Below are 140,707 nucleotides of genomic sequence, written 5' to 3'. Positions count from 1 at the left end.
TTACTCTCCATCCAGGAGCTATTTCCCAATCAGGTCAGGTTGCCAAGAAAGGACATAAAACATACTGCTCTAGATGTGCATCAGTCTTTACAGCAAGCCCTTCCACAGCACATCCTCTCTAAGATGGAGAACCAAATGGAATATTTCCCATGCTCTGCAATCTGGCCCACTCCAAAGAAGGGGGGTCTCTGCAGTCCCTCCGTGGCAGCCTCCCCTTTCCTCCCAGTGGCAGCTGCTTCTGGCTCAGCAGGCACTCAATATGTCACAGTGAGTTCAAGTCAACAGCTGAAGGAATCTGTCTTGTTCCTGATGATTGCAAGGTCCTTACAGTCCCGATAGTCTGCTTCTTCCCGACATGCCCAAGTGTCCACAGGGAGTCATCATAGCTTCTGTACAGGGAACCATCATTAAATGTGTCTGTGTACTGTGAAAAAAGAAAAAAGGTAGGCAGCTAAGGGATTAAGGTCCTAGAGTACAGAAGGGAAGTCACAGTCAGTGGAAACTTCTTCATCACTACAATTCCCTATATACCTTATATTTCTGTTTAATGCAACAGAATACAAATCTGTTCTAATATTATGTCTGCAATTTTTTGAGATAAAGGTTGGTAGCTGAAAACTAATCAGATGCCTCTGGACGTTTTACTTTCCCTGAAGAATTAGAATTTTAAAAATTCTATTAAGGAGGCATTTATTTCTTCCTGCATATTTAAATGGCGATCACAGAATTGTAAAACTGGAAGTGACAGTGCAGATCATGTATCTGGTCAGCCGCCTCCATTTTACGGAGTGCTAACTGAAGCTAGACAGCTTAATTCACCTGCCGAGCAGCACCCAAGTAGTTAATTACACTGCAGAGCAGGGAGACAGGCCAGCAAGAGACTGTGCACTCTCTGGTGCCTGGCGCGTACTACGAGCTCAATAAATGTTTTATTTATTTATTTATTTATTTATTTATTTTTAAAAATTTTTTTTTTCAACATTTATTTATTTTTGGACAGAGAGAGACAGAGCATGAACGGGGGAGGGGCAGAGAGAGAGGGAGACACAGAATCGGAAACAGGCTCCAGGCGCTGAGCCATCAGCCCAGAGCCTGACGCGGGGCTCGAACTCACGGACCGCGAGATCGTGACCTGGTTGAAGTCGGACGCTTAACCGACTGCGCCACCCAGGCGCCCCTCAATAAATGTTTTATATGTGAGTGAGTGTGAGATCAGGGGAGAGATCTTAGATGTCATCACTTCAGAGCATTACTATAAGGATCTTGCAGTCAGGGAAACAAGTTACTGTAGTGCAGAAAGTGGCTCTCAGATGGTTTGCTGCTGAAAACGGAGAGAACAGCAGGAGAGCCCCGGTGTCTCTTTGACTGGCGTAGCACTCCTGTTTTAAACGGTCTGATTGCTGTTATCATTTTCTTTAGAAATTTTTGAAGAACCCAGAATTGTATGTGCCTCCGTTAGCACCTCATCCTCTACCACCTGCTGACATGATCCCCAAAAGGCTGACGCTGTCGGAGCTGAAGAGTCGATTCCCTAAGTGTGCGGAGCTCCAGGGCTACTGTCCAGTGACCTATCAGGATGGAAATCACAGGCAGGTCCTCACCCTCGTGGGAGTTTAGGGTGATATCTCTACTCAGAATAGGTAGTTCCTATAACAGTCTTAATATTTGGGTGAAAAGGTCACTATTATTTAACTATAAAATGTTCTGTTTCTTCTTCGAAGAAAATTAAACATTTTTGACATTTTATTTACACGATACTGCATAGTAATTTTACAACAGGGTTTTTTTGTTTTTCGGTTTTTTTTTTTTTTTTTTTTTTGTCTTTCAGATATGAGGCCCTAATACCTGGGAACATTAACTATGCTTTAGAATATCGTGATCGTATATATATTTGTGAGAGTCGAGAAAAACTCGAGAAATTTTTGAGGTGAGACCATTCACTAAGTTACAAATATTGAACATCTTCTATATTTGGTGCACCATGCTCGGGGAGGTGTGCGTGTGTGTGTGTGTGTGTGTGTGTGTGTGCAAAATATATATTTTGTGTACAGACACACATATGTATACATACATATATACATGTATAATAATGAATAAGAACTGGTCCCTGCTGTCCCAAAGCCTGAGGCTCCGGGGTAAGATAGACTTTATGTACCTATTGACAAAGAATGTGATGGCATTTAGGGTGGGGAAATGCCAGGAGTTCTGAAAAAGTGTGGCCCAAAATTCTGATTGAATTGTCTGTTGAAGTGAGGCCTGAATGAGGAGTGGGAATTGAGTGAGTGGCGGGAAAGAGAGACAGGTTCCAAGCAAACAAACCTGGCCCAGGGGAGTCACAGAACTGCCAAGAAATTCAGCATGACTAGACATGATGTGAAGAGGAAAAGGAGAGGTGAAGCTGGAGAAGGTGAGTGGTGCCAGAGGGTGGAAGGTCAAGTAAACTTACCATAAATCATTGATCCAAAAGGCAGAATGAATACATTGCCTGTTATAATCAAATCTGCTTTGGAGAGAGACCATCATTGGAGTGTTGATAATGGTTTGGAGGCAGGAATGCCAGTGCTGAGGCTATTGGGATGATCCTGTCCAAAATAATACAGCCTGTTTGAGGTCAACCATGAAGACTAGTGTGGGCAAAGCAGTGGGCTTCTGACCAACCAAGCCCCGAGAAACACCAACACACAAATATGAGAAGAACTTGCAAGGAGAATGAAGAAGAACCCACAGAGAGGTGAAGGAGAGCCAGGTTGGGGAGGCTCTGGGGAGGAGGGGAGAGCGGCGGGGGGGGGGGGGCGGTGGCCAGCAGGTTTAAATGCTGCTTAGAGGTCAAGCAAGACAAGAGCCGAAATGTGTGTCAGATTGAAGTTATAACAGGTCATTGGTGATCCTGGTAAGAATGGTTTCAGTGGAGTGAGATGAGTAGAAGCCAACTACAGCATACCACAGAGGGGATGCAAGGTGAAGAAATGAAGACCTTGCCTCGTCCCGAGGTGACAAACACAGCAGCTGAGAGGGTGATGCACCTGAGGGCAGCGGGATGGAAGTGAGACCACCGGACATGGTTGCACGCTGTAACTTGGACCGTGCATGCCCCAAGTGAAGGGAGTAGCAGCTGCTCATCTACCGCCAGACATTTCTTTGTTTCACAGGAAGTTGGGAACCAAAGTTCTTTTTAAATTTTGTTTACTTTTGGTGTTTTTTTGAAATTTTGATACAAATTTCTAAAACTAACATGTGGATCAGATCATATAGTATTCCGAAAATACTATGTGGAATTTGTGCAGTAGTTTGTGATCTCCACTAAAGCTCACTGTTTGAAGAAGTGTATAAAGAAAAGACACTAGTTGCTAGAAGTGATAGAGAACTGATGGAGTGAAGGTAGTTTTTCTTTTTCCTTGTATTTTTCAATGGGGACAGTGTGAGCATGTTTAGATGCAGATGGATGGGAAAGATCCAATAAAGAAGGAAATGCCAAAGGTGGGAGGCAGAGAGAAATTACTATACTAAAGAAACCTGGAGACAGGCCAGAGGGGGTCCAAAGTCCGGTGGAGAGGGTGGGGACAACTCTTACATGGCAGGTAAGCTCCCCCATGGAAAGAGGAAGTGTGTGCGCCTCTGCTTGTGGTGAGCACTTGAGGAAGTGCCACTCAGATGGCTTCTCTTTGTGACATGGCACCTACCTCTAGGAGCTCCAAGCTCTGACCTCCCTTGTCACGTTCTCCCCAGTGGAGAAAACCAGGTGCTGAACTGTACCTCTTAGTCGTCTCCTGTACATTCACATCCCTATGTACTCACGGTGAGTATATGTGTGAGCATCCATCTGATGAACTTTGTGTTCTTAGGTTGCCGCAGAAATACTGGAATCAGAAGCTTCCATACAAACTGCCCCCATTAAAGGAGCCCATACACCTCACGAGTCTTCCTTTGCCTGGATATCTGGAACAGGTTCAGTTACATGGTTGTCTATGTTCATATATTAGTAGAGTACAACGATCTGTTTTTTAACAATTTTTATTTTGGTAACAATGAAACTGAAGGCAGAGTTTTCTGATTTTTAAGCTGTAAATCCACTCTTAACCTATTTTGATTATGGGTGGTTGTGAAAAGAAGAAGTGAGAAAAACCCTTGGTTCTGTAGCTAATCCCCAAATACCTGCAGGAAAATGAAGAGAGAGTAGATTGTCATGAAATTATTTACGGTTGACTTGTGGTTAGATTCTTATTTAAATTTTCTTATTTTTAAATTTGTAATATGAAGATTCAGTCTCTGAGAGGTTTAGTCACTGCTCAAAAGTGTTGAGTTGCAAAAGCACCACAGCTAAACCACCAAAATCATATTTTGCCCCAAATCTAGGGGCAAATGCCCCCAAATGCTACTCAAGTCACACTTTATTTATCTAAATGTAACTCTTTTTACACAGAATAAAATTCACTAATAATCAACCACTATTTTAAAAGTTTTTTTTTTAATTCTATAAAATTAATGCCTGGGGCATAAATAATTTCATACTTTTCTCACAAATTCTTAGCCACATCATTTTTTTTTGACTTGCCTAGATGGTGAGCCTTCAATCTGGTTTAGTATCAAAAGGCAAGATGAGGCTCACCCATAGAGGAGTATTCTCATAAAAGGCCACATTTCACCAGGAGGGCCTCACATCTTCTCTGCCCGCTCAGGGCTTCAGAATCTACCGTAGTGACAACTGTGGTCTCTGGAATTCCTTGCCAGGTGGTCAGGAGTCCTGATAGCAAGGCAATCTGGTCAGCTCTGGCAATGGAAGTAGAAAATGGGCCGAGACAACTCAGAGCCCAGGAACCCCTTCTTTTGTCTTTAACATTCGGTTATGGAAAATGTCAAATATAAAAATAGAAAGAATTGTGTAATGAAGCCCATGTATCCATCACCTTCCTGACATTCAGCCAATTTGTAATTTTCATTCTTCCTAATCAAATGTACTTTGTGTTCCTTTCTTGTTGGTTAAGTGGGCATCTAACCACCTTTATAAGCCCCAGGAGGCTATTAGAGGCAAAGAATAGCCTCTTTATTTGCCACCAAGAGAAGAAACCAAATTCAAATATACATATGATTTACGTTGTTCCCTACCTGCAGGGTATTGCAACTTCACTAATTAAAGCAATGAATGCAGCAGGATGTTTAAAGCCCAAATTCCCCTTCTTAAGTGTAAAGAGATCTGCACTGCTATTTATAGCTTTTCACCTAAAAGGTATGTCTTCTTTAATGACATGATACTTGGCACTAATTTAACATTAATTGTAGTATACGTGATAAATGCATAGGATTGTTGAGCTGGATTGGTTGTTTGCATTGGTGTGTGTGTGTGTGTGTGTGTGCGTGTTGATAGCAAATATTTTGATGAAAATATCAAAATTGAGTTTCTAGTTTTTAAAGCAAGGATTACAAGTAATATAATCGGCTCTCCATAATCCATGCCACAGAGAAAGGTGAATAGAGGCAATTATGATCTAAAATGGATTAATCCCTAAATCTTACGTGTGATTTGAATATCTTCTCAGCTATAGCTGTGCAACTGTCTCACACATGTAGTTCTCTTTCTTTTTAATTTAATGACTCACTAACCTAACAGAAAACATTTACAGTTCTGTGAAATTTTCTGCAGCCTACAATCCCAATGGTTCTGAATATACAAAAAGGAAGTATAAGAAGAAGATGGACCAATTTTTGGAGAGATGTGAACTCATTACATATCTGGGTGCCAAGATGACCAGAAAATACAAGGAACCTCAGTTTAGAGCCATTGACTTCGATCATAAATTACAGACCTTTCTCTCTCTTAAAAATATAGACCCAGTTAATGGATAGTTTGCTTGGGTAACTGCAACCAGAATGTCAAGAGTTATCTGAAAGGGATGGAAGGAAATAGGTTGAAAATCTGGCCCTCTCTGCAGCACTTTTCCCTTCTGGTGGACTCAAAGCACTGCCAGCCAGGAGTGCGTGCACCTTCCTCTATAAGCATAAGTCTTAATATAATTTACAAATTATTGCCTGAACATTCTTCCTTTAACAAAATAGTTATTCCATTTAGAGTAACTCATTTTACTTAATAAATTTATTGTTCAATTTCCTTTTTAACATTTTCAGTCTCCATTAAAGAAAATTGCTCAGTAGGTGTTAGAAAGCTTCAAGAAATGAAATTAACATTGATATAAATAAAATAGAAACATTGGTTACACTTTCAACATAAAGAGCTGTTTGTAAACGTCATGAACTAGGACATGTTATCAATTTCCCAACAAAATAAATGCATTTGAAATAACTAAATGGCTTTTCTTTTTCCTAAGTATTCAAGAAGCAAGCTGTAAACATCATTTTGTAATTATAAATCACCTGCAATTTTGAGAATGATGAAATCTAGAGTCTTATCATGTGACATTAACCCAGAAGTATGTTAGAGGAGAGCTTACTAGATTGAATTTGAATGAGATTTTAAAAATAAGATTATCAATTTTTCAGCAGCAGTATAAGAAACCTAGGATATGAAATAGCAAGACTGGCTCTTCAAAAAATAAAAAATACAACCATTAACTGTGTGATCTTAGGTAGATCTTGGTTTCTCTGAGCCTTTGTTTCTTAATCTCTAAAATGAGTGATTTAGTTCTTTTTTTCCAGCTTTATTGGCATATAATTGACAAAATTATATACACTTAAAGTGCTCAACGTGGTGATTTTGATATAGGTATACATCATGAAATATTTCCCACCATTAAGTTAACTCGGCTTATCCAACTCCTCACATACTTTGTGTGTGTCTCTATGTGTATATAGCGAGAACCCTAAGGGCCACTCTGTTAGCAAATTTTAAGTACACGATACAGCATTATTAGCTGTAGTCCCACACTGTACATTAGATCCTCAGAATTTATTCATATTATAATTGAAAGTTGTACCTTTTGACCAATATCTCCCCATTTCTCCTCCCACCCCCCACCAGCCCTTGGCAGCCACCATTCTACTCTGCTTCTATGGGCTTGACCTTTTTTGTTTTTTTGGATTCCACAACATGTATGATACCATACAATATTTGTCTTTCTCTGGCATATTTTACTTAGTATAATGTCCTTCAGATTCATCCATGCTGTCTTTGATCCCTATCATTTCAACAATGTTAAAAGCTAGAAGGCTGTTCTGTATATTTTTTGTATATTTTCATAATAAAATGATGTTTAAATAAAAGCTAGAAGCCTATTGTAAAAGTTAAGAAAAAACCCCAAAGCCTTTGAACTATTGCTGATATACCCATAGATGAATCTATACCTTTTCAAGAGACTGGGAACTGTCAGCAGCTACCAAGTTTTGCTGGCAACGTAAGGCCCCACCCACCCTTCTTCCCTTCTTAGTTCTTAACACCTGTAATTTACCATCTTTCCATGATAAAGGGGAACTTTTGCATTCTTTTTTTTTTTTTTTTAATTTTTTTTTCAACCTTTTATTTATTTTTGGGCTAGAGAGAGACAGAGCATGAACGGGGGAGGGGCAGAGAGAAAGGGAGACACAGAATGGGAAACAGGCTCCAGGCTCTGAGCCATCAGCCCAGAGCCTGACGCGGGGCTCGAACTCACGGACCGCGAGATCATGACCTGGCTGAAGTCGGACGCTTAACCGACTGTGCCACCCAGGCGCCCCGAACTTTTGCATTCTTAACCAGATACTACTGTCCTCAGTCTTCCTCAGCCTATGGTGTAAGGAGTTTCCTTTAGCAATTAAAACCAACTTGATTGCTTCCGTATCCTCCCCTTTATGATGGGCAGCAGCCCCTGCAAAGTGCCCGCAAACATTTCTTGGGGCCTCCAGAGAGCATCTGGGGATTATGTTCTCTGATATGGCTTCACCCTAAGAATTCTATAAACCCAAAGGTGGTCTAATTCCTCATCTTTTTTTCTGGAGCTGCTGAGTTCTGCACAGAAGTAGGGTGAATGCGCCTTCTCTCCTGAGGAGGGAGAAGTTTAGTCCCTGAGCTGAGCCAGGGACCAAAGGCCATGTGATTCTCCCTTTTCATCCCTTTCTCCATAGGTCTCTTTTGAGTAAATCTATGTAATGCAGTGCAGCAGATAGGAGCATTGGGCAGGGCAGGGGGAATCAAATTTTCTCAAGTAGCTTACAGCTCTGGACATTCTAGGTCTCTACACTCACATGCAAATATAGTTAAACACAGGACCCTATTTAGAATAACTGCAGACCGGGCTATCATTTCCAGGCTGTTCCTTAGGTGCCAGATGGTGTGCTACTGGCTTTACGTACCTTATCTCATTTAATTCTTTACACACTGCACTTATACATAGAAGAAGAGGTTCTTACCCAAGATAGCATGAGTAGTAGAATCCAGATTTAGCCTAACCCCAGACCCTTGCTCTTTCCTTAACATCCCCTACACTGTGAGCACAACTTGAAAATCACTGCCATGGTGTCAGTTCAGTGTTCCTAGGGCCCTTCACTGGCCTGATTCCTCTGTAGACTCAAGCATGCGTGTGCGTGTGCGCGTGCACGTGTGTATACTTTAAGGTATAAAAATATTATAGAAAACTCAGGAAAATCTTCTCCCTGGAGCTCGAGAACCCCCTAGCTCCACCCTCTATGTGTACTTACACCCCACCTATAATGTTTGCAAGTTGTTTTTTTTTTAGCAAGTTAGAGCCAGGGGTCTGTGTCCCATGAAGGGAGAATAGCATTTCTGCGATGAAAATGGAGAACATGCATCATTTTAAGACATGTTATTGAAATCCTCCTTTTGTTCAGAAATTATGTTTGCGTATCATTATAAATCTATCAACAAGTGCCCCGAATATGATGAAAGAATATTCTGACTGGCTGTTCTGAGTCCCTGAATTTTTTTTCCCTGAGTGAAGCAGTAGGAGGGGGAGACCAGCCCACTGTGTTCACATTGGCTCAAAACTCCCATCCTGAAGGCTGCCACCCTCAACTGACAGCTTCAGGCCAAGGCTGAGGGAGTGCCCATACTAGGGCAAGAGACACCCTTCAGCCAGCCTGTGCTTTTCTGCGTTAATTGTCTAGATGTCATTTTCACTACAACTAAAAAAATGCACAATTTCGCCCAGGGAAGAGAGAGAGTATCCATTTGACAGACCTTAAGACAAAAATAACATAAGTACAGTAAATAAAGGGTGGAAAATAGGGAAAGGATTTTTGTATTTCCTTTCCTTTCTTTGTTTTAATGGTTCCAGTCAGATCCATCAAGTAAATATACTATATCTGACCATTCCTGGTGCTGGACTGTGTGCTGTCATACTATATTAAGAACCGCTGTGCTGAACCTTTTTCGCCCATATTTGGGATTCTTGGCCTGGTACAAATTTGGGGAAATAAAAGTACTAGGTGAAAGGGCATGAATTTAAAAAATGAAGAAGATAATGCCAAATGATAGTAAAGGAGTAATAAAATTGGAGCCTTTGGGTGCTCTTGGAAGCAGCATGAATGGCTGTGGTCATTTTGGAAGGCAGTTTAGTGATAGGAATTGTGGCCCATTAGAATAAATGGGTGAAAAGCAGCCCCTGTTGCTTTCATTTGAATTAACAGCAACACTGGACATTCTTACAGATGTTAATCACCAGTTGCATTTCCTCTTTCAAGAATTGTTTCTTCCTGCCCTTTGCCTCTTACTCATGGCGTACTTTTTTATTTTTTGCATGAGCTTTTTGCGTAATATATACATCAATCCTTCATATTTGCAGCAAATAAATCCTATTTTTTAAATCAAAGTAAAGCCTGTTCATCTTTCTTTTGTGATACTGAATATTTTTCTAAGCTCTAGAAGTTCTTCCATCTTCAGAAATTTAATAAATATTCTACTCTGTTTTCTTCTACTGGGTGCGTGCTTGCGTGTGTATGTGTTTATACTGAATTCTTTAAGGCTTCTAGAATTCAATTAGGGATATGATATGAGCTGCGGTTTTAAATTCATCAAAACTCAAAGCACTAAATACTGTCGTTTTAAAACATTTTATTTTGGGGCGCCTGGGTGGCTTAGTCAGTTGAGCCTCCAACTTTGGCTCAGGTCATGATCTTACGGTTCCTGGTTTCAGGCCCCATGTTGGGCTCTGTGCTGACAGCTCAGAGCCTGGAGCCTGCTTCAGATTCTGTGTCTCCCTGTCTCTGCCTCTCCCCCACTTGTGCTCGCTCTCTCTCTCTCTCTCAAAAAATGAATAAACATTAAAAATAATAAACTTTTATTTTATTATGTATATTTCACTTATTCTCAATTCATTTATTACGTTTTCATAAATTTGGTGGTGAAGGGGAAGGAGTTAAAGAACCGAGAGAGAATGAGAGATATATTTTATATATGCATGCCTCTGTCTAGTGTTCGGTGATTTTTTGTTTCATCTTTGTTTTTGCTTTTACAAATGAAGGCTTGACTAGAGATAGGTCTACAAAGCCCGAAAGCCTTTAATTGTGGGTGGTTCTGGGAAGAATTCTTAGAGGGGTAACATCTGAATTAAATTGACCTTTCAGAATCAAGGCAGGTAAAAACAGAGAAAAAATAAAAATTGAGATTCTAACCACCGGGTGAAAGACATTCCAAGAATAAATAAACATGTATATTTACCAAACCTGTGAACCAAGCATGTTGAAAGTTGCTCAGTCTATACAAGCATGTGTTTATTTACAAGAAACTTCCCCAGTCAAGGGTAGGAAATAAAAATGTAAATAGGTACACATCACCCCTATCAGATGCAGAAGAAATGGGGCCTTGAAACTGGAGCACTACTGAATTAGTGTTGTAAAATCTCTGTAAAGTGCTATATTGTCCCTATATTGTCCCTACTGGCACTGAACAATGTCACTTACTTTTCTGTTCCCCTCAAACCCATTTACGACATAAACTTTGGACTACAGTTTCTGCCTTGCTACAGTCTACTGTTATAGCCTGCAAGGATGTTTTGATGCCCTTCATAATGACAAAGGACTTCTACCAACCTCCAGTTGCTAGATGATCATGAACTTCTCCTTCCTTTAAACTCCTGCTGGGTTTTCCATTGACCCAATGCACCCAGAAGCCAGTAGATACCGGGTTTTGTTGTAGTCCTTGCAGCTTCCAGGGCCAAAAGATGGGGAAGAAGGGTGGAGATTGAATTTGGAGGGGAAAGAGAAAAAAAACCTGGATAGCCTCTTATCCATCGATATTCACTCTGTAAGTGATCTTATGATAATTTAGAATCTATACTCTGATAACTCCAACATTAATATTAATGTCTCAAGTTCTGCGTTCACCTCTGAACTCCAGACTCTTCTCTATATCTGCCTACTGTATATCTTTACTTGGTTATCTAGTTGACATCTGAAATTTAATATGTCCACCCCATACTTGCTATTCACCCAGCTTCTCTTTCTCCAGTTTTCTCTCAAATTAGTTAATGGTAATACTGTACACTCAGTTGATTTGGTCCCAAACCTAGGGATGAACCTGAATTGCATTCTTTCCTTGACTCCCCACATCTACTCTCTCAGCAAGTCCTATCAAAGACTACGTCCATGAGTCTGGGCTCTTCTCATGTTTTGTACTGCCCTCACCAACTTTCCATGCTTCTGTTCCTGTTCCTCTGAGATCTACTGTTCCATCTAGCACCTGGAGCAGTCTTTAAATAAATAAATCAGGTTTCATCATTCCCTTTTAAAAACCTTCCAATGGCTTCCCACTTTAATTGAAGTAAAATCCAAACACTTTTCTCTGGTCATATGTGCGGTTAATTGTATATGTCAACTTGGAGGGTATTTTGGGATGAGATTCAAATGTAAATCAGTGAACTAGACTAAGAAGATTACCCTCTATAATGTGAGTGGGCCTTATCTACTTAGTTTAAGGCCAGAATAGAACATGAAGTGCAGCCTCGGTAAGAAGGAATTCTCCAGCAGTCTGCCTTCAGACTTCATTTGCACTACCAAATCCTCAGGGTCTCAAACCTGTCAGGTGACACTGCAGATTTTAGACTCCCCAACCTCCATAATCTTGAGCCATTTCCTTTCAATAAATGTAAATGTCTCTATATATCCCCTTGGTTCTGTTTACCTGGAGAACTCTGGATCATATAGAATAAAACACCTTGCATGACCTAGCTCTGCCTAACTTTTTAACATCTTATCCATTCTTTTTTATCTGTTCCCTCTTTCTTTTGGACTGACTGGAACTTTTTAATTCCATGTCTCTGCTAAAGTTTTCAAAGGTATGCACTCTATTTCTATCCACTGAGTATCTGTCACTACTCTTAACATGCATGCTTAGTCTGAAGGTAATATCTCTGTCCTTAAAACATTTCCTACTATTCACCGACTTGCCATCTTAAGTGCTATTTTATTCAATATTTCGGATATAGTTTATTATCCAAACTAAACATTTTCCTTTCATAATCAGTGTTTGTTTAGATTTCCCTCATGTTTGCGGTTTTTCTCTCTGTGAGCTCTCCATCTTACATCTCAGACTTCCCTTGTAGGGTTATTTTCCTTCCTATAATAGGGGTTTGTTGGGGGTTAATGCTTTCAATTTTTGTTTCTCCTACATTGTTTTGATTTTGTCCTTGTTCCCTATGATAATTTTATGGTATATAAAAAGTAGAAATAGACAATCTCAATGGTTATATCTATTTTAAAACTTGAATCAGAATAGAAAGTACCAAGCCCAGATGGTTCGCTGGTAAATTCTATCAAACATTTAAGGAAGAAATTATATCACTTCTCTACAATCTCTTTCAGAAGACAGAGGCAGAAGGCTATTTCCTAATTCATTCCATGGGGGCACCACTACCCCAATACCCTAATACCAAAACCAGACAAAAACATTACAAGATAAGAAAACTATAGACCAATATCTTTCATGAACGTGGATGTAAAAACTCTCAACAAAATATTAGTAAATTGAATCCAACAAGTATAAAAAGAATTACATACCACAACACACCTCCCAGGTATGCAAGGCTGGTTCAACATTCAAAAATCAATAAATGTAATCCGTCACATTAACAGGTTGAAGAAAAAAAAACCCATATGGTCATATAAATAGATGAAGGAAAAGCATTTAACAAAACCCAACATTCATTCATAATAGAAACTCTCAGTGAACTAGGAATAGAAGACAACTTCAACTTGATAAAGATCATTTATAAAAACCTGCAGTTTATACCATACTTAATGGTGAGAAACTAGAAGCTTCCCCACTAAGATCAAAAATAAAGTAAGGATGTTCCCTCTTAGCACTCTTTTTCAACATCATACTGAAAGTCCTACCTATTGCAGTAATACAAGAAAAAGAAGTGAAAGATATATTGATTGAGAAGGAAGAAATAAAATTGTCTTTGTTCACAGATGACATGATCATCTACATAGGAAATACAAAAGAATCAACAACAACAGCAAAAAACCTGCAATTAATAAGTTATAGCAAGGTTGCAGTATACGATGTTAGTATATAAAAGTCAGTCACTTTCATATATGCAGCAATGAACAAATAGAATATGAGTTTGAAAACACAATACCATTTATATTAGCATCCAGATAAAATACTTACGTGTAAATCTAGCAAAATATGTACAGTATCTATATGAGGACAACTTCAAAACTCAATTGAATGAAATTGAATAACTAAATTAATGGAGAAATATTCCATGTTCATGGATAGTAAGACTCAATGTTGTCAAGATGTCAGTTCCTCCCAACTTGATCTGTATATTCAGTGCAATTCCAATCAAAATTTCAGGAAGTTATTTTGTGGACACTAACAAGTGGATTCTAAAGTTTATATGGAGAGGCAAAAGACCCAGAAGAGCCAGCATAATATTGGAGGAAAATAACAAAGTCAGAGGACTGACACCATGTAACTTCAAGACTTATAACAAGGCTACAGTAATCAAGACAGTGTGGTATTGTCAAAAGAATATACAAATAGATCAGTGGAACAGAAAAGAGAGCCCACATAATTATATACAGTCAACTGATCATTGACAAAGAAGCAAAGACCATACACTAGAGCAAAGATAGTCTTTTCAACAAACGGTGCTGGAACAACTGGACATTCCACATGGAAAAAAATGCATCCAGACACAGACTTTACACCTTTCACCAAACCACCTCAAAATGGATCACAGATCAAAATGTAAAATGCAAAACTATAAAATCCCTAGAAGATAACATGGGAGAAAACCTAGATGACCCTGAGTATGGCAATGACTTTTTAGATACAACACCAATGGCATGATCCATGGAAGAAATGATTGATAAGCTGGACTTATTAAAATGAAAAACTTCTGCTCTGCAAAGACCCTGTCAAGATAATGAGAAGATAGGGGTGCCTGCGTGGCTCAGTCGGTTAAGCATCCGATGCTTGATTTTGGCCCAGGTCATGATCTCACGGTAAAATTTTAAAAGGGGCTGGTTATCACATCTTCAGTTTCAAACTCTCGGAGGCTAATATGATGGCATGCTGGAGATCTGGAAGTGGGTGTTGCAGGGGATAAATTGCTAATGGTCCCTGACTTCTGACGGTTTGATTTACAATCTCTTGATTTTACAATGATGAGAAAGCAATACACATTTAGTAGAAACTGTACTTCAAATTTTGAATTTTGATCTTTTGCCTGGCTAGTGATAGGCAGTGGGGTCATTTCTTGTGATGCTGGTCAGCGGCAGCGAGCTGCAGCTCCCAGCCAGCCACACAGTAGTGAGGGTAAATAACTTACAACCACTCTGTACCCATACAGCCATTCTGTTTTTCACTTTCAGTACAGTACTCAATAAATTACATGAGATAATCAACATTTACTACAAAATAGGATTTGTGTTAGAGGATTTTGCTCAACTCTGGGCCAATGTGTTGTGAGCATGTTAAAAGGTCAGCTAGGCTAAGCTGTGATGTTCAATTAGATTAGGTGTATTAAATGACTTATGATATTTTTAATTTATCATATTTTCAAATTACAATGGATTTATCATGACAACACCCCATTGTAAGTGGAGGAAGATCTGTATAAGCAATTAGGTATTGGTGAAACCTAGACTGAGAGAGTGAAAATGCTGAAATAGTTGGAGAGAGAAGTAGGAGGGGACTGAATTTGGCTGGGGCTTGTAGATGGTGTCAAGAAGCTTGGCCTTTATCAGGAGGGTACATGGGAGCCACAGTGGATTCTAATCAGGGGAATGCCTCCAGTCTCTGGGTGTGATCTGTACTTGATGAGATCTCCCTACTTCAGTGTGTATTGGAGGGAACAGCACCTAAGCAACTAAGACTAGTTAGAAGCCCTTAAAGTCTATAGAAGAAAGATGATGAAAGTCTGAGTAGCGATAATGATCATTTTAATCATAATAGATATGAATTAAACCAGACACTAAATTCATTACCTCCCTAATCTTGTTTACCCCACAGCTACCCAACCTAGCTGACACCAGTGTTAACATCTCCATTTTACAGGTAAGGTAAACAAGATTGAGAGGATAAGCAATCTGCCCAAGATTACTCAGTATTCAGATCTGACTAGATAGGGCGCCTCTCTTCACTCCCTTGGACTAGGCATTCTAAGTGGGATGGAAAAGGAAAAGACAGATGTGAAAAATAATTAAGAGGCACATAATAATGATTATTCTACTAGCATTACATGATGACAATGATGGTAATGGTACTGAATGTAAAGGCGATTTCATCCACTCCTCACGTATTGGAGACCTTAACGCAAGCTTCGGCATCTGGGAAGAAACAAAACTGATTAAGCTGTCGGTGAGATATATCTAGTATGACATAAAACCTCCTCAATTGCCGAATGACAACGCCACGCCCCTTCCTCCGCTCCCAACTTACCGCAAACGCAGGACCCGCCTGGGATCTCTGGGCGGTGCAGCCCCGCCCCGGGCGCCTCCGCGGGCCACGTGGTCCGGCGTCCGCGCGCAGGCTCCCGGCGCCGGCGCTTCCGGGTTGGCGGCGGCGGCGCAGGGACAGAAGCCCGGACGACGCAGGTACCCCGGCGTCGGATTCTGCGGAGTAGGGGGCCTGGGTGGCCTTGGCACGGGAGCGCCATCCAGGCCGCCAGGTGGGACGGCCGCGATCCGGCCCCCGCCGGGCGCCCCGACAGGTAGGTCCTCCCGAGCCCGCGGTCCCGGGCCGTGGTGAGTGCTGCCCAGCCTATGCTCCCTGCCCCGCCTGAGGGGCCCGGGCCAGGAGTGGGGGGCCTCCCCCGCGTCCCGCTCAGCGCTCCGCGGGCCCGGGTCTCCGGGGAATCGTCCGCCCGCCCCTTCGTGCGCTGTCTGGGGACAGCCTGGGCGATCGTGCTATGCTTCCGAAGCGAGGCCCGATGTGCATTAGATTATTATTTCATTGCAGCTACCCCCAAATTCATTTCGTACATTTTCTTGGCCCCTTTTATATGTTTTCACAGACGAAGTGTTTAATAATGCGTGAAATCGAGACGCTGTGGTTCCCATTCTGATTGTGTGCGCAGCTATGGAAAGTTGGTGCTGGGGAAGGACTTTAGAGATGGTTGATTCCCGTTCCTTCATTTTACAGAGGAGAAAACAGGCCCTGAGAGGCAACAGGGATCTTGGAGACTCACCCAACTAGGTAACAGTACAAGAATGACAATCCCAACCTAAGTTTTTTGTTTTTTGTTTTTTAAATCACCTTCTGCAAGTGGCAAATGGTAAAATTCAGATAACCATGTGAAGTGAATACTAGGTTTGTTTGGGCTAGGATTAACTTTGTGAGATGATGCTTCCTCGTTTTTAATCATTATCTTCTTATTTCAGGCTTTATGCCTCTTGGCTTCTAAAGAAAATGGCAGAAACATCATCAGAGCCTTCTGGGCAGCTTGTTGTACACTCAGACACTCACAGTGACACTGTTCTGGCCAGTTTTGAGGATCAGCGGAAGAAAGGCTTTCTCTGTGACATCACTTTAATCGTGGAGAATGTGCATTTCCGGGCTCACAAAGCCTTACTTGCTGCCAGTAGTGAATACTTCTCCATGATGTTTGCTGAAGAGGGGGAGATTGGTCAGTCCATTTATATGCTGGAAGGCATGGTTGCTGACACGTTTGGTATGCTGCTGGAATTTATCTACACGGGTTGTCTCCAGGCCAGTGAGAAGAGTACGGAACAGGTCCTGGCTACCGCTCAGTTCTTAAAAGTCTATGACCTGGTAAAGGCTTACACGGATTTCCAAAATAATCATAGCTCCCCAAAGCCAACGACTTTGAGCACTGCTGGTGCCCCAGTGGTTGTTATTTCTAATAAGAAAAATGATCCTCCAAAGCGGAAACGGGGAAGGCCAAGAAAAGTCAACAGTTTGCAGGAGGGGAAATCACAGCTGCCTGCAGAGGAAGAAATACAGCTGAGAGTAAACAATTCGGTTCAAAATAGACATAACTTTGTGGTAAAAGAGGGAGACAGCGGTATACTGAATGAACAGATTCCAGCAAAAGACACAGAAGATTGTGAGCCAGGGAGAGGGGAGGAAGTGCCTGCTGAAAAAGATGAGAATTGTGATCCCAAGACCCAGGACGGGCAGGACAGCCAGAGTCGGTACAGCAAGCGGAGGATTCGGAGGTCCGTCAAACTTAAAGATTACAAACTTGTTGGGGACGAAGATGACCAGAGTTCAGCCAGAAGGGTCTGTGGAAGGAGAAAGCGCCCTGGTGGCCCTGAGGCCTGTTGTAAGGACTGTGGCAAAGTGTTTAAGTACAATCACTTTTTGGCAATCCACCAGAGGAGCCACACGGGTAATTATACTTTTCGCAGCTTGCTGGAATGTGTTTGGGAGTAATGATGATAATGACAGCTTTCATTTATTGTGCAACTTCTATGTGATGGGCATTATAATAAGGCATTTATACATGTTACTGCATTTAATTCTCACGACAGTCCTATGAGGTAGGGAATGTTATCCCCGTGGTACAGATGAAGAGACCGAGTCCTAGAAATAACTGGCCCAGGTCATCCATGTAGAGACAGAGCTGGGATTTGAACCCAGGTAGCCTGATTGTAGAACCCTGCTCTTACTTAGAGTTGTTGGTTCAAGGCTTTCATGCCCAGGTATCACACTCTAGCCAGATTTATCTTCTTTCTGAGTCTTGAACATTTTTCATCTTGACCACAGCTGTGCTTTTACCCAGGTCTGTCTGGACAGCTTTCTCACTCAGCCATCTAGCTGTGAATGTCTTCTCCTGTTTGGTCCCTCTAACCGAGCTCTGGCCAATAGACCCTTTTGTGAGGATGGAAAAAACGTTCTGTATTTGCATTGTCCAATATGGTGGCCACTAGCTACATGTGATTTTGACGTGTAGTGAGTGTGACTGAGGAACTGAATTTTTTAGTTAATTTAAATGGTACCATATTGGACAGTGCAGCCCTGACAGAAATCCCTTCCTCCTTTGAGTCCTCTCTTACACACTTAACTTTCTTTTGGGTCGGGCTGTAGTTACCAGTTAAATAACCCCTAAACCTAATTGTAAGCTTAAGTATAGGGACTAGTAGTTAAGTCTCCTCTCATCCCTCAGCGTGCTGTCATCTGACCCAGCAGCATCTAGCCCTATGGTTCTCACCCCGGCCACACATTAAACTTTTTTTTTTTTAATGTTTATTTTTGAGAGAGAGAGACAGACAGACAGACACACACACACACACACACACACACACACACACAAAATGTGAGTGGGGGAGGGGCAGAGAGAGATGGAGACAGAATCTGAAACAGGTTCCAGGCTCTGAGTTGGTCAGCACAGAGCCCTATGCGGGGCTCGAACTCCGGAACGGCAAGATCCTGACCTAGGCCAAAGTTGGACGCTTAACCAGCTGAGGCACCCAGGTGCTCCCTGGCCACACATTAGAATCACCTAGGGAGCTTCTAAAACTACCAGCAACTGGGCACCAGCCCCAGAGCTTCTGACTTAATTGGAGCCTTGGTTCGAAGGAGAGTTTGACAACTTTGAATTCTGGTTCTTTAAACAAAGTAGACATTTGGGAAATATTTGTTGAACTGTAACAGTATGGTTTAAATAGTTAAGTAGTTCTGTAAGATTTGTTAAGGAAAATAGCATGTAGTATGTCCCCTCTTGCACCCAGTGTTCTCAAATTTTGCAGTGAATCACTTTAGTGTGGGTCTGTTTTCATCCATTTTGGTGGCTAATAGCAGATCCACACGGGTTGGAAACTCAGTTCCAGAAAATTTTTGGAAAGTATCTCAGGGATGATTTCTTCTGTCGGTTTTCTATGCTCTCTCTTTTCTGGAACTCCCTGCTATCTGGATGTTGAACCTCCAGACCCATCCTCCCATGTCCTTATCTCCTATTTCCCATCACTATTGGCTCTACTTTCTACTTTCCCCTTTATCTTTCAACACTTAAAGATTTATTTCTGCTCTCACTGTTTTACCTCTAGAAGCCCTTTTTTATTCTCTAGATTCTTTAAAAAAAATTTTTTTTTTAACGTTTGTTTATTTTTGAGAGAGAGACAGTGCTAGCGAGGGAGGGGCAGAGAGAGAGGGAGACACAGAATCCAAAGCAGGCTCCAGGCTCCCAGCTGTCAGCACAGAGCCCAGTGCTGGGCTCGAACCCGTGAACTGCGAGATCATGACCTGAGCCGAGGTCGGATTCTTAACCGACTGAGCCACCCGGGCGCCCCTTTTTTTAAAATTATTGTGAATCCTCTCTTTGGTTCATGGTGAGCACGTTAATAACAGCAGTCTCTTCTTTGTTAGTTTTTAATGTTTTCTTCCCCTTGGGCAGCTTCTGTTTTTTGCAAATTGCTTTTTTTTTTTACTTGTTTTGGTATCTGTTTCAACTACTAAAAGCCTTCCTTGAATGGTGGTTTTTTAAAAATCATATTTGGGGTGCGTGGGTGGCTCAGTCGGTTAAGCATCCGACCCTTGGTTTCGGCTTAGGTCGCGATCTCATAGTTCATGAGTTTGAGGCCCCGAGTCAGGCTCTGCACTGACAGTGTGGAGCCTGCTTGGGATTCTCTCTCTCCCCGCCCCCCTCTCTCTGCCCCTCCTCTGCTGGCACTCTCTGTCTCTCTCTCTCAAAAATAAATAAATAAAATTAATTAATTAAAAATCATATTTAATCTTACGTTGGAACGGTTGACTGAAAGTTCCCATGGGTATGGAGAGGGCCTGTAGACAACGGCCTCACTGGGGGTGGTGTGGCTGCACCCGACCTCCTCACTGACACCTGGCATCTGCAGCCCCCCTACCCCGGCCTGCCACATTCCAGAAGAAAACAGTCCACCCTCCCCAGGCTGCCTGCCAGTGTCTAGAGCAGGAGCAGGCAAGAAGGCCGGTTATAGTCTCATCACTTCAAAAGTAAACTTGGACTTGCTGTCCCTGGGACAGTCCCCTTCCACTGTGCCTGGAGACCCACAGTGCAGAGACTGTTTTACCCTCTTCAGAGAACAGTCTCTGGCCTTGTTGGGGAGCTGGCCAGTCTTCTGGGGGGTCTAACTACCTTCGAAACAGACTGTCATTGATCTCCACCCCCGTCTTCAGAGGTAACAGGGGCTGCCAATTCCTGAGCATTGTGAAGGCTGTGTCTTAGGTTCCGTCTCAGCCCTTCTCACTGCTGGCATCAGATTCATCTGTTCCAGCTTGCCAGATTTTATTGCTGCTGTTTTCTCTCCAGTGCTGGGCCTTGTGGATGTATGCTATGAAGAGAAATCCCTTTATTGTCATTTTAATTTAGTAGGAAACAGAAAGATGTGCATATTCTTGCTTACACTGTGTTTCTGGGGCTCTTAACTCCAGGGGAGCGGCCTTTCAAATGTAATGAGTGTGGAAAAGGCTTTGCCCAGAAGCACTCCCTGCAGGTCCACACCCGGATGCACACTGGCGAACGACCCTACACCTGCACGGTGTGCAGCAAGGCTCTCACCACCAAGCACTCCCTGCTGGAGCACATGAGTCTGCATTCAGGTAGCTGGGGAAGCACCAGGGGCCACCTGCCACCGGGTTCTGGGGTGGGCGCTACCCGCGATCAAAAGGGGCTTTTCTCAGCCTGGTGTCACTTCCCACCTGGTGTCATTGAACGGCAGAATTGTGCCTTTGCCAGACTGTAGGTTAGAATTCTGCACAGCATTGAGTCTTAAAACTAGGGCTTATAAACTGGCTCTCGGGAGCTCAATGTGCAGACATTTGTTTAAGAATTTGGTGATTTGGGGGGAAACTTGAGCGGTCCACCTTTACCCCAGTCTCCACCACTCCCTACTGCCTTACATACCTTTGCACGTTTATGTTACTCTGGTGGACTCTGAAGGCATTTGGGTTTGTAGGCAAACCCAAATCATTCATAGAAAATGGGGACCTGGGCCCACTGTGTTACTTACTTTATCAGTGAACATTCTTGTTCTTTCCAGTTTTTGTGTGTTTTAGTGTCTTTATTTTTTTATTTGGCAGGACAGAAGTCTTTCACCTGTGATCAGTGTGGCAAATATTTTAGCCAGAAAAGACAACTAAAGAGCCATTATCGAGTTCACACAGGTACAGTAAAGTGAGAGAAAATTTGGATTTGGATTGATGGGGAGAAAAGCAAATACAAATTACTTCTGAAACACTAGGGTCATATTGGGGAAGATAAATTAGCATGTAAGGAAAGAATCTTAAAAAGATCTAAATTAGTTGTCTTTTCCTTGTGTTCTTCTCCACTACCTTGGGATTTATATTTAAAAATTTTGTACTATACTTTTGGTACCACACACAGAAACCCAGCAGAATTGGCATCTTTCAGAAGTGCCACTTGCCTAAGAGGGTGCCAGTTGACTGTTTTTAATGGTGCCTAGACAGAAGTATCCTTACCCCGTAGCTGTCCGTCCAGGCCTTCTCCCACCTAGCTCTGTCCATTGTCTTTTTTCCTCTCCTGCCAAGTGATAAGAAATAAATGAGGGGTTGGGAGTGACATTTGAGACCAGTTGGCCACAGTCACACCAGTGCTTCAAGGGAAGAAGGAGATTATGTTTAGGGAGGTTGGAAGAGTCGCAGCTCTCCCAAGTAGTGTGTTGAGGTGCATAGGAAAATATTAACTGTTACCAAATTAATAAAATTACTGTTGTGTTATTAAAGTACCATATTTAAAGTGATTATTTTTCAGGGAAGTGCTTTAACACAAATCACTGAAGAAATGCAGGGAGAGAGCGCATACATGCACTGACACTTTTTTTATTGTTGCGACAAGGCCACTCATTACCGGAATGCAACCACTGCCATCGCAAATTCATGGATGTGTCTCAGCTAAAGAAACATCTACGGACACACACAGGTAAAACTACCATCTCGTCCCTCCTTTCTGGTACACTTCATGGTTTTAGAAGAGTGAGGTCGAGTCCTCCTCAGGCTCCATTTATTATAAATTGGATGGTGATTTTACGAGATCAAGGTGGAAGGCTGTCCACACCATTCTGTGGGGAGATCCCTTCTCTAATAGCTCAGCAACTTAGAGATGGCTTACAAGTCTGAGTTTGGTTGTGTTTCAGTCTTAGTGTAGTTCATCATGGGAGATGGCGATCGTTGTTTTTAGAAAAGGAAACAAAATGAAACAAACACAAAGGTAGCATAGGCATGGGGGTCTCCCATTTCCTGCCCCAGTACCAGTGGTTATAACACAAGCATCACCACCTCCAGGAAAATCTGTTCCAGGGATAAAGAGGAGGCAGGATTGATCAGGGCAGGTATATCAGATTGGTTTATGCTGCTTTGGACATTTTCTTCTTCAAACACAAAGTTTTTCTCCTTAACTTGTTTTCTTAAAATAAATGTCTCATAGGGTAGGCATTCTGTGAAAATGGAGCTCTATACATTTTTTTTTTTTTAACGTTCATTTATTTTTGAAGGAGAGAGAGACAAAACGTGAGTGGGAGAGGGGCAGAGCGATAGGGAGGCACAGATTCTGAAGCAGGCTCCAGGCTCTGAGCTCTCAGCACAGAGCCTGATTCGGGGATTAAACTCACAAGCTGCGAGATCATGACCTGAGCTGAAGTTGGACACTTAACCAACTGAGCCACCCAGGCATCCCTCTATACATTCTTTCAATAGATATTATCGTGAACAGGTTCTGTGAAGTTTAATTCGCTCGTTTAACACATATTTACAGAACAATTACTGGGTACCAGGCACCGCTCTACCTAGGTCGTGAAGATACAACAGTGAATGAGGTGGCCAGAGCCCCTGCTGTTGAGGGGCTACCATTTGACCAAGGAAGACAAAGAACAAATGACTATATAACATGTTAGGTGGGGGTCAGTGCTGTGAAGAACTAAATACTGGGTAAGGGGGCAGGACGTGGGAAGGTGAGCTGCCCTTTTACATGGGGACTTGTGTGGGAAGGCCTCACTGATGAGGGGACACCTTGGATAGATACCTGAATGCTCTGGGGAGCAGGGCCACCTGGCCAGCTCAGTCAGTAGAGCATGCGGCTCTTGATCTCGGGGTCATGAGTTCAAGACCCCCGTTAGGTGTAGAGACTGTTTAAATAAATAAGCTTAAAAGAAAAAAAAAAAATTTGTTTTGAATGCTATGGGGAGTGAGCCAGTCATTGTCGCTGTCCAGGAGAAGAGCATCCCAGGCAGGGGGAACAGCAGGTGCAAAGCCCTGAAACACAAGAGTTTCCGACTTGCCAGAGAAATGCCGGGAGGCCGTTGTGACTGAGGCTAAGCCAGGGCAGTAGAGGTAGGAGGGCTCGGGTAGGTGGAAAGCAGAGGTGACTGGAGTTTGTATAACACAGGGTTCCTCGGCATAGCTGCATACTTCAGTCACCTGAGAAGCTTTAAAAGAGAAAAAGCCTGGTCCCAACCCCGGAGATTCTGACTGAACTGACCTGGGGTAGAGCCTTGAAAGTATTTGTGAAAGTTTCCTTGGTGATTCTGGTGTGTGCACTCAGGCTTCAGAATGTTGGACGCCACGGTGAAGACTGGGTTTTATTCTGAGCCAGAGGACTAACAAGAGCAGTGACAGGAGGTGCCTTAGAATTTTAATAGGATCATTCTGGCTTCTCTGTGAGGTGAGGTGAGACAAGGGTGGAGAGACCTATTAGGAGGCTGTTGTACTAATCAGGGGCTTGCAACGTGTGGTAGCAGTGGATGTGGTCCAGGTGGTCCAGTCCGGATATATTCTGAAGGACTATGTTCCTGGAAAGAATTTCCATTGTTTAAAACACATGTCAACAGAAAGACTTTCTGAGATGTCATAAACCCAGATAGCATCAAATGGTAATGTGAACATTGTTAACGTTTCCCACACAGAACTTGACAAGCAGGTAGTCAGTCTTGGAATCTGAAAACAAACTGGGACCAGGGTGGGCCCTGGCTCTCATTTGAGAAGCTATGGAAAGATAATGGCAGTGGCCTGGCTTTCACCTTTGGAGTGGTGGGAGTGGATCATGCAAAGATGCAGATTCACCCAAGCTGGCACCCGTGTCCTCTGCCCAGATGGAGCTCGAAGAGATGTGTAGCATGCGTCTTCCAGTAAATGCTGTAGACGGGAAGCTGCCTGGCTGCACTCCAGGTTGCCCCCCTCCCTTGCTGCTACCTACTTCAGTGGGATTTTGTTCTTTCTTTTCTTTAAGCTCAGTTCCCTTGCCTGCGTGAGGATCACTTAATTTTGTTTCTGGAGGATGGGACAGTCCGTCGGTAGTATGTGCAGCACACAGGCTAACACTGCATGAATGCTTCTGAAGCGTTGTGAATTCCTCTTGGAGTCTGCCGCAGTCATGTGTGGGCCTTCGTTTGCATCCTGTGAAATTCATTCATTCATCCATCAGGGATTTCTGGAACAGCGTGCCAGGCCCAATTCTAGGCATTGGGGTACTAGGAGTAGACAAGCCCACAAATTCTTCTCCTAAGAACGGGGGAGACAGGTGATAAATAACACGTACAGTGTGTGAGGTGGGGATGGCATCATGAGAAAATGGATTCGGAGAAGGGGACTAAGGAGTATTAGGGGTGGGGGACAGGGCTTTCAGTGGTGAGGAGGCCTCCTCGCTGGTAAAGTGACATTTGAGCAGGGACTGGAAGGCAGTGCAGAGGGCGAGGGAGTCCCCGAGGGGAGCTGTGCTGGGGGAGACTGGTGGGAGCAGGAGTCCCCTATGGAGCCCACTCACTCAGGGTGTGGTGTCCAGTGACTCTCCAGCGTGTCCGGGATGCTGAGCAGCGAGCAAAGGGGGAGTGCCCGGTGAGGTCAGAAAAGTTTAGAGCGAGGACTGGTATGGGCGGACAGATCTGTGATGCCGATGCCTCGTGGGCTTGGGTCTTTGGCTTTTATCTCTGGATGGGAGCAGGGAGCCTTTGGAGTGTTTGCAGCAGAAGTGTGAAATGATCTGACTGCCTGCAAGGTCACCGTGGTTGCAGCACTTACTGTGGGCAGCAGGGAAGCTAGAGCAGAAGTGGGGAGACCTGTGAGGCTGCCGCAGAGACAGTGGTGGGCCTGGACCAGGGGTGGCAGTGGAGGTGTTACAGGTGGTCAGATTCTGAATACACTGGAAGGTAGATAGAAATGTCAATAATACATGAGTCACCCTAGTGACTCCTCCTTGGGGAGGTGTCAGGAGGGCTCCCTCACCGAGCAGGAAAGTGTGACAGTTGTGCGTTATCTCAGGGTGGACCTACAGGAGTAAATGGTGTGTGTCCTTTTGTTTCCTGCATATAATCACGTATCTCCTTGTTTCCCTTTGTAAGGGAAGGAACCGTATCTTACACTTTCTCTGCAGCCTCTTGGTACTTAGCACTCAGTGCTTGGGTACACAGCAGGTGCTTGGAAAGGGCTTAATTCATTTGTACTCACTGAGGAGTCAAGTGCTGTCCCCTTTTGTTTTTTATACTGTGAACTGTGGGGTGATTATTCCTTTTTCCTTTATGTTGGATGTGTATTTCTAAATGTTTTCCCTTTCTTAGGTGAGAAGCCATTTACTTGTGAAATCTGTGGCAAATCTTTCACAGCAAAGAGTTCTCTTCAGACCCATATCAGAATCCACAGGTAAAGATTTGCAGGTATTTTTCTCATATGGGAGTCCTCATTCGACCCTGGCATTCAGTTGGGTGACATGTTACCTATACAGTCCTTTTCCCTAATTATTACACGGGTAGAAGTTTTTGTGTAGTTTACAGTTATCTTTTCAATAAAACAGTTCCCCACTTAAGCAAAATCTGGAAAACTGGCTCTGGCCAGCAAAAGTTTACATGATTGATTTCATTTCTTGAATTTTTATTTTTGGGCTGGGGACTGATCCAAAGTTTAAGTTCTTCAGTCAAAAATAAATATTAAATTTAATGTTTCCGAATAAATGTTTTTGTTCACATAGCTTCTAGATTTGATTTAATACTTTTTTTTAAATATGTTTATTTTCGAGAGAGAGAGAGCACGAGTGGGTGAGGGGCACAGGGAGAAGGAGACACAGGATCCGAAGTGGGCACCAGGCTCTCAGCTGTCATCACAGAGCCTGGGAACCTCGAGATCATGACCTGAGCCGAAGTAGGACGCTTAACCGACTGAGCCACCCAGGCGCCCCAATTTAATAATCCTTCTAAGGCAAATAATTAAGGGTTACTCAAGTTTTTAGTATTGAAGTCCATCATATATACTTAATTGGCTACAAGAGTCCGAAAGTTGGCAATGAGGGGGTGCCTGGTTTGCTCAGTCGGTGTAGCACGCGACTCTTGATCTTGGGGTCGTGAGTTCAAGCCCCACATAGGGTGTGAAAATTACTTAAAATTAAAATCTTTAAAAAAGAAATAAAGTTTGCAATGAGAACTAAAACCAAAAAGGAACTTTCTGTGTGATATATAAATATTTGCTTTCTTATCTGAAATATAGACTATGGAATCATAAAATTTTATCACATCTAGCCCAGCCCCATCCACCACCCTTACTCAGATACCATCCCCGCCTTTTCTTTTTCTTTTAGGATTAGAAACTAAAACCCATGAAAGTTGGGACTTGCTGTGACTCCTTAAGTTAGTAGAAGAACCCATGACTTATGACTCCCAGTCAAGTTAATTTTTCCTCTATTCTTGACTTCTTCTCCCTAAATAATCAGGAAGTAGCAAATCTGTTTTTAAGATAAAACGTGTATTTTCTTATAGAGGAGAAAAGCCATACTCCTGTGGCATATGTGGCAAATCCTTCTCTGACTCCAGTGCCAAGAGGAGACACTGCATTCTGCACACAGGCAAAAAGCCCTTCTCCTGCCCCGAGTGTAACTTACAGTTTGCTCGCTTAGACAACTTGAAGGCTCACTTGAAAATCCATAGCAAAGAGAAACCTGCATCAGATGCCAGCAGCGTTTCTGGCAATAATAACACTGAAGAGGTCAGGAATATTCTTCAGCTGCAGCCCTATCAACTGTCTGCATCTGGAGAGCAAGAAATTCAGCTTCTTGTAACCAATTCTGTACATAACATCAATTTCATGCCTGGTCCTAGCCAAGGAATCAGCATTGTCACAGCAGAGAGCTCTCAGAACATGACCTCGGACCAGGCCGCTAATCTCACCCTGCTCACGCAGCAGCCAGAACAACTGCAGAATTTAATTCTTTCAGCCCAACAGGAGCAAACAGAACACATTCAGAGCCTCAATATGATTGAAAGCCAGATGGAACCCGCACAGACCGAGCCAGTGCATGTAATCACACTCTCCAAGGAAACCCTGGAACATCTTCACGCCCATCAAGAGCAAACAGGGGAGCTCCATTTAGCAAGTGCTTCGGATCCGGCTCAACACCTGCAGCTGACGGAGCCTGCTCCCCCGACACCCACCCACCATGTGCCCCCACCCCCACCACTTAGCCAGGAGCAGAGCTGACCTGTAAACGCGTGTGATCGATTGGTCTCCTCCCGGTGAGCCAGCTGTAACTGTGCCGGAAGGCAGGCTTTCTGAAACACACACAAGTCTTTCCAGAGGTGTGATGGCTAGCTGCTAGTTCTGATGCTTTCCATCCAGGCAACAAGACGTGTGTATCGTATCTTGTATGTAGTCCAGATTTGGATTTAGCATTCATTATTGATGAATGGTTTTCATTTTCATCCAAATCTCTTAAGGTCTTGGATGATTTTTATTTGGGGGCATTGATTTAGGCTTCTCTAAGTCTTGAATGTCCATGGCCACAGCTTATGGCCTTGTGACCTTTCCATTTATATTTTTTAGAAAAAAGGAAGTCATATGTTGGTTGAATTGGGTAGAGTGGTTTCTTCTTTATTTCTCTTAGGCAACCGGTTGCTTCTGTAAGACAAGTCAGGGCTGAATACAGATAACAACTTTGGAGAATCTGTCCTTTTAATACTTTCTAATCCCCTAAAACAGAGTAACTCAACATTTAATCTCTGTGGTACGGTGGGCTCTTCGTGTCAGGTTTGAGGTAGATTCAGAGACATATAAACTAAAAGTCTATTTTAAATCAAAATGAATATAACAAGAAAACCAAAAAGTACAGGATTATTTTAAAAATTGTGAACTCAATTTTTCTGAGAAACATGGACTTACATATTTTTGAGGGGATTTACATATTTTTTTAAAAGAAGGTTATTGAAAAATTTAATTTAAAAGTCTAATTAAAGAGTGAAACGGATCAAGACATTCAACCCATAAATTACAAATTTTTGTCAGCAGTGATAATTGTTCTTTCTGATGAATTTAAAGCTGTCAGTTATCCTGGAATATAAAATTTTATTCAGTGTATTTTAAGTATCAAATATACTCTCCTGAATTCTAACTGATCCTGAAAATGATCTGTGTATTATGTCTGATAACTTTCTGAAGATGGGACCTTATAATCTATTTTTATTGCAAAGTAGGTTAAATCTCATAAAATGGACACATCATTTTAAAAAGTAAATATCTTCTACTTTTAAAAATAACTTGAGCCTCCAAACCATAGTAGCCAGTCTGTAATTGCACACTTTTAAATAATTGTCAAAAGTTGAAGTTATGTTTGGGTTAGGTTTTCAAGCCCAGTGTACTTTATTGGAGACTTTGATTGCTTTCTCTTAAGTAAACTGATAGCAGATTTTGGAGAGAAGAAAATGGGTACAAGTCTAAGTTAACATAATGCTGGTGGAGCGTAGGGGTAATCTACGTTAAAATGAACAGCATCATTACATCATTTACTTATTTTCTCTCTGTAGACATCTTTGTTTGATTTCCACCTGAGTCAAGAACGTTTTTTTTGGAGGTTAAAATAATGGAATTTTTCAGGTTTGAGAGAAGATAAAAGCTTTTTTTTTAATTTATTTATTTATTTTTTTCAACGTTTTTATTTATTTTTGGGACAGAGAGAGACAGAGCATGAACGGGGGAGGGGCAGAGAGAGAGGGAGACACAGAATCGGAAACAGGCTCCAGGCTCCGAGCCATCAGCCCAGAGCCTGACGCGGGGCTCGAACTCACGGACCGCGAGATCGTGACCTGGCTGAAGTCGGACGCTTAACCGACTGCGCCACCCAGGCGCCCCAGCTTTTTTTTTTTTTAAACATATCTGCCAAACTATATTTTAGTATATATAATTCACAAAATTTCAAAAATGATATATATCTTATGTATATCAATCGAGTAATGTTCAAGTCAGGCCTGACTAGAGCCAAGATAGTAATTTTTACAAATACAGTTATGACCTAAATATTATTTCAAATTCTTAAGTCATTTAAACTACTTCAATCTTACTCTTAAAATGCAAAGTTTTTGCCAGTTTTTCAAAGCTTACTGGCCCACAGTTTCTTGAGATACAGAGTATTAATATAAATGAATTTTTAGCTACTCACTCTGGAGAGCTAGAGAATTTATTCAGGAAATACGGTCACATAAGTCAAGTTTAACTAGCTTTACGACAGTCTACCTCTGCACTAGGAGAAATACAGTGTGGGCCTCATGTAATTTAAAATTTTCTAGTAGCCACGTTAAAAACAAAAAGGTGAAAATTTATTTGAGTAAAATTATTTAATACCACATTTTCCAAATATTTCAACCTGTAATCAGTATAAAAACGTATTAATATTTTTTTATTCTTTTTTGCATACTAAGTCTTCAAAATCTAGTATACACTCAATTTGAATGCTAATATTCTTTGGACATACTTGACCTGTATTTAGAATTCATGCAGTTTACAGTTGAAAACCTAGATTGACATACAAGTAGTTGCACACTGAATTTTTTTTCAATAACTGAAATGATTATCAGTTAAATTTATATTAAAATCTGGGGTGCCTGGCTGGCTCAGTCAGAAGAGCATACGACTCTTGATCTCAGGGGTCATGAATTCAGGCCCCACACTAGGAATTAGAGATTACTAAAAAAAGAACAAAAATCCCACCACCAGTTCCTTAGTCACACTAGCCATATTACAAGTTTTTTTTTTTTTAATCTTTATTTTTGAGAGACAGAGACAGTGTGAGCAGGTAAGGGGCAGAGAGAGAGAGAGGGGGACACAGAATCTGAAGCAGGCTCCGGGCTCTGAGCTGTCAGCACAGAGCCCGACGTGGGGCCCAAACTCCCAAACTGTAAGATCATGACCTGAACCAAGTCAGACGCTTAACCAACTGAGCCACCCAGGCGCCCCGCCATAATACAAGTTCTTGACAGCCACGTGTGGCTGGTGGCTCCTGTTCTGCATGGCACAGGCCTACCTGCTTCTACCTTGAGAGCCAGTTTCAGCCATAAAAATATCTTCCGGAAGAGTTCTGGTTTATTTGCCTGTCTGTCAAAGGGAAAGGAGAAAATGATAGCTTTATAAATCTAGCTTCTCTTTTGTGTCCCAAAAACACCTTCTGCCCTCTGAAATCCCAAATTCTAAAGTTCAGTGACTCTGTATCCAAAGGAAATGTCATGCACGTAAAAATGTCTCTTACGTGTTTGAGAAATTTTGGGCTCAGTGTTTCACAACTTATTTTGTATTAAACCTGTACAGTTTTTAAAATTGTTTTAATAAGTGCGGAAATACAAAGTGTACTTCTTAGGAAGTAGAACATTATGCTTTGGGTTACTGAGATGCACCTTATCGCTTTCAAAAGTGAGTCTCTGGTTTTCTCTGAGTTAGAGGGCTAGCTTTGGGAAGACTCGAGCTCCTGCCATCAAAATCAGTTATTTACACATGTGCTTGCGTCTGCTTCTTGAACATTTTTCTACCTCTACTGTTTTCTGCAGTCAGTTCCCTGTGTTTAGGAACTGTGAGCAACCAGTCACGTAATGCTGAAGAATATAGTGATATTCCCGTTATAGATGCTTACATCTAGGTTTTCATGAATTGGATAATAATATCTGCCACATATTGAGTCTTTATACTATAGGCCAGGACTGAAGCCAAGTGTCTTAGGTCTGTACCTTGGTGCTCCTCAACGTTCTTTTGTGTCGTGGCTCACAAAGTAGGATTTATGCAGCACCCTGCAATTCGGGGACTCCAGTGCCCTCGGGCCAGGACTGGCATATTTGCTTGCTGGGGCTGCCATAACAAATACTACGGACTGGGTGCTTAAAGCAACAGAGATCTATTTTCTCAGTTCTGGAGGCTAAAAGTCCAAGATCAAGGTGTGGGCAGGGTTGGTTTCTTCTGAGGCCTCCTGACTATCTTTTCCTCCCTGTCTTTGCATGGTCTTCCCTCTGTTTTGTCCTAATCTTACAAGGACACCAGTCAGTGTTGGATTAGAGCCCACCCTAATCCTAATGACCACATTTTCACTTAGTTACCTCATTAAAGGCCCTATTCCCACACAGTGACATTCTGAGGTACTGGGGGTTAGGCCATCCACGTGAATTTGGTGGGGGGGACACAATTCAGCCCAAAATAATTGGCACCTGGAATGAGCAGTGTCTGGGATGCACCTAGAGCCTATCTGAAGCAACATTCCTATTTTACTTAATCTTCGTGACATTTGTATGAGCTAAGTAATATTACTATGCCTATTTTACAGATGAGAACATAGAGGCCCTAATAGATGAAGTCCATTGCCCATGGTCACACAGTAATTGGCAAAGCCAGAACTGCTGCACAGCACTACGCTGCTTCCGCCAGATGGGCTTAACTATCACCAGTCTTTTGAAATTGAAGCTCAATTTCTCTTCACGTACGATCTGCTTGATGTAATGGAAGGTTTTTGGCTAAAATTGAGGATCTGGGGCCCCTGGCAGGCTCAGTCGATAGAGCATACGACTCCCGATCTTGGGGTCTATGAGGTCAAGCCCCAGGATGGCTGTAGAACTTACTTAAAAATTGATCTGTGTCTGACATTTTAGCACGATCAGACGTTTTACATAAAACAATAATTGTAAAAGGTGTATAGTCTTTCTCCTATAGAAACGACTACCACATTAATACTTATATTAGTATTTTACCACTATTGGTTTAAAAACTTAATAGAAATTTACCAAGTCCATGAAAGTTACTGCTGATGTGAAAATGTCTTAACTAACATGAGCCTCCGTGAGCCCTTTTTTCGAACTCCTGACTAAGGATAGTTTATGTGTAGGGCGGACTTGTTTGACTTTTTGCTACCCTTATTTGTTAAGTATTGAGGTGAGTTATCACCCTCACTTTTCAGACTAAATTAAGACAATTTTTTTTTTAATGTTTACTTATTTTGAGAGACCACACGCACACAAGTGGGGGAGGGACAGAAAATGGGGGAGAGGGAATCCCAAGCAGGCTCTGCACTGTCAGCACAGAGCCAACATAGGGCTCAGTCTCATGAGATCATGACCTGAGCCAAAATTAAGAGTCAGACGTTTAACTGACTGAGCCACCCAGGGGCTCCTAAAATAAGCCTAAATTCTTAAACATTGAAAGAAAACTCTTGGTTTCACTTTTGTAAACAGCAGGCTTGGAGTGACCTCTAAAAATTCCCCCTTGCCTTTTGTAAACATCAGGTGTCAAGGAATGACCTCTAAAAGAAACAGGAATGTCACTGTGATAGATGATGTAACTTTCAAATTTTTTGCATGTAATTAAGCAACAAACACTTTTGTTGGCTATAATATATATATATATATAATATATACATACACATACTAAGTATGTACATGTATATACACATACACACACTATATTTAGAATCATTCTCACGTGAAAGGTACCACACTGGGAGAGCTTTTAAACTAAAAGCTCATGCTTTTGAAAGTATGAAAGTCAATCATACTTTCAACACAAAATGTAGGAACTTGAACACATTTTAGGTAACATTAGCAAGAGATTATAGCCTTTTTTTTTTTTTTTTTTTTTAACATCTGAAAGAAAGGGAAAAATCGGAGCCAGGGTCAAGTCAGGGAACTAACTTTGTTGGTCTCAGAGTATGGATTTATCATTTATTTTGAATTTTAGTATCTATAGATTAATATCTTCGTGTCCATTGGATCATTTAAAATACAGATTTGAAGATACTCCTAAAGAATAGTTTGACTTTTGGTTTTAGTTCATGTTACTTTTATCCTTGTTGGATGCAGGGTTAAACTGAAGCTTCTCTTAGGCTAAACTGGAGTTAAAACTCCACATTTTTTAAATCTCCCTCTCATGATTAAATGGCTTCTGGACAAGTTTTATCTATAATCTTAGTGTTTGAAGTATAAAAGTGCTCATTAACAAAAACACAGGAAAATACTTAATCCTGAGCCTGTTTGTATTTTTAACCTTTGTCCCCTGTGTTATCTTGGTGTATAAAATCAGCATGTTTTCACCTCTGGAGACCGTACCGGAAGAGAAAGCAGCATATAGAGGAATCAAGTTTGCAAGGAAGAGTAGAAATGAATGAGGGACCCAAATATGCAGTTCAGTCACTCTTGTCAGCTGAGAGAGAAAGCCGGAAGCCATTCCTGACAGGGCCCTCGTCTCCTGCTATATGCCCCAGCCATCCCCACATAAGTCAGTTTTGCCTCAGACGGTTTTGAATCCATCCACTGCTCCCATCCCCCCTGTTGTACCGTCACATCCTCTTGCCTGGGTTCCTGCCAAGGCCTAACTGACCCTTTCTGCTCCTCCCCCTCTGCCGCTTTCTCCACTGGAAGTGGTGGTGATCTATTTGGGCTTACCATTGTGCCTTTAGCAGCGTCTCGGTCAATGAATGGATATTGTGTTATTAAGGCAAATATGATCATGTCTCTGCTTCAAATCCTTCTGCAGTTTCCCACTGCACTCAGAATAAAATCTGAGATGCAGCTTCCTCTTGGGCCTCTTCCCCATTCTCACTTCTAGCCACTGTCTCCCTTGCTGTTCCCCAAACATTCACCAATTTCCTGCCTTAAAAGCTGGAGGTGGGTGGTTTCTCAGGCCTTGAAAGGTTTCTGCACCTACTGTGATGTCTGCTCAGCTGTCTGAATTCAGTGTGTCACTTCCTCAGGGAGACCTTCCCTGACTCTCTAATTTCAGTCAAGCCGCCCTGTCATATCTGTTCACAGCACTCTACACTTTGCATCCAGTTCATAATGATGTTTATATCAGGAAATGTGTCTGCCTGTCACACTGCAGCCATAGCTCCCGGCCCAGGACCGTGGGTGTGTTGTGTGACCTCACAGACCTATAGGTACAAGGTCATATTACAAGGTGGCTGAGATACGTCACCTACAGTGTGAGGGAAGGCACTGCTGGGACACAGAACATGATACGGATTAGAGGAAAGAGATCCTGTCTTCATGGCTTGGAGTCTGGGCCTTCTAGTCTCTGTACATTTCTTAGGGTCACCAACATTTTAGAATTGAAATGAGCCGAGGAGGTTGAGTAATTAAACTGCCTTCATTTAGAAATGATAAGGCTGAAGCATGGTGGTTGGTGACTTTTTCAAGGTCACACTAAGCTGGTGAAGCAAAGCTGGAATCTGACCAGAGCTTCTGGATTACAGATCAGTAAGTATATTACCCACTGCTTTACGCTCCAGTGTGTATCTTTAATTAGCAGAAAGTGAAACTCCAAGTCAGCAGATTTTCAGCATTGGAGTCATTATTGTTCTGTGATCTTTTAAAGACAAATTTTACCATTTATCATTCGGAGGGCCACATACTGCTTTGTGGCTGCAACAGCAAAGTCATTGAATTAAGGGCTAGATCCTGTAGGGCCTTTGCAAACACACTGAGTTGGAGCGACCAGTTTTTTACCATCTGCTAATAAAAGGGACATGGGACGGTTCTAAAAGCCTGGTAACCCATTTATAGTGGACTTAATACTTTTTACACTGTGTACTTAAATATGGGTGTGTCTCATTTTTGGCACATTCGTTTCAGGCCAAATAACGAGTCATACTCCAGAGCCAGGAAGGGCCCGGCTGGGGGGCTGCCCTAGTTTCCTGAGTGTGACCTGGCTGAATTCCCTGCCTCTTCTGGCAGAGAGCAGGCACTTCCCCTTGCCTCCCTTCCCTTGCCTGCCTCTTAGCTAGAGCCGGGAGCAGTGAGTGTTCAGGTCTTGCTGGGTCTCTGAGGGTTTCCAGAGGAAAGCAAAGAGAGAATAAAGAGGGAGAACCACAGGGCACCCAGCTCTTTCTGGTCCCTGGATCTCAAGGACAGGGACCCTCCCATTTATTCCTCTGTTTTGTGAGTATTTCTCACCTGACCTTGTCACTTCCTCTAAACAAGAAACAGCTTCGTATGATGCCAGGCTTTCATCTGTCACGTTGCATCCACACTGGTGTGGGGGAGCCCAAACACACCTGGGCCCCATACTAGCTCTGACACTTGCTGTGTAACATGTTGCAGGACAAAGAATCTCTGTGACCCTCAGTCTCTTTTCCAGTAAAATGGGACTGTTTTGATCACTGAAATTATGGTTATACCCATAGTAGCTGCTCAATAAATGAGAATTGATGTATATTTAATTCGTTGAATGACCGCGGGTGCCTTCACCTTCAGCCCTGTTTTCCTTATCAGGAATATGAGGAAGTTGATCCCAAAGGGCTCTCAAGCCCTTTTCAGCATTGACAGTTCTGCAGGTCCTCACTCCAAAGCCTGCTTTTAACACTGGGGATCTAGCCTTTCTCCCACACACCCCTCCTTTTCCCCTTTAGTAGTGGTCTAACGACACCCCCACCCGCCACCAAGACCCTCTTGCCCTCTCACTTCTCAAGCCGCTTGTTGAAGCTGCAGACTGCCAGGTTCCCCGGACTTCAATCCGTGCCCCTTGTCCTCAGCCCGGGTCTTGGGACAGACTTGTCGCAGGGCGTGGCGGACCCTAAGCCTGGATCCATCGTGGGGCGCCCGGGCCATGGCTCTCCTGGTAGGAGAGGTGAAGAGAGCACAGACGTTCCGGCGCCACCTACGGACTCGCCAGCTTCTGCAAACTTCTTGCCCAGCCCTAGCGCCCTATCCGCCCGGCGCTCAGAAGCCGCTCGAAGAGTTGGTACCGCTCAAGGGTGGGTGGCCTCGCCTGCCCGGGAACGGCTAGCTCTGCAGACGCGGGGACCGGGATGGAGGCCGCGGTGCGCTGTCTGGCGCCGGGCAGCGCAGACCCCGAACTTCTCAGTCCCAGCCAGCCCCGCCCGGGTCTCCGACCCCCAAGCGGAACGGGGCATCCGCAGCGCCACGCCCTCGGGCACCACCCTGCAGGCGTGGGCGGGCCCTGGGCCGCCCGGGCCCCAGATCGCGGGGTAATGAGATGCTAATGAGGCGCGAATAAAGGCTCACGGGCCGCGCGCCCGGCGCCAAAGCTCTTACCCCGCCGAACTCCCCTGCCCCGCGCAGCCGGCGCGCCGCCCCGCGTCCGCCGCTTTCCCCTTGCGTCTCCTTCGCCTCCCCTTCCTCCGCCCCCGCCGTCCCACCCACCCTCCGGACGCCCGCCGGGCAGGAAGCGGCCCCTCCCGGCTCGTGAGAGGCCCGGTAAGTTGTCCAGCTGAGCCAGCTGTGCGCCCCCTGCCCGCGGGAGGTGAGGGTGGGGCTCGCTTCCGGGGAAATACGATCCTGGGCGCTCGGGAACTCCGCCCGGCGGGTCCCCGCCGTCTCCCCTCGCCCCCCGCCCTGCTCAGTTCCTCTCCAGACTTTATCGGCCAGAGCGTGGATGCCCCCCCAGTGCCAGTGGTCCAGCTCCCTCTCCATCCTTCCACACTGCTCCGTCCCTGGCACATCCTTTGTCCTGGCGTTTGAAGGCTGAGTCGCCCCTTCTGTACGCATTTGCTGAGATCTTCCTCCTTCCATTTCCCCTACCCCCAAGAAAGACCTTTGCCTTTTCCGGCTGCCCGCGTCCAGGTGACACGCAGCGGGTAACTTTAGTTTCTTTCTCCTGCCTCGGCCTGGTCCGCTGGGCTCAAGCTGGGACCGGTAGAGTGGCCGAGTGGGTTCGGGGGAGGGGATCATCTCTGAGGACATGTCCCTGTTGATGCCACCTAATTTCCCCGGGGGCAGCCCCGTCCTCTGTACCCTCTTCTTTCTCCCAGCCCCAGCGTGAGAAGGCCCCCTCGACATCCTTCAAGTTGTGTGGGGGCCCGAGCGAGGGAGAGGGGGACAAAGAGAGGCCTTGTCTGGGGAGATTCCTGGGAGAGCGCGCCCGGGGCGCACGGGGGAATGGGGCGGGGCCTCGATGCGAGTGGGAAGAAGCTGGGAAGAGGGAATCCGGCTGTCACCCCCACCCCCCACCGGCCGCGAGGCCCACTGGAGCAGCAGCCAGTCACAGGGGAAGTGTTTTGACCACAGTGAGTCAAATAGACCTAATCTTCCCTCACCCCAGTCAGTCGCAACATCCTCCGGCTGTTGAGGTGGTTTGGCGGGGAGGAAAGTGGAACCTACGCAGTTAGAGGCTGCCTCCCCCTCTTCAGGAGGCAATCACGAGTGCTAAGGAGGAAAACTTTGTTCCTGGCATAAGACACACCCCACACCCAGCGAGGCACTGAGGTCATGGAGGGGCGCCCGCACGGGGAGGCAAGGGGTGAGATGGGGCAGTCGGTGTGCTCTGTGGCTGGGATGGCAGGTATTAGGTTTGTCCCTGTCTGCAAGGAAGACTCTCCCTCTGGGCTGCCTGCCCTCTCCACGTCAGAGAAATTCTCCCACGCCCAGCTTCCCAGGGCCTCATAAAGGCAGGATGAGAATTCCTGCTCCCAGCGCCCCAGAGATGGAGGGGAGATTGGAGCTCCCTGGAAAGGAAAGCTGAGCTGAAGATTCCCTGTCTTCCCGCCCGCCCGCTGTGCCTAAGACTGCTGATTTCTCATTTCCAAATTTGGCAAATTTCACTTGGAGTGAAATCCTTGGGGTGGAAGGATAGCAATTGTCTCTGGAGCAGATTGGGAGTGGGCTGGGAGAAAGGAGCAGAGCCAATCAGGGGTGGACCCAGAGCCCCCTGAGGACATCAGCCTGCTTTTTTCTCCTCCCCATCCTTCTCCTTTCGTCCTTCCTCCAGCCTCTTCCCCTTCTCTCCCCTCCTTCTCTCCAGCAGCCGCCTGCCTCTGTTCAGCTGCTCCGGTCCCTGGGAGCGTCAGGGGCCTCATGGCTTCACCCACCTCCACCAACCCAGCACATGCCTACTTCGAGAGCTTCCTGCAGGCCCAGCTGTGCCAGGATGTGCTGAGCAGCTTCCAGGGGCTCTGCGGAGCCCTAGGGATAGAGCCCGGTGGGGGGCTACCCCAATATCACAAGATCAAGGCCCAGCTCAACTACTGGAGTGCCAAATCGCTGTGGGCCAAGCTGGACAAGCGAGCGGGCCAGCCTGACTACCAGCAGGGCCGGGCTTGTGCCAGCACCAAGGTGGATATGCGCTGCCAGGGAAGGGGCTTGGACAATTGGGGAAGGGGGGGTCAGAGGAGGGAGATGGGATGCCATGCCCGTACTGCCTTGTGTGTTCACAGTGCCTGGTGGTGGGCGCGGGACCTTGTGGGCTGCGGGCTGCTGTGGAGCTGGCACTGCTGGGGGCCCGTGTGGTGCTGGTGGAAAAGCGCACCAAGTTCTCTCGTCACAACGTGCTCCACCTCTGGCCCTTCACCATCCATGACCTGAGAGCACTCGGCGCCAAGAAGTTCTATGGGCGCTTCTGCACAGGCACCCTGGACCACATCAGTGAGCACCACGTGGTGTCCTAGAGGGGCGGGTGAGCCTGGGTCTAGAGACAGTGGGGGGCTGCTGGGACAGACAGCCAAGAGGCCGAGTGGACAAGATTCACTTCAGCCAGGTGACCTGAAGGACTCAGGTTCCTCATCTGTAAAATGGGCAGTTGAACTGAGTGATCTCCAAGACCTTTTCCAGCTCTGACCAGGAGAACACTAGTGCTGGGGGGTGGGGGGGTGGGGTTGTGTGGCCCTGGGGTCTCTGGTCTTAATCTCCTCTTTCTTCCAGGCATCCGACAGCTTCAGCTGCTTTTGTTGAAAGTGGCATTACTCCTGGGGGTGGAAATTCATTGGGGTGTCACTTTCATTGGCCTCCAGCCCCCTCCCAAAAAGGGTAAGTACTTCTCTGCTCCCAAGACTCCCATCTGCCAAGGGTATTTTGGTCTATGGAAGAAAAAGGATGGGGTTGAGAGTCACTGGGTCACCCTTGCTATAGTGTGGCCGTGTACAAACCACACTGAACCTCATTTTGAACATCTGTACAATATGTCCTTCCTCAGCTACTTTCCACATTGTTGTAAAGGTGTAATTTGATAGCGTGTCATTGCTTGCTAAACCATAAACTGCAAAGCACCTTATGCATTTGTTTCATTGGCTTGTCCTGGGAATGTAGGGGCCCCTTCAGACTTCCACACCTTTGTGCCTCTCATACCTCCTGCCCCAGGTTGTGGCTGGCGTGCCCAGCTCCAGCCCAGCCCCCCAGCCCAACTGGCCAACTATGAATTTGATGTCCTCATCTCTGCTGCTGGAGGTAAATTCGTCCCTGAAGGTGAGTGGTCCTTTCTTTCCCTCAAAGAAGTCAGCATCTTGGGCTCCTCCTGGGCCTTTCTAGGCTATCATACTGCTCATTCTGTTGCCAATACGCACCCACCTCCACTTGCGTCCACTTCTAGGCTTCACAGTGAGGGAAATGCGTGGCAAGCTGGCCATTGGCATCACGGCCAACTTTGTGAACGGGCGAACGGTGGAAGAGACGCAGGTGCCCGAGATCAGCGGTGTGGCCAGGATCTACAACCAGAGCTTCTTCCAGAGCCTGCTCAAAGCAACAGGTTGGGACCTCCCCCTGTAAGATCTCCCCTCCCTCTGGCTGTCTGTGGGCTGGCTCCTTCCTCTCCCTGCCCACCCTGTTCTCAGGCCAGGTAATCCCACACTTTCCAACTTTGTGGTCTTGGCAGCAAAGAACCTGTGCCCCGGGTGATTCAGTAGGCATAGCCCCACTTGGCCATCCAGCATAAGTCGGAAATCTCTCACAAATGCATGGGCTTTTGCTTTGTGCTTCATTATATATGATTTTTTTTTAATTTTTAAAAAAGTTTTATTTATTTGAGAGAGAAAGAACATGAGCAGGGGAGGGGCAGAGAGGGAGAGAGAGAATCTCAAGCAGGTTCTGTGCCGTCAGCGCAGAGCCCAACACAGGGCTTTGACTCACGAACCGTGAGATCATGACCTGAGCCAAAATCAAGAGTCGGATGCTTAACTGACTGAGCCACCCAGGCGCTCCTCTTCATGTATGATTTAACATAAAAATGATATAGATTAAAAATGAAAGTGGTGCTTCCAGAAGATGCTCTAGATGTACTTTCGCTTTGCAATGCCATGCCTCCCTGGGGTGTACACACCCCAGTTTGAGAAGCCTGGCTCTCATCTGCAAGCATGGTGCAGGTCTCCTAGCTGCCACCCGTCCAAGTTTCTCTCTTTACTCCCAAGTCCTCAGGCCTCCCAGGCCCAGGACAGATGGTTCATCCATCGTGCCACCAGAACTCACGGGCCCGTGTGCAGGGGACACCCACTGCAGTCTAAGCTGTGATCCCAGCTCTCAGAGGTCAAGCATGGCTGAGGTGTTTGGAGAGGTGACACAGGATAAGGAGACACACCTCCCTTTGTTTTGTCCTCCCCCCCACCCAACCCACAGGCATTGATCTGGAGAACATTGTGTACTACAAGGATGACACCCACTATTTTGTGATGACAGCCAAGAAGCAGTGCCTGCTGCGGCTGGGGGTGCTGCGTCAGGTGGGGCCCGGGCCCTGGCAGGGAGGGTCTGGGCAGTGGGCCCTGAGAGGTAGAGGCCAGCCCTGGACACAGTGTTGCCCCCTGGTGTGGAGGAGGGAGCCTGTCCTCTTCTGCCTGTGCCCTGACATTTTCTCCACAACGAGCTCTTCTCCCCTGGGATTTCCATGGCAACCTGAATCCTATTCCCATCCCCTGTACCAGTCATGGAACTACATGTGTAAACTCCATGAGGGCAGGGGTTTTGTCTCTTTGTCCTTTTTGTTTGCTGATGATTCCTAGCGCTTTGAAGGGTGCCTGGTGTGTAGTCAGCACTCAGTGAATATTTGCTGAATGAACTAGTTGAAAACCCACTATGTGCTAGGTACTGTGTTGAGAATTTTATATGGATTTTCTCGCCTAAATTCTCATAAGTACCTTGAGAAGTTAGGTATGTCATCTCTAAATGATGGGGAAACAGCCTGAGAAGTTCAGAACTCAGTCCAAAGCAAGTGCACGATGATACAGTAATGGTACGAGGCCTTGAGGGCAGGGTGGGGCTTGGGAGCCCCCTAGCAGGGTGAGTGCTGAGGAAGGGGCTGGAGGATGGGAGGCAGGATGTTCACATTCTGGTCCAGCTCAGTCTTCAGCTGCTATATAGTCTGAGGAAGCACTGTCTTAGGGCCTCCGTATGTGCACCTTCTCCGCCCAAGGGGATGGGCTGCCCAGTTGACCCTGCTGGTTCTGATCTGTCCTGTAGGACTGGCCAGACACTGACCGCCTGCTGGGCAGTGCCAATGTGGTGCCCGAGGCTCTGCAGCACTTTGTCCGGGCAGCTGCTGACTTCGCCACCAATGGCAAGCTCGGGAAGCTGGAGTTTGCCAAGGATGCCCACGGGCGGCCTGACATCTCTGCCTTTGACTTCACAAGCATGATGCGGGCAGAGAGTTCTGCTCGAGTGCAGGAGAAGCACGGTGCCCGCGTGTTGCTGGGGCTGGTGGGGGACTGCCTGGTGGAGGTGAGGAGGTCAGGGCTCCCTGATTTCGGGAGGAGGAGGGACTTCCAGAAACAGCCACTCCTTGTAAGGAGGCACAGGGACAGGGGCTCCATGGTTGGGAGAGGAAGGTTGCCTCCTGGGAAGGAGGGGGTAAAAAAAGGTTTGCTCTTTGTGGTGAGGAGCGAGGGCTGCTTGGTGTGATGTGTGGTCCCCTCAGCTATGATTTTGGGGGCACCTGGGCTTGGGACTCCTAGCGGACTCTCACTGAACCACTTCCTTTCTTTCTGACCCTGCAGCCCTTCTGGCCCCTGGGCACTGGAGTGGCTCGGGGCTTTTTGGCAGCCTTTGATGCCGCCTGGATGGTGAAGCGGTGGGCAGAGGGTGCTGGGCCCCTAGAAGTGTTGGCAGAGCGGTGAGGCCTGAGTTGGGGGGTGGGAAGGGCAGGGGTAGAAATAGGACTAGGATCAGGAAGAGGGTGGGGGTGCGGGGCGAATAGGGTGGGGGGCACGGGCAAGAGGAGAAAGGCCTGGTAGTTCTTGAGAGATGGGTGCTGATTCGTGCTCCCGCTTGTGCCCTTGCCTTTGCACTTACTCCCCCAGGGAGAGCTTGTACCAGCTCCTCTCACAGACGTCCCCAGACAACATGCACCGCAACGTGGCCCAGTATGGGCTGGACCCAGCCACCCGCTACCCCAACCTGAACCTCCGGGCCGTGACTCCCAATCAGGTCAGACCCCCTGGCACCTACCAGACTCCAGGCCTGCCCTGTCACTGCCCCTGTGGGTGAGCCCTACCCCAAGCAGGCCCCTCCCCACTGGGCTGAGGCAGACTGTCAGCCTGCCTTGAGACCTGAAAGGGGCTGCCTTAGGTACGAGACCTGTATGACGTGCTGGCCAAGGAGCCTGTGAGGAGGAAGAGTGACAAGATAGATGGAGGAAAGCCAGCCACAGGTGAGCAAGCTCTCCTCCGGAGGCAGTGTCCCAAATATTTACCACCCAGTGTCGTGCAAGCACCAGCCATCAGCACAGTTTGCAGCCTTAGGCTGGGAGCAGAGCGCTGGGACACGGCCGATGGTGGGGACGTCTGGGGGCCTCCTGCTGAGTGGAGAGGCAGCAGGGCACCAAGCAGTAACCGCTTGCCAGTCTGTGTGCACGATATCAGTATTTCAACAACCGCTACCGCCCCGACAGCCAGAGTGGCTGATGGCAGCCGTGCTGCCCTTCCAGCCTTGCAGACCCAGACCTGCCCTCCCTTTGAGTCTCTGGACTCCCCTTGTCCCCCAGTTTGTAGCCTCCTGCCCTCTGTGCTTAGCAGTGATTGCACCTAATTCATCACTTTATTCCAAGAAGAAGAAAATTGGGAGGAAAGCAGTGATGCTCAGTGAGCACTAAGTTGGTGCCCCTGCAGGGTGGGTCCTGCCTCCACCTCCCATACTTGACCCCCATGCCCATCACCCGGCTTGCCTTTGAGCCAGGGCCCTTCAGCACAGCACAGCCTCCTCTCTCAGGGTCGACAGGCACCCAGGAGGAATTGCTACACTGGTGCCAGGAGCAGACGGCTGGGTACCCAGGTGTCCATGTCACTGACTTGTCTTCCTCCTGGGCTGACGGGCTGGCTCTGTGTGCCCTGGTGCACCGGCTGCGGCCCGGCCTGCTGTGAGTTGCAAATTGGGCTCAGGGGTCCCTGGCAGTCCATCCCTCTTTCATGCCTCTGTTCCTCCTTCCACCTCAGGCAGTGTGGACTGGTGGGGAGACCACTATGTAGGAGTTACGCAGTTGAGTCCCAGGACCGCCACTTTCTGGTAGTCCTTCTGCTCACGTCACTTCCCTGCCTGAGTCTCGTGAGAGTCCAGTGCATTCAGTAGGGGAGGTTTGTGAGTGGTGGAGCACCCCCCCACCCAGGCCAGAAAGCCGTCACTGGGCGGGTGGGGAGCGGGAGGGGGTGTGTACAGCAGAGAATCATCCCCCCCGTGCCCTATGCTCCCTTTACACCCCACCAGCCCCTGCCTGCTGCCCTCTCCCGCTTCGATGGGGTCAGGTTCTGGTCTCCCATTGGCTTTTCTCCCTGACATCCCACAGGGAGCCCTCAGAGCTGCAGGGGTTGGAGGCCCTGGAAGCAACTGCTTGGGCACTGAGGATGGCAGAACATGAGCTGGGCATCACACCCGTGCTGTCCGCAAAGGCAGTGGTGACAGGGAGCGACCCGCTGGGCCTCATCGCCTACCTCAGCCACTTCCATAGTGCCTTCAAGAGCATGCCCCACAACCCAGGTAGCCTGGAGGGTAGGTGGGTGGGAAGGAGGTGGGGAAGGCACCCTCCGAGGGACAGCTGGGAGACATACCCTGGACTGGACTGTAATGGTCTGTTCCGGAGGTCCAGTTTTGGTTTCCCATCCGTGCTGACAGGCTCTGTCACTCAAAGCTCTCTGGGGACTTCCAGTGCTGTGCTATTCCTTGGCAAACTGCACAGGACCCTGCAGCGGACCCGTGCCCAGGTAGGGAGTCTGGGCAGGGTTGCAGCTGGGCAGCACGTTGCTAGTGGGAATCCTTGGGGTGATGGGAGGACGTTCAGAATCGGGGGAGGGCTGGGGGCTCAGAGCTCCCATGCTTAGAGTGTAGGACTTGTTGCAGGAAAATGGGGAGGATACTGGTGGCAAGAAGCCGCGCCTGGAGGTAAATGCATGTAGGGGCTAGACAGTCCCCTGCTATATTCCCTGGGTCCTGTCCTATGTTCTATCCCCCCATGTCTTGCTCCCTACCCCATGCCCTGTAACCCACCCCCACCTCCCCCCCCACATCTGGGTTCCCTTCCTGTCTTGCTTCTTTTCCAGCCCTTTCTGTTCTCTGCATACAGCCACTCTCCAGCCCCTCTACCTCCCTGCCCGAACACTTACCTCCTTAGGTAGATGCTAAGACCCCAAGTACTGAGGAGCCACCTGTCCCAGAGGCTGGTGTACCCCTGACACCCCCACCCCAACACCAAGAGGTGAGAAAGGGGGCCCTGTCTGCAGGCAGAGGCCTGGGGAGGGCAAGGAGGGGTGTTTCAAGGATCGGGAAGATCTTTGCTGCTGGCCTCGACTCCAGCTGACCCTGTGGTCTGGGGTTCGGTGCAGGCTGGTGCTGGGGACTTGTGTGCACTTTGTGGGGAACACCTCTACATCCTGGAACGCCTCTGTGCTGACGGCCGTTTCTTTCATCGGAGCTGCTTCCGCTGCCATACCTGTGAGGCCACACTGTGGCCAGGGGGCTATGAGCAGCACCCAGGAGATGGTAAGTTGGCGTAGGAGATCTCCACGGACACTTTGGGCCTGTCCCTGCCTGAGGGCAAGGATCTTGAAACTGCAGGGGAAGTAGGGTACTGGGCGTGAGGTGGCAACAGGCTCAAGATGGCACTTGAGGTCCCCTGGGTTTAAGGTCTCCTCTGTCCCCTCCAAATCTCTAAATGTGGGGTTCTAAGGAACCAGGACACCAGCAGAAATTCACCTGCAAATCCTGCCACCCCCGCCTTCCCTGATAAACTGAGTATCTGGGCATTGGGCTGCCTACATCTTATGTCTTCTCCCCTCCTCCACCCTTCCCAGGACATTTCTACTGCCTCCAGCACCTGCCCCAGACAGGCCACAAAGAGGATGGCAGTGACCAAGGCCCTGAGAATCAGGTAAAAGCTGTGAAACTGTTGGGAGTGTGGGAAACAGTAAAGGGATCTAAGCCCCAGCTAACTTTGCTGGGGGTAACTGGATGTTCTCCAGAAAAAAAGCTCCATGAAGGTAGGGTTTTTTATTTTACTTATTGATTTATCTGAAATGTTTAGAACATTGCCTGACCCGTTGCAGTAAATGGCATAAGTGAATGAATGCCAGAAGCCACATTTATCTAAAGGGGCAGCCTCAACTCCACAATGGGCAGATCACTGACCAGACTACATGGTGGCTTTTCCAGGACCTCCCCACACCTGATGAAAACAGCATGCCATCAGGGCCCTCAGCTCCTGTCACCCCCCAGGAGGGGACCGGTCCTGTCCCAAGCACCAGCCGGCCTACCCGTCAGCGGATCCGCCTCTCCAGCCCAGAACGCCAGCAGCTGTCCTCCCTTAATCTCACCCCTGACCCGGAACTGGAGCCCCCACCCAAGCCTCCCCGCACCTGCCTTGCCGTGGCCCGCCAGGCCCTGGAAGGCAGCTTCGTAGGCTGGGGAATGCCAGTCCAGAGCCCTCAAGGTGACTGCTTTGCCCAGACACGCACACCCAGGGTGGGGATGCCATGGGTGGTACTGGGATTCCTGAAAGGGGAATGCTGGGGAATCGAAAGCGAGGTGTGGGGCCCAGGCCATGTCTACTCTGTTCAGTTCCTGTGGCTATGGAGGAAGAGGAGGAACAGAGTCCCTCCTCCAGTGAGGAAGAAACAGAGGAAGAGGAAACTGTGACTTTGGACTCAGACACAGAGCAGGTGAGTAGGAGGAACCTGGCCACCTATTCCACTGAAGCCAGCACACATCCACCAAATATGCCCCACGGCCCACCACAGGAAAAACCTATAGAATGCCCCCTCCTTTGAGCTAGTTTCTCAGAATGTCTTCTCACCCAGTGTGACTCCAGTCTCTAAGCCTCTTATCTTTTCTACCAGAACTTACCCTACTTACCTCCAGCTCAGGAAGCTTTGGTTCCTTCCAAACAAAGCTTCCCCAGCCCCTATCCAACAGTGGGGCCAGGCCCTACCCCTGACCGGCCTGACCCTGCCATAGGCTCTGAAGATCTTGGCCAAGAACTCAGGCACCATGAACAAGTACCCAACATGGCATCGGACCCTGCTGCGCCGTGCTAGGGAGGAGGAGATGAAGCGGTTCTGCAAGGCCCAGGTGAGGGGTCTAGGGGTTTGCAGAATTTCTGATAGGGTCAGAGTTCTGACGTGGGATCAGACTTTCTCCGGTGCTCTTTCTTGAACAATCCAAAGACTCCTGGGCCTCCTGTCTTGCACCCCTCAGGCTGTCCAGCGGCGACTAAATGAAATTGAGACCGCTCTAAGGGAGCTGGAGGCTGAGGGCATGAAGCTGGAGCTGGCCTTGAGAAGCCAGAGCAGTGAGTAAAGATAGGAAGAACAAGCTGGGACACCCCTCTGCCTCCTAGCCGTGCATTCAGCCCCAGCAGTCCCTCACACCACCAGGCCCTGCTTCCAGCAGACTCCACTCCTCATGCCCCTGACACCTGTGACCCTGGTTAGGGACTACCTGACCACCACCCCCCACTCTTCCTTCCCATCAGCATCCCCAGAACAGCAAAAGACACTGTGGCTAGAACAGCTGCTACAGCTCGTTGAGAAGAAAAACAGCCTAGTGGCGGAGGAGGCTGAGCTCATGATCACGTAAGGGGAAGGGGGTGGGGACAGTGGCACTAGCCAGACCCCAGCCAGCAACTTGGGCACCTGGGACAGCCGTGCCTCTTCAATCTCTGCCCTCCACAGGGTGCAGGAGCTGAAACTGGAGGACCAACAGTGGCAGCTGGACCAGGAGCTACGAGGCTACATGAACCGGGAAGGTAGGTGGGGTGTAGAGAGAGGCGGACATCATGAGGCTGGTGTTTGCAGCCTTGTGACCTCAGACACTGATCAAGCAATGTGGTCCTCTAGTCTGAGTGCCTCTGAAACATTTCAGGAGGAAGCCAGAGAATGGGGCTTCAAGCCCCTACTCTGCCTTCAGTTCAATCAGGGCTGCACAATTAGGCTTTTATGTAAGATTGCTTTTAAAAATGGTGCTGTTGCTGGGGTGCCTGGCTGCCTCAGGTGGAAGAACGTGCAACTCTTGATCTCGAGGTCATGAGTTTGAACCCCACGTTGAGTATGGAAATTACATATGTACATACATACATATGTATAAGTGTACACACACATATATAATTACATATTACATGTATACATATGTATCATATATATGTATATATACAAACCAATCAATCTAAACTAAAATAAAAATGGTGCTACTACTAAACAAGGCTAGAAAACCACTGTTGTTTTTTTTTTTACAGTGCTCTTCCTCATTTTACAGATGAGGAAACTTACCCTACCTAGTTGTGGAAGTCACATAGGCCAGTATTAGGTTGTGCCTTTCCTGCCTCCCTGTCCGGTTCCCTGTTCTCTAAGCTTTGTCTTCTTCTTCAGAATTCCTGAAGACCCCTGCTGACCGGCAGGCTGAGGACCAGGTCCTGAGGAAGCTGCTGGATGTGGTGAACCAGCGAGATGCACTTATCCGCTTCCAGGAGGAATGCAGGCTCAGTGAGCTGGCCTCGGAGCCGGGGGCCCAGGGCTAGAAGTGGGGGGTGGGGGCGGGGGGGGCTGCCTGCCCTCTTCCCTATGAGGAAAACCACCTCACCCGAGGACTATGCCACCCTGTTCATCTGGGCTGCCTGGGAGCGGCCTCATTGTTTACAATAAAAATGTTCCTGTCACACACAGGCCTAAGACTGCCTGCAGGTGAGATGCAGGGAGGGCAGATGTATAGGAGCCTGACAGTTTATATTATGATAGTCACACTGACCGACCCTTGACCCCAATCACTGCTTCTACAACAAAAACACAGAGCCACAAAAGTGTCAAGCTTTATTGTTCCTCAGATCTGTCCCCCTCCTGCTGTCCCAGGAATAGGGCTGCCTGAGACTCTGGGTCCAGGTTGTGGGCCTCCCTTGCCCTTCTCAGCATATGCTGGAGCTCAGCCCGGGCCCTAGATAAGCCCTTGGCCTCCTGCATGTGGAAGAGGTAGACTGCACCTGCCCCCAACAGCAGTCCTACACTGGGAGTCCAGAGCATTATGGCAACCTCCCTGACCCCTCCCCCGGCTGCCAGAGCACACAGCAATGCCAGAAGGAGCAGCCCTAGACCAATCACGTAGCCGGCGAAGGTGGCCCACCAGCGAGCTTGAGCCATGCCGAGGTCCAGCTCTGCCCAGGCCTCCTTTAACACACTGATCAACCGCGACCTTTCTGCTGGTCCTAGAACAAGGCAGGGTAGTGGGGCAGGAGAGAGAGGGTCAGGGTGGAGGAGCCGCCTTATGGTGGGGAGGGACCTGGGGAGAGGGTGGGGGTGTCTTACCGTGAGTAGGGCTGTGGGTGTGCTGGGGAGGGCTGTGTCTCACACAGAGAGTAGCCATCAGGGCCTCATGATCAGAGAGGGGGGTGCCACTGTGAGGATCATGGCCAGTAGTGGTTCTCAGAGTCTTACAGGAGATGTAGAACCCAGAAACTGCCTAGGAAAAGTAAGGGCCAGAGAGAAACATATTTGAGGCCCTCTTCCCATTCTCAAGCCATCAATAATCTACGACTAGACCAGACGGACAAAAGATTAGCACAAGCTGGTGAAAGACAGAGACACGGTGGGTGAAGACACATTGATGGGAGAGGCCTGACCTTATATAGCACATAGTCAATGCGGATGCCAAAGGGAAATGGCTCTAACTCCCTCTGATTAACGTAGCAGTTCTCAGGTACCATCGTACAGCCTTCTTCAGAGCCCTAGGCGAGTAAGTGGTTCATGCTAGGACACAGGGGAGGAGGAGGAGAGAAGCTGGGGGTGTAGACATGGAAATTATCAGGCAGGTCCTCACCTTGAAGTCCCGGGTCTCAAGGTAGGCATCATGCAGCCCTGTCCACTCCTTCAGCAGGCGGCAGCCCAGGTCCTTCGGGTGCAAGTTAAGGTCCCCACACAATAGAACCACATCGGCCTTCTTGGATGTGTGGCTGGGGGAACCAGGTTGGTGAGGCAGGAGTTCTCTCCTGACCAGCTGTGCCCACCTAGAAGTGGGGCCCTGGCCACCCCTCAACCCCTGACCCCATCCCACTTCCCCTGTCAAGCCCAGGCTCACACACTGGATGAACTGGGCCAGTTCCCAAGCTTGGGCCACACGATGTGCTAGGTAGATGTCCTTCTGTCGATTGTACTCGGCATGGAGCTGAGCAAGATAGGTCAGATTATAGCAGTTGAGACGGGGGGTCCCAAAGACAGGTCTGAATCATGCTGGTGTCTGTTACTTGGCATGATACTTGGTTAAAAGATGGGCAAACCTTGCCTACTGACCTTAGGAGATCCTGCCCCCACACCTCACCCCCAGGAAGCCCAACCAGAGGAGTCCCATCTCTCCCTCCCAGGACCAGGCCACCTGTCCCAGCCCCGCCAGCTTCACTCACATGGGTCACGTAGGCATTGAGTACCAATCCACTTAGGTGAAGCACCAGCAGACCCACAGCCTTCCCACAGAACCAGTCTCCATGATGGATCTGCAGGCAGGAGGGAGCTAGAACTCAGGGCACTGCCACCCTCCTTCTGCCCGTTCCTGCAGCCCAAGAAAGGCTGCCTCCTTTACTGTGTGGTACTGGGGGGTGGGAGAGGGTGGTGGAAGAAATCTGATCTAAGGCTTACCATGTAGGGGTACCCATTGAGGGTGTAGACGTGCTGGGTGAATTCCTGAATTGGATGTTTGGAGAAGACGCAGAGGCCACTGCCAATGACGCCACTGTAAAACAAGTTCTGGTTAGCCAGAAAAGCAGGAAGAGAAATACCCAGCTCTCTTCTCCCTGGTCACCCAGCTTGTATCAGCTACTTTTTCCTCACTCTGTTGCTGAGATCAGCACCAGAGGAAATCTCAAAGCAACAGCCTTTGTGGGGTGATACAATGGAGTGTGACTTGGTAAGGCTGGGATGGGCTGAAGAGATAGGATCTTCCTGGTTCCACCTAGTCCTGCACCCACACACAGAGGAGAGGACTCGGGAAGACGGAGGAGGGTGCAGGTGGGATAGGGAGGGGCTGGCAGGGCAAGAGCTTCCAGGTCTGAGAACAGACTTCCAGACAGGAAGGTTTCTCACCTCCTGAAGTAGTGTGCGGCGGGGTAGGTAGGCAACAGCTTCTGTCTCAGGTACTGGAAGTCCTGCTCACTCCACACCTGAGGGAAGGGGTGAGGATGCCTGCCTGTCTCCCCCCCCCCACCCCGGGGAAAAGTCCTCTCCTGCGCCCCCAGCAGCCCCCGTCCCAGCCAGGGTTCCACACCAGTTCTGCCCTGCCCACCTCTTCCAGGAGAGCTAGGTCGAAGCTTTCCATGTTTAGAAAGTCTCCCAGGCGCTTCACGCGGTCACCCCGGTGCTTGCTCAGGTAGGGAATGCCCCTGAGGACGAGAAGGGTGGGGGGAGGTGACGGCTGGAGGCGCTCCGCTTCTCCGTGCACCACCGGAGCTGGGACCAGGTGCGGGCCCGGAGATGCGGATGCCCCCCGGACCCGGACACCTTAGGGCACGGTGGAGCCGTGGCCCGGAGGTGAGGAAGGCCTCCTCCCTCAGACTGTGGGTGCGAATGCAGCTGTGGCCCCCGGGCCACCCCGCGGGCGCTCTCACCAACAATTGAGGTTAAAGATCCTCAGTCGCAGAGAGAAGTTGGGCTTCATGGCGAGCGGTCCGGGGGCGCGGGACGGCGCTGCCTCCCCGGCGACGGCCGCGGCGGGGGCGGGGGCGAGCGGGCGGCACCTCCTCCCGGGGCGGCGCGCACAGGTGGTCGGCTCCGCCCCGCGCTCCCTCGAAGGCCGCGGCCTCCCAGCCCGCGCCGCGCAGGCCCTGGGCCCGGGTCCGAATCCGCGTTACCCGGGCAACCGCCCCACTGGCTGCCAACCCACCCGGAAAGGCGATCTGCTGCGAAGTTGGGCGCTGCCGGGAGGCGAGGGCCGCGCGCGAGGTCCCTGAGGGGGGACACCAGAGAGGAGTTCGGGCGGGCGGCCAGCTGAGTGGAGGCACACGGTACACGGAGTTCTCCGTCCCTTCGCGCGGAAACTCCGTCCCTGGCCTCAGCCGCCCGCGAGCCCTCTCGCCTCTCGCCCGGCTCAGCAGCAACAGGCGCAAAGTTGAGAAAAGACCCGCCCGTCGCCGCCCTCCCCCTCGCGTCCTTCCTCCCAGCAGGCGACGGGGGCGGGGCCGCACGGTTGCCCTGGCGACGCGCAGTGTTTGTGCTCGGAGCAGTCCCCCAGCGCCGCCATGGCTAGCCAGCTGCAGCGCGGGCCGAGGCCGGCCCCATACTGCTCGAAGTCACCGCCCGAGCAACCGCTGCAGGTGAAGGTGGTGGGGCTCTTCAAAAGCTCCAGCTTTCACATCGCGAAGAGCGCTGCCGAGGTAACCGCGAGAAAACCACAAGTGCGGATGGCTCTCCCGTCTCCTCGGGCTCGCGCTTCCTGGTGACCCGGGTCGAAGTTCGGGGACGTAGGGAGGTGTCCCTGGCGGGCAGCGTCAGTCTGTACCTCCCAGGGGTCAGGGTCGGGTCGGGCGGACGTTCCACTACCAGAAGGGCTACCTTTAAAGGGGGATCCGAGCAAAGGAAAATTAAGAATCTTGCTGGAAGGAGGGTAATTGCTATAGACCCACATTTTATTTCCACATTTTTACGTGAATTATAGATTTTAAAAATTTATGAAAAAATGTTTAAAAATAAGTGATACCGCATAACTACAGATTTTGTTATAAACTCCCTTCCCAAGTTTTTGGAAACTTCATTTGGGAAGGCTTCTTTTCCCTCCTTTAAATTTTCTATAGCAGTTACTGCATTCCAGTCGAATTAGGTGCTTAAGAAATTTCTTAACAAACGACCCCCAAGTGCTTTGGAGAATCCAGAGATTACTTTGCAAACACACAGACCGATATAAAAGGAAAAACACTTTAAGCAACTGGAAGAATTTGGCTGGGTCAGTAATGGTGCAGCACACCTATTATGCAAATGCAGAAGTAATATAGAAATGCAGAATTCAGCACATCTCTGGGGTTTGCTCCGGGAATGCCACTGTAGGATAATGCAAAATCCTCTCCTTCAAAACCCTGCTAGACTCCAGGACCATGCACTATGTTTGTATCTCTCAAAGTATCCAGCCAGATACCTGATACAAAATGTTCTCAAACAGAAGAAATCTTAAGCAATTCCTGCCTTGTTGCCTGCTGTAAGTCCACAGTTAAGAAAAGGGACTTGATTTGTAACTGCATCAAATCAAGAAACAGTAACTGTTTGACCTTAAAACAGCCGGTTATTTTACCAGCAAAATGGGCTTATTTGGTAATAACACAGGAATTGCAATTTGAGACATAATAAGCTATGGCAAACCAAGGGCAATATGGGAGATCAAAGGAGAGGGACACAGATAAAAGGAAGAAACTGGTAGGGGCTGCTTTGATAGAAAGGTGAGAGTTCAGGGTGGTGATGGTTTCTCACTGGTTGAGTTGTGGTATTATCCTATTGGCCAAGCTTGTTGCAGAGTAAGGAGACATTCTCCCTTCCTTCTGCTGGAATAGTAAAATAGACTTCTTCCTGTAGGGAATGCATGGTGTATCTCTAACTGACCTACTGTGGTCTGCAATTGAGTGGTGGTAAGGCATGAGAGCTCCCTCTTCTGGCCTCCTGACTCCATTAAAAAAAAATTTTTTTTTAATTTTTCAATTTATTTTTTTCTGAGAGAGCGCAAGGGGGAAAGGGGCAGGAGAGAGAGAGGATCTCAAGCAGGTTCCATATTCAGCACAGAGTCCGACATGGGGCTCCATCTCACGACCGGGAGATCATGACCTGAGTCAAAATCAAGAGTGGGATGTTCAACTGACTGACCATGCAGGTGCCCTCTGACCATTTTGTTTTTTTTCAAATTTTTTTTTTGAACGTTTTTATTTATTTTTGGGACAGAGAGAGACAGAGCATGAACGGGGGAGGGGCAGAGAGAGAGGGAGACACAGAATCGGAAGCAGGCTCCAGGCTCTGAGCCATCAGCCCAGAGCCTGACGCGGGGCTCGAACTCACGGACCGTGAGATCGTGACCTGGCTGCCCACTGCGCCACCCAGGCGCCCCCCCCTGACCATTTTAAATGAGGCTTCCTTCATTCAATTTCACAGAAACTAATTTGAGAAGTTGGTGAAGTTTACATCAAGAGGAAGAGAACAAGTGAGAAGTCTGTTTAAATGATACGTGGATCATCAAAATAAATAGAAATTATGGACTGTTAGCTGGGCTGAGGGGATCTATAAGGTTTATGGCTTAAGTTGTATTTAAGGAGTTTGAGGGACTTTTTTCCCTTGTTTTTCTTTAGCTCCTTTTCTGAAGGCACATGTTTTCTGTGCCTGCTCCACACTGTAGAGAAGGTGTTGGCAATTTTTTTTTTTCTGTGAAGCCTAGATATTAAATTATTAGGCCTTCAGGGCCATAGGCTCTCAGTCACAACTACTTGACGGTGTCCTTGTGCAAAATCGGCCACAGACAATATGTAAATGAATGGTGCTTTTAATAAAAATTAAGGATACTGAAATTTGACTTGCATATGATTTCACATGACATGGAATGATTCTGTTTCAACTGCTTAAAATCTAAAAATTCTTCTTAGCTCTCAAGTCTTACAGAAACAGGCAGTGTGCCAGATTTGGCCTGCTGGCCACAGTTTGCCACACCCTGTTGTAGAGGATACTAAGTTGAGAAAACAATGTCTTTGTTATATTAATAAGATTAATTTTCCCTTTCTTAAGCTTTTGCCTACTGTACCCCTATCTGAATATGAAAACATACGGATGTAAATTCTATTAGTTTATCTTAATAAAGGATCCTTGAATAATTTCTCAACATGATCATTTGGTAAGCAATCCTGAATACCTAATATGCTGACAGAGATTTAGATTTGTGAAGAGTAAGTATCACATAGATTCTGTTTTGGATGTAGTCTGTTCTAGACACTAAATTATGAAGAAAGTATGATTAAGTATGCTTAATTTGAAAACTACGGGGCTTATTAGTTATTCTAGGTGGTCCCCCAGTTAGAAACACAAGGACCTCAAACTGAGCATGGACACTGGAACAAAGGACACATCGTCATCTGTTGGTTGGGCAACAGCCTAAGAAGGAAATGACCCAATTGCTATCGCCCTCTTTGCCTCCCCCTGGTCCCAAAGGCAGGATACACTCACGCCCTGGCTCTCTGCCCCTTGGAATATCCACCCCAGATGAAGCATGCCACGCCGGTGTCCTCTTTTAGACCACAGAAGGACCTCTAAGCACCTTCTTTAGTGGAGAAGGAGCCAAGTGCAGCAGCCAGCTGTCCCTTTTCCCTAGTGGACACACCTACTCGGACCCACTCAGCAAGGTGATCCCTAGTGGACACATCTACTCAGACCCACTCAGCAAGGTGATTCCTAGTGGACACATCTACTCAGACCCACTCAGCAAGGTGATCCCTAGTGGACACATCTACTCAGACCCACTCAGCAAGGTGAGGCCTAATTGGTATTGCCTTACCTGCCTTCTCTTGCTTTACCCGGAGGCAAAGTGCAACATGTCAGGACTCAAAACTTTTTTTTGACAGGAATTGTTAACCAGTATGAACTTTCTCTGATTCATATAGACAAATTAATAAATGTGCTCAATACCTAAAATATTTAATATTTAGTATTCTCTATTGTTGTGGGGTGTAACTACAACAATATCCTTTTGGTCATTCTCTATCAATAAATTAAAATAATAACATTTATTTTTAAATTTTCTTTTTTTGAACGTTTATTTATTTTTGGGACAGAGAGACAGAGCATGAACGGGGGAGGGGCAGAGAGAGAGGGAGGCACAGAATCGGAAACAGGCTCCAGGCTCTGAGCCATCAGCCCAGAGCCCGGCGCGGGGCTCGAGCTCACGGGCCGCGAGATCGTGACCTGGCTGAAGTCGGACGCTTAACCGACTGCGCCACCCAGGCGCCCCTACATTTATTTATTTTAGTTAAAAGTATCTGTAGAGGGAGGAGGTGGGGGTGGGTGAAATTGGTGATGAGCACCAGGTGATGTATGGGACTGCTGAAGCCCTATATTGTACACCTGAAACTAATAAAACACTGCAGTTAAATAAAGTAACGTTTTCTTTTCATTAAAAAAAAAGTTCAGATCCACTGAGGTTTAGTAATAATTTAATTTAGGAAAAAACTGGTTCTAAAAGAACATGGCAAATTACAAAACTATTGGCATAAACTCATTTATTTGTTCATTTGTTCATTCATTTGCTATGTGTGGATGGTCTACTATATGCCAGATGTCAAGGCCAGTGGGGGTACAGGAAAACTAGGATGTAGTCTTGGCCCTCAAGAAGCTTATACTCTAGAAGTGAGACACATAAGCCAGAGCCCCAGTGTGAACTGGGTAGTGACTTATTGGAGATCAGCACAGGGGCCTCTGGGAGCAAGCAGGGGGCATCGAAGTCGGACTGTGTGCCTGGGTATCCACTGTATAAAACCTCTCGAAGTCGCCATAAAAATTGGGGGAAAATTATTTCTACTTTAAAAGAGAACTTACTCTATAATTATTTTGTTTTGAAACCTAGAGTCTGAAGAGTAATTATCCAACCAAATTTGAAGATCCTATAATAGTTCCTCTTCAAGAATTTGCATGGGATCAATATCTACAGGAGAAAAAAAGGGTAAAGGATATTCGGGATATGGGAAATGAGCAAAGTTTTGCCTAAATTATTTGCGCATTGTTTGGGAAAAACTGAAGCAGTAATTTTAGAGCAACTAGATTTGATTTCTCTAAATCGTACACTTTCCCTAAATCATTTCAATCATTGTACTGGGCTGATTGTAAGAGAAAGCAAAACATTCACAGGATTTTCTTTTTAAAGACAGGTGATAGAGGCGAGTTTTAAACTCTCAATGCTGCTATTTACCCCCGCTGATGGTTAGCCTCCCTCCCAGCGCTTCACATACTCACACTTCCCGTGACACCTTGGCACTCTTGGCCCTTCCGTGGAAGGTTTTGGTGGTGGACAGCACAGACACAGCCGAGGGCTGGTGTGGGGCTGTGGCCTACGGGAGCTCCGATGACAGGCACCAGGACCCCACAGGGCAGCCTTGTCCTAATTCAAGCTTTCTTCTCTGCATTCTCCCCACTAACAGCACCCTTGGAGAACCTCAGGCCCCAGGGCTAACAGGCTTTGTCCCGGGACAGCAGTTTCCTCCTGGGTGCCAACACTGATCATCTGGTAATGCTGCCTGGAACACGTGACACGAAGGGTTCCAAGGTGGCAGGTGGCCCAGCAATACGTCATGTTGGAGTGAGCCTGGAATGGGGCACACTTCTTGCTTGCCATCCCCGCCTGGTCTCCCTGCCCCACTCCATCTCCCCAGTGGCTGATGAAATCCCATTTCCCCTGACCAGGGCAGTTTTGATTGTTCTGTTCTTTGTTGCACAAGGATGTCCTGTGATCCTGTGGTTATCACATAGTGTTGCTTTATGGGACCACTTCACTGTGCGGTCACAGAAATGCTGCAGGACTGAGTCAAGAATACCATTTGTTAAGTCTCATGCCATTTTCATAGCCATAATACATTTTGATTGGGATTCAGATAGAATAGTAGCCAACACAGTCATATGCCAGGCACTATTCTCTTGACTTATGTATATATTAACTCCAATCCTTACAACAATTAGGGAGACCAGTGGTCCCGGTTTGCCTGGTGCTGAGGGGTTTCCTGTGATGCAGGAATTCAGTGCTAAAGCTGGGAGAGTCCTAGACAAACTGGGACAGCTGGTCAGGACAGTTAGTCACCTTAACATAAAACAATTATGTTGTTAAATTTCTATCACCAAACTACCTACACTGCCTACCAGTATCATGCTCTCCACCTACAGGAAAGCCATGATCTCATGCTCTGTAGAGTCCCACTGTATTCTTATAGAGTCCCACTGTATTCTTAAAGATAGGTGTGGATTTCATTCCATAGTTTCCCTCCATTTTAGCCTGGGTTACTAAGCTTGGGATGTTTTGTGTTCTCTTCCTCCAGCTTTTCTCACGAGGCCTGAATGAGGCTTTCTCCATACTCACTGCTGCTTCTTTCCACCTATTCTTTATTGCCTATCCTTCCTTCCTCCCATCTCCACCCTCATCTCTTGGGTACTTGTCACCTTAACCTTCTGTTGTTTCAGGCCAGTTTTTGTCCTTCAATGTAAGCATTATGCTTTGGGTCATATGTAGTACTTAGCACACTTGAGGTTAGGTCTGAGCTGGAATTAATGCTTCAGCAGAATGTAATGCCACCCTTGAGTGATGGCTTCTGGGCCTTTGGAAAGCCCTTTCTCTCCCCTCCAAAAGAAGGCAGCATCTTATATCTCTGTGCTGGAAAGCCGCAGAAACCACTGGGTCCAGCCCACTGACTTGAAGCAGGTGAGGAGGCCTCCTCGTGTACAGAAAACACACAAAGACAAGGCATCTGCACCCCCAGCCTCTCAGTAAAGTGCTTCTTCTACTGCCTTACTCCCACCAGGCTAACTAAATATCCACATTAGCCATACCCAGGCTAAATAAATATCCCTTTTTAAAGTTCTGCATTCTATAACATGTGATAACACTGATAAATCTAAACAGTTTAGGGACTCTTGACCTACAGGCTCTATGAGTAATTTATAGTTCAGCATGAACAAGTTTATTCTTTTCCTCAAACCAGGTTTTGATATGGGTGCAGGAATAGGATATGAAATCTGGGAGAAGACGTGGGAGTGCAGCAAACTGGCAAGCTGAAGCAAGCTGTTCCCCCAAACAGCATTTCCCCAAGTGTGGTCTCCGGACCAGCAACGTCAGCATCTCCTGGGATGCCGTTAGACATGCAAATTCTAGGGCCCCATTCCAGATTCAGATACTTTGGATGGGGCTCAGGAATCTGTAATTCTGCTTGACTGTTAAAATTTGAGAAAACCTGTCCCAAATTATTTATGCTTTTCCCAGGACTGGCCCTGGGTAATAATAAACCAGATCTCTTCAGAGGGAGCATTACTCAGTGGCCACACACTGGAATTTAGGAGGTTGACCATTAGTGTGCGGATGAACACACGAATGCGCTTCATTTTAAGGGGCTTAGCACTTCAAAGTGTTGGCAAAGGTGGGCTCTCTCCCTCAGTGCCCCTGGGGTGCACCAGAAATCCCCCCAGGAGGCATTTCCTCACCCTGACCCCTCTCCCTCAAAAAAGCATTCTTTTCATCCTTGATACTGAAAATCATGTATTACTCAGAGCTCCAAGCCTTTCCAAGTATACACACAGTAAAATGTACTTCACAAATGAAGCCAGAGACTGCATTTTGTTTTCAAGTTAACATAACAAGTATGCTATGCACATAGATTTTTATTACCAGATAACAATCTACCTTCTATGCATGTACCATTTAAAAAATTTTTTTTTAAAGTTTATATATTTTGAGAGAGAAAGAGAGCTGGTAAGGGGCAGAGAGAGAATTCCAATCAGGCTCCATGCTGTCAGTGCAGAGCCTGGTGCAGGGCTTGAACTCACGAACTGTGAGATCATGACCTGAGCCAAAATTAAGAATAGGATGCTTAACCAACTGAGCCACCCAAGTGCTGTTAAATTTTTTTTTTTAACTGTACCATTTTTAACACTACTTTTAGACCATTTTTTTGCTTTCAGTGATGTCAGATTTTTAAAAATGTTCTTAAGTTCTATTTGAGAACAAAATTCTAAAAGATGGCAAAAAAATTATTTTTTTAAAGATTAGGCTATAGAGTCAATCCCAAGCTCTGGCTTATGGGTTCAGCAAGGTTGGTTGCCTCCCCTCCCCCTCTGCCAATACAGCTTTTTATCCTTTTTCTTTATAGGAACTCAAGAATGAGATCTGGGAGTATTCTTCCTACGTGATGTGTTTTGTTAATGATCAGTTCCTGGGTGATGCATTTGATCTTCAGAAATGGGCTCACAAGATGTGGGATGTAGTTGATTTTAAGGCCCCTGCACTTTATGAGGCACTTACTGTGGATTATTCTGCTAAATTCTTAAGAGACACCAAGGCAAGTTACACTAATTTTTAAAGAAAAATAGTGGAATCTTTGACCATTTATATTGATTCAGCACTAATTACTGATATCCTAACGAAGGAATATAAACAGTAGGAGACTAGGTTTTAAGTTCTCAATGACCTCTAATCCAACTGCAAAGGATTATATATAATATTACAGGGTTTGGCTCAACGGTGTGTAAAGCAAGCATATCTTACAGCATGCAAACTGCAGGGAGTGCGGGGGAAGCATCCCTGTTCAAACATTTCTATTCCGCATTAGAGATTTATATGCGTTGGTTATCCATTTGAAAACATAAAGACACCTCCCCCCGCTTCAGAGAAGGTAGAGCTTACCATCCATTCACGCTTAGTATGAAAAAATTTAATTAGTACCTTCTAACACCTAACTGAGAGGTACTGCACTAACAGAAGGGGAAGTTTGAGAAGAAAGGTGACATTTTAAAGCATGACAAGTTGGCAAGAGCTGGACCAGGCAGGCTATGGCCCTAGGGGGGTTTCCAATGGCAAAGGACAGTCATGAAGCTTAAGGTCCAGGAGAGTGAGAGACAGACATCAGGGTGGAATGACAACAGAGGTAAAAGCACTTGGTAATTTTGCTCAGAAACTCTGTTATAGCAACAAGCACCACATGCTGAAGATCATTTCATGCTCATAGATGCCTGTGCCCACAGAAAGGCCCGGTGCTAGGATTTTACAGTGCCAAGCTGTAAAAAGGCAAAGACCTTGTTTTGTTTATCCTCACTTAACTGTACTGCCTCAAACACAACCTGAAACATAGTATAAGCTCAGGGAATGTCTGGCTGAACAAACAATGCACTTGGAAAATACTAGAAACTGCGGGTTATGGGAAGGAATTTAATGCTCACAGCAGGACAAGGGTCCCAAAGGACAAGGTTCTAAAAGTGCATGGTATATTCAGGGAATGGCAGGGGACAGCGAGGCGGCCTGATTAATAGGAAATGAGGCTGGGAAAATGAGAGTATCAGTCAGTCACCAACAATACCAAACTACTTTGATTAACTTAAGGGAAAAAAAGGTATGCCTTGAAAGGATATTGGTAACCTCACAATTGGCAGGAAATCCAGAGAACCAGGTTTTGGGAAACAACAGGAAAACGTGGCCTGAGTCTCATCCCAGAAATGTGCAACTTGGATGCAGCTGCATCCCGACTGGCCCTGGGTTCACACTGCCACCTTCATGGAGAATTACTTCTCAACTGCTGTCTTTGCATCACTCCCTGAGATCCAAGGCCCCAGGCAGGAGCACCTGACTAATCCAGCCCAGATCATATCCCCATAGCTCAGCTCTCACAGAGTGAGGAGAGGGAGAATCTGGCCCCTTCAGTGTCTTTAGGGCATAGTGGGTCCCTGTAAGACATTCCCTAAATAGGAAAGGTATTTAAATGTTAAGGAGGGGAAAAAAACAAAAACATCCACTAAAGAAAGGTTGAACTTACTGTCCATTCTGAACTAAGGAGTTAGATTTTTTCCTAGAAGAAAGTTGAGCCAACAGAACTTTTCATAAAGAGTATGACATAATCTTTGCTTTTTAAGAAAAAGTTTTAGGGCAAAAATGGGGCGGAATGGGGAAAGCTTGGTGGCAGGTTGGCCACTTGGAACACTGCTATAGTAATGTGTGCTAGAGATAATAACAGCCTGAATTAACGGCAGTGAGGAAGGAGGACCTAGATTCCAGAGAAAATCCTTAAATTTTTTGTGCAGAGGTGAGCTTTTTCATGCTGCAGGGACTTGTTTAGTTCTGGGTTGGAATGATATAGGAGACAATTATGTTTGCATGTTTGGCTGCTAGGTGACATTACCTGGTAGTGTGCTCATTTGCTCTTTCATTAGAATTTTCAGAATTATCTACTCTTGACAACTGCATAAAGATAATATAGTGACACAGAGGGAAGTTTAGTGATGCCTGAATGGACTTACGCATTTCATCAATCAATCGTAATTTCCAATATATCATCTTTTCTCCCAAGCCCATGAAGTTTGCTATATTATGCCTCATAATAAAGTTATAATATTCTTTTATAACTCAGAAACTGTAGTACAGAAGCTGGGAGGCACAAAAAACTTAAAATTATAATTGCTATGGATATGTAATACTTCATTCCTGGATGCCAGATAGCACAATATTAATTCAGTCTTTTAATTAAAAAAAAAAAAAGGTTAAAATGACATAAAGTAGTGACAGTGATATCCTAAAAACTGATTTCATCTATGTTTCCTAGACTCTTAAGAAATAGGGTAGGGTAAGTTATGTAGCTTGTTAAATCAGGTGGCATTTTTGTGCATGAGAATGGTGCCCAAGATCTAGAATGTATCCAACTAGATGTGCTCTGCTCTGCAAATTAATGCTACCACGATGGAGACTGGTGTTTTCATTTTAGATGCCCCGTTGTAGAGCTAGACGAGGTCACACAAATGTTAGCTGTCTCTGCCAGAAAGGATGTCAATTGAAAATAAGAGCTGGGGGCATCTGGGAACATAAGGACAGGACTGAAATAACGCCAAAGAAAGCACAGCATATTCTCTTCCCTTCCCCTGATAACCATACCTCCTATGTATATGGCGCCTCTGTTTTCCCACTCAGAAAGGATGTGTTCTGGCTTTGGTTAGCTAATCTGTGCTGACTCTGGAAATCCAGAACATACAGTAACCAAATCCATGGCAATCACCTTGGATGTTTCCCAAAATTACTCAGAATAGAAAATTCCCAGTCTGTTTCTTTTTCCAAAGGGACCAACTAGCGTTCCTTCCTCCACCTAGCTTACACAGTAGGGGATATCTAGGCTACATGTTCTCAGTCTGGTGTGACAGGTTAATGTGACACAAAGCTTCCCTACCAAAGGGTTTTAACAAGTGTATTAGTTAGGTTGTAAAGATTTGATGTAATCAAATGAAACAAACTTCTAAAAAAAAAAAAAAAAAAGAAACTTCTTTGAGTCATTCTTTTAACTTTGCTGTTACCTTTCTACTGTTAATGCTTTTGAAATCTTATCACTGAAAGCATTATTTTGTGGTATTTTTGGTCATTTCTAAAACTTTCTTCCAAGACATTGACCTGCATTATCTTTTTCTCCCTAATTTTAATAGCATGGTTTTGTGTTCTTGGACATTTCTATTGATTTTCATCCAATTGGAAAGTTGGTTTTTGAGGTAAGAGGTTTTTTTGTTGTTCTTTCTTTATTTTTGTTGTTGATTTTTTAATAAGTGGGGGATGGATGTAGGAATCTGTCACTGTCAAAATATTAAATATTTAATCTTTGAAACCTTGTATCTTTATTTGTAGCTATACTATGATGCATGTCCCAAAACATGTAGAAACTTTCAGGTCTTGTGCACAGGAAAAGCAGGGTATTCTCAGCGTGGCATCAAGCTACATTACATGGGTTCAATTTTTCATCGAATAGTACAGAATGGTTGGATACAAGGAGGAGGTAAGTTTAAAATCTTAAATGCAATTTAATTGCAATGTGAAATCAGAATGTCTAAAGTTGTATTTACCTACCTTTGTGAAATGCATATAGAATTAGATATATTTAATATTAGACATTGTATATATTGAAAGGGTATTTTATTGGCCAAATGATTAAGATATTCATATTCTTTTTAAAAATGCCCCAAGTTTTGAAATAAACCAATCTAAAGTTTTGTCACCCAGAATATTCCAAATTAAAAGGGTTAAGGTTAAGCTCTTGATTTTGGCTCAGGTCATCATCTCATGGGTTCATGAGTTTGAGCCTCACATCAGGCTCCTCGCTGGCAGTGTAGAGCCTGCTTGGGATTCTCTCTCTCTCTGCCCCTCCCCAACTTGCACATGCATGTGCATGTGAGTATTCTGTCTCAAAATAAATACACTTAGAAAAAAGTGGTATAAGAAAAATAACATTTAAAAAAATTTTTTTTTTTTTATTTTGAGAGAGACAGAGAGACAGAGAGACAGAAAGAGAGAGAGAGAGAGAGAGAAGGAGGGGCAGGGAGAGAGGAAGAGAATCCCAAGCAGGCTCCGCACTGTCAGCTCAGAGCCCAACACAGGACTCGATCTCTGGAACCACAAGATCATGACCTGAGTGGAAATCAAGAGTCAGAGGCTTAACCAAGGGAGCCACCCAGGTGCCCCAGGAAGAGAACATTTCTAAAATCAAAATATAGGGAGGCCTGGCTGGCTCAGTCATAGAGCATGCAACTCTTGATCTCAGGGTCATGAGTTCAAGCCCCACACTACCCAGTGGGGCCTACTTAAAAAATCAAAATATAATTTTATTTAAAAAAAAAATTTTTTTTTAACATTTATTTATTTTTGAGACAGAGAGAGACAGAGCATGAACGGGGGAGGGTCAGAGAGAGAGGGAGACACAGAATCTGAAACAGGCTCCAGGCTCTGAGCTGTCAGCACAGAGCCCGACGCGGGGCTTGAACTCACGGACCACGAGATCATGACCTGAGCCGAAGTCAGACGCTTAACCGACTGAGCCACCCAGGCACCCCCAAAAAATCAAAATATAATTTTAAATGCTCACCTAAATTAATAGGAGTACTTAGAAAATACAGTGATTTTAAAAGACATTCTAAAGGTAGGAATTTGAAAAAAGAAAGGAAAACAATTTTTTTCTTATAAAAAATGTTATGTTGTTACAAAGTCAAATTAAGAGTGAAAGCATTTTGGTCTCCATTTTTGCTTTCTTTTCAGATCAATCCTTTGACTTCACACAGACTAGGTTTCTGACTAACAGCACAAAATTAAATTTTCGAGGCCTTTTGGGAGGTATCCTTTTGGGAACAATCAGGCAGCAATTTAAAAATAATTGGCTTAGTGTGTAAGGAGATTTGCTTGAATTTGATGAAATACGCAGAGGCTTAAATTAATAATGTTTATTTTTCTACAATCTGGAACATTCTGAGACTGATGAGAAAAATTTAGATTTAATCCAAGCATTCGTAGGTAAATCAACTATTTTCCCTCAGTTTCTCTATAATGAAATCACATCACCCATATTGTTATCTAACCTCATTATTTTCCCTCCTTCTCTGCCTCTCTCCCCTCCCTCCCTCCCTCCCTCTCTCTCCCTATCTATCTATCTATCTATCTATCTACCTTCCTATGTCAGTAAACATAAACATATACAGTTTTTAGGGTCTACCTAAGTTTTCATCATATTGTTATACCAACTTATAGTTGGCCCTTGAACAGTAAGGGGTTTGAACTGTAGGGGTCCACTTAAACACAGATTTTTTTTACAGCACAGTGCTATAAATATATTTTCTCTTCCCTATGATTTTCTTAACATTTTGTATCCTTTAATAACTCACTTTATTATAAGAATACAGCATATAACACATATAACACACAAAATATACGTTAATTGTCTGCTTACATTATGAGCAAGGCTTCCAGTCAACGGTAGACTATTAATAGTTAAGTGGGTCTTAATATCTGGGTCTCCTGAAACTTAATTTAGTGTTGCCTATTATGTGCTGGGCTCTCAGATGCTATGTTCTTTGTTGTTTTATTTTTGGGTTTTGGTTAGAGGTGCCCCCTCCCGCTCCCGAGCCCCAGAGCAAGATTTGGGAAATGTAGGTCATGTTACTTGTTTGTTTACTTATTTGAAATACAATTTCCAAATAGTAAAATGCACAGATCATGATTTCAAATAATGAGGCAGCAATGTTAAGGACGTTTGGAAACAAATGCTGATTACTAGATTCAAATCCACCTGATACATACAAGTTGTGTACCACTTGGTACTTAGGCACTTAGCATCTCTGAATCAGTTTCTTAATCATAAAATGGGGAAAACTATAATATCACAGGATGTGGTGAGGATTCAGTGACATGGTATATCGGGAGTACCAAGCTCTATAAACGTTGTCCTTTCACATATCGGATACCCAGAGGGCTGTGCAGAGAATTTTGGAATATGGGAGCTAAATGTGGTTTTATGCTGTGCCTAAGCATGCTTCCCGATGCTACAGCTTGCCCGATGGGACCAGCAGGGCCTACATGACTACACTGCCCCCAGCCTCATCCCATCCTCTGACATCTCCCCTGGCTCTGCTCCACACACTGGCCTCCTTGCTGTTTCTTAAGCACATCAAGGATACTTGTGCCTGAGGTCTTCTGCTGTTTCTTCTGCCTGGGACACAGCCCACCCAACTATGCCTCCAGATGGCTCCTTGCTTCAATTTCCTATCTGTTTCGGATTTTTGCCCAGACTTCATCTCAGCAAGGACTTACCTGAACATCCTATTTAGAATGGCCACTTTCCTATCCACACAGGTCTCTGCACCCCCTTCCCTGCTGCTCTCCTAGCCTCTTTTTATGTTTTTTTAATCTTTATTTATTTTTGAGAGAGACAGTGGGGGAGGGGCAGAGAGAAAGGGTGACAGAGGATCCAAAGAGGGCTCTGAGCTGTCAGCGCAGACCCCGATATAGGGCTCTAACCCACAAACCGTGAGACCTTGACCTGAGCCAAGTCAGATGCTTAACCAATTGAGCCACTCAGGCGCCCCTTATTTTTATTTTTACAATCAAGTATTTCTTCATAGCACTTTTCATCACTGGACATACTACTACATATTTCCTAGACAATTTGTTTAGTGTCTGTTTATCTTCACTAGACTATAAGTAAGTTCCATAAGGGCAGAGGATTTTATCTATTTTGTTCGCTGTTCTATCCCTGGGTTCCAGATTGGGGCCTGGTATACTATATATAGGTGCTTAAAAAATATCTGTTGAAAGACTGAATGAATAAATGAGTAGATAAACCGGAAGCATACATTCTATTCATTTCTAAAGTACAAAGTGAGAGAAGATATCAGTTGTGAAGCCACTTTGAGGGAGATTCTCTGTGGCTCCCATAAGGCCCACTGTCTTCCGAAGGAGCTCTTGAGATATAGTTTAATATATTTTATCATCACAGTCATTATCATCATATTAAATATAATGGAGAAGATGATGATAATGAGAAAATGCACCCCATTAGCATGCAAGGCTGCACAATAATGGCCACTGATGAATGAGCAGGATGCTCTGCCAGGCAGTGCACTAAGTGCTATGAGTAGAACATGTATTTGTTTAGTCCTCAGAATTAACTGGGAGGCACTTATCATTATTCCTGTCTACACAGATGACAAAACAGGCTTAGAAAAGGTAACTAACATGAAGATTTAAATCAAAATCATCTGATTTTATTTATTTCTTTTTTGTTTGAGAGACAGAGAGAGAGAGAGAGAGAGAGAGAGAAAGAGAGCAAGTGGGAGGGGCAGAGAGAGAGGGAGACAAAGAATCCCAGACAGGCTCCACGATGTCAGCATGGAGCCCAACGTGGGGTTTGATCTCACGACCAGGATCATGACCTGAGCTGAAATCAAGAGTCAGATGCTTTGCTTAAACTGACTGAGCCATCCAGGAGCCCCATCATCTGATTTTAAAGTTTACTTTGGCCCCTCCCCCGTTCATGCTCTGTCTCTCTCTGCCTCAAAATAAATAAACGTTAATAAAATAAAATAAAATAAAATAAAATAAAATAAAGTTTACTTTGAATCACTACTCTGCATTGCTGAATTTTTTGTCAGAAGTACAGAAATAACATAAGATATATAAGGCTGAATTCAAGTATTGACTAAAGTGGTGTCAATATAAAATATTTACCTGGGAGATGTGAAGAAAAGGGCAAGAGGAATGGGCAAAGGATGTTCAAGTGAGATTAGTAAGGGTGGGGAACCACACGCAGATTTGTCTGAGCGAAGCAAACTCTAAGATCTGAAGGAATTGGTGCTGGGGGACCCTCAACCTCTCCATTTCTGGATTTAGCCTTCAGCCACTGCAGAGATACTCTCAGAGATACCTGAGAGGTACTGAGGGCTCTGGAGTGAATCATGAGGGGTGTATCAGACGGAGGAAAGTTGAAGACTTCAGGCTTAATGTGAACTTCTGGGCCCATTTTGTGAATGTAATTTAAATGCTGCATGCCTGTACTGAATAAATTATCTCCATATGCTTGCTGTTGCATCTGATTGTTAAAAAAACAGCACGCTTTTATACAGGTAAATCACTCACACTGAGTTAAAATGGCACAGTCTTTCAACAGATACGTATTGTACACTGTACTCAAGGAGGGTGAATGAGACAGGGGAAGAAGTAAAGAGGGGCTGATGGGGGAGCTGGATATGCAGAGCTCAGAGAACTTTATTTCCACCAAGAGTCTGATATTTGCATTAGTCAGCTTTGTCTCCCTTTTAGTTGTAAATAGAGAAAAAGTAACTTGTGCATGGAGGATGTTTATAGCAGGAGCGCTAAGGCAAAATATGTACATGGTACATATACTGCAAAATGAGACATAACAAATACTTTAAAAAATACCCACTTCATTATATTATAAAGGAACTTCATTTCCAAAATACTGGCTAAATAAATGAATGATCATTCTAGGGTTCCAAGGAATGAAAATTTGAACACTGATTATTTTCACAGCAACTATTTTTATTCCTGTTCCAAAAAGACCTTATTGTTCCTATTCCATTCTCTCAGTTTCATCTTTCCCTTTTCCTTAAAAGCAAGATGGACTATGGAACTGTGGAATAACCCGTGGAGCAAGCAGAATTTCTATGAACACGCTTCCTTTTAAATTGTGGCCACAACTGTAATTGAATACTTCATCATTTCAAAGGTTTTGCATTATAATTTAACCTACCTCAGAGAGTTATTATCAGGGGAAAAAATAAGATCACGAATGTTAAAATGCTTACAAAATATGCGTGAAAGCGTTATAGTAATTTTTTCATGGTGTAGGTATTGAACAGTTAAGTATATTATAACTTACTCTAGTCACTGGTATAAGTGGAATCATAATTTAAAGCACACCCCCACCATTACTCTGCTCTATTTTAGTCTCAAAATTCTGATGTTTGTTTATTGTTATTTCTCAGATATAGTAGCTGGAAAAGGAGATGATGGCGAGTCAATTTATGGACCAACATTTGAAGGTCTGTATCTTTAAATCTGTCAGTCATGTATCAGCTGATAATTCAAATCTAACAAGACTGGACAGTTCAAACTCCAAATAAGATGGTGTTTGAGGTAACATGCTAAATTATATTATTCCGTTAGGACAAATTCCTAGAATCAGTATTGTATGGTCAAAGGGAATTTATAATTTTTAAGGCTTGTAATTTGCCATGCTCATACCCAGAATTTGGTACTTTGATAATCATCCCATTAAGACTGCTATTGGGTATCCTGGGAAGATGGTAACGGTGATGGCATAGTTTTTGAATTTTTTGAAATTCCAACATAAAAACAGACCACATAAGTAGATAGAAAAACTAAAAACCCATGGATAACACTTAACAACAAAACTAGGTGACAATGTATCCACATGAATTCTTAAATACAAACAGATGAGGACAAACTACCAACAGCTATGAAATCTGCATGGCGTCAGGGTCTGTGTGGGAGAAAGCAGGACATCCAATAGAGGTGAAAACAGGAGAACCCCAAAATAGCCAGCAGTGGGTGAGTACAAGGGGTCTCTAGTAAGATTTGAGAGGCTGGAGCAGCCTAACCTCTCTGAACTCTGGAAACCGATCTGGAAGGGCACTCTTCCAGGACAGGTCCACAATGAGGAGGAGGTGCCATGAATGGAATCAGAGTCGTGCAGGATACAGGGACAACGGGGACAGGGCCAGGAAATGTCAAAGAGCAAGCTGCCATTCTTCTGAACACTACATGAAAACAACACAAGAGGGAGCTTTGTGAAGGTAGAAAAGCTACCTCCCTTCTAAAACCACGCCTCCTTCTAAACGTTTAGGAATCCTAATTTTACATAAAAATAGGCAACAGAAATTTCAGGATTATTATTAGAAGTAAAAGAGAATAAGTAGTAAAGGAACATCACTACGGATAATAAAAATACACTGGAAAAACATGCTCAAAAAACAGATCAAAACTGTAAAAATTTAAGGATTAGCCAGAAGACATTGAGAATAGGATACAAGACAGAAAAACTCATATATAAGATTTAGAAAAGACATGAGGTTACAGAACTAGGAAAGAATTAACAGTAAAAGAAAATTTCAGAAATAAACAAACTAGAAGGACCATATGCCAAAGAAACATGACTAATATGTGTCTTAAAAGAAGTAAAAAGTAGAAGGAGGGATTTTTTTTTAACAAGAAGAAATGAAGAAAAAAAATACAGAAGAAAGTGACAAAAAGGAAAGCTATAAAGAGGAGATCCAACATACAGATGATAAGTATCCCAAAAGAATTAAACAAATACATAGGAATAGAACAAATATTAAGAATTAATATTGAAAAAACTGTAGTGAATTTTAAAAGGATTTGATGTTCTATCTTGTGTTTTGGTGTTGGTTCCACAGCTATACACAACGAACTGTCAAAATGCATCAACGTGAGCATCTAAGATTTATGCATTTGATTGTATGTTTATACCTCAAATAAAACTATATACATAAAAACTAGGGGTGCCTGGGCGGCTCAGTTGGTTAAGCATCTGACTTCAGCTCAGGTCATGACCTCACAGTTCATGAGTTCAAGCCCCGTGGTGAGCTCTGGGGCTCTGTGCTTACCGCTCAGAGCCTCGAGCCTGCTTTAGGTTCTGTGTCTCCCTCACTCTCTCTGCCCTTCTCCCCGCTTGCATGCTCTCTCTCTCGCTCTCTCAAAAATAAATAAACACTTAAAAAATATATATGTATAAAAACTTGACACTACTTACTGAAAGAGAACATTGCCACCTGGTAATATTAAACCAGAACAACCAACACTAAGACATATTAACATCATTGGACAGTTCAGAAAGGAAAAATTCTTTGGGCAGGTAGGCAAAAAAAGCAAGTGATTTACAAGGGAAAGCAAAGTAGGTTATCATATTCTTTGACATCATATTATTATGCCACAAGAAAATGGAGTAATATGATGTTCAAGGAAAGGAAATGTGAGCTAAGGATTTTATATCTAGCCAAACAATCTGAATTACAGAGGCCACACATACTTTTCAATATGTAAAACTTTAGAGAATAATGTTGTCACAATCCCTTCCTGATCTTGAGGAATCGACAGTAAAATGAGTTTCACACAAACAAATTGTAAGAGAGATCTTGACATAAGGATTGGTGACAAGCAGTAATCATAGCGACTTGTGAAACTAAAATTTAGTGAGGCATAAAGGGTGAGAGTATGACACGTAATGACTGAATCTGTAGTGTACCTTTTTAAAACTGGAAGAAAGTGGGAGAATATATGCAAAAAACTGCTTTAACTATTTTCAGTAATTATACTGGTGATGGTATTATTTATTAATATTTTTATTCTGAGACTGTTGTATGTATAATATGGAAAAAGTAAGTAATTATAGAATACTCTAATTTCACCATTTTGTATGTCCTTGAGAATTAGGATTTTCAATGTGGATGAAGGGAGACACAATGAAATATGTGAAATAGTCATAGAGGCTAATAAGTAAAATATTCTGTATTGGAAATACCAGTTTAAAATCATGCAGTACATATCTACATATGTAGGTCTGTCCACTGAACTGGTCTACAATGACCAACCTAGTAGCCTTCTACATTCCTAGCATTTAGATTGTTATTTTGAAATGTCACTTCTCACTTAAAGAAACCAGGGCTCCTGGGAGAAATGGCAGATTCCAGTTCCGGGACAGGAAATTACAAAATGAGCCTGGAACCTCATGTTCAGTCATGCTATCATCAGATAGCAAGAAAGCTATTAAAGATATACTAGGGTCATGTCAAAGGCCTTGGGAGACAATTTGAAGAGGCTCTTGCTGGCCAAAGATTTGAGCTTCAAAAAGAACCATAATTGCAAATAATTGAAACCCAACCAATATTTTAAATCCATGAGTTCATAATGATATCATATCATAAAATAAAGCCTAATAATTTATCTTTGGGGGAATGATGAGAAACAAATTCATTATCTTAAAAATGGATAAATATGAGCAAAGAATCAAGCATTTATCTTGCCTTTCCTATATGAACTATACCAAATTGTAGATAAAATTGCTAGTTATAAAAGCATTCCAATAAACAAGTGAGAAGGAAATAATAGAATAGCACCATTTTGCTGCCCCCAGTGAAATAATGGATCTAGGCTTTTGCTGCATTGGTATCTACTAACTTCACAAAAACAGAGAAAACCAGATATTATGAGCTTTCTGGGGAGACAACACATCACCAAAGGGACAAAGCACGAGTCCGATTAAGGCTCTGGACCCAGCTGCCAATTTGCAGGAAATAAAACCAGTTCTGATGTAATATGGTCTTAAAGATCTCTGCACGATGCAAAATCATGCAATAAAAACTATAGGACTTATGGCAAAAATGAAGTACAAAAAAATCCCTTCCTCAGTGACACACTGAAATATATAGCAGCCTGATAAAAATAGTAACACAGTGTTACATATATTGTATGGTCAAGAAACACATAAATACTATAATAAATTTGGCACCCTACCTTGAAAGCTCTCTGATGTTCCTGGAAGTGGCGTGGGAAGAGACGCAGCTTGTGAATGACTGTGAAGTGGTAGGAGGAGGGTCCTCTGAAACTGGAGGCAAGTTGTAACATCAGATGTGGGTGGATGCCGCTCATACGTGGTGACCTGTGAGATGTCTGAGGTGTGTGTGTACCTGTGCAGCTCGGTTCAGCTGGGTGCCATTTTCCACATTTCCCTGGTGTTTGTCCTAGACATTGCACATAAACATGGCTGAGATTCATTATGCTCAGTTGTTCCCTAATCTTTCAATCAAGTTGAAACAAACTTGCATTTTCAACAGAAGTATTAGAGCCCAAACGACAGGATGCAAAGCAGAGAAACATACTGAACTGCACGTGCAATCAGCAAACTTCAGACTGGGAAAAATTCTAGAGGTTAAACAGTTCAGGTTCATTAACAGATAAGAGTAAGTAAAGGGGAAAGGGGCAGAACTTGAAGATTAAAGGAGACTTAAAAGGCATAACAACAATTTTAAAATGGTGAAGACTAAACCATACTGCCTGGTAAGTACTAATAGCTGTTGACTAACTGCTAACACTGTCGACCTGAAGATTTACCAAAAACATAAATAGTCGATTAACATATATTTTGTATGTTTTATGTATTATGTACCATATTCTTACAATGAAAAAGCTAGAGAAAAGAAAATGTTAAGAAAATTGGGGTATCTGGGTGGCTCAGTGGGTTGTCTAACTCTTGGTCTCGGCTGGGGTCATGACCTCATAGTCTGTGAGTTTGAGCCCCACGTCAGGCTGTGTGTGCAGGGCCTGTTTGGGATTCTCGCTCTCTCCCTCTCTCTCTGCCCCTCAACCCCCCCTCCCCAATAAATAAATAAACTTAAAAACAATGTTAAGCAAATCATAAGGCAGAGAAAATACATTTAGAGTTATGTACTGTATTTATTGAAAAACATCCACATATGAGTGGATCCCCACAGATCAAAGCAGTGTTCTTTAAGGGCCAACTGTATACGGAAACATTAAGTATGAAAGTATGTAAAAGTCAGGGGAGTGGTTACTTTTGAAGTATTCAAGGCACTTTGGGGGAAGCTGGCAAAGTTTTTTCTTGGCTTGAGTGGGGATTAAATGGGTGTTTGCCATATAATAACTAATAATAATTCTAACTATACACTAGTTTTCTATAGCTTTTTGTGTCCATATTTTAATACAGTGAAAAGGTTTTTTTTTTTTTTTAATAATATTGAAGGAATACCAAAGTGAAGGGAAAAAGAAGTCATTTTTCTTCTAAATTCACGTGGAGCCAGCTTTATTAAATGAAGCCATCCAAGTGACACCTTTTATTTACTTACTCATTAATAAAACATTAAACTCCTAGTTAGGGGCCTACATGGTGCCAGGGCCTTAGGAAAGAAAGATGATACGACCAAGTTTCCGGCCTCAAGGATTTTAGGTTTGGTGCACACAGATATTTCAACAGATTAGCTACAGGCACTGTGCCAATTGCTGTTACAGAGGAAGAACGGAGTGCTGTGGGAGAGAACCGACAGCTGCCTGGGAGAGTTGGGGGCGGTGGCCCAGAGTAGCTTTTGAGTGGGTCTTAAAATAAAACATTGCAGATGGGGAAGGGACATTCCTGGAAGCTTTCTTGATACCCTTAATCCCTGATGAGAATCCACCATCTCTCTCCACCCCACAGCTGCTGTCAGATCACCCAGACTCCTGTTTGGAGGCAGAGGCTCAGACAACATGGGCCTTCTGTCCAGCAGGAGACCGATCTCTTAGCTCAACTCCCTGCCTGCCCCCGGGACAACCCTGTGCCTCTGTTGATTATCCCTCACTCCTACGCTCAGACTTTTGGGGAGATTTAGTCTCCAGATGGAGGCCTAGCTGTCCTCTGGTGCCTGGGGAGGCCCAGCGTGTTTACAGAGGCCTCCATTACTCAGTATGTCTGCAGGTGCAGAATTAGAAATTCAGCAACCCATCAAATGAAAACGAGAGATGCCTCTGAGGGAGAGATGAGGACTGCGCTCAGAACAGCAAAACATGGGTTTCCCTCCCTCTTTCACGCCCTGTGGGATATTTACACATCGGACAGCCAGGCCTTCCTCTGCATCTCTCTCATTGAACCCTATTACCACGAGCTGCAGAATCGAAACCAAGGGCTTGCTAAAAAAACCCCAAAAACACAAAACCCGCAACCACAAAACTCACTTTTATTAAGGTTAACACAATGAATTTAAAAAGAATGAAATAAATAATAATTTAACTGGATGATTATTTTATAAATTGGTTTATCATTTTTTTAACTTGAAGAAAGTCTGTTTTGCTTTGTTTTGAATCACTATTTCTTAAATTGTCTTCCCAAATCCTATTCTTAATGTTACAAACTGAATATTAACCCCTTTCTTTCTCCGTGTATTCCTTGTATAATATTCCTAATCCTTCCCACTGGCCAAGATTGGCGATTAGGTAGTTTGGGCTGACTAGATAAAATGTCATTTATACAAAAAAAAAAAAAAAAAAAAAAAAGAAAAAAGGTATATATTTTAAAATACTGTATTATCCTTGTTACATTATTAGCTTGTGCCCTAATTCACAGATACAGCAGTTAAGATCCATTTGTCCAATTCTTAGATCTCCTTATCTTTAAATGAAAGTGGACATTAATAAAAGGCAAAGAACCTGATGTACTGTCAATATTCAATAATGCAACTAAAAGTTATACAAAAGTATTTTTTACTAGAAATGAGAACTGAAAATAGTATGGTCTGGGTAGCCATTTAAGGGCTATTTTTTTTTAATTGTGACACATATATAGAAAGTGCATATGTACAATTAAAACATTATTATAAGGCAAACCCCCACATTATCACCCTTGTCAAGAAATTAAAACTGCCAGCATGTCAGAAGCACCCCATTTGTCCATCCTCAGCAATAACTCCACCTCTCTCAGAGGTAACAACTAGCCTTTTTCCTTGCTTTTCTTGATAGTTTTACCACCCATGTATATATTCCTAAACAATATAGTTAAATTTTGCCTATTTTTTAATTTTATGTAAATGGAATCATACTATAGGCATTCTTTGTGTGGCTTGCTTCTTTTGTTCATCACTGCCTATGAAATTCATTCATGTTGTCTATATAGCTGGAATTCTCTCATTTTCACTAATGTAATATTATAAATATACTGTATTTATCCACTCAAGTGTTCATAAATGCTGGCTATTCATTCCTAATGTCACACACACAGTCAACATGCTTATAAATAAGTACTTCATGAAAGCAATAATTAAAACATACTAAGTAGCATACTTTTTTTTTCCTTTAAAAAAATTTTTTTAATATGAAATTGGTTTCCATACAACACCCAGTGCTCATCCCAACAGGTGCCCTCCTTAGTGCCCATCACCCACTTTCCCCTCCCTCCCACCACCCCCCTCCCCATCAACCCTCAGTTTATTCTCAGTTTTTAAGAGTCTCTTATGGTTTGGCTCTCTCCCTAACTTTTTTTTTTCCCCTTCCCCTACCCCATGGTCTTCTGTTAAGTTTCTCGGGATCTACATAAGAGTGAAAATATACGGTATCTGTCTTTCTCTGTATGACTTATTTCACTTAGCATAACACTCTCCAGTTCCATCCATGTTGCTACAAAAGGCCAGATTTCATTCTTTCTCCTTGCCAAGTAGTATTCCATTGTGTATATAAACCACAATTTCTTTATCCATTCATCAGTTGATGGACATTTAGGCTCTTTCCATAATTTGGCTATTGTTGAAAGTGCTGCTATAAACATTGGAGTACAAGTGCCCCCATGTATCAGTACTCCTGTATCCCTTGGGTAAATTCCTAGCAGCTAAGTAGCACACTTTCATGTACTTTTATATAACAAATAATTAGTGAATAACTATTATTATTTAAATAGAATGGTAAAAGTAGAACAGTGGGTTTACAAAACTGATATTGCTGGATTCAGGTCAGATTTGTACTTGATATTATTGCCTTCAGCAAATTATATGGAAATGTCCTAAACTGTCTGATGATATTTTTACCAGAGAGAATGCATGGCAGTTTTCCCAGACTTACAGTATTTGCTTCCTTTATAACCATCGGAATGAGCTTTTTTTTAAACAAATTCAGAAACTGATTTTCTTCAGCACATAAATTTCTGATTTCTCTTTCGGTTACATTTTACTCTTAATGTTGTATATCACAAACGATGCTAGTTTTGACCACAGAGCAGTAACTAGATTCCGTATCTTCCATACCTTATGATAAATGGCAGAGGCAAGAACTCCTGAGTCACAGGCAAGGTAATGAAAGGGTTTGGAGTTCCTAACATAGCTTTTAAACTTCCTTCCACGCCTCAATTAACATGACCTAAAAATAAAACTATTACTAATTATGCTGTTAGCTGCACTCAAATTTAAAAATTTTCCTATTTTAAACATGTTTTTTGTTCCTCCTACTTCAAAGCATTTTTATTTATTTATTTTTTTTGTATATTGTTGAAATTTTTCTTTTCTATTCAGGGCTACCGATAGAGTTAAAATAATCTATAGCAGTTAATTAACCCACTCAGACAAAGCGAAGGGAAAAAGAAAAAAGGTTTGGTTGACTTAATGATCAGTAGTTTTGTTTTTCCTGTCCTCAAAAAAATGTGAGCAGACTAAATTTACATTTTTTTAAATGTAAATCAAAAGCGTTAAGTTCCTACTTAGCACTCAGAATACACTAGGCATTCAAATAATATTTATCAAGGGGAACCTGGGTGGCTCAGCTGGTTGAGCAACCGATTCTTGATTTCTGCTCAGGTCATGATCTCATGGTTTGAGTTCGGTTTGTGAGTTCGAGCCCACTGTCAGTGCGGAGCCTGCTTGGGATTCTCTCTCTCCCTCTTTCTCTGGCCTTTCCCCACTAGTACTCTCTCTCTCTCTCTCTCTCAAAATAAATAAATAAACTTAAAAATTTTCAAAAAATATTTGTCAAATGAACAAATGTTGAATTAAACCTGGGATTTTCATTCTTCATCTTAATATTGTTACTCGTAGGAAAATCTCTCCCTATTAATGTAAAAATACTATTCAGATATCCATTTCTCAGGAAAGCTTCTCTAAGGACAGAGTTTTATTTTGAACTCTATTATGCCACTGGCTCCCATCTTTAAGTGGATAATATGCTCCAGCATGGCTGGGGGCCACTCATTCCCCAAGTGAGCTGTGAAGCAGGTACCAACAGTCTTAGCTGCATCTCATGCCAAGTTATGGGAAGGGTCACTACAGGTTATTATTCATGGCAAAAGCCTCCACCAGTAACTGTGTAGAGAAGGGGGTGGGGGGTGGGGTGTTGGCTCCCTTCCCCTCAGTGGGATGCTTTCCAGAAGCAGGAGCAGGTCAAATTCTACCCAAGGACTTTACTTGGTTGTGGCACCGTCACTGAGGGGTTTGGAAGCAACATAGATAGCCTCAGGTCCCTACATTCCACATCAACATTCTGTTAAAACAATTGTTAACATAGTTATTTAATTTTCCCACATCTTTTCAGGTGAACACACTTTAAATTTGTAAGTCAGGGGCTGCCTATACCCATACATTAACTTTTTAAAAGTTAATTAAGTTAATTAAGCTTTAAAATTTCTCCCATAATCACAGAATGTAAAAATGTTACAACCCTACAAATTTTCTTATTGCTTACAGAATTAAAGAAAAATTTGTCATAATATCTAAGAACAATGACAAATGCTATTTTGGTAAAACTCTGAATCTTTGGGCAGATTTCTATTCCATGCGATTTTCTGTAAAATTAATGGATTATTTCTCAATTCCCCTGAAATGAATATGGAGCATCAATGTAATTATATAGAACCATTTACACAAAAATGCTTTATTTGCATTTCATAAGATTTCAGAGGTTTTTACTCAGTTTGCAACTTAACAAGCTAAAAGTAACTACCATAAATATGGCTTAATTGCTTAGTTGGTTTAGCTTTGAAACTAAATACTTAGCAACTGCAGTTTCAGAAAAGCTTATTGACCGTTAGTGTTCATATCTCTCAATCATTCCCAGAATTTTATAATGTTATTGACTGAAAACTTTTAGTGAATTTCTCTTCTACTACTTCTGTATTTTGAGTTTGGAGGTCAATCTTATTTCATGCTAAAAATGGCACTTCCTGAAAATGGTAACCTAATTTACCATCATATAATTCTCTTTACTTGTTAACCTTACACTAAAAAAAAAAAAAAAAAAAAAATCACTTTCCACTTGGTCCATAGATGGTTTGAGATTAAAATTTATTTGAAGACTAAAAATCAGCATGAATTACTTTCATCATCAACTTTTAAGACCACATATATGCCAGATAAGGTGCTAGGAGGCCCTAGGAGTTAAGCTATATTGAGACAAGGTCCCTGTCTGCACATACTAGAGAAGAAAAAACCATGTAAACAATCACACAGTGTTATAAATACTACCACAGAGGTCTGTATAAGATGCTATGAGGAGAAGGGTCATATCCGAAAGCCTTCTCAAAGGGGATATTTTTAATGATCACGCTGGTAGGCTGAATGAAGTCCTGTTGCCAAAACAGCACGAGAAAATTTGCTGACCTTTATTCCTCAGCAATGTACTTCCTTTTACATTATTAATTTTCTTAGCACACTTGTTTTTAGCTACAGTAATGATAAACTAAAGGTAAAGAAATGTTCAAATAGTTCTAATAAGACTTTATATTATCTTTTTTAACAGCCCAGTTGAGTGAAGTATGAAACAGAATATTCACAATTTGGAAATATTTTAATGACCTACTATCTATTGTATTTTCTAGATGAAAACTTTTCAATTCCTCATGATAAGAGGGGAGTTCTTGGAATGGTCAACAAAGGCCGTCACAGCAATGGGTCACAATTCTACATCACACTACAACCAACGCCCTATCTAGACAGAAAATATGTGGCTTTTGGGTATGTGTGCTGTACGTTTGTCTGTATAATACTCATATATGGGGGTGCCTGGGTGGTTCAGTCAGCTGAGCATCTGACTCTTGGTTTCGGCTCAGGTCATGATCTCACAGTTCATGGGTTCAAGCCCCGTGTCAGGCTCTGCAATGATAGCACAGAGCCTGCTTGGGATTCTTTCTCTCCTCTCTCTCTGCCCCTCCCCTGCTCATTCTCTCTCTCAAAATAAACAAATAAACTTTAAACAAAAAAAATTATAATACTTACATATGTAAAAACGTGGTTCCAAAAGATTTGGTATATGGTTTATGAGTAACTGAGGATAGAATTTTAAAGCAAAAATAATATAAATATAGACAAACATTTAGAATGAATATTTCATAACAAGCGTGCTATCTTTAAAAAACAGAGGGGTACCTGGTTGGCTCAGTTGGTTAAGTGTCTGACTCTTGATCTCCGCTTAGGTCTTGATCTCAGGTCGTGAGTTCAAGCCCCGCTTTGGGCTCTGTGCTGGTTGCAAAGCCTACTTAAAAACATACAAACCACAGAAACCATTTAGGCACAGCCATTATAATGTTCTGACCATCCATCCATCCATCCATCCATCCACCCATCCTTCTATCTTCAGCCTCAAGGATATTATCTTCCTATTTATTATGAATAATACCATAGCGCTTAATAATGTAGATATATCTAGATGCAAAAATGAGGTGAAGCCATTTAAATACTGTACATGAACATTTTGAAGAGATAGACGAACACTCCAAATTACAAGTAACTTTTTTTTTTTTTTTAATTTTTTTTTCAACGTTTTTTATTTATTTTTGGGACAGAGAGAGACAGAGCATGAACGGGGGAGGGGCAGAGAGAGAGGGAGACACAGAATCGGAAACAGGCCCCAGGCTCCGAGCCATCAGCCCAGAGCCCGACGCGGGGCTCGAACTCACAGACCGCGAGATCGTGACCTGGCTGAAGTCGGACGCTTAACCGACTGCGCCACCCAGGCGCCCCACAAGTAACTTTTTTAACTGAACAATTTAAAATATGGAAACATCTCAGGTAATAATTATTAGAATATATTATCAAGTTGCTTATAGGCATGTGGACCTAAAATGGATGACGAATGTACTCTTTATCAATCTAATGATGTCTTATTAGTGAAGTCAATATAAATTGAAGTTTACTTGGTCTTCCCTGAAATGATGCAGAGCATTAGAACTTTTCTGAATACGTATTAGATTATTCCAGCCACTCCATAGAAATAATTGCCGACTCTTCTTCCCATGAAATTTCATAGCAGTTTTAATTTTAACCACAATTATTCCTTCACTGTAATGCAAGTGATATTTCTAGATTGAAAAAGCAGAAAGTATATTTTCATCCAAAGATTTCTTTCAAAAAAGAGATGATTTTATATTAATCAATGCAACCGTCTGGCCCCACATATTTTTTCAGCTTTCACTTCTGTTAGCCTCCTGATTCATTCATTCAGCCAGCATTTTATTAGATACCTACTATATGCCAGTCATGGTGCTCAGTCCTGGGGAAAGAGTGAAGAGGCACAATGTCTGCCCTTTAGGGAGTCTCCAGTGTATTAGAAAACCAACAGCTATAAGTCAGTCAGACCTGGGCTATGCCCGTTCTGTAAAGAGTGCACCAGGGATACAGGAGAGAGAGAAAACAACACCCTCCAACTCCATCAGTAAAAGTGAACGCAGATCCCTAGAGGGTGGCAGTGGAATGGAGGATGTGATCTCCTTTTGATGATTGCTGTTTTCCATGGGATTCACCATCCTCCAGGGGAATCTTGCTCACTCATTTTTGTTGTTACCACCACACTGGTTTTAGGGAGGCACTGCACCTCTTTTATTGTTCTAGCTCAAGTATGAGCTCAGTTAATCCCTGACATCTCCAAATCACAGCGGAGTCTGAACTGAAACATTTAAACAAGACCTTAAAGAACACTAGGCAGAAGCAGACAGGTAATACCCTAATAGGCAAGTAGATACTCCAACAAAGTGTAACTCTTTCAGGGGTACCATCCTTCCCCACTATAGGACTGCCTCTAGTGTTAATGCTTTCTCTTCCTATCATCTCAGAGCATTCCCAGGTTTATCTGACCTTCTGGAAGCCCAGACATGATTAGCAAGGTCCAGAAAGAGAAATTTCCCCTCCTTTTGAGCCCTAGTTTCTGATACATCAACTTGCCCCTTCAAATAGATGGATAACACTAGGAATTGCCTTCAGAGGAGACTGTATCAACCCACAGTCTTACCCCAGTGGTTACACAGGGAAAGAATATCAAAATACAAAGCTGTAAAATCTCCATTCATACATGCATAAGTAGAAAAGGTGTATGTTGGGGACAGTGGTGGGGGGAATTAATTTCTTTATAGGGGATGCCCAAATGGGGGAAGGGTCATAGAAAGCTTCATGAGAAGGTGAGATGAGTACTGAAATTCACATAGAAGTTAGGCAGAGAAGGCTGGCATCAAAATGAGTAAAATAAAATTTTAAGAAGAGCGAAGAGCTTTGGCAGAAGGCTTTAAGAAGTAAGGAGAGCATCTTATCTACAAGTCATTTGATCTGGCTAGAGCTTAGTACCTAGTGGAGAATGGAGAGAAAGGAGAGTGGAGAAGAGGAGATAGTTAGGCCCAGGTCCCAAAGGGCTATGAATGCCATTCTACTGAGCAGAGATTCCCCACCCAAAGGGGATAGGAAGCCACGGAAGAATTTTTAATTGGGAACAACGCGACCAGGTTCTTATTTTGAAAAAAATCTTTTTAAAAGAAGCGAGGAATTAATTAGTTTAGAAGAAGCGAGGAATAATAGTTGCCAATTAATTGGCAAAGGATGAAAATGAAGGCGGAAAGGCCAGTTAAGAAGCGATGATAATAGTGCCATAAATGAAGTCCTGGGCCACAAGGCACTGGCAGTACAGGTAAGCAAGGGAAGAACAGAAAATTCAAGAAGTAGTTGGAAGTTAGATTCAACAAGACTTTATGACCATTTAAATGGTCGTGGTGAGGTCATGGGAAGAGTCTAGAGTGGTGGTATCTAATAGAATTTTCTGCAGTGATGCAAACGTACCATAATCTCTGCTGTCCAGTATGATAGCCACCAGCCACATGTGGCCATTGAGCACTCAAAATATGACTAGTAAAATTGAGGAACTAAATTTTACTAAATTTTAAATTAAAATAGCCCCATGTGGCCAGTGGCTACCATGTTGGGCAGTGAAGGTCTAGAAAAACAACTAGGATTTTAGAACTGATTGGATGGTTGGTGCCATTCACCAAGATAGAGAATACAAGGAGGATATGGGAGAGGTCATGAATTCAGGATGGACAAGTTGTGTTTCAGATTAGGATACCTACACTAGAGGCAGGTGGCAACTCTGGAATACCAGAAGTGGTTATTCACACTGGGCAAAGGCTGGAAATGGAGATTTGGAAACTCAACATGGCAACTGAACCACAGCCAGCCAGAGTACCCTCACTCCCAGAAGAGCCTCTGGGCTTTTGCTTATCTTGTTCCTTTCTACCTCCCTCTAGTCTGCCAAAATCCTGTTCAAGGCTTAGGTCAGAAACCTCCTGATTACCAAAAAAAAAAAAAAAAATGCATCTTCTGTCCTAACACCTGTCACAGTGGAGAGATGCACACAGTAGGTGTTCCTTCAATATTTGTGAAACCAATTTGTAGAACAGGTTTCATTCACATCCTCTTTAGTCAGAGGTCAATCTGTCCATTTATCCCTTGCTCTTCATCCTCAGACTGTACCTTGTGTCAGGCTCTGTGTCACGGTTTCTGCCAGAGGCAGAAAAAGAGATGACTAGAGGGTGATCAGTGTCAGCACGGCCATGTCCTTATAAAGGCTCATGAAATGGAAACCTCACCTCCCCCTCAGCCACTGTTTCCGCCCAAACACTGGCAAAGGGCATTAGTCCTATGTTTAGGGTTGACTCCCTGGTCCATGTTGCTCTCTTTCAATTGAGAGAACCATCAGAAGTCTAGCTCTACTCAGGGAAATTCCAGCTTATGGCTGGTGAATGTCTGGAGATCCAAACTACCATGGCTTTGAACTTTTAGTCATGTATTCAGTGGATGTTGATTAGGTGCCTACATTACGTTAGGCATTGAGTATTAAGTAAAAGCATGAACCATGTCTTCATGGGAGAATCAAAAATTAATCAAAGAATCATACAAATAAATGTCAAGTTAACCCTGATAATTCCCATAAGACTGGGAGCTTGACATAAGCAGAGGTGGGCCCTGGGAAACTTCCCTGTGGAGTGATGCTGAGGGAAGTGGGGGGCAGGAGCAAAACAGACAGATGTGGCTGGAAAGCAACATGGGATACTGAGGTACTGAAGCCAGTCCACCTGAGGCAGAGAATGAAGGGAGCACACCATAGGACAGCACTGGAGGGCAGTGGGGAGGCCGGCCATGGCAGGCCATGGTAGACATTTTTGGTCTTTATCACAAGAATAATGGGAAATTATTGAAGTGTTTTAACAGGGAGGTGAGATCAGACTTGCATTTTTTTTTTAGATTTGCATTTTTAAGAGAGCATTCTGACAGCAGTGAGAATGACAGATTTCAGTCTGTTCTGATCCCAGAACAGATGTGAAGGAGCCATGGCAAAGTGGACACATCTACAGCTATTAATGATATTTATGACAGATGTTAATCTAATTCATACAAAATAGCCTCAGCTAAACAAGATAGGACTCAATTTAGGAATGGAAGCTAAGTGTGAAAATTTATGACTAAGTTTTCCATTTTTTCCTCCTACATAGGCAATTGATTGAAGGAACACAAGTTCTTCAAAAACTAGAATTGGTTCCAACAGAGAATGAAAGACCAAAACAACGCTGTATGATTGTTGACAGTGGAGATCTTTATGCCTGATTTTCATACAATATTTTCTGACAACTTATTATTACGCGTCTGATAAGCTGTTTCTGTATTTAATTAAACAGTGCCTGATAAAATTTAATTTGAAAGCTGTGCAGACCGCTGTAGGTTGGCCCACCCGACACCTAACCCCTCCCCATTTTTCCTTCCTGCCTCTGCCATAGAGACTATAAAAGCAAAACACTTCATTCCCCAGCCTCCTTTGCAGCTAGTCATGGCCATGGGATACCATCTGGCCAGTGAGACAGGAGTAGAATGCCAGTGGTCCTGCCCCTTCCCTTCATCCAGTCTTGAACGCAGACAGCATGGAGCTGCGAAGGAAAGGTCAAGAAAACTAGAGATGTCAGTCCCAGCTCTTGAGCTGCAGAACCAATTCCAGCAAGCACCTATCTCTGGACTTTTTCCTGTGAGACAAATAGACCCCTGCTTGCTTATGTTACTATTGGTTGATTATTTTGCTACTTGTAACCCAAACCATTCTTAATTTAGCAGGGTACCTAATGGCCTTCCAATCCTAAAACATTTTTAACAGAATTATGTTGTTTATAAAATACATTTTCTACCCTGAGAAACTTGGTAAATGACCAAATAGAAAAGAGGCAGTAGATAAATTCATTGTAATATTTCATTGTTTATACACAGCATGCAGAAAAGGGCATATACTTTCGATGTTTCTATATGACATGAAGAGAATAGTTGTCTCTGACCATACCAACCATATGAAAACCAAGAGCTTGGACTGTTCATCCCAACCCAAATCAACCCTGTGGTGGTTGACACTCCTGAGATGTTATTGGGGGTCTAGCTTTATCAGCTGCTCCTTAATCTAAGATTCTCAAACCCATCACCTGGGGAACATTTAAAACAGAGACTGCTGGACCCTGTCCTTGATCTACTGAGTCAGAGTCTCTAAATATGGCGTAGGGACTCTGTGCATTCATTCAGCTCAACCTGGAGCTTCCTAAGTCAGCTGGGCACTAGTCATTTGGGATTCACTGCAAGACATAAGTAACTGGTTTCAGCCCCTTCTGTGTAGTCACTGAAGTGTGTGACTCTGTTAGTGGTGACCTCGCTCAGCTGCCTCCACCACCACCGCCGGTGCATTCATGCTCTGCCCAAAGCCATTGATTGAGCTTTTCTTACCCTTAGTGGAAGGTCTGTCTTCCATGAATGATCTCTCTTTAAGCCAATCTTAAGGAGGCAGACCTCTAATTGACTTGGGGGTTGCCAAAAGTAGGCATATGCTTTTTACTTTTCAGTTTGAAATGACTATACATTTACAGGAAGTTGCAAAAATAGTACAGAGCAGTTTTGTATACCAATCACCCAGGTTCTCCAATGGACATTATCTTACACAACTATAGTATAATATCAAAACCAGGGAACTGACATTGGTACCATGTGTGTTATCATTTTATCATGTGTAGGTTCATGTGACTGATACCACAGTCAAGACACAGATCTTTTCAAAAAGACCTCCCTTGGGCTACCCCTTTATACCTACTCCCCTGCTCCCCACCAATAAACAGCTTTTATATTGTTATTTGGTATATGCTTTTATACTAAGATTGGAGATGGGTGGGGAGAAGGCATGCTGCACATTCTCAAGTGACCCAGAGGCAGTATAGTGTTAAGAATGTGTGTTATGGAGCCAGACAGCCTGGGTTTGAATCCTAGCTCTGCCATCCCCTGGATGCATGGACTCAGGCAAGAACCTCAATGTGTCTCTATTTCTTCATGTCAAAGCAGAGGACCTACCACATAGAGTTGTTGTGAGGGTTTACAGAATCAATAATTTGTATGCAGGACCTAGAATAGGACCTTTTATGCTGTATATGCTCATCAAATGTATGCTTGACAAATTACTGGGTAGAACTTTCAGGGTGTGGCCTGGGAAGTTGTATTTTTTTTTTTTTTTAATTTTTTTTTTCAACGTTTTAATTTATTTTTGGGACAGAGAGAGACAGAGCATGAACGGGCGAGGGGCAGAGAGAGAGGGAGACACAGAATCGGAAACAGGCTCCAGGCTCCGAGCCATCAGCCCAGAGCCTGACGCGGGGCTCGAACTCACGGACCGCGAGATCGTGACCTGGCTGAAGTCGGATGCTTAACCGACTGCGCCACCCAGGCGCCCCCGAAGTTGTATTTTTTAAAAGCTCCTCAATGACTGATTAATAGCCAGATTTGGGAAACAGTGAAGAGGAGATACCTCCTCTTCCTCTATTCTGAAGAGTTTGAGCCAACCTGAGAGGTTAAGCTGTTTGTATGAAGTCCCCAGATCCTCTCTGGGCCTTTGGATGGGTTCCTCTGGTCACACTGGTGACATCTCAAAGTGGGGCTAGGACTGCCACAGAGACTCTCACCAACTAGTGAAGCATGTGATGAATGAAACTGATGCTTTGCAGAGATCCTGCTTAAAACAAATTACAAGCATTAGTCATGTAATAACAAGCAGCAGAGCAATTCTTACTGGCAATGAACCCATATACTAGGTAATTAAGCATTTTATCTGATATGAAAGAATTGTGTATCTGCATGGGTTAAGAAACGGATTCCACCTCCCTTTATTTTTCAACTCACCTGAAATGTAAAGGTAGAACTCTGCCAACCTTCTAAAGGATGGCAAGTTCATGGTCCCTTTCTTTGCTTCCACTTCCTACTCTCAGGCTGTGTGGAAAGTTTAATCACAAATCTGTGTATGCAGTGGTTCTTATTACCACCATTTAAGGGTACACACTGTGGGGCTCCTGGGTGGTTCAGTCAGTTGAGCACCTGACTTCAGCTTAGGTCACGATCTTGCGGTTTGTGGGTGTGAGCCCCACGTTGGGCTCTGTGCTGACAGCTCAGAGCCTGGAGCCTACTTTGGATTCTGTGTCTCCCTCTCTCACCTCCCCTGCTCTCACTCTGTCTCTGTCTCAAAAATAAACATAAAAAAAATTAATAAAGGTACACCCAGTAATACTTCTGTATTAAAATGTATTCTGTATTGGGGTGTCTGGTGGCTCAGTTAAGTACTGACTCTGGATTTCAGCTCAGGTCATGATCTCACATTTCTTGAGTTTGAGCCCCATGCTGAGCTCCATGCTGGCAGTGCGGAGCCTGCTTGGGATTCTCTCTCTCCCTCTCTCTCTGCCCCTCCCCTGCTTGTGCTGGTGTGCTCACTCCCTCTAAAATAAATGAATAAACTTAAAAAAATGTATTCTGTATTAGGATGATGTATATGTTTAGCCATGTCATTTGGAGAAACTGGTTCAAGGACTCAAAAGCTTATCCCAATTAACTCCAAATTTTGTTTAATATAACAAAATTTTAAGACTCTCCTTTTGATTAAACAGAAGGAATTCTAGATTCTTCCATGTCTACAAATAAGAGAGTAAAGGCATTCTGGGGACTTATATACAAAATGTTAATATTGTGACCTTTCCCTAATTGCTAGTATGGCAAAGTCTAACGTGTATGCCGTGTCTTACATTAAGCCATGTGAATAAGGGGAGTGTGGTATCTGGACATTTTTCTTATTTTGGGAAATTTGAGATAAACATTTAAAATTCTATCTACCTGAGAATGCAAGCTGGGGCAGCCACTCTGGAAAACAGGATGGAGGTTCCTCAAAAAACGAAAAATAGAACTACCCTATGACCCAGCAATTGCACTACTAGGCATTTATCCATGGGATACAGGTGTGCTGTTTCGGAGGGAAACATGCACCCCATGTTTATAGCAGCACTATCAACAATAGCCAAAGTATGGAAAGAGCCCAAATGTCCACCGATGGATGAATGGATAAAGCAGATGTGGTGTGTACACACACACACACACACACACACACACACACACACACACAATGGAGTATTACTTGGAATCAAAAAGAATGAAATCTTGCCATTTGCAACTACGTGGATGGAACTAGAGGGTATTATGCTAAGTGAAATTAGAGAAAGACAAAAATCACATTTCACTCATATGTGGACTTTAAGACACAAAACAGATGAACATAAGAGAAGGGAAACAAAAATAATATAAAAACAGGGAGGGGGACAAAACATAAGAGACTCTTAAATACGGAGAACAAACAGAGGGTTACTGGAAAGGTTGTGGGGAGGGATGGGCTAAATAGGTAAGGGGCACTAAGGAATCTACTCCTGAAATCATTGTTGCACTATATGCTAATTAATTTGAATGTAAAATGAAAATAAAAAAGTGTGGAAAGTAAAAAAAAAAGTGTACTAGCCATATGCACTTCTGTGAATTACTTCAGGAAATTTAGCTATTTTTCTATAATAATGTAAATATTTTTCCAATATAGCAAAGACATTAAGTCTTTACCTATGTTAGTTTGAATAAATATTTCCCACCAATAAAAAAAAAAAATTCTATCTAGCATCTCACACCTGTCAGAATGGCTAAAATGAACAACTCAAGCAACAACAAATGTTGACGAGGATGTGGAGAAAGAGGACCCCTTTTACACTGCTGGTGAGAATGCAAAGTGGTGCAGCCACTCTGGAGAACAGTATGGAAGTTCCTCAAAAAATTAAAAATACAGCTACCATACAACTCAGCAATCACACTACTAGGTATTTATCCAAAGGATGCAAAAATGCTGATTCATAGGGGCACGTGTGCCCTAACATTTATAGCAGCTCTATCAACAATAGCCAAATTATGGCAAGGGCCCAAATGTTGTCCATTGTCTGATGCATGGATAAAGATGATGTGGCATACACACACACACTGGAATATTACTTGGCAATCAAAAGAGTGAAATCTTGCCATTTGCAACAACGTGGATGGAAACAGGGTGTATTATGCTAAGCAAAATAAATCAAAGATAAATATCACATGATTTCACTCATATGTGGAATTTAAGAAACAAAACAGATGAACATAGGGGAAGGGAAGGAAAAATAAGAGAAAAACAGAGAGGGAGGCAAACCATAAGAGACTCTTAAATACAGAGAAGAAACTGAGGGTTGCTGGAGGGGAGGTGGGTAGGGAATTGGGCCAAATGGGTGATGGGCATTAAGGAGGGCACTTGCTGGGATGAGCTCTGGGTGTTATATGTGAGCGATGAATCACTGTGTTCTACTTCTGAAACCAATACTCACTCTATGTTACTAGCTTGGATTTAAATAAAATAAAAAAAGAAATAAAATAAAAAAATAAAAAAAATGAAATTCTATCTAAAGAATTTGTTTGCTCCAACTGCAAACCATGCCAGTTATCTGTTAATGAATGAATAGTCTGGCAACCTCAGGGTTCCATATTCTGAGTTTTTGCATTTTGTACATATTTTAAATTAGGAGTGTTTTAGTCCCAGTTGCCTAGCAATGTGGCAGTCAAATCACTTAGCCAAATCACTCAGTTGTAGAAAGAAAAGATAGAAGTAAAGAAGATATTAGCTCCCTCTGCCTCTAAAACTTTAGTGATTCTCTAACTAAATTTATAAAATCAGTAACAACTCTATCAACTTTTGGGTTTCATTTTCATTAGTAAAATAGGGGTACTTGTATCTCACAGCAGTTTGATGATTAATTGAGATAATATGTGAAGACACTTCTGCTGATGCTTAACACATAGCAGCTATTTGATAAAAATTAGTTTCCCTTCTGGAACGTTAACCTGCAAAAGCCAGTCAAGCTGCCACTGACAAAAAATATCATCATCACTTCAAGAAACACCAAGTCCCAGGGGCGCCTGGGTGGCGCAGTCGGTTAAGCGTCCGACTTCAGCCAGGTCACGATCTCGCGGTCCGGGAGTTCGAGCCCCGCGTCGGGCTCTGGGCTGATGTCTCAGAGCCTGGAGCCTGTTTCCGATTCTGTGTCTCCCTCTCTCTCTGCCCCTCGCCCGTTCATGCTCTGTCTCTCTCTGTCCCAAAAATAAATAAACGTTGGAAAAAAAAAATTAAAAAAAAAAAAAAAAAAAAGAAACATCAAGTCCCTCTTATGTTCAGTCTTAGCTATTGTCCCTAACATCACATTCATTTTCAATTGACTAAATTTATTAAAAGGAATATACTCAAAATTAAAATGGATGTCCATCTTTCATATTGTGTGCTGACAGTTCAGAGCCTGGAGCCTGCTTCAGATTCTGTGTCTCCCTCTCTCTTTGCCCCTCCCCTGATGACACTCGGTCTCTCTCTCTCTCAAAAATAAACATTAAAAAAATTATTTTTAATGGATCTCCATCACACCTAGTGATATGCTCTCCCTATGGAAACTCATTTTTGAAAGTACTATAGTAATTATATTATCAACCACCCTTCCTAAAATGGAATCTTAAATGGGCCAATCTAGTCAGTCCATATCTCAAATAAATTTTATATCATACAAAACGTCTGTAACAAACTCAACAGAAACATACACCGCGTAAGGTACGAAGTGTGGAATTGATTAGAGAGGGCTTTGAAAATGTAAATCATAGGTTCTTTTGCTTCAGTATAAATAAGAAATGCTTGAGCCTATCAACAAAATACAGGTTCCTGAGCCTCACCCCCATTTCCGATTCATTGGGTCTGGTGAGGGCCAGAGAATCTGCATTTTTAACACTTTCCAAGTGAGACTCATGCTGCTGGTCTAGAGACCACACGTTGAGAACCTCCAGGATGTATTAAAGACATAGATCTACAAGACCTGTGCCTTGCAGGTATGTGGAAGAAAAAGTTACAAAATACAAAATGGACCACAGAATAGAATGAGAAAAAACGATGAGACAAGAAACTTTGATTTTGTCAAGGTAGATGAAGATGGCATAGAGGTATGCCAACACTGCTCGATCAGAAGGGACAGTGACTAGAGGCCTGGTTCAGGGTCCTGGAGCTCCTGCTGGACTGGAGCTCAGGCCTCCCGCCGCAGGAGAGGCAACAGGCAGAGGCATCTTGGGATGGGGGAACTGGGACACTTGGGCGGCTCAGGGCAGTGCCCTATTAGCAGTCAGTACAAAAATCACTTGAATATTTTAATAACCAGAATGTCCATCTGGGAGTGTTCTGGCTGAAATCAGCTCTCCAAGAGAGGATCAGGAGGAACACAATGAATACCTAGGCACAGAGGGAAGCAGTAGCTAGTGCAGGGTATCAGAAAGCTGCCTGGGGTGTAGTTTAGCTTGAACTGGGGTTGTTCCTTAGGAATATGTTAGAAAAAAGGATTCCATTTCCTAAAGGACTAAGGCATATAATGGAAAAAAACTCTAGCAGACCGGGTTTGAAGCAGAATAGAAATAAAAATAAATACATCTCAGGTGCCAGCCTAGACAGAACCCATATCCAAGAGTTTTGTGTTTGTACCCTGACCTTACATTTATTTGTAATGCAAAACAAAACAAATAAAAACTTTACAGAACGTTTTGCTTAATGTCATCTTGTAGATGATTCACTACCAGGAACTGCAGCAATTTAGATACCTAGAATAGTTCTCCACAGGTTATAATAAGCAGGCTTCTCAAACTTTAAAACACATGTACACATGGATGTTGAAAAAAATGCAGATTATCATTCAGGAGATCTGAGGTGAGGCCTGAGATTTTGCATCTCTAAAACATTTTCAGGAGGTATGAGTGCACTGGGTTCATGAACCACACTTCGAGAAATAAGAGTAAAGCTGTGGTTTTCAACCTAAGTTGCAAAATTTTTTTTAACGTTTATTTATTTTTGAGAGAGAGCGAGCGAGCAGGGGAGAGGCAGAGAGAGAGGGAGTTTATTTATTTTTGAGAGAGAGAGAGCGCGAGCAGGGGAGGGACAGAGAGACAGAGGGAGACACAGAATCTGAAGTAGGTTCCAGGCTCTGAGCTGTCAGCACAGAGCCTGACAGGGGGCTTGAACCAATGAACTTCGAGATCATGACCTGAGCTGAAGTCTGCTGCTTAACCGACTGAGCCACCCAGGCACCCCAACCTAAGTTGCAGATTAAAAACATGTGGAGAAGGGCACCTGGGCGGCCCAGTTGGTTAAGTGTCCGACTTCAGCTCAGGTCATGATCTCACAGCTCGAGTTCAAGCCCCAAGTCTGGCTCTGTGCTGACAGCTCAGAGCCTGGCGCTTGTTTCGGATTCTGTGTCTCCCTCGCTTTCTCTGCCCCTCCCCCCCCTCAAAAATAAATAAAGACATTAAAAAGGTAAATAAATAAAAACACGTGGAGAGCCCAGGCATTTTTCCAGACTAATTCAATTGGTACTCTGGCATCAGGAATTTTCAAAACTTCCCAGGTGATTTCTATGTTCAGTCAAGGTTAAGAATAACTGTCAAGTATAATGTTCCCTTCTGAAACCCTGGAATAGTTATGGAAGACATATCCATAGCCAAAGTGGAGAGCCTCCTAATGACAGGATCTCTAGTTTATCATCAATCCTAATCACAGTGTTAATAAGAAATTGAATCTATAATTTTAGCTTACTATTAATCTTTAATTTATTACAATCCTCTTTGTTGAAACTTATTTAAATATTACAATGTTTAATATATGTTATCAAAACTGTGCTACAGGGGTGCCTGGGTGGCCCAGTTGGTTAAGCATCTGACTCTTGATTTCAGCTCAGGTCACAATCTCAGGGTTCTCACCCCGCGTGGGGTTCTGTGCTGACAGTGCGGAGCCTCCTTGGGATTCTCTCCCTCTGTCTCTCTGCCCCTCCCCCACTAGCTCGCGTGCGCGCTCTCTCTCTCTCTCAAAATAAAAACTTAAAAAAAAAACCAAAAACAAACTGTGTTACAGATGCCAGTCCTTGCTACAGAACACTGAAATGACTTTGAAAATCTTCCTTGAGCTAGCTTAACAGATGCCACGTAAAATAAAATAAGCCAATGCTTCTCTAGTTTTAAAACGAGAGTGAAATGTTCTCTTATCAAAAATCTGAAGACTAGAGTTGAACATCCAGGTGACAAATCATAAAACAATGGTCTCCACAATGGGGTGTGTTCATCCTAGGATGTAAACAAGTTGATCCACTGGAGTATAGGAAGAAAACAGACTTCTATTATATTTTTAACTTAAAAAAAAAAAAGTTTACTAGTGCCTTCCTTTGGATGTCAGACGGTCATATGCTACATACATGCTGTGGGAAACATACGGTGAGAGAAGAGCAGCCAGTTCACTAACGGCCGATAATGGGACCTCATTTAAGTACTTGGCTGCACTCTCATTCTTCCAGCCATAGGTTGGATCAACCATCATCAGCTTCTTATTTACATCCAAGCAAATCTCCAACTAGTGTAGTCAATAGAACAAATGTTCATAGTCATCAGGGTACAAAAGAACCCCACTGGTTAGATCCTCGAAAGTAGTGAAGATGTGAAATTGAGGAAAAAATGGTAAAATGTTTATGGAGTCAACTTTTTTGGTTTTTTCATAGCAAAGCAGATCTCAAAAAAAGCAAATAACGTTCGCGCTATTTTATTAGGATTAAATGTGAATAAACTTGCATGATAAGTACAAATAACTGAAAACAGCATTAAAATACCTTTTATAGTCCAATTTTTACTATTTAATATAAGCACGGCTGCAATTGTGAATATTTTGTGAGACTGGGCATCAGATGGCGCTCACCCTTACTAAAAACCTGAGCAGTGACAGAACATTAACAGGCATTTCGAAATTCAGCCCTGTTGCCAAGCACCGTTTTTCGGTCAAGTCACTTTTTCTGAGTCTCGGTTTCCTCACCTGCAAAGTGGGGGTGGGAACGGACCAGACGGATTTCCAACCCAGCTTGTCTTTGATTCTCTGTGTGGTGGTGGCGTTGACTGGCTTCTGCTACCAATGGCTGAAATAGAAAGAAATTCAGAAAAGACAGGTTGGGCAAGTGTGATAGAGGTAGACGGTGTTCGGCTCTGGTTCGAAGGCAGGACGCTTTCGGCGTTTTAGCCGCTCACTCTAGGTGGGCGGCGGAGCAGAAACTCAACCACGTGGTTTCTTCATTTCCCTGGGGGATCCCAACACGGGGTTATTTCCAGAAAAAACAATTTTCAAAGGACAGAAGCGCGGGTCCCACTAAAGTTCTGTGCAAGCACCCTCGGAATGCGGGAACACACCACAAACTTAATTCACGTCCTGATTCTAAGTGCACTCCACGAAAACCACAGCCGGCCGGACACAGATCCTGGAGGCGAGGCCCAGAAAGTCACGTGGGACCGCGCATTTACAGCCTAGCTGGTCGCTCGGGTGGACGCCGAGCGCCACCTCATGTAGGTTGTTCCATTCACGCCAGGGTCGGAGCTTACCCTATCGCAGGAACTAGAACAGCCCAGCGGCGTCCTGGGTGATAACCTGAAGGCAAAGGAAATAGTTTACTGCATCTGCCGAGCTTCTTCGCTATATTTCAGTTGCTTTGAGGGATACCGTCCCTCGATTTCCTCTCGATGCCCGTTTCCCCTCCCGTAGGATACCAGTTGGTATCGTCCGCGGTCCGCCCCCGCTCCGCCTCGCCCCCGCACGCCGTGGCCTGGGGCCCCTCACGTGACCCCGTCGCGATCTCGCGGGGGACCAGACTCTCCGAGGCGGTGCCGCAGGGAACAGAGGGACTGACGGAGCGGAGTTCGCAGCAGCTTTCGCCGGAACATCAGCGCGGAGGACGTGATGTCGGGGCTCTCCCGCCAGCTGCCTTGGGCCGCTGCCTGCCTGGCCGCGCTCTGTGTGCTGACCGCGGCTCAGGACGTCTCCCCGGACCCGAACGTGACTGCAGTTACGACTTTAGCGACCACCAAGTCAGTTCCGACGTCGGTGACGACTCTAACGCCGGTCACCACTCCAGCACAAGGTGGGGGCCGGCCCAACGGGCTTCCCGCACTGGCACGCCCGCCGAGTCGAGCCGTCTGTCCTGCCCGCGGTGCGCGCGGGGCCCGGGCGGGCCGCGCTCCAGCAACATGGCGGCCCGTCCGAGTCCAGCCGGGGCCCGGCTCGGGGTGGCGGGGGTGGGGGAGCGCCCCGGGGAGAAGGGGCGGTCGAGCCTCCGTGGCCTTTGCCACCCCGAGTGCCCCACGCCGACATGCTTTTAAAAAGTGCCTCGTAATCCCCAGTCTCACTTCACGCTCGGAAGAGGGGACGTGGCTTCCTCCCGCGGTGGCTGCAGTGGGGTTGATCATGGGGCGAGGCGACTCGCCTCCAAAGTTGTTGATGAAGTCGAACCCCCCTCTCTTTGGGGTTAGCCGTTTGCCCACCCAGGTCCTGCCTCCGAGAGGAGGCTTCTCCGGAAGTTGGCGAAAGAGGGAAAGAAGCCGTAGACGTTAATGCTGCTAGTGTCTCCGACTTCGGTCTGAGAAAATAAGTTGCCTGGGATCTAACTATATTGATTCTGCGGATAGGTATGAGATACACTCGAGGGTTGGGCATTCGATTAATTAAAACTTTGCTATGTGCAAAGAAAAAAAGTAACCATTCGTGTACTCAGTGCTTCACATATCCTTTTTGGTATTTAAGGCTAAACTAGAAGATAGGCAGTGAAATCTAGGAGGAAGATGGAGTTAAAGTAACTGCGAGAAGCGTAAATTTAGTTGATTGTGAAGCTGGGATTGGAACCCAGGTCTGTTGATTTTCCAAAACCCGATCAGGAACACACCCTTTGTTAAGCTCTGCAGTAGACTTGGGTACTGGTTGAGGCGTACATTGAATTGGCAATGTCTTTACAACACAAAAGAGAGGGGAAGATAAATTTAAGGTAGAAAGGTGAAGGAGCCCTAGTTATTTAAAACCTGCAATTTAGTATAATTGGTGATTGTAGTTAATATTGAGTAAGGAGTAACTGGCATCTTGACCAAAGAATTGCCGTGGAGTGTCAGGATATTTACCGTGGCCCCCCCCCCCCCCCCCCCGCCCCATTCCCTCAGACTGATGATACTATTTTCCAGTGTCTTCCTTTGGTTTGTTTCATGAAAGTTTAATAAAATGTATAATTGTTTATAAATATGTAATAGTAAAATTAAAAAATTGTTAAATGAGGAAAGTAAATTGCAGTACGATACTGGACATTCTGACTGCACTGTTTTTAAGAGGATAGAGCACAATGTGTATTGTCTCCTGCTGATTTTGCAGTTTTTTCCCAGAATTGTAGTTTTGGAGTGTTGTGTGTATTTTTCCAAGAGAAGCTTGGAGATTCCCGTTAATTGCCTTTTTGTAATTGAAAGTTGTGCGAAGATGTTTTGTTTTCTGTAAATAGTAATTGGATAAGCTTCAGTCTAAAATGAAAGGTAGCAAGTTTAGTTCATGGTAAATAACATTGATTATGCTATTCAAACATTAATTATCAGGAACAAAAGATTTTAGACAACTAGCTTTTTTTTTTTTATCAGTATACAAACGTCTACAGAATTTATTTTCTATTTTGTGAACCCCTTATTCAGGGTATTATGTATGTCCCAGTCCCTGATGAATACTAGTCATAAAATATTGAAATGCGTTGCCTCTATGCAGAACTGTTTTTTTTTAAGGCATGCGGAAAGCAAATATGAATGTTTTGGGGGGCATCAACCTTCCAGGAAAATGGATAGAGCCCTATTCTAAAGTCTTTTGGTCATTTGGTTTAAATTATTGACAAAAACCCTGCTAACTTGTTAAATTACGTGTACATGGATGTTGCTCCTTCCAGGTCTTGTTGTTTCTTACCCTCCATTCATGGAGGACCCTGGAAAGAGCAGACCGTTTATGAGTTCCGAATCTCTTGAGGTTTTCAGAATGGGCATCATCAGAGCTTGGGTTCAATCTGTAACAAATCTTTATTACTATTAAAAATTCCAGTGTCTCAGCTGATGTTTTAGGGCAGTGATTTCCCTGTGTGTGGCGTTGGCCTTATAACATAGCCTTTTTTTGCCAATATTTTTATTTTTTATGGATGTTTTAAAATGGCTCAAGAAACCCTGAGTGTCTGTGAAATAGCGTTGTCTAGATAGGTACTGAGCCTTCTCACTAGCTTGTGGGGTTTTTTTCTTCCCTTTCTCTTGAGTTTATTTCAGCTTCTTAAGTCGTTTATAATGATAGGAAATTTTTATTAAGCCAATTTATGAAGTGTTTTTGTGTGTATGGTTAAAAAAAACCCATCTAACATGAGGTCTACCAACCCAACAAATTTTTAAGTGTAAAGTACATTATTAACTGTAAACGCGATGTTATACAGAGGAGCTCTAGAACTTTTCATCCTACTTGAAACTATACCCTGCTTGACCAGCAAATCTCCATTTCCCCTCCCCGTAGCCATCATTCTCCTTTCTGCTTCTGACTGTGACTGTTTTAGATACTTTATATAGGTGGAATCATGCAGTGTTTGTCCTTTTTTGAATGTCTAATTTCACATAATGCCCTTAAAGTTCATCCATGTTGTAGCATATGGCAAGATTTCCTTTTTTTGTGGTTGAAAAATACTGCAAAATGTATACACTTTTTTAAATCCATTCATCTATCAATGGGCTATGTAACGTTTTACCACTTCTATGAATTAGTAAGTTTAGTATCATATGTAATGCTCACATTTGCGTAAAAAAGGTAAGTGATACAAACTCAAAGTGAGTTATCAATTGATTGGTTTTATATTCCCCTCCCCACCAGATATCTGTGAAAACCGCAACAGCTGTGTTTCCTGTTTCAATGCTAGCCTTGATGCTACTACCTGCTTTTGGATAGAATGTAAAGGTAAGAAAAGATTGCTTCAATTTTGAGACTGCAAACTGTTTTGTTTTAACCTTTTAAGGTATTCTACAGGGCATTCCTGAACATTTGAAAATTATGTAGAAAATTTGGTATAGTGTGTTACTATTTATTTTGCAAGTCAAATACTTTTTTGTTAAAGTGCCCGTTGCTTCACATTTCCCCCCAAAACTCTGGTCTCCCATTCTGTCCCCACACCTTTAATTCCTTAGAGGGATAATTAAGGTTCAGTAGTTTTTATTTTTTTTAAGTTTATTTATTTATTTTGAGAGAGAGAGAGAATGTGCGTGAGCACGTGAGCTGGGGAGGGGCTGAGAGAGAGAATCCCAAGCAGGCTCTGTGCTGTCATCGCGGAGCACAATATGGGGCTCAAACTCAAGGACCGTGAGATCATGACATGAGCCAAAGTTGAGTGCTATGCTTAACCTACTGAGCCACCAGGTGCCCCAAGGGAAGAGAGATTTTAAAGATTTGGAAGATGGGGGGCGCCTGGGTGGCGCAGTCGGTTAAGCGTCCGACTTCAGCCAGGTCACGATCTCGCGGTCCGTGAGTTTGAGCCCCGCGTCGGGCTCTGGGCTGATGGCTCAGAGCCTGGAGCCTGTTTCCGATTCTGTGTCTCCCTCTCTCTCTGCCCCTCCCCCGTTCATGCTCTGTCTCTCTCTGTCCCAAAAATAAATAAACGTTGAAAAAAAAAATTAAAAAAAAAAATAAATAAAGATTTGGAAGATGGAATGGTACAGGTACACTGAAATTAGCAGTGAAAGAAAGTTGTAAAATTTTCCCCTGAAAATAGTTGTCTAGAAAAAGGAGGCATTTATCTTCTGTCACCTACTAGATGAACTATGGAGACCTTATAAAACTTTGTTGGATACTTAAATATGAAAGAAGAATGACATGGGAAGAGAGTAACCTTTAATTTGAGGGATAAAGAGCTACTTGAAGATACTTTGAAATGCCAATAACGTTTTTGTTAGGACTGCGGAATTATAGCATATTCTTTTTTTTTTTAATGGAAGGTAGTTGCATTTTTTTCTTATCAGTAAAACAGTCTATCTGGTTTATATGTATATAAAAGAAAAAGCTAACACTATATGTTAAGCTTCTTTGTGCGTTAAAAAAATGTAAGAATTGTGGATATATCACTACATAAAAAAGTTGAAAAACTTCTTTTAAAATTAAGGTATTAGCTTAGTTTGGGGTAAAGTTAATTTTTTGTTTAATAGTCCCTTTTTTTAAAGTCATAAAATGGAATTTAAGAGCACACGCCTCTTCTTCTTGGGACTTGGTGTATTTTTTGGGGCTCCAATACCTTACTGTAGGATATGTTGGAGAAAGGTCTCCCTTACTCTTGTTACAAGTGTGACCATCTAGGAAAGCAGTTTTAGAAAGTGTAGATGACCAAAGCAGAGATCTGGAACAGAGGTCCTGCTGCTGCTATCTGGGCACCTCCTGTGGTGACTAAGCCTTTATTAAAGATCTTGACTGTTTCTCCCTACTGACTCAGCCCTATTTGTAGATTCTAGCAACCTTCCCTGTATGGTAGTCATTGCCACAGTTCTGTGATCTGAGTGTTTTCCGATTTATCTGTTCAGTATATTTATGATGAGTTTAGAAGAATATTTGGAGGGATCCTATGTATTATTTCTTAAACAGTGGGGAAAAGAAAATGAAAGTTATTTTATCGGTCTGTGGACTTATAAAGTATTTATCCTTGAGTTTGATTTTTGGAAGCAATTCTGGAGCTTAGTAACAAAGTCAAAGATAATATAAGCAAGTGATTGGTGCTCTGTGTCTTTTCCTCCCCATAACAGACAAAAGCTACTGTTCCCATAATTCAACAGCTAGTGATTGCCAGGTGTTGAATGGCACAAAATTCTGTTCTGGTAAGTATTCACATTGACTGCCGGGGAAAGTGGCCAGAGAGGTGAGGAAGATCTTTGCCTCAGGAAGCCTTAGTTCAGTATTTGGTTTGCCATTTCCATAATTCTAATCTTGTTAGAAATTTGGATATAAATAACATATTCATACTGATACAAAGGACAATGTTTTGAATCTTAGTTTAGTGATTTGGCTGCACTGTGGAATGCTGCAGGTAGAGAGATACCTCCTCATTTACTTTTTTTCTTTTTTTTTTCTTAACTCTTCTGGAAACTCCCTGCATTTTAGACCTTCTCTTTATTTGCATTTTACAGGCCTAGACAACCTTGTTCTGGCACTTTTCTTGGTTGTGGTGCTGGTGATTGTCACATTCTCTAGCATAGTTTGTGTTAATGGTTGAATTTTTTCTGTATTCCTCTGTTTTCTCATTTTTTTTAAGTTTATTTATTTAGAGAGAGAGAGCAAGCAGGGTAGGGGGAGAGGGAGAGTGAGAAAGAGAATCCCAAGGAAACTCTGTGCTGTCAGCGTAGAATAGGGCTTGAACTCCCGAACTGTGAGAATGTGACCTGAGCTGAAACCAAGAGTCAGACGCTTAACCTACTAAGCCACCAGGCCACCCCTCTTTTTCTCATATTTGTACTTTAATTTGAGGAAATTGATTACTCTTTAACCATAACTCTTTGCTCAGGAAATAGTTTAAATTCCTAGATGAAACAACTGATTTTTTAAATAAGATTACAAATGGATAGGGAAGTCAATTTGTAATTTGGTGCATAGGTAATAATTAAATAGAGCAAAAGAGGTTTCTGGAGTGTGTCAGTAGCCTTGAATGACTACCTGTAACAATTTACTTTTAGTAGGCATTTTCCCATTCGAACTTGAACTTTGTGACTGAGAATTTCGTTAGTGTGAGGTCCATTATCCCTTATGTACAGTGAATATAGTATAGTTTAGGTGGTAAAAGAGCAAACAATTTTAGTATCTATTTTGATATATATTAGAAAACACTAATAACTATAATCAGACCTGTGATTTCATGATAATACTTTCTAGAAACAAGTATTTTTTTAAATGCTTGTTTATTTTGAGAGAGAGCGCACACGTGTGCATGCTGGTGGGGAGGGAGTGCATGGAGAAGAGGGAGAGAAGACCAAGCAGACTCCGAGCTGTCAGCGCTGAGCCTGACAAGGGGCTTAGTCCCATGAACTGTGAAATCATGACCTGATCCGAGATATCAAGAGTCAGATGCTTAACTGAGCCACCCGGGTGCCCCAAGTAAAACATTTTAAAAGATAGTAATTTAGAGAAAAATCAAATAAGTAATTATACTTATTTGAGGATGTATCAGAATTAGTTTGGGCAATGAAAGATAGGAAAACCCAAATTAGAGTGGTTTAAGCAACAGACAGACTTCACTCTTACGTAAAGGAAGTCTGGGCTCAGGTGTAGCTAGAGGGCTAGAGTAGTAGCTCTACAACCATTAGGAACTCGGGCTCTTTACTGTCATTCCTCAAGAATATCTCTGACCTTACTCTCCAAGGTGAGTGCTCCTATTCCAGCCATCAATTAGTATTCCTGCCAGCGGGAAGAGGAAAGAGAGAGGCCCACACCTACCTTACAGATGCTTTCTAGAAGTTACACTTGACTACCTAGCTGCAGGGGAGGCTAAAAAAATGTCTGTCTTTCCTCAGGGGAAGGAAGTGTCAACCTTAGATTGGTGCTTCCATTTCTAAAGAAGGGGAGATGAGTATTCAGAGCAACTGTCAGTCTCCTCCGCAAGGTGGTACTTAAATGCCAAAATTATAAAAGTGGTATTTAAATGACTGCAATTTGGAAAATAGTATAATAGATTGTGATATTTGAGATTGCTTGGACTTAATGTTTGTTTCTTTTAAATAGAACCCGAGCCCACTCTGATGCCAACCAATTCTACAGGTAATACAAGATAATTGATTCTTTTCCTCTTCTTCAGGATTTGCAAGGCCTTCTGATGGATAATTTGTTAGCAATTAAGTACCTAAAAGTTTAGTATAATTTAAAAAACTAGTAGATGTATTTAGTTTTGGACCATAATTACATTAATATGAATTGTCTGTGACAGCGACACATAACTCCAGTGTTTCATATTCATTGTACATGGGAGGATTTGCTGTATCTTTGGACATTGAGTTCACACACTGCTTTTTGTGGATTTTGTGGAAATCTTGGGAAATACAGAAGCCTAAAGGAAATTAAAATTCCCTATAATTCCCATCATCCAGAGGTACCAAAATGTTTTCATTGATAAAGTTATTCCAGTCTCTTCTGTAGGTATATCTAAATAAATATACTTACTATGAAATTGGATGGTATGTTCATACATGTTTGAATTTGTTTTTCCTCTTACTTAAACATTGTTGTATGCGCTTTAACCATGCTGCACTTGGTTGGATAGTTAGGTCATCGGTCATTCTCCATGCAGTGGAGAATATGTGCTGTTAACTCTGATAGGATTGATTCAAACAGCATTCCTAGGTCAGAGGATAGAATTATTTTAAGGCTTTAAGTACTGATTGCTTTCCAGAAAGATAGGCTTTTCAGCCTAAACAGCTGGAAAGTTTTTCGCTACACCTTCTTTCTCCTTCTAAAAATCTTTACCAAAGTGATAGAAGGAGTAAATCATTAAAAAAAAAAGTCTACTCCAGGAAAGTACTAGGCTTAGATGATTGGGATTGGAGATAGAAGTAAAACAGCATTTTGTCTGCGGTAGGAACTATGAAAAGGGTAAGTAAGCCCAGTGTGTTGAGATGTTTGTAGGAAGGTGTGTATGTGGAATAACGGCGTATGTGGTGAAGGTGATGAGAAAGAGTGTAATGAGGTCAGGGAATTGCATTTGGAGTACACGGTGAGGAAAAATTGAGCTGGACAGTAACAGGTCAAGAGCCAGATTGGGAGGACAGATTGGAAGGAAGACAAGAGTGGACACATGGAGATTGGATAACCTGTGGTGGTAATTCTGGGGAACTACTAGGGGAAGAGTTGCAGGTGTATGCAAATAGACTTAGGAATTAGAAGTGATAGAACTTGATGGAGGTGATGGCACAGCTCTTTGCTAACCGTACAGATTAAGCTGATCAGTAGGCAGTAGTAGTGTCCACAGGAGCAGCTTATAGAAAGGAGAATAGGGTTTAAGAACCAAACTCTATGGAACAGTAACACGTAAGAGTTGAGAAGAAGAGGACTGGAGAGGAAACGGAGTAGGGATGGGCAGAGAAGTGTGTCCAAGAAACTTTTATTTTCAGAGGAAAAAGTGGTCAGATGTTGTAGTAAGGGCCAGAACTCATTTTGAAAGACTTTGGCAGTGGTGAGCTAGCTAGTTACCAGGTTTTGCTTGCCAGTTGTGCATAGCTCTTCCCAGCTACACATTCAGTGATACCATGTTGGTGGCTTGAATTACAGTGGAAGTATTCATGCCATAGAGATCTGCAAATGCTACAGAACTTGCGGAGAGCACACAGTAGTAGCACCATTAGAAGTCACTGACTAGGAGGATGTTAAAATTGATGAAAGCAGAGACTTTGAGGGAAAATTAGTTTCCTAAAGGTGGGATGTAAACCGGAAGCAGGAGCGGGGGAATCAATTTCTTTAAAACCATTGTGTGTTCACTTTTAATTTCTCCTCCATGGATCTTGATGTAGTTTTCATGCTTGTTCTGCACTGAGTTCTCCAGCGAACTACGATGGAGTCTTCCTTGTTTTGTCTCTTTGGGTTCTGTAAAGTGGAAAGAAGCCAGGGCTTGCTTATAGAAAATGCACCAATTGCATGGCAATTAGTGGTTGAAAAACAAACCTTTACATGGTCTCTTTTCATACCTACTGTGGAAAGAGAGCAAGTGAAAAATTAAGGGATTATTAAAGAAATGATTCAAAGGGAATCTGATTTACTTAGAAAGGTGTTCACTGGGGTTAATTATAATAGTCTTCTGTCATGACGTATATATATTATAAATAAATATGAATGTCAGTAAATAATACCATAACAGAATGACTAAATTATGTTAGAAATGTGGTCGGAAATATTTGTAATATATTAAGTGGAAGACAAACTATTAAGTTTTAGCACATTTTTAAATTTTTTGTTACATACATGCCTAGAGAAGTGGCTGGCTGGAAGCAGCATGAGATTACTTAATTTACTGTATTTTCTATATTTCCATCACCAGTAGCAACTTTTGTAACTGCTGAATTATTTTTTTTTAATGAAAGGAACTGTGGGTCAATAGAAGTATATTCCCTATTTCAGTCAAAAGTAAAAGTGTGTGAATGTTTTGCCTATTTATAAAAAAAGAATTAGTTTGTACCACATTCAGAGGATTGTTCGTGAGAATCAGATAGAAAATGTGTAAACTTTCTTTCTCTACCATCCATTGTCAGACAAAATTTGTTGATAGTGTTGTTTTAAGATTGAAAGGAATATATGTCTAATTTGTAAAGTGTTAGTGTGTTACACAGAATGTATAAGCAACAGAAACTTTTAAAGGATTAAAAGTCTGAAAATAATCATACCCTTTAATCTAGGAATTCTGTATAAGAATCAGTCCTATCAGAGATGAGATCAAGTATTTCCCTGCAAGATGTTTGTGGTACGGAGAAATGAGAGATGACCTAATTGTCTCTCCAAGAGCAGGGTAGGGGAAATGTATGCAGCAATGCTCATATTGAGAGAAAGGGATACAGACTTGTATGAGAATTTCTGTCAGTATTGTTAACATGTCTTTTATTAGAATCTGTTAGTACTAACAGAGTACTATTAGTAATATTAGTACTAACAGAGGTCTGTTAACACATTGCTTTAGTTCCTAAAATGTGCTTACATTCAGGTTAATTCTCACAAGTGTTCATTTCTTTATAGGTATTTTCAGATAAAAAAATTATTGGAATTCATGTAGTATGGTAGACTAGAGCTACCTTTGGGCTCTTATAATTTAAATTGGGGGTCTTTGACTCCTGAGGACCTGTTCTTTTATAAATCGAATTTTATTGAAACAGAACCATGCCTGTTCAGATGCATGGTGTCCTGGGCTGCTTTTGCACTACACAGTGTACAAAGCTTAAAATATTTACTGTCCGCCTTTTTAAGAAAAGTTTACCATCCCCTTGAAAGAAAGAAGTTAAGGCTATCTTGATACCTACTGGAGAAGTACTGAGTTGCACCTGTTTCTTACGATGACTTTTTAAGTTAATAGTTTTTGCCACAGAAGCAAGGTTATTTATCAAAACAAAACAAAACAAACCTATATAGTTCCCTTACTTAAACACTAATTCTTGCCCTTCTGTGCGTTTTTTTGCGAATTTTTTCCAGCTGTGTAAATTCCATACTTAAACGTGTACATAGATGTTAACATGGATACAATTTCGTGTTTGCTTGATGTTTTCAGAAGCATTTAAAAGCTAGTATTCTTGATGTTTTCAGAAGCATTTAAAAGCTAGTATTCTGGCTACGTAGATAAGTTAGTGAACCATTAACTGAAACTTGGCCTTTATTCTTTAAAAAATGGAAAGCATGTGAAATTGGTAGCATTATTTTTAAAGACAAATTGTTAGATATTGGGAGGTTTGGAAATTTATGTTTTTAATAAGTTTTGTTTACATTCCAGCTAAAACCACAACTCCGCCTTCCTCTTCTACAGCTACCACCACAGTTACTACATCAGGTAATTGAGGGTTTTTTAAACTAACAGTGAGGTAGGATGTGTGTGCAACATTGCCTTGTACTGTTTCTGCCACCATTTTCCAGTTTTATTCATGAATGGTAGTGAGTAAAACTCATCTCTTACATTTTGGAGGACCAAGACAGTTGGCTGTTAGAGCAGTAATGGTAGGTTTGCTGAGAGTCCTTCTCATTTGTTAATGTGTAACCGCATTTGGCATGACTTGTTAGAGTTAAATGTGGTAATGTTTCTCCAAAACCTTTTAGTACAACTTGTAGGCGAGATTTCATTTTTTATAACTTAACAAATTAAATTACTAAACACTGATTAGTTGTGTGCTGTGTTAGATCATGGCAATTAGAGTGAAGATAATATAGCCATCTTTTTTTGAGGAAAGGTCTAAAAAGCCAAGCTTGCACTGCCAAATATGTACCTCAGCCATATTTCTCACCATTTCTTTTTTTTTTTTTTTTTTTTTGGAGAGAGAGAGCGTGTGCCCATGGAGCGCACGTGGGGGAGGGGCAGAGGAGGAGAGAGAGAGACAAAGGGAGAGAATCTCAGGCAGGCTCCGTCCCATGACGCTGTGATCATGACCTGAGCCAAAATCAAGAGTTGGATGCTCAACCAACTGAGCCATCCAGGCGCCCCCTCACCATTTCTTTACATTCCTTTATAATTCTTTTTTTTTTAATATGAACTTTATTGTCAAATTGGTTTCCATACAACACCCAGTGCTCATCCCAAAAGTTGCCCTCCTCAATACCCATCACCCACCCCCCATTAACCCTCAGTTTGTTTTCAGTTTTTAAGAGTCTCATGCTTTGGCTCCCTCCCTCTCTAACCTCTTTTTTGTTTTTTTTTCCTTCCCCTTCCCCATGGACTTCTGTTAAGTTTCTCAGGATCCACATAAGAGTGAAAACATACGGTATCTGTCTTTCTCTATATGGCTTATTTCACTTAGCATAACACTCTCCAGTTCCATCCACGTTGCTACAAAGGGCCATATTTCATTCTTTCTCATCGCCACGTAGTATTCCATTGTGTATATAAACCACAATTTCTTTATCCATTCATCAGTTGATGGACATTTAGGCTCTTTCCATAATTTGGCTATTGTTGAAAATGCTTCTATAAACATTGGGGTACAAGTGCCCCTATGCATCGGCACTCCTGTATCCCTTGGGTAAATTCCTAGCAGTGCTATTGCTGGGTCATAGGGTAGATCTAGTTTCAATTTTTTGAGGAACCTTCACACTGTTTTCCAGAGCGGCTGCACCAGTTTGCATTCCCACCAACAGTGCAAGAGGGTTCCCGTTTCTCCACATCCTCTCTAGCATCTATAGTCTCCTGATTTGTTCATTTTAGCCACTCTGACTGGCATGAGGTGATATCTGAGTGTGGTTTTGATTTGTATTTCCCTGATGAGGAGCGACGTTGAGCATCTTTTCATGTGCCTGTTGGCCATCCGGATGTCTTCTTTAGAGAAGTGTCTATTCATGTTTTCTGCCCATTTCTTCACTGGATTATTTGTTTTTCGGGTGTGGAGTTTGGTGAGCTCTTCATAGATTTTGGATACTAAAAGTGCATCTGAAGAGTAACTTTTAATTAATAATTTGTATTATGAATGAAATCATATTCAGTTTATGCCACAGATGATTGTAGGTTATAAATCCTCCTCTCTGTATTTAAAATACTGTTCTTTTATGGTTTTTTTATTCTTTTCGCTTATTCTTGTGCTACCTTTCTCTTGGTTTCAAGGAAGCCATTTTGTCTTCACAGGAAGAAATACGGAACAGTTGTAATTAATTTTAAAGTGGCCAGCTTATCAAACAGCCACTACAACCAGTGTCTATTTGATATTCGATTTAAGAAAAAAGAAAAATTTAAGTATGAAATTGCTTTTTAGTAAAATGGATGGTGTTTCACTTGAAACGTTTTACTCCCTGAAAAGAAATTTATGTTTTGTTTTCTCTAGAAACATTTTACTCTCTGGAAAAGGAATTCAAACTTTTTTGCTTTTTTTCCATATGGTTTGGTAATGCTCATAAAATTTGCCGAGCAAGATTTACGGTACCTTTAATAATGAGGTTTTTTGCTTGTTGGAATTATAAATTGTAGATACTTAAGGTAATTTTTGCGATTTGAAGAATTGCGACCAAATTTTTACTTACCTTATGTAGTTAGTAAAATTCAAAAGTTGTACGAATGTTCAAGTATTTACCGTAACAAATATTAATATTTACTGTAATAATTAAGTAAAAATATATGTAGTCTGAAGAAATTGCACATTTTTAAAGTGCTTTACATGTACCCAGGGCATAATTTATGTACCAGGAGAATGTTTTGCTGTTAGTTTTGTGTTTGGATTTGTATGGTAGCATTGACTGCTTGATACTGCTGGATGGAGTGAATGGGATTGATAAATGGTTGTTTTCCTTAATTAGGGATAGATTCTAGCTGTAAAGACTTGACCCAAGAGCAAATGCTTTATAGAATTGAGCACATGGCCAAGTAGAAGCTCAGGTGGGTCTTGAAATTATGATAGAGGATCGTGAGACTTACCAAGTGTTATTTTTCCGCTCTTATTTAACAGGTACGACTAATACCACTTTAACTCCGACTTCACAACCTGGACGGAAGTCTACCTTTGATGCAGCCAGTTTCATTGGAGGAATTGTCCTCGTCTTGGGTGTGCAGGCTGTAATTTTCTTTCTCTATAAATTCTGCAAATCGAAAGAACGAAACTACCACACTCTGTAAACAGACCCATTAAATTAACAAGGACTGGTGTATAACTCACTGAAACCAAAATATTATCTTTCAAGATGTCCCACATGGAAGACGCTATTCCAGGATCTTTAAATTTTCAAAGGATGCATATAGGATGTTTTGGAGCATCGTCCTTGAAGAAAAATCACTTAAATCATTTTGCTCAACAGGAATATTTAAAATATTCTGCATGAATCCTTGTGGCTGTCTTCTTTTATTTTAAATGGCTGCTGCTGTGGGATTATGTTCTCTCTTCTTGACGTACCAAATGTAACTCTGTAAGTGATGGAAAACATTGTCCTGCGCAGACAACCTCATGACTCTTTTGGCAGTTTAAATTTAGTCATTTTAAAGCCTGAAAGCTGCATTATTTTCATCCTAACTCAGGATGTAGTCTAGTGACCAGAATTGAGAAGAATGTGCCAAATGAGCATCAATCGGGTGGACTTTTGGCTGTCCTTTCAAAAGTGGAATAAATCTATAAATTTAGTATCCTTAGAGTAAACTGTATCTTTAGAGTAAAATTTTGTGCTCAATAGCAGTTATTTTTTCTACATTAGAAATAAGATGCCACACAGGGAATTACATTCCAGATTTAAAGGAACGAATGGAAAGGATACAAACCATTAAAGAATAGCAGGTTATTGTTCATCTTTGTAAAGCACCTTATATCACTGAGAAAATAAAGAACAGTGCCTTAAAAGACAGACTGAAAGGTAGACTGTAACTTAAAATGTTTGTGATTTGTTCTTTTACATTAAGGAAGGTAAAGGTTGGTCTGATGATGTAACTGTTGACAAGATGTAGTAAACCTGCTTTTAGATATCATACTGTTAGTATTTAACTAAATACTATTTGATTTCAGACCTGAGCAAGTTAAGCTAAAAGATATTCCACAAAGCTGAAAGCCTTCACATATTGAACCTCCCAGCATTTTTCTTAGGCTTTTAAAAAGTATAAAGCTAAAGTTGATTTAATTAGATTTTCCTTTGTACTTCAACACTGTTGTACCATGAAAGGATTTTCACCAAGCTTTCTTGAAAAGTAACTATTTTTATGAGGCAAGAAGGAAGGAAGTTGTTTTAGAGTCATTTACTAGTTCTTTAATGAGACAATCACTTTAAGTTTTGAGACCAGAAATGTGACCAGTGTAATTTTAGAAAATCTAGGGATTTTTGGTTGATTGGATTACTGTAGGTTTTTAATGATGATTGCCCAGGATAGACAGATTGTGCTTTCTCTTCTTTCTCTTTCTCTCCTGCTTTCTCCTTCTCTCCTGTCCTTTCTTTTTAGTTTCTGTTCCCGTAGTATAATATAAGCATGCATACTTTAAGTTTTTTTTTTAGTTTTCTTAGGCAGCACTAGTTTTTTCAGTTTTAGAGGGAGACTTCTCCCCTGCCTTTGACATATTGGATTAGTTCAGAGGTTTACAATAGTTTTAAGAAAGTTTTTGCTTTTCTAGGTCATTAAAGGTTTTTAGTTTCTTTAGCCTCTAAGGGCTGAGTTTAGCACTTGGTTTTCAGTATTTTGTAGTAGGAGATGACAAGTTGCTTTGGTCCATTTCATTAGCCAAAATTCCTTGCGTTTAGATTATATTCAAGGTTCTTAAAATGAAGATTTACTGTTTCTTTGTTACTTGCTGGTACAGCTAAAGTTTGTTTTACTTGCACATTTGTACATACACCTAATCTTTTCAAGTGCCTTAATTGTTTAAAATCTCTGGCTTCAAAGGTTTTTGGGAAAAGGTAGGTTTACCTCACATTTTTGTGTTTTCATTAGTAATATTCATTAGTAATTAGTTCTAGGAACCTCACAAGAACTTTTATTATGGTGCCATGGCTGTTAGTTTTTAGTGCTAGAAGATCCAAGATTCATTTGAAAATATACAGAATTTCCATTCCTCCCAAAGTGGCAAAATTTAGCTACAGTGGTATAATTATCATTTACGTAGATGTGAATACCTTATCACACATTAATGTCCATACAGCAATTTTTGTGATAATGTAGCTGATGGCGCCTTCTCATCTTCTGTAATTTTGAATATTGCTCTAATAACAAAACCATAATATGAAACCAGTTAGATTTTGCAAGAAGAGCTCTTACAACAGAACTCATGGCCTTTTCCCCCCTTCCTTTAGCAATTTACTATCTTGAGCCATTAAAAATTTGGTTTTTTTAAAATCCAGAAGGTATATAGAAACCTTTTCAGATTTTCTTCTGATTTGTTCATGCGGATGTAGTTCTATCAAAACACCTTACTTTACCTTACAGATATTTGTTGCACAGGCAGACACTGCTGTATTTAGAAATTTCTATTTCAGTTCATTAAAAACTGTAAAACCAACCTGTATCATGTACCAAACTGATTTAAAATAAATCTACATGTTTATTGAATCAATCTGTTCAATTTTTTATTAACTGAAGTGTTTTTTGCATTTTGATTATGAAATTTAATGATAGTGAATTTACCTTAACAGTCTGTTTGGAGATGGGTTGTCTACTCTATTGTTATACAAGACCAGCAGATAGTAACTAAGATACGGATTCGCCAGTGGAGGACAGAGCTTTAGAAATTTTTAGTGCTTTAGTGTTTACAGCACTTTACTGATGTTGGTCCATTGTCTTCTCAATTGCATTGTTCTCTGAGAAATCAGTCATCTTCATCTTCTGTTACTCAGTACATATCTTTGTTTTCCTTTGTTGCTTTTTAAGATTTTTTTCTCTATTGCTGGTCTGAGCAATTTGATTATGACATGCTGTGCTATCATTTCTTTTGTTTGGGGTTTGTTGGGTCTCTTAGGATATATGCCTTTCATCAGATTTGGGCATTTTTCAACTACTATTTCTTCATATATTTTTTTCTGTCCTTTCCCTTCTTTGTTAGGGGTTCTGATGACACACAGGCTGCCGGAAGTTGACACACAGCTGATCCATGCACTATTCGGTTTTTTAATCTTTCTCTGTTTCATGTCAGATTACTGTCTTCAAGTTCACTAATGCTACAGTCTAAACCTAATGATAGTTTCATCCAGTGTGTTTATCATTTCAGGTGTCTTCATTTTTAGAAGTTCATTTTTCATGGTTTTTATCTTCCATGTCTACATACTCAATCTTTAGTTTTTGATCATACAGTGGTATGCTTTTTAAAAAAAATTTTTTTTTTCAACATTTATTTTATTTTTGGGACAGAGAGAGACCGAGCATGAACGGGGGAGGGGCAGAGAGAGAGGGAGACACAGAATCTGAAACAGGCTCCAGGCTCTGAGCTGTCAGCCCAGAGCCCGACGCTGGGCTCGAACTCACAGACCGCGAGATCGTGACCTGGCTGAAGTCGGACGCTTAACTGACTGCGCCACCCAGGCGCCCCTGCTTTTTTTAAATGCCTGTGTCTGCTAATTCTAATACTGGGTCAGTTTGATTTTTTTTGTTCAGTATGGGTCATACTTTTCCTGTTTCTTTGCATGTAAGTTGTAAGTTTCTTTGCATGTAAGCTGTTTTGATGCTGGTTATTTTGGTTCTGGGACACAGAAAACAAACAGTATGATCCTTCTAGGTCTTGCATTTAAGTTTTGTTAGGTGAGAGCAGAGCAGCACTTATTCTAGGGTTCCCCAGTTCTGAGGCAAGACCTTTCTGTATACCCAGTGTCCCTGGATTATGGGGCTTTCTAGTCTGGGCTAGTGGGAACAGGCTCTGTTCCTAGCCTGGGGCAGGCTCCCAGATACTTTTTCCTGGAAAGCTTCCCCAGCCTTTGGTAGTTAGCTTGTGCACGTGCTGACCGATATGTTGCTGAGACTACATTCTGCAGATCTTTGGAGCTCCTCTTTCCGCGGCTTGCCACCCTGGTCCTTTGCTCTGGGAACTCCAGCTGCTTTGAACTGCCTTGACTTTAGCTCCATCTGAACTCAGGAAGTCCACTGGGTTCTGTCTGGGTGTCCTCCCTACATCATTGCTTAGAAATGCAAGGCAGTAAGCTGGGTTGATCGTTCCCTGTCTTTCAAGGATCACTGTTCTTTGCTCAAAGTCAAATGTATTGGAAACTACTGTTGCGTGTGTGTTGTCCCGTTTTTCAGTGTGAGGGTAAGTACAGTTTCTTCATCTTCGCCGGAAGAAAATGTTCAAGATGAGGATTTTATTTTATTCTATTTTCAAGATGAGCATTTTAAAGTCTTAATTTTTAATTTAAGGAATATGAAAATACGTATTCTCAAATTATTTTTCCTTAAACTATTCAACATAAGTATGTCGGCTTTGACCATCCCCCAGTCCCTTCCCCTTGCTTGCCCTCCACTTGCAAAAATCAATAATGGAACTGGTCTGGTGTGAAACAAACCCCCACCCCCCCCCCAGCATTTTTTATGTACTATTACGTACCCTTAGAAAATACATAATGTGGATTTTTATTTTAACATCATCCTGCAACTTCTTTTCGCTTACTACTTGCAGATCTTTACAAGTTAGTGTACGTCGCACACCAAATTCTTAAATTCTCTGTTGGCATATGTAGTATGAGTATCATAAGCATCTATTGAAGGATCGTAGGTTTGCAATTTTTAGTTTTTACTGACACTTCTGCAGAGAGTATCTTTGCGCCCTTCCCCTTGTTTATGTGTGAATATATCTCTAGAGTAAATGCAGAGAAGTGGAAATCTGCATCATAGGGTTTACACTTTGAAAATTTTAACAGACTGAGATTGCCTTCCAGTTCCCACAAGCTGGGGTAGCAGGATGTTTTCTGTATCTTTTCCATCTGATATTGGCAAAGTTAAATTTTAATACTCTGGTAAGTGAAAGGATTTATTTGCTTATTTGTACTTCCTCTGTGAATTGTGTTTTTCTTTTGTCTTTTCTTAACAATTGGAGGGTTTTTTATCTTGAAATATGCTGGGAGCTAATCTGTGGTCAGTGGATTTTCATCAGTCAATATTTTCTTCAAGTCTTTGTGGTGTCTTTATCATCAGAGGACAATCAGGAGACAAGCCACATAATAAGAACAGAGAAAGTTCAGCATAAAATATTAACTATAAGAGTGGATTGGAGTGATGGGGCATATTATCTGTAATATTTTAAGAAATAATTTGCCAAGCAGTAAAGAATTCAAAACGATACTGGCATAGCAAGTATAAGAAGTGGCCACTAACTGTTCTCAAGCTGAATTCCAGAAATAATTTCAGGATACAACCTTGGCTCTGTGGATGAAGTTAGTGGTAGCTGCAAATCCACTGCTAGGCAGCTATGCCTGGGGGGATGTTATCCCAGTGGTAATCTGAAGTCATCCAAGGGGATGCAGGGTAAACCAGGCACAGGAGGTACCACACCAGTGATACTCCACTGCTAAGCTAGGTGCACTGCTCAAGTTTTGCCCAGAACCAGGGGGAAAAAAAAAATCCCTCCAGTACCGTCTGCTGACAAAACACACACCACCTAGCTAAGAAATATTCATTCATATGGTTCAGCTCCATTTTCATTCTAATGGTGGAGCAGGCAACAGGTGGATTCAAACCTTAAAGCCCTTGTTTCTGTAAATTATGACCTCCCACTACTTAATATTTATTTTGCCTTTGCTGAGAACCTCAAGTGGTTGATTGTTTTCCTGGTGGTGGCCCAAATATTACTACCAAAAGGTCTGAGTCACACTGTTCTACCTGCTTTGATTGTTATAGTTTTCATCAACCTTTTCTATTGGGTATGGAAGTACTCAGGCACCCAGAGAATCCCGTGTTCCAGATGTGGTCTTTCCTCCATTGTGTGCCAGCAGTACAATCTCCCCTTGGTAATCATGATTGACCATTCCAGCCGGTAGAGTAACACCTTTTGCTGCCTATCGGTTTAGCGGCTTATGAATCCCATCCCAAGATGGCCAAATGGCAGCCTCATCTTAGATCTTGTATCAACAGACCCATCGTTGTGTCCCTGGTTGAAACATACCTTGGGAACTAAGACCTCCAAACCAGCACAGCTTGAGATTGTTGAGAAGTATAATCATGAGGTGTCCCTTCCATTTCTACCCCTTGATTCCTGGATTCATATGTCACCTCCTGTGAAACAGCTCCATCCTTTCAAGGTGGTATCTCCCAACTGTCACAACTGAGTTTTCAGTGAATTATTGCACCTTTCAATTAGACCAGCCATTTCCATGTGTCCAGGGATGTTAATTTCGTGGGCATGAGTTCACTGCAACATTTCCTTTACTGTGAAATGGTTTATTCCTTAATTAGAAACAATGCTATAGGAAATGCCATGATAAAACATTCTGTGAGTATGTGCATCAGATGGTAGTGCTGGCAGAAGCATTATAGACACAGGAAGGCAATCCAAATCCAGAATATGTCTATTCTACTGAAGAATCTCTTCTATGATGGCAAAGGCCCAATTTAATAGCCATCACGTGGATGGCTGTTACCCACGGGAGTAATACCATATTGCAACCTCAGTATTGGTCTTGGCTCTTCACAGATTAGGCAGTTGTCAGTAATGTATGACAGCCTTAATAAGGGAAAATCCATGTTGTTGGCTGAGACCATGCATAGCCTCTAGCTCTGCCACCATGGCCACGTTGTTCATGGGTCCATTGAGCAAGCACTGGGGTAGCTGGGGAATTAGACTGATACCCATAGAGTGCATTATATTATCCACCCGATTAAGAGCCTTCTCTGCTGTAGATGCCCTTTGCTGGGCACTGACATGGGACACAAATACCTTCACAGTGTGTTCCCATTCAAAGATCCATCCATGTACTTCTTCCCAGATTTACTCGTCACCAACCTTTAATGTTTCTTCCAAGTCCCTGACTACACAGCCAGACCATTAGCAACTACCCAGGAATTAGTGTGGATATGTACTTCGGTCCATGTCTCAGATCAGACACAGTGGACAACCAAATGTACTACTCGCAATTCTCACAGGGAAGGGTTTTCTTTCACCCCCTTTTGGTTCACCCCCGAGTGGAACATAGTGCTGCAGCTATCCTCTTTTGGGTGGAACCAATATGTCATACAGACCTGTCTATAAACCAGGCTTAATTTTTTTATTGGCTAGCTAGTTGTTAGAAACACCTAAGGCTAGAGCTATTGATTGAGGAAGAGGATGCAACAGAAGTTGGTGTTGAAAGAGTCTGAGCCACATGTTCACAGAAGCTATCTGTACATTTCAGACCTGCTCAAGCAGGGTAGGTCAATTGTATACTATTTCCATTGATGATAGATTGCTGCTGTGCATGCTCAAGTTTATGACAAGGTGGATACTCCAACATCAAATCATGATGTGAAGCTCAGGCCACATGTTCACCTACTATCCCATGGTTGGGTAATAAGTCTCAAGCAAGGCACAAGTGGAATAGTTATCCTCAGCAGAGGGCATAGATGTGCTTCAAAAATCTTAGGGTTCTGCCCTGGGATTCAGCTTGATAAAGACTCCATACATGCCAGGATACTTTTAGTATCATTAGCTTTGGACCTATAGATCTTAGGACCCATATGACAGCACAGCTCATACTGTAACTCAAACTCATGACAGAGCCTTCACTTGCTCTGGTCCCCACTCAAAGTTAGTAATCTTATACATTGCTCTATGAGTGGGTTGAAATAGCAAACTCAAATATGGTACATGTTGCCTTCAAAATCCAAAAAGACCTACTGCGCATCATGATTTTGTTTTTCATTGTACATAGTGTGAGATGAAGCAACCTGTTTCTTCTTGGAAGGGGATATTTAACGTGCTCCAAACCATTGCACCCCCAAGAAGCTTCATTGGGATTAATAGGCCTAAAGTGTTGTGGAATTCTGCCCTTTACCTTCTAGTTCTTGTAGGTCTTACTAAGGCACCTAAGCACTTACTACCTTCTATTCATCATACACAATCAGCATAATGTTATCAACATAGTGGACCAATGTGATTTTTGTAGACTATCAGATGATCAAGGTGTCTACAGACTATATCATGGCAGGGAACAGAATTGAAAAAGCCTTAAGTCAAGACTTTGACAGAATACTGCTGCTCTACCAGGTAAAAGCAAACTGCTCCTCATGGTCCTTACAATTTGTTATGGAGCGAAAGGCATGGCAAATTAGGTCAATAACTGCATAACAAATACCAGGAAGATATTCATTTACCCCTGTAAGATACTACATCTGAGATAGCAGCTGCAATTGGGATCACTATCTGATTAAGGTGTGAACTTGATAGTCCCTAGTCATTTTCCAATATCCACCTATTTTCTGCACAGGCCAAAGTGGTGAGTTAAGTAGTGATGTGATAGGTATCATCACCTTTGCTTCCTTCAAGTTTTGATGGTGGCATTAATCTCTGCAGTTTCCCCAGGGATGTAATGTTGCTTCTAGTTTGCTTTCTCAACAGGGAAAGTTCCAGGGGCTTCCAATTATCCCTTCCTACTATAATGAGACTTCAACTCATGGGTTAGAGAACCAATATAAGAGTCCTTTCAGTTGTTAATTATGTCTGTTTCAATTATACATTCACAAACTGCAGACATAAAACCACCTGGTGGGTCCGTGGACCAACTGAGTCCACTGTAATTTGAACATGTGACTCCTTCTATTACATCACTGTAAGCCTTCAGTTTGCTGAGCCACAGTGTGTTTTGGGTTCCCAGGAATTAGAATTAATTTAGACGTAGTGTTTATTCTTCACCAAATGGTCTGGATGTTCTTCCTTTCTGATGAACAGTAACTCTAGCAAATGATGGAAGATCCCTTAGTAAAATGTTTGGAAGAAGATTTACAATGTACCTGCAGCAGTGGTATAGGGTCCTTTCTCAAGGGGGATCCAGCCTCCCCTGCAGGCAAGGGGCCCTGCTGTGTGAATTGACTTAGGTATGGAATCTGGGTGAGAGACTGTGACACTCCACTGTGCTGACTCAGGCCAGGCTTAGGCTACCAGAGTTTTTCCTCCTATATAGATGGAGTAGTATTCTAGTTGGCTGCCCATATGTTCTCATTTGGGGGAACACATTGACCAGCAAAAGATGTCTCTGTGCCAGGTCTGTAATCTGACTACTGAGATGTCCCTGCTGCCCTTTTTATAATAGACATACCCACCTTGTCCTTGGCAATTGCCTGCTGCTATTCTGGGATTGCATCCTGACCACTGAAATGAGAGAGCCCATCTCAACAGCAGTGAGAAATGACAGGACTGTGAATTCAACTGTCATTGTAATTCAGCGTTCTGCACAATTAAAATGTGTGTTTCATTTTTAGCAGTATTACCCCTGTGACTACAAGAAATAGATTTAAAAGGCTACTGTGGAAGCCTAAAGGACCAGTACTTGTCATTTTCTTCTTAAGTGCTGAAGTGCATCCAAAAAAGTCCATCCCACACCCCAGTATTTATGGTCATCATTACTGCCCTGAGAGTCAGTGTGGTAGCAATTTGGGCTCCCAAAGCACACACTTCAGTAGGTACTTTATCACCACCTACCGTGGATAACAGCTTGGTTAATTGTCATCCCACTGCATGCAAAGGATTACTAGCGTTCCATTTCCTATTGTCAAGGAGCTCAGCACCATGTTCAAGCCCAAGGGTGCAACCAAACAAATCCCCAAATCCCACCTTTGTGAGTCTGTCCCCTAGGAACCCTCCACTACTGGTATCAGTTCTGTATTATTCATGGGCCAATTAGAGGACAGACGCACACAGTAATCAAACTGGAGAAAGTTTAATATAAAGACTTATTAACTATAACAAGAGATTGAAGTAATGGGAGGAATGGCTGATCAGTAATAAAGAGAGTTCTGAAGAATATAGGGAGAGCAGATATAGTGAGCAGCCATTACCCTCCAGGGCTGACATCCATTGGAGAGGGTGTGACCTCCTTGGACAGGGTGTGACCACGGCTCACTGGATGGCAGAGAAGTTCACTGAGGCTGTGAAGCAGCCCTCACAAAAGGAGGGGCAGGAGGAGAAAGCCCTTCACGGAGGGCCTCTTGCCAATGGCATCCACCACGAAGCCGCATCCACTACGGAAACCTCATGCTGCAGAAGTCACACCCGTGGCAGGAGCCTGCCTAGAGAAGCACCCCAGAATCTGGAAAAGAAACCCTCCTCCAGTGTCCCTCCAGTACTCTCTACTGACAAAGCTTAATATCTTGTAGTTGGTGAAGAAGAAATATTTTCATGGCCCATATTAATTACATCACAGCAGACAAGGATGAATTTAGAGCTAAGAGCTCATAAGTTGATAACTGGCACCATACCTTGTCATACTGAACTTAAAACATTTTTTTGGGGGGGCGCCTGGGTAGCTCAGTCAGTTGGGCATCCGACTTCAGCTCAGGTCATGATCTCACAGTCTGTGAGTTCAAGCCCCGTGTTGGGCTCTGTGCTGACAGCTTGGAGCCTGGAGCCTGCTTCAGATTCTGTGTCTCCCTCTCTCTCTGCCCCTCCCCCACTCATGCTCTCTCTCTGTCTCAAAAATAAATAAAAACATTTTTAAAAAATTATTTTTTAATTTTTTTAACCCTTTTAAAATTTATTTTTGGGAGACAGAGAAAGACAGAACATGAGCGGGGGAGGGGCAGAGAGCGAGGGAGACACAGAATCCGAAGCAGGCTCCAGGCTCTGAGCTGTCAGCACAGAGCCTAATGCAGGGCTCAAGCCCATGAACCGTGAGATCATGACCTGAGCCGAAGTCAGACACTTAACCGACTGAGCCACCCAGGCACCTGTCATGCTGAATTTTTAGCTTTGATATCAAAGTCATCAATCTTCCTTTTGGCTTTTGTTTTTCATGTTCTATTTCAGAAATATGTTTGTATATATGTCTGTGTGTGTGTGTGTGTGTGCACGCATATATATCTGGAATCCATTCAGAATTCATTATGTATGGTGTAAGGTGATAATTTAATCTACTTTGAATAGACTCAACCTTCTCCTTAATTTGAAAAGCTACATATATCATGTATAAATTTATGTATGTAAATATTTCTCTGGCCTACTCTGTTCATTCATCTACCTATTTATTCCTTTACCCAAGATACATTTTCTTGTCTGAACAAAAAGACTTGGATTAGGACTTTACAAAAGTCTAAAGAGGATTTTAGTATTTGTAGGAAGAATAAAAAAAACTATTAAGAGAGGATGATGTTCTTAAGTGAAACAAATAGCAATAAGTGCTTTGAAGTTTGTTTAGATGTATCTCTGTGCTGGTTTTTCACTGTTAATAAATACTGCTTAGCAGCAATGACATCTCTCCTGGCTAACACACCTCGTCAGTAATCTAGAACCCATAATGTGAGGCTGCTTGTTGGCCAAAGGCCCTAGGTTGTAGAAATGCAAATCAACTCTTCTGTCTTAGGATGTAAGGCCAAATCCTACTTCACCTGGAACTTTTAGGATGTTATCATCTCAATCACTCCATACTATATCTTCTGATACTGATAATAAAAATTAGATAAAGGTTTAATGGAGGTTCGAATCATGTTTATTCATTCGGATGCTCAAAGAAATAAAACTTGGAGGGGCACCTGGGTGGCTCAGTTGCTTAAGCATCTGACTTTGGCCCAGGTCATGGTCTCGCAGTTTGTGGGTTTGAGCCTCGTGTCAGGCCCTGTGCTGACAGCTCGGAGCCTGGAGCCTGCTTTGGATTCTGTGTCTCCCTCTATCTCTGTCCCTACCCTGCTCATGCTCTTTCTCTCACTGTCTCTCAAGAATAAACATTAAAAAAGAAAGAAAACTTGGAGGGTATATGATTACCAGTTGGGTCCTTCTGGGATTATGGATGGAGCCGTGTGAACTTGAAAAGCTGAAAGGTGAACATTTTCTACCACATTGGGTAGAAAGACGTTGTCAATCCTTTTTTTGTGTTTAATAGGTACCTGAAATACAAAGATTAAATAGATATTGGAGATACCATTAAAAGTCACCCTTACGACTAAGACTGAGATCATTGGTTCAGTCTGGGTTAGGCCATTTAGTGTGCCTTCTTATATTTGATGCATGTCATAAAGTGAACTGGTCAAGAATTAGTCTATCAAAGGAAGCCTTTTCCAGCTAAGGAGAAAAAGATATCCCATATGTGGAGTAATCTAAAAATTCCTTAATATTTTATCATTTGTGTTAGTGCAGTGTTTTGTTTTGTTTTGTTAAGAAAATCATTGGTGGTCTTACATTCCAGCCATGTATAAATTATTCTTCAATATGCATTTATTTGATTTGTCTCTTAGGCCTTAAGAAGTCAGAGCTTAGATAGATTTGAAGAGGCTCCAATTCTTTTGTGCTTTTCCTGGATCTTAGGTTTATTGCTTGGGGTTTCTATTCACATGTCAATGGGCCCACAAAACATTCCCTTATTTATTAGGGTTTATTTAGACCATCACCCTTCTGAATCTTTCAAATACAGTGGCTCTCCTCTGATGCATTTGGCTACTTAAGCAGCCTCTCAACCATGAGCTGTGATCGCAGACCTCCCCCACAACAGCAACATTTGCTTTTGGGAGTGAAATGGGGATGGAGGGAGTCTTAAAAGCCCTTCCGGTTCCATACACATCAACTGAATATTGCTTCCTTTTGGAGAAGGCTTTTGCAGAAACAAATAGACATATACTAGAATCTTACCTTTTGGTGAAAGATGACTGCACAGAGACTGGTAAGTTGAGCCAGTGATGGGCATTAATAAGGTGGCCCTACTTGGTCAAGGATCTCAAATGCACATTCCTGACCTGTTTCTTCTCTTTCTGTGTATGACTCTTTAACTGCATGTTTAGAAGCAAATTTTTCGTCCAATAACCAGACTATCAGCTGCAGAATTATACCCTCAAAAGAGACTTTAGAATGGCATATTTCTCTGACAGAATGATTAAATCTTTTCCTTTTAATTTTTCTCAAAGCAAGAGGGAAGAATTTTATTTTTTATTTATTTTTAGTTATTTTTTATATAATTTATTGTCAAATTGGTTTCCATACAACACCCAGTGCTCATCCCAAAAAGTGCCCTCCTCAATGCCCATCAGCCACTTTCCCTCTCCTCCACCCCCCATCAACCCTCAGTTTGTTCTCAGTATTTAAGAGTCTCTTATGGTTTGCCTCCTAAGAGGGAAGAATTTTAAATGTGTTGACATGGAAATGTCTGGAGGGGATTCTGAAAAACAATTGGGCAAAGGCGTAATACTTATGCAGTAGAGGAGGGTGTAAATATTGTTTTACATACACTAAAAGCTGAAAGGTTAAAAAAAAAAATCTTCATATACATGCTATACCTGGACCTAATCTGTGTGCCAAGAATTTCTTTGGAGGGTAGATTTCTCACATGTTGTTGTTGTTGTTGTTAAGTTTATTTATTTTTGAGAGACAGAGCAAGAGGGGGAGGGGCAGAGAGAAAGGGAGAGAGAGAATCCCAAGCTCCCAGGCTCCACACCAATAACATGGAGCCCGATACGGAGCTTGAACCCATGAACTGTGAGAACTGCTAGTTAATTATTATAGATGACTGAAGAAAAAGAAGAAATTCAGACACAGAACACAGCAAAGTGTGGACATTGACTTCCACATCCATTTATTTAAATAAACACTTTTTTTTAACTAGCAGCATCAGATCTCTTATCTGAGTTCCCTGGCACAGCAGAACGTTTTAAAAACGTGTGAGAAATGGGGCACCTGGGTGGTTCAGTCAGTTGAGTGTCTGACTCTTGATTTTGGCTCAGGTTCAATCTCACAGTTCCTGGGTTCAAACCTGAGCTGAAATCAGGAGTCACTTGTTGGGATAAGCACTGGGTGTTGTATGTAAATGATGAATCTCGGGAATCTATCTCTGAAGCCAAGAACACATTGTATACACTGTATGTTAGCTAACTTGACAATAAAACATATTTAAAAATAAATAAATAAACGTAATTGAGTAAGTGCTTTTGAGCTGAATTGTTTTGACATCAGAATTCTATTATTGAGGAGTAGCATTGGCAAGATGGCAAAGTAGGAAACCCTGAACCATCCTTCTTCCCATAAACACATCTATTTGGCAACAATTCATGGAGAAAGCCTTTTTAAGAGAAATCCAGAATTTTATTATCTAGACCCAAGTATCTAGATAACAGCCAGGTACATAATGTTTCTTAATGTTTATTTATTTTTTAGAGAGACAGAGACAGAGAGACAGAGCGACAGAGCATGAACAGGGGAGGGGCAGAGACAGAGGGAGACACAGAATCCAAATCAAGCCCCAGGCTCTGAGCTGTCAGCACAGAGCCCAAAGCAGGGCTCAAATCCACAAACCGCGAGATCATGACCTGAGCCGAAGTTGGATGCTTAACGGACTGAGCCACCCAGGTGCCCTGATATATAATTTTTTAATGTAAGTTTGAAAAAACCTAACCTAAAACCATAATTTCATATTTACATTTTTCATTGTTTCCAATATATAATCAAATTTATCTTTACTTACAGTTTCTGGCCTTTGAATCCTTCTTGTTATTTTACTGCTCATAAGATTAGTCTTTAAAAGGTGTTGCTGGGAGTATCTGAATGATGTGGAAGCAGAACTCAGGGAGTACTGAGCCCGAGATGTAAGTCCTATAATGTTGAAAATGTTAAATTATATCTCTGGTTGCAATATATGGGCCTAGATTTAATCCACAAAATTTTAGAAAAGCTTGAAATGGGCATCTAATCCAACTTTGTCAATTTTGAATGAAGATGTCAAAATCTGCATGGAATCATTTGCCTGCGGGTCACATGACCAAGTGAAAGAGAAGGACATGATAGGTGACTTGGACTATGGTGGGTAGGAGTGGACAAACTTAGGGATATTCGAGTTAATAGGACTTGGTAATTAACTGGACTTACAGGGTGACAAAGTATAGCTCCCAGATTCCTCAACCAACTGGGTAGATGTTTAATTTTAGTTTAGGGTGGATTTTGTGATCCTGGCATGTGTTACTCAATAATAATGGTTGTTTACAAGATTAGAAGGGGAGTTGGGTAGGAAATATGAGTATATATAGAGAAAGCAGATAAATAATAGTTCAGAGTCCCTGAAAAGCTAGGAGCAAATGGAATCTCAAGCATTGGGACTGGCCCAGGGAAGAAACGGGGCACATTTTCCATTTTACCAGAAGGGACCAAGAAGCAGCTGAGTACCTAATGTAGGTGGGCTGGGGTCAAAAAATAGAGGGGTTTCCCATGTGATGGCTTAAAAAAATTTTTTTTAAACGTTTATTTATTTATTTTGAGAGACAGCATGAGCAGGGGAGGGACAGAGAGAGAGGGGGAGAGAGGGAATCCCAAGCAATCTCCACGCTGTCAGCGCAGAGCCCCATGTGGGGCTCAAACCCACAAACCCTGAGATCATAACCTGAGTGGAAAGCAAGAGTCAGCTGCTTAACCGACTGAGCCACCCAGCCATCTCTGCCACATGATGGCTTTTAACGGCTCTGTGAAACTGGAGGTAAAGTGTTGGCTGGGGAGGAGGACAGCGTCTGAGGATCTGAAGAGGCCAGGAAGATATAAAATAGTTTCTGGGAAGAGGAGAGAGTGAGCTGACCCATCTTCAGCTCCAGGGGAGGGACATGTGAGCAGGGCTTAAACCCACCAAGCATCTTAGTGTCTGGCTTCCGTGATTTGTTCAAATTCGGGCATATGACCTGAGTCAGCCCAGTCAGGGGCTGGTCCTTTTTAATTGTCCCATCTCTACACTCACTCCTGCCATGTGAGCTGGAACAGAGGATGGAAGGGACAGCAGTGGCAGTCATCTCGCTTCCCGAGGGGTTACTTCCACTTCCTTTCTGCTCCCAGCATTCTTGGAGCCCAGAGGGGCAGACAGAGGGGTCAGGCCCCGGGGAAGTAGGTCAGACCTGGATCAAGCAAACTGAAGCTGGTCTACCTCTGAACATTTCACAGTTTTGTCAGCCAAGTGATTTCATTTTTTTTCCCCTTAAGCATTTTAAGACTAACTGCACTAGAGCATATTACAGTTCCTCAAGAGGTGCAAGATCCTAAGGGGATACCATGCTAATGCCAAGTAAGGAGAGCTTGCTCCTTAAGTCTGCCTTTGCTTCTGATGCTTCTGATGCAGGGAGCAGGGTGGCTGCTGCTACCACCACGACAGGAAGGAGAGACCTCGGTCACTTCATGCTTTCATCTGGACAACAGCTGAGAAAGGAGTGGGAATGACTTCTACCTTGTCACATTAATAGTATAGCTGTCCCCTTGGAGTGCTGGGCATTAAATAGATAGGTGCAACCCAGTCCCTCCCCTCCAATGAGTCACTGCAGTGGGGGACAGGTGGGGGCTGGGGCTTAGGAGAAACTTCTAGCTCTGCTTTCTGGGAAAGAGGCTTCTCTTTCACTCCTGCCACATCCCCAGTCTTGGGAATTAGGGTTCTGCCCCATCCTGCACCTGTCTCATGCCTCACTCTGCTTCTCCTTCATAAATGTGCAGGTGTTGGAGGACATGGAGGGCAGTTTGAAAGGACACGTTAACCCAAAAAGAGGTTAAAAAGATGCTTGGCTGGGGCATCTGGATGGCTTAGCTAGCAGAGCAGGAGACTCTTGATCTCAGGGTCCTGAGTTCAACTTCCACGTTGGGTGTAGGGCTTACTTTAAAAAAAAAAAAAAAGGGTGCTTAGCTGGGCTGGAGACAGAGGGGCAAGGGATAGACAGGAAAATCCCATGGAGTGTGGAGAGGAGAGTTCAAGGTGCAGAACTGCTCAGCGTCAGTGGCCAAAATAGGGCCCTTCAGTACTTTTGATGCTCTTCCTCTTTGGACAGCACAGCTGGGGTGGGGAACCTCCCCCTGTGGTCAGGGCCCAGGCAATAGGCACAGAGGCAGAGGGTAGAGCCCTGGGCTTTACCAGCGAGCCCAGCCCTGCTCTCAGCAAACCCAAAGTAACTCCATCTTTGTTTGCTTGATCTTTGACACTGATCTTTCTGTTTGTGAAAGATCTTATATATTCAACTGGTAAAGAGCCAAAAGCAAACATAAAGGACACACAAGTATGAAAGTGTCAAAGTATAGTAACCAACATATGCAGTTATTCAGTCCTGGTTATTGATATTTGATGATATTTTTGATAGTCAGATCTACAAAAGAACTTGGAATTAATTTCATCCTCAACTTATAGGGAAGGAAGCCAGTTTAGAGACATCCTGGGTTTGGCCTCTGCTCTATGCTACATTGCCCAGAGGGCTATCTTGATTGCCATTTCCATAGCACTCCTCAAGCCCCCAGCACCCAAGAATCATAATATATTTATAAATAACACTTGAGAAATGTGGTCATTGATGTCCCAAGACATTAAGATGCTTCAAAATATAGTAAAGTACCCAGTGTTCTTTAAGTGGTACATTACACCCTCCTGAGACCAGTTTTTATGACTGAAATCTTTTAGGATTGGATGTCAGTACTCCAAGGTGACTGGAGTCACCTTTCTACTAAAGTAGAAAATTATGACTGCAAATCAGAATTAAGTTTTATTCATTCATGTATCATTCATTCATTCATTCATTCAACAGACATCATGGAGCACCTATGCAATAACCACTGGGTTTTCATGGCTGGCCCATGAGACCCTCCTTCAATTCAGACCCCAGACCCTGGGGGTTTGTTCTAGCTAGAATAGGGGACATGCTTACCGCCTGGTGAGCTCATCTGGACAGACAATCGCTCAGCGTCATTAAGCTGACTTTGTAGCTCTTCTATGCGCTGGAAAGCATCCAGCTTCACACTGCGTTCCTGGACAAGCCGGCTTCTCAGCTGAGGGGAAAAGTGCTTAGGAAGCAGAGATGCTTTTTTGGTGCACACTTTAGTTCCTGGGGTTACTAGGAGAGTGTGGGTCCAGGCCACCCCAGGAACATAAATCTTCACACAGTCCTGGTCAGGCTGAACTCAGCCTTCTGAAAATCAAGAGCTCTAAGAAGGCCGAGAACTTAAACCAAAGATGAGCAGAGGCAGCCCCTGGACCCCCTTATTACCTCATAATAGCCAGGAGTTTACTCATACAATTTATATCCTTTATGTTTATTTCACCAGAGGGGAGGGGAAGAGAAGAGATGGAAAAGGGCCCTCAGTTCACAGAGGACCTTGTAGGCCAAGCCACAAAACCACTCCAAGGACAGGAGGAAGTCTCTGGACAGTTTCAAGCAAAGGAAAGACTTGATCTTTCTTCCAGATCTCTGTGCTCAGCTCAGTGCAGCTCATTATCTGCAGGGATGCCCTGAGAATCATCTCCCTGGCCTTATATAAGGCCCATACTCAGAGGCGAGCTTTTGTTTTTAATGTTTTTTATTTACTTTGAGAGAGAGAGAGAGAGAGAATGAGAGCATGAGTCGGGGAGGGGCAGAGAGAGGGAGAAAGAGAATCCCAAGTAGTCTCCACGCTGTCAGCATGTTCAGTCCCGCTAACAGTGAGATCATGACCTGAACACAGATCAAGAGCTGAACGCTCTACCGACCGAGCCATCCAGGTGCCCCAGAGAGGTGATCTTTGTGTTTATCTGGGTGGCTCTCTGCTAGCACAGCTGACCCACGTGGCCGGATCCAAGGTGCTCCTCATCTGTATAGACAGGAGGTGTCTTTTCTTTTGAAGTTTATTTTTATTTATATAAATATAAATGGATATAGATTATAAAAAGTAATTGAATTATAAAAATTATTCAAAAGTATAAAAAAGCAATATGATTCTAATGATATCATAAAATTATAAAGTATAAAAAGGTAATAATTGTAAAAAAGTCAGAATAGTAGGGTGGATCTAATAGCGTTCCCCCATTCACGTCCACCTGGAACATCAAAATGTGACCTGACTTAGAAATAGTCGTTGCAGATGTAATTAAGTTATGACGAAGTCATACTGGATTGAGTGGGCCTTACGTACAATGACTGATGCTTTTATACGAGGAAAGGGTACAGACACACAGAGGGACACATAGGGAGAAGGCCATCGGATGAGGAAGGCAGACATTGGAGTGCTGTAGCCACCAGCCAAGGAATGTCAAGGATTACAGGCAGCCACCACAAGCCAGAAGAGAGGCATAGAACAGACTCTTCCTCAGAGCCCCCAGGAAGAGCCAACATCTTGATTTCAGGCTTCTGGACTCCTGAACTGTGAGAGAATAAATCTCTGTTGTATTAAGCCATCTGGTTTGTGGCAATTTGTTACAGTAGCCCCAGAAAGCTAATCCACAGGCTAATCTCAAAAATTCAGCACACTCTTGTCTGCATAGACCCAACCAGAAGGCCTGTGAGGTTTTGACGCTATAACCTACAGCTCATCATACAAAAGTTAAAGGGGCAGTTTCTTGTGCGTGCAGATGCTCTCAAGTGTACTGTAACTGTCAGTAGAAGATCAGATCCCCAGAGTTAGGAAAACTTCCTAATACAAATTAGGCCCAAGGTGCCTCTATGCACTGCAGGGATTGGTGTAGGCTCCTCGATCCCCATGGACAGGAACCATATCAAGACTTATCAAACTATATCAAACCATATCAAGAAAAACATTATCAAGACCTCTGAGCCAGGCTGGGGCTAAACCAATTGGAAAAATATTAACAAAGGAAGGAAACATGCTTAGCAAGGACCTTGTGTTGTGTTAGGACCTTAAAAAGGACCCCACCCCACATCACAGATGTGCCCGAGATCCCACAACCAATCCAGGTCAGTCTGTTTCCAAAAGTGTTCACCTTCATATTCCCAGCCAAAAGACATATAGTCAATATTTATCAAGAGCTGTGTATTAGTTTCTGATCTTAGTGCTTCATCTGAATTACCTTAATCCTCCTAAAAATCTCGTGAAATGAGTATATCGTTCTCCGCTGTACCAACGAGAAGACTACAGCACATAGAGACCACAGATCTAGCCTAAAGTTACGCGGTGGAAGGCCCTGGGGTGTGAATCAGGAAGTCTGACTCTAGAGCATCCCCAGGAACGGGAGGTAGGCAAGGACATTCATGCTCTCCAAGGTCAGAGAGTCAAAATCTGCCCTCGGAATTGGAGGTTGGAGATGGACTAAAGAAGTCACCGTAGGTCATAGGGGCTCTTGCTGGCTGAAGGTGGATTGCTAGTTGGTGAGAAGTGAGACCATAAGCCCAGGGGACAGGAGCTGCCAGCAGAGGTGGAGGGCGGTTTAGAAACAGCCAGTGATCGTTTTTACATATATACACTAAAGACATGTATTTGTTGAGAGAAGCCTCAAAATGTTTTTGACTGCTTTTAGAATCTCTGCCGTTAGACAAGAATTACCTATTAACTAGAGAGATGAACTCCTTATTTTTGTGCTGGTTTCTGGAAAAGCCTAATTTGAAAGATAAATATGTGACACCAAATGTTTCTAAGGATTCAAGTCATATTTTCGTTTATTTTTCATGAAATAAATGTGAAATTCTAATTTTTCTTTTATTCTAAAGCTACTCATTTTCTCTCCATTTCTCCAAAAATATTTTCTCTAGCATTGCCTCAATTCAATTTTTAGCCTTTTTAAAATTTTGTCCTTTGTTTTTGCAGACTTCTCCCCATTGATCTCCTCCTTGAAACACTTGGCCAATGATTTAATTTTTAAAATTTTTTTTAAATCTTTTTATTTATTTTTGAGAGAGAGAGAGAGAGAGAGAGAGAGAGTGGGAGAGGGGCAGAGAGAGAGGGAGACACAGAATCTGAAGCAGGCTTCAGGCTCTGAGTTGTCAGGACAAAGCCCCACATGGGACTTGAACTCACGAGCTGTGAGATCATGACCTGAGACGAAGTCAGATGCTTAACCAACTGAGCCACCCAGGCACCCCGGCCAATCATTTAACTTAACTTTCCAACTTCTCTTTCCTAATATCTCTGGTGAATGAAGTGATTTATTCCTTCAGTGAATACATGAGAAGTGCCTGCTCTGGAAGGTGCTATTTCTTTTGCCTTCTGTATTGGATTACATTCTGTGCTCTCCTGTGTTGGAACCTGCATTAATCCACATCTACATCTATCTTTTCCTCCTCTTTTTTTGTTTGTTTTTTTCTTTTCTTGCTGTAGGGATATATTTAACAAAAATATATTGTGTCTGGAAATCACTTTTGCCTTTCCTTTTTGTCTCTAAATTTCCAGAAACACCTTGACTAAAATCCTCTTATAATAGCTTTCATAATGCTTGCTGCTTTTCCAGATTACCGTTGGAATTTTCTAAAGGATTCCCTAGCTCAGAAATTGTAGCCAGATGGAAACATGTTTCCCACATGGGTTCTAAAGGTGCCAAGATTCTGGGCCTTGAGGCAGTCAAACAGTCCTCTCTCACCATAGGCAACCTGAGCATCACCCAACATGGGCAGAAATATTTCCGTTTTCCTGTGGGCCTAGAAATGACAAAGGTGGAGGACACCAGAGGCAGGGAGAATGCCAGAAGAATGCAAGCTCTGGCTGGTGCACCCCGACTGGCTTTCGAGTGGCTGCTACCTCCCCCGGGAGTTACCTGTCGGAGTTCTGTCTGAGTTCTCTTCTGCTGAAGCCGGCCCAGTTTCGAAGCCCTCTCTGCCTCTTCAGTAAGGAGCTGCAGGTGCTGGTCCTTTTGCCGCACATCTTCCAAGAGCTTCTCCATGCCGGAGGCCTTCATTAGATCCAGCTGCTGCCTGTGGCGAGCTTCCTCGGTCACTCTGTGTTGCAGCTCTCTCAGCAATCGAGCCTGTGGCAGGAAAAGGCCAAAGGAAACGAAGAAGGCAGAGTCTTTCTTCTCACCAAAAGGTGGGGAAGAAGTTGCCCAGCACAATAGCCAACCCCTCCAGTAGGGCCCAGGGGCGCAACTCTGTGGAATATTCCCGGGCTCAGGGTAATAGAGGCTGGCCTTTCTGTTTGGGCTAGCAGGCAGCAAGACTACCAGGACCTAGGCCAGCTTGGCCTGGACTGTAAGCCCTGAAGCAACAGTCAGGGGGAGAACAAAGGAAACAAAGAGCAAAAGCCAGGCAAGTGGTAATGCCACTGTACAGGTCAAGAAATTGGGTCTTTTAATGCCCAAACTTGACGATAGTATGTATGTTACTTAACTTATTAACCACATAGTTATATCCACCACAAACTACATTTGCCTTGTCATTGAGCATTTATCATGACATGGCAGGGAAGGGTTTGCCTGGGGAGAAAGGAGTGATGTAATACAAAGCAGGGAGTGGAGAAGGGAGGTTCTAATCTTGCCTCTGTTTTGACTTCCAAAATAGCTTTGGGGAAGCCAGGTTCCAGATGGTTAATGAAGGAAAAGCGTAGTGATAATTTGGTTCTGTTTTGAAATTTTTCTAATCAGTAGCACCATAAGTACCAGATGTCCAATCCTCAATTATAATACTAATACTAATAATATTTGTATGGTGATGTTACAGTTTACATAATTATACTCCATTCTTCACCTGGTGCACAATAACAGAGGATGTCAGGTCCAAAAGGAACAAATTATATGTCGTGTTTTAAATATGCCCAGCTTTCCCAGACTCTTATTTAAACTCAACTCTTGTCTCTCTAAACCTAGGGTCTTTCTGGGGGCACCTGGGGGGCTCAGCCAGTTAAGCATCTGACTCTTGGTTTCAGCTCAGGTCGTGATCTCACAGTTCATGGATTTGAGCCCTGCATCAGGCTCTGTGCTGACAGCAGGGAGCCTGCTTGGGATTCTCTCTCTCTCTCTCTCTCTCTCTCTCTCTCTCTCTCTCTCTCTCTCTCCTCTTTCTCTCTCAATAAACAAATAAACTTAAAAAAAGATACAAAACTGTTAAAATAAATAAAAATAAAACTAAACCTAGGGTCTTTCTGCTTCATTCATGCTTGGAGAGTTAGCCCAGTTATTAGAGCTTAAACTTGGAAACACCTTCATTTTGGTGCCCACCCCTTATTGAGCAGCAGTGACTTCTGAAATTATGACTTAGTATGGGTGGGTCATCAGGAAAGAATGCAAGACTCTGTTTGGGGAATAATGCTGATGGCTAGGCCACACTCCACGTGCAGAAGGTCACTATCGATGGAAAGCGTGCTTGGAGATGAAAGGACTGGGCTAAAGGCAGAGACCTACATCCCAAGATGCCCTCTAGGCAAAAAGATCCTCTGAGAAACACATACACATACACACCGAAGAACGATCTTTTGTGTAAGGGTAGTATTTCACCATCTTAGCCAACTTTTGGCCACTCTCCTTGGTGTCTAGGGCTAGAAAGGAAGTAGAAGCGAAGCTGAGGTCTGGGCCATCTTTCTCTGGCAGTGCCTCCTGCTTGGCCTCAGCTGTGGAGTCCCGGTGACTGCTGCAGGAGGCAGGGTGCTGCTTCCAGGGCCACAGTCAGCTTTGCAGAGCGAGCTCAAAGGGAGGGAGGAAGAGGGGTTCTGGTGTTCAGATACCTGGTTATCCTGCTGCTTGCGCATCCTGGTGTTGGTGGCCTGAGCCCCGGCCAGGGCCTGCCGTAGCACCCCTAACTGCTGATGAAATAAAACCGCTTCTCGTTCTGCCATCAGCTTGACGCTCAAACACTCTTTTTTACTTTGCATGGCTTCCTGTGAACACCCCCAAACACAGTAAGATAGGAAATAAGTTTCCTTTCCATAGTTTTCATTTGAGAAGAGTCTCTAAACCACTTCATTATCCATCATTTTTAAAAACTTCCGGTAGAGGGGTACTTGGGTGGCTCAGTTGGCTCAGGCATGATCTCACGGTTTGTGAGTTCGAGCCTCAGGTCAGGCTCACTGTTGTCATTGTCCGAGCCCACTTCAGATCCTCTGTCTCCCTCTCTCTCTGCCCCTCCCTGACTCATGTTCTTGTTCTCTGTCTCTCTTAAAAATAAATAAACATTAAAAAAAAAAAAAAAACACTTCTGGTAGAAAGAAGCTCTAGTCGTCTTCTCTGTGTCCTCACTGAAGAAGAGTGTGGCAGAGCAAATAGGGACTTTCAGAAACACTAAGTGAAAGTTTCCAAACCACTATTTCTATGTGCTTTGGTTCCAATTTGCCTTGAAGCTGATTTTCCACTTATTTTGTTACTCCATTTTCCTCAGATAATCATGTCTGAAAACTCAAAGATTTACGGTGTTTGGATGAAGCTGCCTCAAACCCTTGGTGATGTCCTCCCTCCATTTTTCCCCTGTTCTCATGCTAGACTCTCTGTTCTCCCATTTGCTTCTTTGCCATTGGCTTCTGGCTCTTTCCTATTTCTCTGGGGGCTCTGACATTCAGTCACTTCCCTGGAAAACTCCCCGACTGTCGACTGTCAGATCCGTTAAGATGGTTGGTCTTGCCAACACCAGGGCAAGACCAGCCCCCCAGGTCAGCCAGCCCCCCACCTCGTCAGTCACTCCCTGCTGTGCGGGGTGGGCGGGCCTCCCTCTCCTAACACTCACCTTCTCTGTCCTGTTCAGCTGGCCCTGGAAGCGAGCCCGCTGCACAGCCAACCTCCAGTGGCCCAGGCTCCTCACTTTGCACACCAGGGCAGACAGGCGGCAGTTGTCTTGCTCCAAGGCACGCAGCTGCTCCTGCTGAGAAAGGCTTACTTTCAGAAAACTCTGCCCCCATGGGAAGGGCACAGATTCTAACATCAGAGACAGGCCTTGGGGCACCTGGGTGGCTCAGCCTTTTTTTTTTTTTTTTTTCTGATGTTTATTTATTTATTTTGAAAGAGAGTGAGAGTGCAAGTGGGGGAGGGGCAGAGAGAGGAGAGAGAGAATCCTACGCGGGCTCCACACTGTCAGTGCAGAGCCCTGGGGAGGGGTGGAGAGGCTTGATATCACAAACTGTGAGATCATGACCTGACTGGAAATGTGGAAATCAAGAGTCAAAGAGTCGGGTGCTTAACCGACTGAGACACCCAGGCGCCCCAAGCGTCTGACTCTTGGTTTTGGCTCAGGTCATGATCTCACAGTCTGTGAGTTTGAGCCCCGTGTCAGGCTCTGTGCTGGCAGTGAAGAGCCTGCCTGGGATTCTCTCTCCCTCTCTCTCTGCCCCTCCCCCACTCACATATTTTTTTTCTCTGTCTCTCTGTCTCTGTCTCTCTGTCTCTCTCTGTCTCTGTCTCTCTCTCTCTCTCTCACACACACACACACACACACACACACACACACACACACAATAAATAAAAACTTTAAAAAGAAAAAAAAACGTGCCTTCCAGAAGATAACACAAGTGTGCTGTGAGCCCTGGTGCCCTTTTAAAATGTCTGATGCAATGCTTTCTCAGGGAAACCAGACTGGAATGCATACAGAGTGAGCGGTAGGGTCAGATGCTGAGATGAAATGCTGATATCCTATCGCTAAATGAAATCACGTACTTTGGCTGGGTTTTCTTTCATTCCTTCATCAGGTCTGGCAGAGCCCCATTTTTTCTTTAGGGCCTTCATATTGTCAATCCCTTCTGTTCTTACTTCGCCAATGAGCTCACACACTTTCTGGATCAAATTCATCTGATTCTCATCCAGTTTTTCCTGCAAATTGCAGACTCAAGTTCAGGAAGGACAGTAGAGGAAGAGTCATTTTGCCTTCTAAAAGCTAACTTTCAGAAATGATTTCACATGAAAAAAAAATCATCCACCCAATTATTCTATCAGGTATTATCTGGAAATCTCCCTATCAGCCCCCTTTACTATTGTCTTCAGTCCACAGGGCTTCATCAGATAGACCCTACATGTCTTAGAGCCTAAGTTACCAGATGCCAAGTTAAGTTGAATGGATAGAAGAGTGGAAGGTCACAGGTGGAAAACTGAGTCACTCCTCCTCCTCCAAAGGGTTACTTGAGAATTTGAACCTAGGGGTTTTTGCAATCAGGTTGACTCAGCAGAATCTGACCAGATAAAACACTATATAGATGAGCCACTAATGAGGAACTACATTAAAAATACAGTAGAGGAAGGAATCAGGCTGGCTACTTTCCCATTTCGGTTTTAGCAGAAGTCTCATTATGAAATAGTCTGTTCTGAATGGCTTGTGGATAACAGCTTTTGGTGGAACAGCTTGATCATTGCTAAGTACAACTACAGACCCAGCATCCTCCGGTGAAGGGTAGAGTTGGGTGTCCTCTCATCTCTGAACCATTTTACTGGAGAGGAAAGCAGGAAGATAGTGCCCAGCTGGGCAGCCATGGCAGGAAGTCTGGCTCCTGGCCACACAGAGAAAGCTTCCCCACCTACTTAAGAGTCTGGGGTAGAACAGAGAGTCTCTGCTTCAGGTGGCCTGCAGAACTAGGTTAGCCTGGGAGAAGTAGAGAATCCACTTTCTGTCTAGGAATCTGGCATAAGTTAAAAAAAAAATTAAGAAATTTTTCAATAATTTCGTACCTGGAAGATGACTTAGCAATTCCAGACTTCACTGTCTGTTCTCCTGCAATACCAGGCCCAATGTGTTTTGGTTTCAATTCTTTAATATTTGTAAGCACTTGTGTTTTATGGACCCTTCATAAGTGAGGAGGAATCTCTGGTCCTCTCTGGAATGACCATGCCAAGGCAGAGCTCTGGTGGAAGCTCCTGTCAATGTAACAACTTCAGGGACCCAGAATCCTCCAGGAGAGATAGCGAAGTAAGGACCCACTGGGGGCTGGCTCTGGGAAACATCCAATAGCAAGAGAGGGGGCGGGTTTGTAGTGAAATTCACAATTTTGGGGCAGCTGGACCAGGCTCTGTGATGGCCCATTTTAGGCATGGGGCCTCCATCTTATAGCTCTTCAGACATCATAAGAAAGTGACAGGCTTCTACAGTGCCGTGGGCACACAGGCACCCCATTGCTCCTTTTCTGGATGGACCTTCACTTACAGGTCAGCAGCTGCCCGACACTGGACGTGAGAGAAAGACTGGTGGGCATTTGAAGGCCAGAAAAAAATCACCGACAGCTAATTCAAATTCTGAATCTGTCCAGTGAGCTTTCAGGAGGTGCCAGTTGCTACCTACACCAGGGTCTGTCCTGGCTTAGGGCACTGCACTCTCCTGCTTGGATGGTCACACTCAGTAGACAACAGTGATGTTAACCATTGGGGGTTTTGGAGAAAACACCCCCCACCTGTCCTTCACAGCAATCAGATGGCAGCAATGGCCCTTGGCAGCAGAGTGGGGAAAACAGCAAATAACTAAATTACCTAAAATTTAGTGTCTATCGTGGTAAAATAATGAGAACCCATCGCTGACCCCCTCTCTGAAGTGAACTCTCAGAGCCAGAGAATTCTTGGGCCCAACAGGCTCTGGTTACCACAAAGCCCATTCTGTCATTGTGACCACTCTGTGTTCAGTGGCTGTGGAGATCATTAACACTTGGCTCCCACAGGACTGTCCAGACGTCCGACACAGGTCACTTACTTTTATGTCTAAACATGTCATAAACAGAGCCTGAACTAATGTTTCATATTCTTCTTGGACTTCTTTTCTAATCTTCTCTTTGAGATTCAGATTTTCTTCTTCCAAATCTGTGAGTCGAGCTCTCAGAGCAGTGATTTCCATGATCATATTATGACTGAGCTCTGCAACCTAACAGCACAAATATTGTTTAATGGAAAATAACTCAAAAATTCCAAACTGTCACTACAAAATAGTTCTTTGCATATCAGCGTCGAATTTGCTCTTCTACCTTGAAGCTGATGAAAGAGGTGAACATCCTGTTGTACAAATATGGGTGGCAGAATTGAAGGTTGGTTTATGGGTCTCAGAACAGTGCCAGACATATAATAGGTATTCAATAAATGGTTGCCTATTATATGAGGGCATATATATAAGTGTTCCCAGAAGAGGCACATTTAAGCACTTAAAAAAAAAATTTTTTTTAACGTTTATTTATTTTTGGAACAGAGAAAGACAGAGCATGAACGGGGGAGGGGCAGAGAGAGAGGGAGACACAGAATCAGAAGCAGGCTCCAGGCTCTGAGCCATCAGCCCAGAGCTCGACGCGGGGCTCGAACTCACGGACTGCAAGATCGTGACCTGGCTGAAGTCGGACGCTTAACTGACTGAGCCACCCAGGCGCCCCTTTAAGCACTTTTTAATCCGATAAAATACTTCCGCTCTCTTGGTCTCCATTTGCAAATTGGCCTTTCTTGACACCTCAGCCTCAATACTTCTTGTTTGGGGGAAAAGTCCTCTGCCCCAACCCAAAAAATAGCAAGAAAAATATAAGTCAAAGCAATACAAAAAACAACAACCACCAAAAAGCTAAGAAAAAGAAAGCCCTTATTGCTTAAAAAGTGAAAACACACTCCTTAGGTGTTTCTGCAGTGGATCTTCATTGATGGGACTTCTACAGGGCACAAGAAAATAATGCTAGGAAGTTTCCTGTCTTCCTACTGCTGAGATTGTGGATCTGTGAGGTGGAGAAGAGAAGCTTTTTGGTAATAACTAACCTACCTGACCAGCATTGTCTTCAGGAGGACCCGAACCTCTTCGTATAAGATCTAATTCCTGAAGAGGAGAAAAGAATATACAACCAAACTTAACCATTTGTTCTTCCAACCATGGCTCAGTTCAGGACACCATGCTCCAGACACCTCCCATTTGTGTTAATGGAGCTTCATTTTGAGCTCCTCAAGCTCCACCTGGAGTCAGGACTGTGCTTGTGGTCCCATCGGATTTTAGGATGCCCAACATGAGATCTAAAGGCAGCATGAACTTCCAGGTGTCCACACTAATGCAGAAGACTTGGCTCTGTGGATAAGCCAAACTGGGGGTGAGGCCAAGACTCGTTTGATATTTGAATGCTTCATTTGATTTTTTTTTTCAGGCTTTTGCACTTTTCTTAGGTGAAAAGTAAAATTACACCAAACCTCTGAAGCAATCCATTTTAAAACGGTGTGCAATTAGGACAGGAGAAGTGACCCTTGGATCCCACCAGTGGGATCTCATTTTAAGGAAGTCTCATTAATGAGACCCATGAAGTGCATCCTGAAGACAGAGTTTATTCAAGGATCCTGGCTTCTAGGCTAGACCATGGACAGCACAAGGTACTTTGGGGTTGCTTAGGTGGGAAGGTCAGTTATGCATTTTCCCTGGGGGAGGGAAGGGGGTGCGGGGGTGGGGTGGCGACCTGCTCCTTTGTCGCTAACTTTTTATATTCTCCACTAGACACCTCCAAAGCACACAACCCAGTGTTTCTGAGCCATCACTCTTGCAGCTGATAATACCAGAGCCCAAGAAAATGAGCCAGTGAGAAGAGACATTGGAGAGTACCAATCATTCTCAGTTCTTGCATAAGAACACCTCCCCTACCCTCTGTTCTATTCTCTTTGGAGTAACTCCCAGGCTTTCCTATCCACACCTTCCCCATCACACTTCCTGTCTCTCTGGGAACGTACTTGTTCTTTCTGGCAGAGCTCCTGCCTAGCATGCTCCAACACATGCTCATAATACATGGAGTAGCTCTCGAAGTTGCTGCGTTCTCTTGCCATCACATCACAACCCAGGGAAAGGAGGCAGGCCTCAAGGTGCTCTTTCCTGAAAGTGATCTGAAAAGGAAGAGGCATCATTCATAGCAGCTCCAGCAGGACAGCCTCACTGTGCCAGGGCTCATGGCACACGTTGCCTTGGCTCACAGACCCATGTCTAGTTCTCCTCCATAGAAAACATGGGCTCTACCCTTCCAAGTCTCTCTTTCAAGTCTGCTCTTAGTATTTGCAGGGCGGGGACAAGAGTACAAATGGAGGCCCACCTGCCACATACCTAAGTATTCTAGATGCTTAAAGGTTGGAAATCAAACTAACAAACTATTAATTCTCCTACTTTGAAAAATAGATCTTCAAAATTGTTTGGAAGGTCAGGCTTGGACGTCTGTGTTCTATGCTGAAATGTGGTGATGTGGAGTGAGCTGGTCACCAACCTAGAGTTTACAGCATGACACCCTTCTCTTTCTACCTCTGGCTTCACGTCATACTGTAGAGGGCCCTCACATGCATGTAAATGGACAGTCAGCTGTCTATGCCTCTACACAGCCACCCTTGACTACTCCTTAGGCCAGGGTATGCACACTGGCAGTAAGGTCCACTCTCCCTCTGGGGAGCAGGATCTGGGGACTTTCCAGGGAGAATTCCAGGGTCCCAGGTACCTGAAGTGTGGTCTAGAAGGAGGGCCAGGAATCTGAGTGGGCATGTCCCCTTGGCTGTGGGTATTTCTCACCCTGTGAGGAAGAGTGAAAGGAGAAAAACCAGAGGGGCTCTCTGAAGTATGAGCACCTGGCAGGGACCCCTCTAGCTCTGATTGAAGGGTCATACTGCTCATTCTGTTGGCAGTCCCATTTCTTCCCCTTCCTCTAAGAAATTGGGCATCCTTTTGAAGAGATAACCATTAAGGAACAGAAGAAGAGTCCACCCCTCCAAGGCAAGATTAGATTTAATCTGTGGAGAGAAATGGGAACCAATATGTAGAAGATATGACCAACCTACCTTGACTAGGGCCTGCATGTCTATGAGTGTTTTTGTGTGTCTCTATGTGTCTGTATCAGTGAGTGCATCTGTGTGCATTTAAGGATATGATTGTGCGCCTGTGTCTGTATGCATTAGTGTATATGTGTATGTGTATCTATGTCTCTCATGTATGTCTCTGTGAATGTCTGTATATATCTCTGTGTCTATGTGTGACCCTTTGTGTGTATCACTGAGTGTGTCTGTGTGTGTATCTGGGGGTCTTTGGGGGCCCAATCCAAGACCCAGCCTGCAGGCTTACATGAGCTTTATCTGTGATACTTCAGGGTCACGAGGGCTCCAGGCTTAGTGGCAGTCTGCCACAGAAGCTAAGCTGTCCTTCTGGGGTGGGTCCTGTTGCCCAGTGAGCCCCAGTTCATGGTCCTATCAGTGCAACCTCAGTGTCCCCACTGACTTTCAGAGAAAGCACAGCCAGGCTTTGTCAAGGCAAGTTATTGAGGCAAAGTAGCAGAGATGGAAAATAGTGATAAAATGCAGTACTGATGGAGGGAAACAGCCTGCTCACCACTGCTGATGGCAAGGGTGATCAATGTGGCATTCTGGAGGGCAGACTAGCTGTATCTGTGAAAAGATTTTATTTATTTATTTATTTATTTAAAAAAAATTTTTTTTTCAACGTTTTTTATTTATTTTTGGGACAGAGAGAGACAGAGCATGAACGGGGGAGGGGCAGAGAGAGAGGGAGACACAGAATCGGAAACAGGCTCCAGGCTCCGAGCCATCAGCCCAGAGCCTGACGCAGGGCTCGAACTCACGGACCGCGAGATCGTGACCTGGCTGAAGTCGGACGCTTAACCGACTGCGCCACCCAGGCGCCCCTGTATCTGTGAAAAGATTTTAAAATGTTCATGCCCTTTGGCTCAGTAATTCCTCTTCTAGAACTTTATCTTTAGGGGATGATAAAAGTGATACACAAAAATATATGTAAACAGATGTCCTTGATCTTTCTAACAGAAGAGAGAAATGGCAACAACCAAAAGTGACTAATAAAAGGAAACAGGTTGAATATTTTTCATCCATCTGTACAATGAAATATCAAACCGCCACCAAAAAGTATGCTGTGGACATATGTTTATTGACAGAGGAACATGTTGATAACATGTACTCAAGTGAAAAAAAAGTACACTACAATAAAAGGGCATATAGAATAATCTAACTTGGCTTAAAAAATGTTGATGAATGAAAAAAAACTATAAATGAAGTTTGGAAGGAAATATGCCAAAATACTAATAGTAGTTATCAATGAGGGTAAGCTAATGAGTGTATTTTCTAATATATCATATTTCTATTTTCTAATATAATCATAACATGTTTATATAATGAAGATAATTATATATAAAATGTACAAATAAACAAAATGTATAACCTCATGAAAAGATAGTAAAGCTTTTGTAAAGATCATGATCCACAGCAGCTTGAAAAGGCACACTGAAGAGATGTAGAATGGAAACAGTGGATGAACACCTCTGCTCATGGGGGATTTCATGAGCAGGGCCAGGCAGTCAGAGGAGGACACATAGCCTCCCTCTCTCATTCTCTGGGGCTTCCTCAAGGGGCCCCTTTTAGTGGAGTAGGATTTGGGGCAATCTAACCTGCTCTGGAAAGTGATCAGTAAGACAGTTGGATTTAGCTTCTGACACCAAGGCAAAGGGAATCAGGATTTGATGGCCCTTGACTTCTTTATGGTGCAAGGGTCAAGGCTATGTAAACTTAGTAACGACAAAGGAAATACTTCCCAGACAAAGTATGATGAAAGCCCGAAACGTTGAGACATTGCGAAACCACATTAAAGGCCATCAAGGCTGGTGACCCTTTCCAGGTGGCCTGGACCCAGTGCTTGGAATCGGCCACAGTGACTCACCCCTTGCTGTCCTGGACAGCAGTGTCTGGATCCGACTGTGCCAGCCAGGCCTCCAACGGCTTTTTAGCAGGGCAAACACTTCTCAAACTAATGTCATTATAGCCACCATAGTAGATATAGGATCCCAAACAAACAGAAATGCAGACTTGAACCACAATGGCCCTCTACCATTCCCTCTTAGCCAGTGTGATATTTTACCTAGTAAGGGTGAGGCACCTCTGGGTGAGTCTCTGTGTTACACCACAGAGGTAGGAATGGCCAGGAGCCCCCTTGGGTATCCCTGGAGGCCAGAGAAATTGTGTTGCTTCCTTCCCTCAGTGGTTCTGTTGGGGCCTCAGGAGATTGAGCTGAAAGATCAACTCAAGGGGATGATACATAGAGGGTGAGTGTGAAGGCAAGGAGAGGGGATATGGGCCCAGCCAGAGC

The 140,707-nt window shown here is 43.4% G+C and overlaps 7 protein-coding genes and 2 long non-coding RNA genes across 27 annotated transcripts in view; 5 read left to right on the top strand and 4 right to left on the bottom strand.

The window, feature by feature from the left end:
- LOC121029888 (uncharacterized) overlaps positions 1-3,923 on the bottom strand; it is a 9,225-nt gene extending 5,302 nt beyond the window's left edge. Inside the window, exons 1-2 of the long non-coding RNA XR_005789954.1 lie at positions 3,681-3,923; positions 329-424 (exon numbers count right to left, since the gene is read on the bottom strand). This is a non-coding gene — a long non-coding RNA (uncharacterized LOC121029888). The remainder of the gene's footprint in view (positions 1-328; positions 425-3,680) is intronic.
- AK9 (adenylate kinase 9) overlaps positions 1-6,300 on the top strand; it is a 131,382-nt gene extending 125,082 nt beyond the window's left edge. For both annotated transcript variants that reach the window (XM_040474339.1, XM_040474340.1), the window contains 5 exons: positions 1,420-1,589; positions 1,829-1,927; positions 3,843-3,945; positions 5,110-5,224; positions 5,639-6,300. In XM_040474339.1, coding sequence (XP_040330273.1) covers positions 1,420-1,589; positions 1,829-1,927; positions 3,843-3,945; positions 5,110-5,224; positions 5,639-5,841 — 690 coding nt within the window. In that variant the 3' untranslated portion in view covers positions 5,842-6,300. The remainder of the gene's footprint in view (positions 1-1,419; positions 1,590-1,828; positions 1,928-3,842; positions 3,946-5,109; positions 5,225-5,638) is intronic.
- Positions 6,301-15,921: 9,621 nt separating this feature from the next.
- ZBTB24 (zinc finger and BTB domain containing 24) lies at positions 15,922-32,599 on the top strand. 7 transcript variants are annotated; one of them, XM_040474353.1, is made up of 8 exons: positions 15,923-16,103; positions 16,407-16,588; positions 16,774-17,744; positions 20,762-20,929; positions 21,410-21,493; positions 22,185-22,268; positions 25,894-25,975; positions 31,893-32,599. In XM_040474353.1, the coding sequence occupies exons 3-8, from the start codon at positions 16,802-16,804 to the stop codon at positions 31,894-31,896; spliced, it is 1,365 nt and encodes a 454-aa protein (XP_040330287.1). In that variant the 5' UTR covers positions 15,923-16,103; positions 16,407-16,588; positions 16,774-16,801; the 3' UTR covers positions 31,897-32,599. The 7 variants fall into 7 exon arrangements, 5 of the variants coding, with proteins under 5 accessions (XP_040330287.1, XP_040330286.1, XP_040330288.1 ...); XM_040474352.1 differs by lacking the exon at positions 31,893-32,599 and adding an exon at positions 26,904-27,065; XM_040474351.1 differs by lacking the exon at positions 31,893-32,599 and adding an exon at positions 27,082-28,719 and having other exon boundaries at positions 15,924-16,103; positions 16,535-16,588.
- Positions 32,600-36,671: 4,072 nt separating this feature from the next.
- MICAL1 (microtubule associated monooxygenase, calponin and LIM domain containing 1) lies at positions 36,672-48,403 on the top strand. 8 transcript variants are annotated; one of them, XM_040474348.1, is made up of 25 exons: positions 36,672-36,768; positions 38,279-38,622; positions 38,724-38,931; positions 39,208-39,312; positions 39,643-39,747; positions 39,872-40,027; positions 40,891-40,991; positions 41,728-41,985; positions 42,261-42,376; positions 42,564-42,690; positions 42,832-42,913; positions 43,438-43,618; positions 44,042-44,232; positions 44,368-44,456; positions 44,581-44,634; positions 44,864-44,947; positions 45,075-45,231; positions 45,543-45,619; positions 45,901-46,177; positions 46,306-46,406; positions 46,702-46,815; positions 46,942-47,035; positions 47,219-47,318; positions 47,418-47,491; positions 48,111-48,403. In XM_040474348.1, the coding sequence occupies exons 2-25, from the start codon at positions 38,365-38,367 to the stop codon at positions 48,257-48,259; spliced, it is 3,258 nt and encodes a 1,085-aa protein (XP_040330282.1). In that variant the 5' UTR covers positions 36,672-36,768; positions 38,279-38,364; the 3' UTR covers positions 48,260-48,403. The 8 variants fall into 8 exon arrangements, with proteins under 8 accessions (XP_040330282.1, XP_040330281.1, XP_040330278.1 ...); XM_040474347.1 differs by having other exon boundaries at positions 36,687-36,768; positions 38,312-38,622; XM_040474344.1 differs by lacking the exon at positions 36,672-36,768 and adding an exon at positions 37,480-37,577 and having other exon boundaries at positions 38,312-38,622.
- Positions 48,404-48,531: 128 nt separating this feature from the next.
- SMPD2 (sphingomyelin phosphodiesterase 2) lies at positions 48,532-51,436 on the bottom strand. The gene is made up of 10 exons (XM_040474356.1): positions 51,326-51,436; positions 51,004-51,100; positions 50,805-50,881; positions 50,361-50,454; positions 50,129-50,218; positions 49,811-49,893; positions 49,549-49,681; positions 49,352-49,456; positions 49,036-49,191; positions 48,532-48,938 (listed from the first exon to the last, which is right to left on the bottom strand). The coding sequence occupies exons 1-10, from the start codon at positions 51,373-51,375 to the stop codon at positions 48,549-48,551; spliced, it is 1,275 nt and encodes a 424-aa protein (XP_040330290.1). The 5' UTR covers positions 51,376-51,436; the 3' UTR covers positions 48,532-48,548.
- Positions 51,437-51,928: 492 nt separating this feature from the next.
- Positions 51,929-84,234, top strand: PPIL6 (peptidylprolyl isomerase like 6). 5 transcript variants are annotated; one of them, XR_005789952.1, is made up of 9 exons: positions 51,929-52,090; positions 56,296-56,391; positions 59,576-59,764; positions 62,880-62,942; positions 63,076-63,223; positions 68,715-68,771; positions 79,106-79,241; positions 82,049-82,176; positions 84,035-84,132. XR_005789952.1 is itself a non-coding variant. In XM_040474357.1 (8 exons), exons 1-8 carry the CDS (start codon positions 51,956-51,958, stop codon positions 84,144-84,146), a joined length of 936 nt encoding a protein of 311 aa, XP_040330291.1. In that variant the 5' UTR covers positions 51,929-51,955; the 3' UTR covers positions 84,147-84,234. The 5 variants fall into 5 exon arrangements, 4 of the variants coding, with proteins under 4 accessions (XP_040330291.1, XP_040330293.1, XP_040330292.1 ...); XM_040474357.1 differs by lacking the exon at positions 82,049-82,176 and having other exon boundaries at positions 84,035-84,234; XM_040474359.1 differs by lacking the exons at positions 56,296-56,391; positions 82,049-82,176 and having other exon boundaries at positions 84,035-84,234.
- LOC121029889 (uncharacterized) lies at positions 79,714-94,163 on the bottom strand. The gene is made up of 3 exons (XR_005789955.1): positions 93,802-94,163; positions 93,212-93,414; positions 79,714-79,758 (listed from the first exon to the last, which is right to left on the bottom strand). It is a non-coding gene; the product is annotated as an uncharacterized LOC121029889 (long non-coding RNA).
- A 421-nt stretch (positions 94,164-94,584) lies between these two features.
- On the top strand, positions 94,585-110,500 carry CD164 (CD164 molecule). The gene is made up of 6 exons (XM_040474361.1): positions 94,585-94,894; positions 97,672-97,755; positions 99,582-99,653; positions 101,548-101,583; positions 105,284-105,340; positions 107,931-110,500. The coding sequence occupies exons 1-6, from the start codon at positions 94,714-94,716 to the stop codon at positions 108,095-108,097; spliced, it is 597 nt and encodes a 198-aa protein (XP_040330295.1). The 5' UTR covers positions 94,585-94,713; the 3' UTR covers positions 108,098-110,500.
- Positions 110,501-119,718: 9,218 nt separating this feature from the next.
- LOC121029879 (uncharacterized) overlaps positions 119,719-140,707 on the bottom strand; it is a 158,122-nt gene continuing 137,133 nt past the window's right edge. The window contains exons 37-46 of the mRNA XM_040474338.1: positions 137,299-137,448; positions 136,355-136,408; positions 135,317-135,484; positions 133,306-133,458; positions 132,383-132,514; positions 131,391-131,543; positions 129,493-129,702; positions 125,684-125,804; positions 122,497-122,624; positions 119,719-119,935 (exon numbers count right to left, since the gene is read on the bottom strand). Of these exons, the coding sequence (XP_040330272.1) occupies positions 119,810-119,935; positions 122,497-122,624; positions 125,684-125,804; positions 129,493-129,702; positions 131,391-131,543; positions 132,383-132,514; positions 133,306-133,458; positions 135,317-135,484; positions 136,355-136,408; positions 137,299-137,448 (1,395 nt within the window). The 3' untranslated portion in view covers positions 119,719-119,809. The remainder of the gene's footprint in view (positions 119,936-122,496; positions 122,625-125,683; positions 125,805-129,492; positions 129,703-131,390; positions 131,544-132,382; positions 132,515-133,305; positions 133,459-135,316; positions 135,485-136,354; positions 136,409-137,298; positions 137,449-140,707) is intronic.

The sequence above is a fragment of the Herpailurus yagouaroundi genome, unplaced genomic scaffold (genome assembly GCF_014898765.1).
Source record: "Herpailurus yagouaroundi ecotype Mexico unplaced genomic scaffold, PumYag 139, whole genome shotgun sequence".
Lineage (NCBI taxonomy): Eukaryota > Metazoa > Chordata > Mammalia > Carnivora > Felidae > Herpailurus > Herpailurus yagouaroundi.
Note: the sequence above shows the minus strand (reverse complement) of the source record. Positions and strands in the feature narration are given on the sequence as shown.

Excerpts from the sequence above, each read along its gene's own strand:
- ZBTB24 (XM_040474351.1), top strand. The coding sequence starts at position 16,802 with ATGGCAGAAACATCATCAGAGCCTTCTGGGCAGCTTGTTGTACACTCA. Across the intron at positions 20,930-21,409 it reads GCACATGAGTCTGCATTCAG|GACAGAAGTCTTTCACCTGT; the intron begins GTAGCTGGGGAA and ends TTTATTTGGCAG. Across the intron at positions 21,494-22,184 it reads CCATTATCGAGTTCACACAG|GCCACTCATTACCGGAATGC; the intron begins GTACAGTAAAGT and ends TGTTGCGACAAG.
- MICAL1 (XM_040474346.1), top strand. The coding sequence starts at position 37,780 with ATGGAGGGGCGCCCGCACGGGGAGGCAAGGG. Across the intron at positions 42,914-43,437 it reads TGGAGGAAAGCCAGCCACAG|GGCCCTTCAGCACAGCACAG; the intron begins GTGAGCAAGCTC and ends CCTTTGAGCCAG. Across the intron at positions 47,036-47,218 it reads GGCCTTGAGAAGCCAGAGCA|CATCCCCAGAACAGCAAAAG; the intron begins GTGAGTAAAGAT and ends CCTTCCCATCAG.
- SMPD2 (XM_040474356.1), bottom strand. The coding sequence starts at position 51,375 with ATGAAGCCCAACTTCTCTCTGCGACTGAGGATCTTTAACCTCAATTGT. Across the intron at positions 51,101-51,325 it reads ATCTTTAACCTCAATTGTTG|GGGCATTCCCTACCTGAGCA; the intron begins GTGAGAGCGCCC and ends TCTCGTCCTCAG. Across the intron at positions 49,192-49,351 it reads TTGACTATGTGCTATATAAG|GCAGTTTCTGGGTTCTACAT; the intron begins GTCAGGCCTCTC and ends TACTTTTCCTAG.
- PPIL6 (XM_040474357.1), top strand. The coding sequence starts at position 51,956 with ATGGCTAGCCAGCTGCAGCGCGGGCCGAGGCCGGCCCCATACTGCTCG. Across the intron at positions 56,392-59,575 it reads ATCTACAGGAGAAAAAAAGG|GAACTCAAGAATGAGATCTG; the intron begins GTAAAGGATATT and ends TTTTCTTTATAG. Across the intron at positions 68,772-79,105 it reads TTATGGACCAACATTTGAAG|ATGAAAACTTTTCAATTCCT; the intron begins GTCTGTATCTTT and ends TGTATTTTCTAG.
- CD164 (XM_040474361.1), top strand. The coding sequence starts at position 94,714 with ATGTCGGGGCTCTCCCGCCAGCTGCCTTGGGCCGCTGCCTGCCTGGCC. Across the intron at positions 94,895-97,671 it reads GGTCACCACTCCAGCACAAG|ATATCTGTGAAAACCGCAAC; the intron begins GTGGGGGCCGGC and ends CCTCCCCACCAG. Across the intron at positions 105,341-107,930 it reads CACCACAGTTACTACATCAG|GTACGACTAATACCACTTTA; the intron begins GTAATTGAGGGT and ends CTTATTTAACAG.